The sequence below is a fragment of the Onychomys torridus genome, chromosome X (assembly GCF_903995425.1).
Source record: "Onychomys torridus chromosome X, mOncTor1.1, whole genome shotgun sequence".
NCBI classification, from domain to species: Eukaryota; Metazoa; Chordata; class Mammalia; order Rodentia; family Cricetidae; genus Onychomys; species Onychomys torridus.
Window position 1 is genome coordinate 118,289,524 of NC_050466.1, and position 144,179 is coordinate 118,433,702.

Consider the following 144,179-nt stretch of genomic DNA (forward strand, 5'->3'; position numbering starts at 1 on the left):
CCGTCAGAATCTTAAAGATAGGACAGCTATTAGAGTAATCTCGGTAATTTGCCATTTATCCATGTTCTGGATATTTAGTGTGTCTTTCTTGTTTGATGTTATTCTTGTTGGTTGTAGTTCCATTTTTGTTTATGTTATCACTCTTTGTTTTTCCTGGACAATACTTGATAATCATTCTTATTGTATATAGTTTGCATTAAGATTAGAACTTTCTTATTTAGACAAAAAGGGGAAATGTAGTGGTATTTGCTCTGCCCATGACCTTGGGCTATATGGCCCAAAGGAGGCAATGCTTCTTGCCATTGTACATGACCTCTTATAAAGAGAGTTGGAGAAGGATCTCATTCCCCTTCTCCATGCTCCTGCCTGTGAGGTGGATTTGCTCCCTGTCAGATCAGAGGACGACTTCTGTTGTCTACTCCATTCTGTATCTGTGAGTGTCTTTCCTCAATTTATACCTTTATAAATTAATTCTGTTACCCATTTAATAGACTTATGTGGATTGATCGTAATACTCCCCATGTATTAAGGCTGGATAAAGTGACCCCGTATGAGGAGTAGGGCCCCAAAAGCCAGTAAAAGAGTCAGAGACAGCCCTTGTTCCCACTGTTAGGAGTCCCACAAGAGGACCAAGATACACAACTGGAGATTTTACATATTTTTTTAAAACACATGGTTTATATGGCTTTGTTCTCACTTAAAATGTAAACAAAATATTCCTTATATAAGCAACCTAATTACAATCAACTGATAGATAGGAATGCTTCTAATGTTGAAACTTTTGCCTTTGCTCTTTTTATAGCCATTACATTTTTGTGGCATTTTTATCAATTTGAAACATTTTCCATAGGGCGACACAAGTCCTAAAACAATTCTCACTGAGAAAATTATCACTATTTTATAATATGTAACAATTGATGTAGTCCATCCAATTCAAAGCTTGATATCATCCTCTTTAACAATTTTCCACCATTATTAAATCCATTGGCCTTGATAACATCAGGAAGAATTATTTTTCTTCCTACAGAAGCAAACAAAAATGTGATTATAATAGTTGTCCTAACTCTTAAACTCAATGCAGAAGATTATACCTCCATCTCTCAGACTTGCACAAACATTACATGCATCTTATTTATCTTAATGAGCAAAAAGTATTCCAGTGTACTCACTGTACTGAGAAATGATGATGAAGTGGTTCTTAAAAGACATGGAAATTAATACAGTCTCATGTCACAGTAAAGAGTTGGCTTTCCAAAATTCTGGTGTTATTTCTGTTGAAAAACGCTGGGAATTCTATGTTGATAAAGACATTCCAGAAATCACTGACATCACACCCATCAAACTGCATGGAAGTAATTTACCCTCCATAAAAGTTGAAGAATTGAAGATTCCCGTAATGCACTACAGTGCCTGTTTTTCAACACTCTTCCCGACAGTTAATGTGCCATACAACATACAAATGTGCAAAAACAAAACAAAAGAAACCACAGAGAAGACTCTTACACCCACCAATGTCCCCAGCAAACAGATTTCCCACTGATATTTAGCATTCCCACTGATATTTATCATTCTGTCCTTAAAATCCTTACCTTTTCTGCTTCAAAACAATGTAGTGGAAAGACCTTCTGGACACAAATAGAACATAGTCTGTAAAAATTGTGGCACTAGAAATTGCCAGCAAAGAATGGAGAAGGAGCCGGGCGGTGGTGGTGCACTAGGGAGGCAGAGGCAGACGGATCTCTGTGAGTTCGAGGCCAGCCTGGTCTACAAAGCGAGTTCCAGGACAGCCTCCAAAGCTACAGAGAAACCCTGTCTCGAAAAACAAAAACAAAAACAAACAAACAAACAAAAAAGAATGGAGAAGGAAATGTCATTTTAGCTTAGAAAAGGTAGCTATAGATCATATAGGGAAGAAGTTCCCCAGGGGAAAGGCCTGTCATGTCTCATGGTCCTGAAAAGAAATGCTTGCAGGTGCACTTTGTGCTTATGATCACCCGGTGTTATTGGAATGTAGGCCACTTGGATTCAGTGAATAGTGGTAGAAAGATGGCTGCAGCCAAGTTTATGACAGTCTCAGACACTGCATTTATGAATCAGGGAGCCATCCTATAATTTGGGTGTTGCCAAACATAGCTGCACATTAGGATCTCCATGGTTTTGTTGTTTGATTGTTTGTTTATGGTGTTGAGCATGGGGAAGAGAAACAAATACAAGAGCTGAGCCGAGATCTTCCAAAACCTGCCGTTAGGCTTGGGCAGTCATACCTGGATTTTCTGGTCCAAAATGAGTAACTGTTGTTTTAAGACTTCAGACTCAAATGCAAGACAATTCACAAATTTTACCTAAAGTCTTCACAGATTTAAGTTAACAAAAAAAAAAAATTGCTTTGTTAGCAACAGGAAGCTTCCATCTGACATGTAAAGTAAAAAGCCTTAACAAAATTCTTAATCTCTGAAAAAATGAAGCTTGCAGATTCCACGAACTTGAGTGCATCAGCAGTAATTTCCATGAATGCCCCATTGAGTTATAACCTCTATACAGACACAGAATAATATCATTATTGTAGTTCACTATTCAACCACCTCTGTTCACCATTGCTCAACCACCTTTGTGCATAATTCACTATTATGCTGTTAAAACCTCAGATTAACATGTCTGTATTTTTAAAGTTTTCATAAAAAAGGAATAGTATACTGCAAGCTGTTGTAGGTGGCTTCTTTATACCCAGTAAAGGCATTCCTGCACAAATTTCAATAAAAATGTGAAAAAGTGTTCGATGTCTTTGGCAATCAGGGAACTGCACAATTGAGATCCCATCTCACTTTATTCAGAAAATAAATAATAGCAAATGGTGGTAACAATGTAGAAAAAAGAGCCCTTTGTACTGCTGGTGGGAATATAATTTTTTTCCAGGCATTATGAAAATTGTCATGACAGTTTTTCAAAACCTACAATTGGAGTTACCATATGGCTAGTGAGATGGCTCCATTGTTGGTAAAGCTATTTCCTTCACATGCCTGATGGCCTGAGTTCAATCCCTGAAACCTATGGTGGAAGAAGAGAACAAACTCTGAAAGTTGTCCTTTAACCTCCATGGCACAGTCAAATCACACACACACACACACACACACACACACACACACACACACACACGCATGCACGCACGCACGCACGCACGCACGCATGCACACATAGACTACTTATGGCCCAGTTATATCACATGTGGTTGTAACATTAAGTCAGTATACCATAAAAATAATTACATATCCATATTTATTGCAGCACTATTTACAAAATCATAATTACGGAATCAGATTATGTGTCCAACAACAGATAAATGGATAAATAAAATGTGGATTCTATGTACAGTGGAATTTTAAAAATTATTTCTTTATTTTTTATGACTGTGGTACAATCACATCATTTTTTCTTTCTCTAGGCTTGAGGCTTCACGAGCTTCCCCACCCCCATCCACATACACCTATCAGTTAGTGTCATCCTTTTCAGGTCATGTTTAGGCCGTGTTGGTGAAACTTTGTGACAACTTCTGGCACCATTATAGAAAGCCACAATCAATCAAAATGCAGAGTTGTGGAGTGCAGTCCCAGTGAATATATCTATAAAACAATTCCCGCATCTAAGGCTTATGAATCACTATGGAAGTGGGGACAGAAATACTGTAAGATCCAGAGGAACTTGCATCTCCTAGAAATTTCAGTAACTACTCTCATGAAATATTACAATGGAGTCTTATTTAACCATGAAGAAGAATGAAATTATGTCATGTACTGGAGATGGATGCAACTGGAAATTATCAAATTAAATGAAATAAGTCAGACCCATCTCTCCTCTCATTTAGAGAAACTGGATTTTACATAGATATATAAAAAACATGCGTGTGTGTGTGTGTGTGTGTGTGTGTGTGTGTGTGTGTGTGTGTGTGTGATAACATGAAATCAGAGAAAAACTAGAAGAAGAAATGAGAATTATGGGGAAAATGAGGAGGAGAGGAGCCAGGCTGTGGTGGTACAGGCTTTAATCCCAGGACTCAGGAGGCAGTGGCAGGCCGTTCTCTGTGAGTTCTGGCCAGCCTGATCTACAGAGTTCCATGACAGCCAAGGCTACACAGACAAACTCTGTCTATAAACAAACAAACAAATAAATAAATAAATAAATAAATAAATAAATAAATAAGAGAGAAGGAGGAGAGGAAAGGGAAGAGTATTAGGGGTGAGTAGTATGGTCAAAGTACTAATATGAGATATTCTTGAAAGAAATTTCTTTAATCACCTAGCAAAGACTTTGTACAGTGAACACTCACCAATACAAAATAAATAATGAAGAAAAAGATAATGAGATAATGAAAACCACATACAAATTCCATCTATTTGTCAACAAAGATGTGAATTTTTCCACTGGTTCTGAAGGTGGTTTGTGGTTTTGGACTTCTGATCCAGTAAACTGTTATTCTTAGAATACAACTGTCTTTCTCTCATTTGGGGAATTTGTTTTGTGACTTCAATTTTCTAATGGCCTAAGAACAGTTAGTTGTTTTATCAGATTTTTCTTTTTAGAATAAAAATGAAGACTTAAGTTCTTGGCTTCTAGATTAGAAATCAAAATTTGAAAAACATAATTAGGAAAAACAAAGAAAATAAAACTCAGCGGCATCAAGTGACAAATATTTTTGGTAACATGAGTTTGGATCTCATGTACCAAATGGAACCTATTTGTTTGAAATAAGTATACACAGATAATAGAGAAAGACTGTGGACAGTTAGACTGTAAGGAATTTCTTTTTTTAAAAATAGATTCTTTCCACATACAATATGTCCTGATTACAGTTTCCTCCCTTCTACCCCTCCCAGTTCCTCCCCACCTCCACTGCCTTTCTATCTCTCACTAGAAAAGAACAGGTTTCTAAGAGATAACAACCAAACATGACAACATAAAATATAAGGTGAAACAAAAACCATCACATCAAAGTTGGTTGGACAAGGCAAACAAACAGAAGGAAAAGAGCCACAAGAACAGGCACAAGAATCAGAGGAACTCATTACTCAAAGAGTACGTTATAGCATGAAATGGAGAAGCTATAATTGGAGGAAAAGGAGAAGCTAAAGGTTGAAACCATTGGCTCTCTCACTTTTCCTCCATGTTCCTGTTTTAGCATATAACAGAAGTGCTATAACTGTTGACATTCATCAGCTACACATTGCAAAAAGAAAAGGGATCACAAAATCTAGCATCAGGAGAACAAAAAAAAAACAAACCCTAAACAAAATAATTTGGAGCTAAAAGAAATCAAACATTAGAATAACAACCTGAGTACCTGAACAAAACAGAATTTGGGCTCAGGAAAAAGATTTAACACAGAGTTATTGATTTGGCCTTCGAGTGTTTGGTATGTAGTAGTCCTGCATAAATATCCAATAAATACGAGATTGCATAAATTGTTCTAGAAAACACTAGCCAAAGAAATGAAATACATAGAGACCCATCTGGAGAACAAGTTCCCCTAAATCAACCCAGAACACTCATATGCAGTCACAGAGACTCATCGTCCTATTTGAATAAACTAAATAACATAATGACCTGGCAAAGAACATTCATACATTTATTAGAAGATAAAGCAAATGAAAACACGTTAAGAAGAAGTCTGCATGCTCTTAGTGAGTTAATAGCCCAAGGAGATTAATGAAAGAACAGGAGAGAGACTAGAGCCTAAACAGGGCTGAACAGGGGCATAGGAGCCTGGGGATTCAAGGCAGAGACAGGGAGGCATTACCTCAGGAGAGAAGATCTCAACCAGGATCAGATGGGGGCCTTTTAGTGGGAAAATCTCAGGTCAGCAACTCAGCCAAATTTTTGTGCTTACTCAAGATCCAAAAATAAGTTAGATAAAAAAAAAAATGGGAAAGTAAGCCATTCCTTAGGCTGATTCTAATTCTCTTCCTTCATCAGTTTGCCTGACTCATTATTTTTGTTGAGATGAATGCAGTTTTAATGTAAAAATGACAACTTACATTTTGACCTACAGTTGCTTGAGGTACATCAACTGCCAGGCACTGGACTAGATGCTGGCTGTTCCCAGGTAAGTAAGATAGGTATGGTCTTTATAATCATGGAATATACAATCCAGTGGAGGAAGGATATAGTAAACAAAGTGATCAATAAGAGGTGCAGGCTTGTACTTAAACAGCATATCACTGTGGATCTTGACTGACGATAAAATGTTAGACATCTTCTTGATTCCAGCTCTTGCTACCATACCCAGCTGCAGGGTTTCCCCCTCTGCTCTTTCCAAGGATGCAATATACCAGACAGGCCTCAAAGTTGCTGTGCAGTTAAAGAGTACCTTAAATCATTGGTCCTCCTGCCTTCACATCCCAAGTGTTAAGATTACTTGTGTGTACCACCACACTATGTAGAGATGAGGATTGAACCCAGAGCTTCATGCATGATAGGTGAGCATTCTACCCACAGATTGTATCCTTAGCTCAGCTCTAGGAATTTGTGGTGATGACAACATAGCAATTTAGACCAGAAAGTGAGAGGAGAGCTTTAAGCAGGCACTATTCTAAATGGTAAATAGAAGATGCAGGTGGGTAGTCAGCCTAACAGAAGAATAAACAACCGACAATCAGGCTCAGTGACAGTGAAGCACCTGGCCATTTAAGAGCCAAAGAAAACCAGTGTAACTGGAACTTAGCAATGGAGGGCTGAAGTAGCTGTTTTAATTGGGTGGCCATGGTCCAGGTTTTGCAGGACCCGAAAGCGATGGCAAATATTTAATCTGTAATAAGTATTTGAGTGCAACAGAGACATTTAGTGGGTATAATGGGGGGGGGGGCATTAATTAATCCTTCCTGTGGAGGCTGGATTAAGAAATGACAAATACCCAGGCGGTGGTGGCACACGCCTTTAATCCCAGCACTCAGGAGACAGAGCCAGGTGGATCTCTGTGAGTTCAAGGCCAGCCTGGGCTACCAAATGAATTCCAGGAAAGGCTCAAAGCAACACAGAGAAACCCTGTCTCAAAAAAAAAAGAAGAAATGACAGATAGAGAAACAGAGAAACCAAGTCAATGATCGCTCAATGGCCTAAAAGGTCTATAAAAGATGTAAAATAATTACAAAATATTATCCTATGACCTTACTCATGGGGTAAGGTGAACATAGGAAACATATGACACCTGAGTGGGTAGAAAAACTTCTAGAAAAATGTAATTTCAAGCTACAAGGTCCAGTCAGGTAAACTGGAGTCAAAGAAGGGGAGGATCTATAGACTCAGTAAAGTTGTCATGAGGGAAGATAATGGGTTGGACCTTGAGAGATGAGTAATACTGAATATCTTTGGTAGGGAACAGCTCTAGAAAGGTAGACTGAAGGAAAGAGAATAGCTTATGCTATGGTGTGTGTGGTGGCTTGAAAGAAAATGCCCCCCAAAGGGAGTGGCACTATTAGGAGATATGGCCTTGTTTGAGTAGGTGTGGTCTCATTGGAGGATGTGTGTCACTGTGGAGGCTGGCTTTGAGGTCTCATATATGCTCAAGATAACACCCAGTGTGACAGACCACTTCCTGATGCCTACAAGCCAAAATATAGTCAGCACCATGCCTGCCTGCATGTCACCACGCTCCCCGCTATGATGATAATGGACTGAATCTCTGAAAATGTAAGCTGCCACCTCAATTAAATGTTTTCCTTTATAAAAGTCACTTTTGTCATGGTGTCTCTTCACAGCAATAGAACCCCTAAGACAGTGTGTATGCTATGAACCTGCTAAATGAATAAACAATGCCCAGTGAAAGCCTTTGAAAACCCTGACAAGATTTGAAGCTAAGACAATCAGAGTGCTCTCTTTCTAGGGATCTTGTGCAGTGGCACTCCATGTCTACTTTCTACCTACTTCTGCAGGAAAAGATGAGCCTAGCGCATCTGGAACTGGTCTTTCAAGGAAAAGGTTTTGTGTGTGTGACAGCAGTAACAACTGTAAAGACTTTCTCCTCGGAGTTCCCTTTACTTGGTCCAGCTCAATATTTTTGTAGATATTATGTGGGTGCAGACACATGAATTCCATTTAGCCTGAATGAGAAGCCTTATCGTACCTGGTAACTTGATTGAACTGAACCCTTTTTTGGTTTTTGCTTCCAGGGTCGCAAGAATTCCTTAGATTTCTATCACATAAGAATCTTATGCTGAATTAGTTCATATGCTCTTTCTCTCTCTCCCCTTCTGACTCCTCTCCCTGAGTGTCTGAACTACTTCAGTTGTTTATGCCCTACCTTCTTTCCTTCTGAAAGTTATTTGGCTTGTCTTCTTGCTGCCATTTACTTCCTGCCCAGAGACCTCTTTGAGAGTCCAAACTATCCTGGGCCATTCCCAGTTTTGAGGCTCCTAGTGTAGTATACAGTTATCCAATATCAGTTTTTCCATTCTTCCTCAACAGTACAGCCTTCCAGATGCATCCCTCACCATCCCACCCCCAATTCATTTAAAGAGACAGAACTTAACTGTTCTGGATGAACCAGGACATAAAATTTACTTGGAGACCATTATTGGTTGTAAATGACCAACCGTCTTCTAATGGATCAATCATATGTAAGAGATGGCTTTTTAACCCAAAATTGGCAAGAAAGATTTTTCCTTCATCTCCTAAGTGACAGAAATAAAAACAAATGTAGCCACAATTACCATAATCTTAAACCATCTTGTTACATGAGAGCTAAATACCCAGCCTTAGGATGAAGCTCACACCTAGCATGGGAAAATTTGGCTAGAGACATAAAGAACTTGTGTGTTTGACGACATCATTTATTTGCTAAATCTATCAACCCTCATCAGCTGGCAATGTGACATCATAAACTTCCTTAAAATTCAAACCTGTTTCAGTCAATTATTCTTTAATACAGCCAAAGCTGCCTTCTGCTGTAATCACAGCTTCTACACAGGTCACTTTCGTGACTGCTCACCTGGGATGCAATAATAATCATAGAATGTCGAGGTTACAAATTGTTCGGATTTTTGTCTTTACAATTTTTAAAATTTGGATTAAAATCTAATTGCAACACTCCCTCCTTCCCTATCACTTCCTTCCTTCCAACACTGCCCATGCCCCCTTCCTCCAGTCTCTCTCCTGTCTCCTCACCCTCTCAAACTGATGGCCCCTCCAGGGTATACGTCTTTATTTGGGCATCGTAAGGCTTTTAATACACATTTCCAAATAATCTTTCTGAAAAGTTACACCAGTTCTCACTCACTGTCACCAGCAATTCATGAAAGTGCTCATTATTTTTAAGAATCATCTCTTTTAGAAGTTGCTCAATGACAGAATGAGGAGTCCACTATCTGTGTTCAGGCTGTGGCTTCTGATGTATAATTTCATTCCCCTTATTTTAATATCTGTGTTTCTGTAAGTTGTAAGATATATGGTGAAGGAACCTGAGTAACATGAAGCATAAATGGTAAGACAATGTCAGCTATTCTAACTGGCTGTTGTAGGTTACATGTGGAATCCCAGCACTCAAGAGGCTGGGGCAGGAAGATCAACGTGAGTTAGAGGACAGTGTGTTCTATATAGTGAGTTCAAGGTCATCTCAAGTTAAAGAATGAGATTGTGGCCTGTCGTTGGTGGTGCATACCTTTAATCCCAGCACTCGGGAGGGATTATCAATTAAGTCCATTTGAGCCATAACATCAGTTAAATCCATTATGTCTCTGTTAAGTTTCAATTTGGCCGATCTGTCCAGGGATGAAAGTGGGGTGTTGAAGTCTCCCACTATTAATGTGTGGGGTTTTATATGTGATTTAAGCTTTAGTAATGTTTCTTTTACATATGTGGGTGCCCTTGTGTTTGGGGCATAAATGTTCAGAATTGAGACTTCATTTTGGTGGATCTTTCCTGCGATGAATATGTAATGCCCTTCATCATCTCTTTTGATTGATTTTAGTTTGAAGTCTATTTTGCTGGATATTAGGATGGCTACACCAGCTTGCTTCTTGAGACCATTTGATTGGAAAGTCTCTTCCCAGCCTTTTATTCTTAGGAGGTGTCTGTCTTTGAATTTGAGGTGTGTTTCTTGTATGCAGCAGAAAGATGGGTCCTGTTTTTGTATCCATTCTGTTAGTCTGTGTCTTTTTATAGGTGAATTAAGTCCATTGATGTTAAGGGATATTAATGACCAGTGATTGTTCATTCCTGTTGTTATTTTTATTTTTTGGTGGTAGTGTGTGTGTACTTCTCTTCTTTAGGGTTTACTGCTGTGGTGTTATCTATTGCCTGTGTTTTCATGGGTGTATCTGCCTTCCTTAGGTTGGAATTTTCCTTCTAGTGCTTTCTGTAGGCCAGGGTTTGTGGATAAGTATTGTTTAAATCTGGTTTTGTCTTGAAAGGTCTTGTTCATGCCATCTATGATGATTGAAAGTTTTGCTGGGTATATTAGTCTAGGCTGGCACCCATGGTCTCTTAGTGTCTGCATTATATCTGTCCAGGTCCTTCTGGCTTTCAAAGTCTCCATTGAGAAATTGGGTGTTATTCTGATGGGTTTGCCTTTATAAGTCACTTGGCCTTTTTCCTTTGCTGCCCTTAATATTCTTTCTTTATTCTGTATGTTTAGTTGTTTAATTATTATGTGGCGTGGGGACTTTTTTGGGGGGTCTAGTCTGTTTGGTGTTCTATAGGCTTCTTTTATCTTCATAGGCATTTCCTTCTTTAAGTTGGGAAAGTTTTCTTCTATGATCTTGTTAAATATATTTTCTATGCCTTTGAGTTGGTATTCTTCTCCTTCCTCTTTCCCTATTATTCATAGGTTTGGTCTTTTCATGGTGTCCCAAATTTCTTGGACATTTTGCATCATGACTTGGTTGGTTTTAGTGTTTTCTTTGACTAATGAATCTATTTCTTTTACCATATCTTCAACACCAGAGATCCTCTCTTCCATCTCTTGCATTCTGTTGGTTATACTTGCCTCTGAAGTTCCTGTTTGTTTACTCAGATTTTCTATTTCCAACATTCCTTCTGCTAGTGTCTTCTTCATTTTTTCTATTTTCCTCTTCAGGTCTTGGATTGTCTCCCTTGCTTTTTCATGATTTTCTTTCAGGGACTTATTGTTTTCTTCTGCTTTTATTGTCCTTTCCTCTAGTTTTTTATAACATTCTTCCCATTTTTTGTTTGTCTGTTCCTCTACTTTATTTTTGATTTCTTCTATATCAGGCTCTAGCCTCTTCATGATGTTACTTATAAGGTTGTTTTCTTCTTCTTCTTCCATTCTGTGATGTTCAGGTCTAGCTGTTGGAGAAGGGCTAGGTTCTGGTGATGCTGTATTGCTCTTTATTTTGTTGTATGCACTTCTGCCTTGACGTCTGCCCATCTCTTCTTGTGTTCATTCTTGGTCTTATAAGTGTACTTGGTCCAGAGAGAGTTGACAGAATTAGGGAGCCTCTCTCTGGTCCAGATGGAAGCTCTGGGCCAGATGGGAGCGCTGGTCCAGATGGGAGCGCTGGTCCAGATGAGAGTGCTGGTCCAGATGAGAGTGCTGGCTGGATAGGAGCTGGGGGGCTGGACTCTGAGTCTCGGGAAGTCCCTGATGTCTCCTTATTTTGTCCAGATGGGAGCTCCTCTTGTGCAGATGGGAGTTCCTCTGGTCTCTGGTCCAGGTGGGAGTTCCAGGGCAGGATGGAAGCTGGTGGCTGGTCTCTGAGTCTCAGGACGTGGCTGGGGTCTCCAGCAGATGGGTTTGGGGGCAGGATGTGGAGACTGCAGTGTCTGCCTGCAGTCTTGGAAAGGGGGAGCCTTCCCACAGGGCCCGCCGATTGGCAGGAAACTGGGGCCAAGTTGTTCAGGTCCTCCCATGGTGGCCTGTGTCCAGCGGTGGGACCCAGGCACAGTTGCCACTCTGACTATAACCCAGGCACTCACCTCTAGTCCAGATGGGAGTTCCAGGGCGGACCTGGTAAACATTTCTATATGACTGACAGTTTGAGGAGGGCAGATAGTGTCTTCATCTTTCCTATTTGTATTTTTCTATGTGATCTGCGCATGTGGGTTTCTTTTAGTTCTTTGACATTGACAGTGCAGATAGGGGCAAAATACAGGATGTGTGTCCTTGGTTAGGCCTGCAGAATGGATATGGCTTATTTGGAATGAAGTCAGGTAGACACAGAAAACTGGTCTAGCATGCAGGATGTGCAACCTGGTGTAAGTCTGCAGGAGTAGTTCTGGGGCATGGGGGAGGTGTATGGCGGGCAGAATCAGACAAATTCATCTGACCAGACTCTGCCAAAGTTTGTCCAGGATCTGGATGGGTGGAAAGGTTTGATGTGACATGATAAGGGTGTGTAGGTTGGTGGCAGGCAGTGAGGGTCCAAGCAGAAGCCTAGAAGTTAGGGGTAGTGAAGGTAGCAGTAGCCAAGCTAGGCCAGGGCACTGAATGTGGGACCTGGGGGTATGGGGAGGATGCACAGAGGCTAGGATCAGGCTGACTCACCCAGTTAGACCCTGGCAAAGAATTTCAGCTCACATAATTTTAAGGATACTGTAAAAAGATTAACCTGATTATTGGGTGAAAAGTAAGTTTTTAAAATAGTATATACAGTATAATTCAATTTTTATGGAATAATACTGCTTGTTAAAAGAAAAGAAATTCTATTGTACACATGTATCACATTTTCACTATCCATTTATCTATTGAAGGACATTTAGGTTGTCTCTATTTCCTAGCTATTTTGAATAAGGCAACACTGAACATGGCTGAGCATGTATCTGTGGAGTAGGAAATAGAGTACTTTGGGCACGTGCCAAGAAATAGCATAGCTAAGCCATATGGCAGATCTACTTTTAGCTTTTTTGAGAATTCTCCACACTAATTTTCTTAGTGGTTGCACCAGTTAGCAATTTCACTAACAGTGAATGAGGGATCCCTTTTCTTACATTTTGGCCAGCATTTATTGTCAATTGTTTTCTTGGTGTTATTCTTTCTTGCTGTGGTAAGATGAAATTTCAAAGTAATTTTAATTTGCATTTCCTAAATTGCTAAAGATGTTGAACTTTTTTTTGGTTTTTTGAGACAGGGTTTCTCTGTTTAGCTTTGCACCTTTCCTGGATCTTGCTTTGTAGTAGGAATCTTAAGGAGTCTAATTAATAAAATCAAACCTGAGGCCAATTATTGGGGTGAACGCTGGAAGATCAGAGAAGCAGAACAAGCCACAGCTACCTCACCTCGACATTTCCTCAGCTGATCCTGTTTCCTCAGACTGGATGCTTCTGAGTCCTCATCCGAATGAATCTCAGCTGAACTGCTGCTCCAAAGCCTGAAAGCTTAATCAGCCAAATGCTTCTAGTTTCTGGTCTTCACACCTTATATATCTTTCTGTTTTTGCCATCACTCCCTGGGATTAAAGGCTCACTTCTTGGGATTAAAGTCTCGCTTTCTGGGATTAAAGGCGTGTGTCACCACGTCTGGCTGTTTCCAATGTGGCCTTGAATTCACAGAGATCCAGAGGGATTTCTGTCTCTGAAATGCTAGGATTGCAGGTGTGAGTGCCACCATTTTCTAGCCTCTGTATCTAGTGGCTGTCTGTTCTCTGACCCCAGATAAATTTATTAGGGTGCACAATATTTTGGGGAACACAATACCACCACACTGTAGCCCAGGCTGGCCTCAAACTCATAGAGATCCGCCTGTCTCTGCCTCCTGAGTGCTGGGATTAAAGGTGTGCTACCACTGTCCGGCCTGAACACTTTTAAAGATATTTCTTAGTTATCTTTCTTTTCTGTTCTTTTCTTTCTTTGTGTGTGAAAACTTTCTGATCATATCCACACCCCATTTGCTTGAGTTGTTTGTTTTTTAACTCTATGTTGTGAGTTCTTTGTATATCTTGGATATTAATACTCTGTCAGATATATAGTTAGAGAAGATATCTCCTATTGTGTGGGCTTCCTCTTCACTCTCTTTATTGTTTATTTCTATACAGCTTTATAGTTTTATGAGGTCTCATTTTTCAGTTGTTTGCCTTAATTTCTGGGAGAATGTAGTCCTATTCAGGAAGTCCCTGCATCTTGTAGGTTGCTGTGTATGCTCCCTTCTAGCAGTTTCTGCAATTCAGTTTTCACACTAGGTCTTTGGTCCATTTGGAGCTAGTTTTTGTGCAAGGTGGTAAATACTAGTCTAATCTTACTCTTCCACATGTAGACATCCAATTGTCCTAGCACCATTTGTAGAAGATGCTTTCTTTTCTACAGCGTTCATTTCTGAGATCAGATGACTGTAGTTACGTGCATTGATGTTTAGGTCTTTCATTCTGTTCCATTGACTACATATCTGGTTTTGTTATTGTTGTTTGTTTGCCAGTACTGTGCTGTTTTTATTACTGTAGTTCTGTAATATAGCTTGACCATCTAGTATGGTAGTCCTTCCAGCATTGGTCATCTTGTTCAGGATTTTTTTGGCTATTGGAGGGTCTTCTGTGAATTTTAAAAATCTTTTTCTCTTTCTGCGATGGATTGTCTAGAACCTGCACATTGTTTTTGGTAGGATGGTAATTTGCACAATATTAATTCTACCAACCCCAAGCATGGGAGATCTTCCATCTTCTAGTGTCTTCCTCAGTCTCTTTCTTCGCAGATTTAAAATTTTTATTATAGAAGTCTTTCACACCAGGTGGCAGTGGTGCACACCTTTAATCCCAGCACTCGGGAGGCAGAGCCAGGTCGATCTCTGTGAGTTCAAGGCTAGCCTGATTTATAGAGCGAGATCCAGGACAGGCACTAAAACTACACAGAGAAACCCTGTCTCAAAAAAAAGTCTTTCACTTCCTTGGCTCAATTTATGTTTACTAAAAAAATACGCATTTTCACACAATTGACAGCTCATGATGGAGAGTATGTGGAGCAAAGGAAAACACTCCTCCTTTGCTGGTAGGAGTGCTAACTTGAATAGTCACTTTGGAAATCAATATGGCAGTTTCTCTGAAAATTGGGAATCAATTACCTCAAGATCCAGCTATACCACTCTTGGGCATATACCCAAGGAATGCTCAATCATACCACAAGAACACATACTCAACTATGTTCATAGCAGATTTATTTGTAGTAGAACCTAGAAGCAACCTAGATGTCCCTCAGCCAAGGAATGGATAAAGAAAATACACAATGGAGTACTACTCAGCTGTTTTTTTAAAGACCTCATGAAATTTGCAGGCAAATGGATGGAATAGGTAAAAAAATCACTCTGAATGAGGTAACCCAGACTCAGAGAGACAAACACAGTATGTATTCATTCATAAGTGGATATTGGCTGTAAAATAAAGGATAACTATACTATAATCCACAGCCTCAGAGAAACTAGGTAACAAGGAAATTTCAAGAGGAGATGCCTACATCTCCCTAGGAAAGGGAAATAGAAGAGATTCCATGAGTGAACTTCAGGCAAGTGGAGATGGAAACATGAGAAATCAGGTTATGGGAGAGGGGCAGCCGAGGGAGAGAATACTGTAGGATACTGTTAGAAAGGAGGGGCATTTCAGGATCAGGTAAAAACCTAGGGCAAGAGACTCCCCCAGGAATCTTCAAGGATGACCCCAGCTAAGTCTCCTAATAATAGCAGATACATAGCTTGAACTGGTCATTTCCTGTGACCAGGCAAAACTTCCCACGGGTGGAACTGGGAAACCAACCCAGCCACATAACCTTCGACCTACAGTCCATCTTGCCTATGAATGTGCTAGGATAAGATGACCGAGATACTGAGGGAGTGGCCAACCAATGATTGGTCTAGTCTAAAACCCATGTCAGGAGAACAAACCCACCGCTGACACTGCCTGGAGCACCAGGACCCATAAGCTGGATGGATGATCTAGAGACCTAGGGTAGAACCAAACACGACTGGAGTAAAACAAAACAAAAGAAAAGTCAATGTAATAATGTTTCATGTTATTCTGCTATACTCATAGATTGGTGCCTAGTCCAATTATCATCAGAGAGGCTTCATCCAGCAACTGATGGAAACAGATGCAGACCCAAACATTAGGCAGAGCTTGGGGAATTTTTCAGAAGAAGGGAGCAGAGAAAGGGTTGTAGGAGCCAGAGGGGGTCAAAACACCACAAGAAAACCCACAGAATCAACTAACCTGGGCTCAGTGGGGCTCACAGAGACTGAACTGACAACCAGGGAGCCTGTATGGGACTGACCTAGGCACTTCACATATATGTGACAGCTGTGTAGCTTGGTTCTCTCGTGGGACTCCTAACAGTGGGGACAGGGGCTGTCTCTGATTCTTTTACTAGCTTTTGGGAACCTATTCCTCATACTGGGTTGCCTTGCCCAACCTTAATACAAAGGGAGCTTTTTAGGCTTACTGCAACTTGATATGCCATATTTTGTTGATACCCACGGGAGACCCTGCGCTTTCTTGATCAGAAATGGAGGAGTGGATTGGGAGGTGGGAACAGGATGGGGTGGGGGAGGGACTGGGAGGAGAGGAAAGAGAGGAAACTGCAGCCAGGATGTAAAATGATAGATGGATAGATAGATAGATAGATAGATAGATAGATAGATAGATAGATAGATGATAAGGGGATAGATGATAGCTAGATGACAGACAGATATAGAAATGTGTGTTTTTCAGAGCCATAGACTATCTAACAAAATCCTAATGCCAAACATGGGAAACCTTCCTTTAGTTTTTGGTTAGGGGAGTCCAAGAGAGTCATAAAAATATAGGTTATTGCTGTTGCTGTTTGTTTCTTCCCAGCACTTGAAGGTAAAGCCCTATTGCCGAAGACACCACATACTTCAGACACGGGACTTGAAGGAATCTAACCAAAATTGACCTGTAATCCTCCTCCCTGAAGACTAGCTCTCATAGTACCTAAATGTACTATACAAGCTGCCAAAGAGAAAACTAATCAACAGTCCTACCCAGGGGTAAAGCCTATAAACCACAAAAATGAACTATATGGCAAGATCCACCCCTAATGGTGCAATAATGTCACTTATATCTTGGTGGTGACCAACAGCTGTTTAATTTGACCTGAGGCCTGTGCAACAGGAATGGATTCTTGTCTGACATTGTAAACCTAGCCAATTATGTGATGGTGGATAGTGAATGAGATCTTGGACCCTAGAGAGGATTCTACTATGGACAATTTCCTAAACCAATATAAGTTGTAACTGCATTCTAAATATGTTATTCTTTTGCCCACAAATAAGTATGTCTCACTCCTATCAAAGAATCTTCATGATTACTGCCTGGGGGGGGGCATCCCCCAGTAGCACAGGGCTGAAAGAGGATCCACAGAGTTGAAGTGTACTAGACGTTTTTGTCTGAGGGTGTTAGGGAAAAGACACTCACACTCTCTTGATGGTTTCCTTCCTTATTCTTCTGTTTTCTTCATTCTGAGTTCTATAGTCTTTCTTATCTCTATCCAGACATGTCCCTTCTGTCTCTCTTGATGTCTTCCTTCTAACTCTATCCTTACTCTCCATGTTTCTCTTTTAACTCTCTCATTCTCGATGTTTTCCTTCTAACCAATTTTAACTCTCTCTTTATTCTTTCCCTTACAACTTATATACCCCAGCAAAATCTTTCAGGCAATATAAAAATTACAGTGTGGTTACATTCTGTTCTTCAAGTGAATGATTACAAAGACTACAAGTAAAAAACAGGATGTTTTCTGTATCCCTTAACATGATTAAACATTTTACGTATTACAGGTGAAAAACAAATTATCCCAAGAACTCACGTACATTCAAATCCAAGCAACTTGTTATAAGTTAACTGTGTAGGAAAGGAAAATATCCTTCTCAGTCAGGTATTTTACTGGCAGGCTGCCTTTTGCAGTTACCAAAAAAGGACCAATCACTTTATTACTCATCTTGAAATGTAATCTTTTAAGGAATCTTAAAGTAGTCACAAATCTAAACTTTTATGTATGAAAAAGAATCAGTCAACTCTACTTTAAATCTTCAGGGTGCATATCCACTCATCAATAGTTTTTGTTTGTTTGTTTGTTTGTTTGTTTGTTTGTTTATCAGCAGAGTGAGGGCAGAAATGGGTATAAGGAATTATACCCATTGGTCATCACCCAATCCTAGCAAGAAAAGTGTGTCAGCCAGTAGTAATTGGGCTGCTTTCTTCTTGTCCCCTGACCTTAGAGAGTTCCTCATTCAACTATGTGCCTTTCTACAACTTTAGATTGTCTTCTTGGGTTTTTCAAAGCTATTTGACAAAACATCTTAGTCTAACTTTAAGTTATTTTCAAAGCTTTGTTTCAGCTATGCTGCACGTGAATACATCTCCCAATATTAAGATAAGAATTTAAACTTGCTGGGCTACTGAGACTCAATTGTTTTTCTTAATCATTGACTATACAGCTCCTCAATAGAAACTCATCTGTTCTAGTTGTGTGACACTTCCTTGTTTATATTTTTAATCATCAAAACTCTGTATAAGTAACATTATTATTTTCAATTAGACAGTATAGCTAAGAATAAATCATCTTCATAATAATCCATAGGTAAAAATGCCTAGTAGAATGGGATGTTTCCATGAGGTAAACACACATTATAGGCAGTGGGGGTGTCCCTATACCCAGTCACACCATGTCAGATACCAGAGAAAGGTAACAGAAGCAAAAGACATTCTGGGGTCTGAGGTCTCTGTGTCTTGCGTATCTGAGATTCACCCATCAGGGATTCACCTCCTGGTGGGCTGACACTCTGAAGTCAACTGCCATCTGCTGCTCCTCTGACATGGTCACTAGCACTTCATTTTACTTCTACTGATGGAGACTATTACAGAGATCCATAAGTGGTAAAAATGCAGAGAATAAGTGAATGTGGGGAGCCAAGCCACAAGTTGTTACATCTACAACACAACTCTTATACCTAAGGCAAATGAAGCATCACAGAAGGAGTGTAAACATTATAAGAACCAGAGGACTAGGGTTTCTGCTGCTAGATAGTGTCTTCTAGATATGCCAGGGAAACCATAAAATCACATGAATATGTTCACCATGAAATCTCAACAATGTGTTCACCTAAATAAGACCTGCATAATGACCACATCAGTTGGCATGTCATTGTGAATGGGGAAATACCACAGGACCTCATGCGTAGATGAAGAGCCACAAGCAATTAATGGCTTCTGAGACAAGGAAAACCTATTTTCTCTAGAGGCGAGACTATTGATAGTTAGGTAATACCAAGTGGTCAGCCCTAAATATACATGAGCAAAACTAAACTGACCCTGTATTCATATATATTTGTATATGTATGTACATATAAAATATTTGAAGAAGGTCATTCAATAAGGGAGTGGGAGGAATGAGAAGAGTTGGCAAGGAGGAGAATGATAGAAATGATGTAAGTATGCTACTCACATGTGATATTCTGAAAAAAATAAACTATTTAAATGGAAAAGGTAAATATAATCTCAACAAAGAAATATATATTAGAAAGAGAAAAACAGATTTTTCAGCAATAAAATTATGTTTACTACAAAAGAAACTGGAATACTTAGCAAAGTTTAGGATTTTAATATTAATATTTTATTATTTTCTCCTTAAAGTCATTTTGTGTTTTAAAATGAATATATATCATTCATCTTGTGGGAAATTTAAAAAATAATTTGAAATATAGTATATTTTAAAATGATTTAGGCTGATGGCTGTTCAACAGAAATATATTCTGAGTCACATGTCTAATTTTGAATTTTGTGGTATAAACAGATTTTAAAGGTATAAGTATTCAAGTGAAATTAATTTTAATAATCAGAAGCTGGATGGCTCAGAGACCTATGGTAGAACCAAACACAACTGACAAAAAAAGTCAATGAAATGATTCCAAATGATATTCTGCTGTATTCATAGATCACTGCCTAGCCCAGTCATCATCAGAAAGGCTCCCTCCAGCAACTGATGGGAGCAGATGCAGAGACCCACAGCCGCACACTAGGCAAAGTCAGGAGAACCCAAAGGCAAAGAAAGGATTGTAGGAACCATAAGGGTCAAGGACACCTATAGAGAGGAGAACAGGGCCCACAGAATCAACTAAGCAGGGCTCATAGGGGCTCTTAGACTGAAGCAGCAATCATGGAGCCTGCATGGGTCTGAGCTAGGTCCTCTGCATATACGTTATAGTTGTGCAGCTGGGTGTTCTTGTGAGACTCCTACCAGTGGGAATGGGGTTGTCTCTGACTGTTTTGTCTGCTTGTGGGACCCTTACCACCTGCCCTACTGGGTCGCTTCGTCCAACCTTGATATGACGGTTTGTGCCTAGACTTATAGCATCTTGTTCTGCCATGTCTAGTTGATATCACTGGGAGTCATGCTCTTTTTTGAAGGGACACATATGAGCAGTGGATCTGGGGAGGGGGAGGGGTATGAGAGGATGGGAGGGGGAGGCTGCAGTTGGGATGTATTGTATGAGAGAAGAATAAAGAAAAATAAATTTTGACAGAATATTCAAAATGGCATGATATTTAACAAATAATTAATAAAAAACTATCAACAAGATATTAATGGCTTTGAGATTTTGTGTACATTTTACACTTTTAGTGCATCTCCAATTTTACTATACACATTTTGAATTCTCAGTAGCCACACATGGCTTATGCTCACTGTAGACTTGTGGGGGAAATATCTTGAATCCCTAATCAGTCTGAATTTCAATCATTTGTTGAAGTAAGCACTGCCTTACTTTGGTAATTATAATTGACATGAACTGGACATAAAAATCTCAATTTTCCTAAGCAGTTCATCAATGACTCAAATAATGTACACCACTCTGTGAGACAAATTATTACATCTGGGATCAATAAATACTTTTTAAATCCCATAAATTTTCTTAACTTTTAAACATGAAGCTACTCATTTTAGTGAATGAAATCTTTTTGCTTTCATTCTGCATGTTTTATAATATTAAGAGCTAACATTTACTAGAATTTGATACATGAGATGCATCTCAATGAACATGTTCTGTTTCACAGGTAAGAGAACTGGAGCCACAGGAGAAGGTTATGCAACTTTGTTCCCAGTCGTAGGACTTGTAAGTGGCGGTGTCAATATTTGAGCTATGGCTTGCCTCCTCACTCCAAAGTCTATGCTTGTTCAAACACACCTTCAAATGACTGCTGTGTCTGTGTAACCTCTCCCCCCACCACACACACTTTGTCCGTGTACCCTGTGCTCTTTCTTGTGAGCCGTTTCTCCAACATTGCAGCATGCATCTGGTGTCTGCCGGTCTGACTTAATCTCGTTTCCCCTCGCCTCTCTTCCATGCCTATCCTGGATCTCCTTTACAAATGCTGTTTCATTTTCTCACCTTTATCACTCAGCTTTCCTTACATGGTAGTGGACCTGTTTTCATCACTTTTATGTGGGAGGCTGCTAAGCTGATGGTGTACTCCTGATAGATAACTGTGTACTGTGTACGTTTCTTCTCAATTCTCTGTTAAATGATACCATATTGCTACCATGAAGTCAGCTGTCACAGTATTTACACAGTGCAGACAGGTTAACACTACAAATAGTTTATTCCATGCTCCATAGTTAAACTTTTTCTTTACTTACTGCTTTTGTACCCCTTGATTTTTTTGTGTGTGTGACTGAAGGTGAGTATAATATTTTTAAAAACACACCTTTCTATTTGCCTATATGCTTGTTCTTATGGTGATATAAATATTATATTTTATATCCAACTTTTTTTTGTCTTTTCTTTTTCTTTTCTTTCTTTTTTTTCTGAGACAGGATTTCTCTGTGTAACAGAAATCCAGGACAGAATTTCTCTCTGTCCTGGATCTCGCTCTGTAGCCCAGGCTGGCCTTGAACTCACAGAGATCCACCTGCCTCTGTCTCCCAAGTGCTGGGATTAAAGGCGTGTGCCACCACCGCCTGGCCTTCCAGCAATTCTTTTCTCCTTATAGGGATAAAAAGGCTATTTTAAGAAATCTAGTTAAATATAAGTTTTTTTATCAAATTTTGGCAAAATAAGATATATTATAAAGCAAAATGTTTGTTTGGTTGGTTGGTTTGATTTTTGATTTTTAGAGAAAGGGTTTTTCTGTATAGCCTTGGCTGTGCTGGAACTTGTTCTGTAGACCAGTCTGGCTTTGAACTCAGACAATGTTGGTCTTGCTCTGTCTCCTGAGTGCTGGGATTAGAGGCATATGCCACCCCTACTGGCTCAAAAGAATCTTTTTTATTACTCTGTTATATCAGTATATCCTTACTTTTCGTTGCATATAACATTGGCTTTTCTCCTAGCATTTGCTACTTTCAGAGTCTGTAGCTTCAGTTCTATATTAAATTGGAAACATCTTTTTTAAAACATGTTATTTTATAGAAAAAGTTATGAATTTGTAGAAATATTTACATAGGTTGCTCCTGCTATTTTACAATCTGATGAGGTGAAAAATATTCCTTAGACACATAATTTATTTTATATTAATTTATATAATTTGGGGTTAAAATTTATGAGACTATTGAGAATTTGAATACTTAATTGTTAACTTTAATATGCAAAAATATTTTTCTAGTTTTTATTTTATTTTTAATAAGCCACAATCTGCTTTGGATGGAGAGATTGCCTTGCAATAATGGGGATCTGTGTTTTATTCTCAGAGCCAATGTTTTTTGAAATATGGAAGTTTGGCAGGATGTAAGTGCTTTCAAGTGCTTCCCACCTAGTGCTGGGAAGGTTGAGATGGGTCAATCCTTGGGCCTTATCGGGCATCCCGCCTAGCCTATTCGATGAGTTTAAGTCAGTGAGAGACCTTCTCCTAAAAATGAAGATAATAGGAACTGGAGAGATAGCTCAACAGTTAGGCCTACTGGCTCCTCTTCTGGAGGACCTGAGCTCAATTCCCAGCACCTGCAAGCAGCTCACAACTGTCATTATTCCAGTCCCAGGGGATCCAATGCCATCTTCAGGACCAGGCACAGACATAGTGAACAGACATACAAGCAGGCAAAACACCTATACACATAAAATAACTAAATAAAATAAAAAATAAAAAGGTAAACATTATATAAAGAGCAACACTCAAGATGGTCCTCTGGTTTCCAGAGACATGCACACACACACACACACACGTACAACCCCATATTTACACATACATAAAAAGAAAATAATGTTTTATTTCCTGTTCTGTATCTAATTAATTCCAAACATAACATGTAAAACAATATGACTTTATGATCCCTTAGAGATTCTAAGTCAGAAGTGAAGGGTGATTTATCTGAGTCCTCTGCCTCAACATCTTTTACAAAGCTGCAATGGCGATGTAGACCAGGCTTAGCACTTTACAGCCCATTGTGGGAGGTTCTACCTCTGGTCAAGGGTATATAAGAGAGCTGTATGAGTAAACCATAGAGAAAGCCAGTAAGCAGCACTCTTCTATGGTCTGTGCATCTGTTTATGCGTTCAGGTTCCTACCCTGAGTTCCTGCTCTGGCTTCCTTTGGGACTTACAATTTATAAGGTGAAATAAAATCTTTTGTTCCCAGGTTAGGTTTGGTCATGGTGTTCTATTACAGCGGTAGAAATCCAACTAAGACAGTATTTCCACAAATACAGATTTACAGTGGAAAGATCGTGTCTGTATCTATTCAGACAGTGCTTGAGCAATGATGGTTAAGAAAGGTAGGTGATTATAATAAGCATATTGCTTTAATCACTGTATGATCCACTGAAAAGCACTTGAAGTTAATTATAGTTCCCATTTAAGAATGGGGATAGTAAGTATATACATATCACTAATCTTTCAGATGTTAATATGCAGCAGAATCACCAAAGATGCTTGTTAAAAATGAAAGTCTTAGACTCCTATTTAGTGAACCTAGAGTGGAACCTTACATCCATGTACAAACCAATAATTTAATAGACTTCAAGTGCTTCTTGTACCAGTAACAAATTCACATACTGTCAAGAACATTTAGGCATTTCTAAATAAGTTCAATGTCCTTTTAGAAATTGCATGCAATCTCTTCTATAAAAGGAAATTATACATTCTAAGTTATTTATCTAGCTAGGAACTGTACTCAGATTGAAAAAAGAAAAGAAAAAAAAAAAAACAGAGCTCCAGACTCAATCATTATTTTTCTCCTTTTGAACATGCTTGCTCTAGTCAGGCAAAAATCAAAGCATGATCAGCAGACATTGCATCTTTGATCAGGACATAGGAGGTATGCCAGACTACTGTGTCCTGGACTCTGAAACTGCTTAGCACCTAAAGAGAATAATATGCAGGTAGGGCTCTTGCCTAGTAGGTAAGGATGGGTGAAAACTAGGTAAACCGTACCCTCGTGATCTTGCTTCACTTGTGTGAAAGCAGTGTCACTCTTGATTTCTGAAGAATTTCTTGGCTTATCTGTGTGACTACGATACTCAGTTTCTGCTAATGAGTATTAAGTGACCTTTCTTTTTTTATAAAGCAATTGAAAGTATTGTATTTCTTTCCCCCAAGTACAGAGAAAAATAAACCACCAAGTCTGTCAGTCTGTATTTCTCACAACAAATTGATTGGGTTGAGAAGTGCCTAGAAAATTGCTAAAATAGACCTCTGTTTCTATGAAAGTTAATATGACAACAGGAAAATCTCACCCCTAAGGAAGACAGCATGATCCCATTAGCTGGGGTCTGGATGGAATAAAAGCAGAAAAACAGTGGTGCTCATTCTCTCTCACTTTCCCCCACTCCCAGCCACCGTGGTGTGAGCTACTCTGTTACACAAGAGCCTCCCCACAATGATAGGCTAAAATATTTGCAACCAGGAACTAAAATAAATTCTTTCTCTCTTTGAGTTGTTCATAACAGATATTTTACAACATGGGCAAAACATATAAGATCATACCTTTTTTGTTACTGGTTGGGATGTGGGCAAAGAGTTCCCAGGTCCCAGATTTCTTAACCAAAAGGGCTCACAAATTTGCTAAAGAAGCAAGATGAATTTTGTTCAAAGCAAAGCAATAGTGTGGTTATAGAAGGATACATTGTCAGGATTAATAGCAAGTCACATGATCGAAAACACTAAAGGTTCCCATTATAGTTCAGGGCTTCCTTTTATGGGATTTAAGGGAAGTTTACTATGGAGCATTGTTTGGGTGATTCTCTTACTTTGCCTGACAGATCAAGTCATACATTCATTTTCCCTAATACACATGTACCTTCCCACAATGCATCTGATTTTAATAATATGCATGCCCAGTTATACATAGGCATACAACGGTAAATAAGGGGTTATACTTAAAATTTTACTGCAGGAAATAATTTGGCCTTACTGTGCATGTACCCAGAACCAGTCTAAGCCAGAAGGACCAGCCGTTCTATTCACCACACCCAGATACCTTGGGAATTCACATGAATAGAAATAATCTAAGTGTGATTGTTACCAGGAGTAAGTGGGAAAACACACTATTGTTTGTTCAGATATGGGAGTATGTGTACCATGACGCACGCAGATGAGGGCCTGAAGGGTTTCAGGGATTGCTGGGTGCATTGTGTAGAGAGGGAGGTGCGTATACCACACACAGGTGAAAGGAAAAAGTTGCAAAGTGTATTGTTATAGCATGGGGAGATGGGTATAACCAAAACCAAATGGGGGCTCCAGGGTAATAAAATGTCTCTTGTTAGGCTGCCTTACTCTCACAAAAAGGAATCTTGGTATTAATCCTTTTACAATTGAATTCCACCCACTTTCCCATTGTGTGTGGTATATATAAGTAGCCTTTAAATAATAAATACTAAGATTGCTTTTTAAATCTGCTTTATTAGCTCCACAATATATAATGAGCATCTTTCCATGCATTAGATAAATTCTGCTAACAAAAAAATTTTAAGACTGAATCAAAAACACAAGTTTCAATTAGAAGCTGGCGGTAAGTGGAGACCCATGAGGAACAAGTGACATCAAAATTTTTACAACAGTGCATCACAAACATGTAAGTTTTAGAAGCAGGGGTCCCCACATTATCTTCAGAGAAAACTTCAGGATTCATGGCATAAGGCAAAACTCATCATGATGGTCATGGTGAGGGGGGTCAGTGCTAACTGCCCTCAGACTATGGCTCAGCTGCCTTTCCCTCAACTTCTCCATGAGCTGTCTCACATCCTCCCCAAACCTTTCCATGTTCTCCTGCCTCATCCTTGCCTGGGGCTCTCCAACCCTATGCATCAGGTCCCATCTATAGTGCACAATGGGCTGCCTGACACGGAACCGTCTGCGACTTCCTCTAGGCACACTGTATTCGCCTGTTTCCAAAGGCAGGGCCACAGGCGGCTCCCTTTTGTTAGCATCTTGTGGCTTTACTTCCTTTTCCTCCTTTTCCTGATGGTCATTTTCCATGTTGAGATTTTTTACTCCTTGTTCCTCTTTGGATTCCATTTCTCCTAGAAGACAAGGGAATTGTTGAAAGGTTCAGCACCGAGGACAGAGGCCCATTTTCCAACATTCACTCTTTTGGGTGTCCATATGTTTACTTTGTTTTTCAAATTTTATTTTCCTACCTGAAAGGCCCAACAAGCCCTCTAGGGGGCCCCCAGTCCCCTCCCCTCTCCCCACAACCCACCATTTTACCCGTTGATCTATCTCCAAGGCTTTTGCAGGCATCAAAATGGAGGATGGTGCTGGTGGATGGGGATGGTGGGAGGTGGTGGGGGAAATGGGAGGTAGAACGAGGGGGATGGGATGGAAAGTGGGAAGGAATGGATGCGAGGGGGGCTGACGTTCCAGACAGGGCTTTCGTTCGCTCCTCCAGCCCCTCCCCCGCCAACGTGCGCGCGCGCGCACACACACACACACACATACACACACACACACACACACACACACACACACACACACACACACACACACCTGCGCGCACACACACACACACACACACACATACACACCTGGGCCTATCCCTCGCCTCGTAGTCCTCCTCTCGATTCTCGCTGCGAGACGCGCTGCGCGACTCTCGGCTTGTAGACCTGCAGACAGGGTGGGATGGGAGCGACTCAGCGCGGAGCTCAGTACCGCACCCCCTCCTCCGCCTGCACCCCCACTGCCCATCCTTCCCCGCCCCCCGCAGTCACCAACAGCCCGTCCCCTTCCATGCTCTCCAGGGCTAGGTCTAGCACGGTCCTCTGCCAGCCGGCCCAGCCGGCCCTTCCCCGAGACCCCCGCCATCCCCGCCCGCAAGCAGGGGCGCCCCTTCCCCGGGCGCAGCCACGGTTCTCTTCGCCGTGCAGAAAGCCGCGGGGCCGCCACACCGTCCTGCCGTGCGCTCCGGCGCACCGGGAGGCTGTCGCCCTCCGGGCCGCTGCGTGCGGGCCCCTTACCTGCTCCGCTCGCCCAGGGCCCGATGCCAGCCCGCCCTGCGCAGGGAAGCGCGGAGCCGGAGACCAGACGCAAGTGACGACTGCACCCAAGGCTGCGTCGCTCTGCAGCCCCGGGTCACGTGAGGGCCCCGCGTCACTGCCAAGCTAGCTCCCCTGCTCAGGAGGCCAGGGCGACAGGAGGCCCCGCCTCCACCTCCCCGCTGCGAGACGGGTAGTCACGCCTCACCTGTCACTCATCCACATCCGCGCCAATCTGAGTACCCACAAGTGGCCTCACCGCCTGGAGGTTGGACTTCTCCCTTCCCTGTTACCAGGGAGAGTCGGCACCATCCTCCTTGGATAAGCACCACCACACCCTCACCCTGGCGTTCTGCTTTCTCCATTCTTTACATCTGTATAGATTCTTTCTATTAATTTCTCTTTATTTTCTTTTTAAACATTAATGCATCTCAGCCACAACTGGTGCCTCATTCTTGAAATCATGGCACTAGGGAGGCTGAAGTAGGAGATTCACCATGAGTTAGGACCAGTGTAGAGTACGTAGTAAATTTCAAGTCATTTTGGGCCACAGAATGAGACCCTCTTTCAAAACAACAAATTTTCATACCTCAATTTTTGAAAAGCAGGAAATTTTATTTTGAACTAAACGTTTGAAACTGGCATGGTAAAACACACACACACACACACACACACACACACACACACACACACACACACCCCATGTTCACCTGTGCTGGATGCAATGCATTTATTAAATTGCCACAAACTATTTTTAGAACATTCTAGTTTGCTTGAATTTTTCACTGGAAAAAAAATTTAAGACAGAGAATCTCCTTGAACATAATCTGTGTTTCTAAAATCAGTTAAGTGCGTCTTAAGAGACAACTTCAGTTGTTAGAGCATAGCAATTTTATGAAAGCAGAATCTATTTCCCTTCTGGAACCAATACCAAGTGTTAAATAATTCTGTTCTGTTTTATCCTACAATTACCTTCATTTTTAACTGTAGAAAGGCTTTTGCTAGCAGCTGAAAGTTAATGGCTATTACTGTGGGTGGCTTTAAGTATCTAAGCAAAGGGAAAAAGCTGTGAGGGTAGTCATGAAAGTTGAGGGATATAAGATAGATCATCTCTGCTCTAAAAAGAGGCGAAGAAGGTGCTGGTTTCCCTACCACCAAATTCCAGATCCCCTAATTGCCTATGTTCAGGTTCCTGTTGTATATTTCCAAGTCACATGGAGAAATCACCTTTGGACTCTTTTCTCCAACTCTTCCACAGACAGGATTCTACACCACAGCAGTAAACCCTAGTGAATTACCTTCTAGCATAGGATAGAGGTCTATGCCCATACTGGAAACCACAAAGGTATCCTAAACTTTTGTAGATTCCATGTAAAGTAACAAGTGTCTGTTGAGTGAGGGGAAAGGGGAATCCCAAGACTGCCTGCTCTTCTTTGCACCCAGCTTGGGTAGAATCCTGTCTGTGTTCTGTTTGTTAACTCTTATGGAGCATTGGAGGTGTGGACTGCTAGGATATTTATCATAATTGCTTCACCTCCAGACCACTGAGCAGGAAGATCTCTGTGTTTGAGGCCAGACTGGTAAACACAGCCAAGTGCCAGGTCAGCTGAGATACTGTCCAAAAAAAAGTAACATGTGGCTAGAAATAATAAAGATCAAGGCAAAAATTAATGAAATAGAAACTAAAGTAACAATACATACAACCAATCAAAGTGTTGGTTCTTCAAGATTAACAGTACTTACAACATCTTAACCAAACTAACAAAACAGAGAGAAATCACAAATAAATAAAATCAGAAGCCGGGTGGTGGTGGCACACACCTTTAATCCCAGCACTCAGGAGGCAGAGGCAGGAGGATCTCTGTGAGTTCAAGGCCAGCCTGGGCTACCAAGTGAGTTCAAGGAATGGCACAAAGCTACACAGAGAAATCTTGTCTTGAAAAAATAAAATCAGAGATGAGAGGCGAGTTGTTAAAACAGAATTCAATGAAGTCCAGATTATTGAATACTTTGAAGAATTTTATCCTAAAAAGGTGGGAAACCTAAAAACAATGAATAAATTTCTAAACTCATATGTCCTGCTGAAATTAAATCCAGAAAATGTTATAAACAAATTAAAAAGACACAAAAAGCAATGAAATTGATACAGTAATTGAAAGTCTCTCCACGAAGCAAACCCCAGAACTGGAAAGATTGATGAATTCTATGAAACATTAAAGGAAGGACTAATACTAATACTCCTCAAACTGTTCTACAAAACAGAAATGGAAGCCAGTTCTTACAGTGACATCAGGTCTGAATAAAGACATAACAGAAAAAGAAAGCTACAGGCCAAATTCCTGGATGAACATAGATACAAATTTTCTCAACCAATAGGATCGAATGCATTCACATGAAAGGGATCTTGAGCCCCCACTGCTAACTATGGAACTTTGGATGATGGCTTCTGGGGGAGTTCTTTAAGGGTGAGGCTCCTGGTAGGTCAACCACACTCCATGAATGCCTCTATAGTGAGAAGCATATGGCCAAACAAATTGGAGTGAGCGATTAAACTTTTAAAAGAGGACACAAAGATGGGGGCATTAAATTATTAATTTAGAAATGAAAAATTTTGTTATTTTCAGAAAAAAATTGTCAGTGTGTATATTGGTTAAATTATTAAGGCCACTCCACGTAGTTAAAAGGGAGGTTTATTTTGTGGGGTAACTTACAAATGAAGGGGTAGGTTACAGGGTCTGGCAAGGGTATAGCGCAGTCCGGCGGTGTTCTCTGGAGAACTCTGCTCGGTCTACCTCCTGCCTCCAGAGTCCGGGAACCAAGAGACAGAGCTCTTCCCGATCCTTCGTCTTCCGCTTCCTCCTCTGCCCCGCCTTGTGGGCGTGACCATTACCGAAGCCTCAGTGGGGATTGGAACTTCCAGGCCAATGCTGGGATGGCTACCCACTACATGTGTATGTGCATGTACAGGCATATATCTCTATAGTAATGTATTAGTCTCCCAAAGCTGTTATAGTGATATAGTGTACACTGATGGCTTGAAGTTACAAAAACATCCTGGAATAATTTGGAGTAGACAAAACATAAATCAAAACAATAAAGGCTATTTGTTACAATAACTTAGCCAACATTATACTAAATGTGGCAAAAAAGAACATTTCCTCCAAATTTTGGAAGAATATAAGGTGCCTACTCGCTCCACTCCTAATTCAATATAATTCTTGAAGTCTTAGCTGGGGGAAGAAGGCAAGAGAAAGATATAAGGGGTTAAAAAGAAAGGGAGAGGTCAGATTATCCCTATTCACAGAGAACATAATTGTATACTTAAAAGAGCCTCACATTAAAAAAGAAAGTCTTACAAGGTGTATACGGTCTTTTTAACACATTGGTTTGGGGTTTATGACCTCCAGATTATGAGAAAATAAATTTCTGTAGATTTAAACTACCCAGTGTGCAGTACATACTTTATATACGTTAGACAGCTAAAGACACCCACATAAAGATACATACATATGCCTATACATGTACACAAGTTTTCCTTTTTCTTTCTTTAAACATAATTTTGTATTGATCCTTTGGGAATTTCCCATCATGCAACTTATCCCATTCATTTCTCAGTCCCTTCAAATCTGTCCTTAACCCTTGTAGCATCCCCCACAAAGGAAAACTGAAAAATAAGTAATAAATAATACAAATAAGAATATGAATTAAAAACAAATAAATATAAACAAACAAAAAGCAAACAACGGAACTCACTTTACTCTTTCATCTTTCCTGCCTCCTCATGGCTTCTTCATTTGTGTCAGTACCCTTGGGAGCTGCTGTGTATTATGCAGTATATACCCTTTTTCCCAAACAGCTTCACTTGCAAATGTTCATTATATAACGTGTTGTTGGTCATGTTCAAAGCCTATGGCCTCTGGCATACATCAATACTGGACCCTCACCAAAACTCCTCCCAGATATCTTGCTGTTGCCCAGAGTCATGGAGATCATGCAGCTATGGTTCCACGAGACCATTCCCTTCATGCACTGAGGTAGGTCATAGATTGGGTAGATGTTTGGGAGTGCCCATTCAAAGCCCTGCAGGTGGGCCTGGACAGTAGGCAAGTTGGTCAGTCTGGGCCTCTGGAAACACTTCCCTTCAGGCTAGGGGCACCTGTGGTGAGGGGTAGGGTCAGCTCTCATCTGGCCAGCGAGTATTGCAGCCATCTCTGCATGGCCCTTAGACTTCACCACATGGTTCAATGCATGGTTCACATGGATCCCTGTCATAACACGGGCAATGCACATCAACACAGACCCCAGCTACCCTAGAACCAAGGACCCAGACATGGCTATCAGCAGCAGGTTGGGCCCAGATGTCATCATAGGCCCCAGGTGGCAGCACAAGCCTTTCAGATCCACATGGGCTGAGCCCATCAGTAGCATGGTCCCCAGACTCCAACATGGCCCCAGGTTGCCAGACCCAGGCAGTTGCATGGCCTTCAATGGTATCAGGAGCCATGGTCACTAACACAGACCCTGGCTGCACTAGGGCCACAGACCTAGACAAGTTCTCTCAGGCACAGCCAGAGTCCAGATGATACCATGGTCCTGGGTAGCAGCGAAGGGCACTCAAATCTGTATGGCCCCAGTGGCAGCATGATACTCGAATACCAACAGACTCCAGGCATTTGCATGTCCTTTGGTGGTAATAGGAGTCACAGACATGAACACAGAACCTTGCTGCAGTAGGGCCACCGACCTAGACATGGCCCTCAGCTGCAGTTCAGGCCTGGATGTCTCCATGGCCCTGGGGGTAGTGCAAGCCACCCAGATCAAGACGGCCCCTGTGGCAGCATGACCCTTAGATACCAACATGGCCTCAGATGTTGGTTCAGATCCCAGCATCCTCACAGCCTTGTGTGGCAGCAGGAGCCATGAACATTAACACAAATCTTAGCTGCTGCAGGGCAACAGACTCAGACATGGCCCTTGGCAGCAGCCCAGGTCCAGAGGTAACCCTGACCACGGATGGCAAGCAGGCCTCCCACATCAGCCCATTCCTGACCACCTTCCCATCTTCCAATCTGCCTCTCTCCACAGGACATGAACCATTCTGCCTCTCTCTTTCTCTCCCATACCCCACCATATATTTGTTCAGCATAATGGTACCCAACTGCAGTTTCTCTTCCCAGAGTAGGTGGCCCCAGGCAGGCATGTAGGTGTCCTTTACCTGTCTGGTCCTAATGGCACTGGGCAGGCCTGCAGTTTCTCTACCTACACGCCCGCCTAGGGCCAGCTGCCCTGTAAGAAACCACAGGCTTGCCTGGCTCTATTGGGACCAGACAAATGAAGGACATTTTTTTTCTTAAAATAATAATCTTTAACAGCCCAGGCTGTCCTGGAACTCACCCTGTAGACTACGCTGGCCTCAAACTCACAGAGATCTGCCTGCCTCTGCCTCCCTAGTGCTGGGATTAAAGGCATGCACCACCGCCACCTGGCTTATTTCTTTTAATAAAAATACAAAGTTAATCATAATTTCCTTACCCTCACTTCTTTTTATATCAAGGATTTTATAGTATGACAGTTACATATACGGGAATTATTTTTCTTCACAGGCTTTTATGTGTCCTTTAATGTTATATCCTACCAATTATGCTGGTTATAATTTTGAATAAATTTGTATGGCTAATAGAAGAATATTGTTATCTGCATGAAATACTTGATGAATACTTTAGGCACATAGAACATCAGTACTCAGTTTTAACAGGGTTAGAGAGTCTGCTAAACATAGGAAGCTATAGAGCCCACAGGAGCATAAATATACAGCCTAAGACTGGGCCTAAGACTTCAGTCTCTATAGCAGTTCTTCCTTAGAGGTACTCATTCTTATAATATGGTCTGCCTCCAGTGTATTTTGAAGGGATTTAACATAACTGGCAACATCAACAGCATCTTCTGAGCATGACACAATTATCACAAACTTTCAGCAACTGAGATTGCCTCCTCGGGGCCTACACAACTCTAGACCTCTCATTAGTCAATCAGGGAATGGAGCCTAACCATCCCTCTCTGTCAAACTATTGGCTACTGATGGATTCTAGAGGAAAGGTGAGGCCAAGGGACAGTTCCAAACACATGGCCACATAGATGGCCCTGTTTATACTCAGAGGGGCACAATGCAAAACAAAAGACATGAGTGTGAGTCAAGGACGAAGAGGGAAGAGGGAGGGGTAGGAAGGAGATGTGACAGGGTGAGGAGTGAGAGTAACCAGAATATATTACATAAACATGAAATGCTCCACAAATTAATAAAATTTATAATTAAAGAAAATATTAGAAAAAAGGGATCCTGAAATATGTGGCAAATACACAAACAACAGGTCATTTAGATACATGGAAGTTAGATTCACAAGCTAGGCCTTGGCTTCCAGGATGGAACTAGATATCACAATTCATTTAAATGGAAATTACTGTACTAGAACAAAAGCATAACAGAGGTTGGAACACATAAGATGGTGATATCCAGGGATTTCTTCTTGGTGTGCTCTTCTTAGGATCCTGGACCTGTCTGTATGGAGGTATCCTTTGGGCTCATGTCCTTTACCTGGAGGAAATAAGGGACACAACTGGGAGATCAGCAGATCCAAGAGACTAGCATCGTTCCCAGGCCACTTGGACTTTCTCACCTGGCCTCAATTACCAAACCTCACCTTGAGTAAAGCAAGGCTTTGTATGGTTTTGTTGTAATCCCACTGCTCATCATTAAGGAACCTGTGATAGAAGATGAACAGACAGCATCCATCAAGACACAAGAAAAGAGACACTGACAACACATGACAGAAACATGTATTTCCAGATATTCAGCAAGGTGACACTTGTGCCATAATATGGGAAAATTCCTGAAAAGCCAAAGGTCTCTCATTAAGTGACCAGGGTCCATGGATTTCAGGGAATTATCCAATAGCCATTTAAAATGGTTAGTTAGCCTGCTGTCTACCGAGAGGAGAAGAAACTGTTCAGTAAGATGGTGAATGGAATGAAGAAGCGAAGCCTGTATGTTCCAGAACTCATTCTCCTAGTCCTACCTCATAATACATCATTGTGTACACCCAACACTCACTTCTGAGACCACTCAGCATTCATCCCAGGCTGCACCATCTTCTGTTGATCTTGAGAGAGGGCAGGCAATGTGGTCACAGGGATGGAGGCACTGGGAAGCCCTTGGACGTTCCTCACAAACAGCTTGTCATTGATGATATGAAGGCTGGAGGAAAAACATTCCCGAGATGGATGGGAAAACAGACAAAAATATACTTCTCAACAATTGTCATGTTCTCACTGTGCAGCAACCAGACTGTTCTCATATTCCTGCTTTGCCCTGCTTTTCTTCCCTGGTTATGTACAATACTCCCAGAGAAGGAGCACACTGTTGGAGACTGTCTATATAAAGAGAATAGCAGGTTTAACTTTAATTCAAAAATGGTTTTATCAACTAAAAAGAGTGGACAGTATAATCAACATTTTTAGAAGACAGAATTACAAATGGGCAATGTGATGACTAAATTCACAGAATAAGCCTGAAATAAGCAAGGAAGAGGCTGGTAGTCTGACCCCAAAGTCTACACTGTTAACCACTACACTGGACTATTCCTTGAATCTACCCATTGGCCTTCCACAATACTGGTAATACCTGGAACACAGCATTGCCACACTGCTGGCCCGAGGCTGGGGTGAGAGTGCCCATCCACAGCACAGCACTTACTCTGAACTGTTGCCATAGGTAGCAATGAAGGTCCGAGTGAAGGCATGAGCACATCCCCACGAGCTGCCCTCCACTTCAAGGACAAGAAACAACAATGCATTTTTAGAGATGCCAGTGCTTCAGACCCTCACAGGGCATTCCCCAGTCAGGGCCTTAAACTAAAAGCGGCCAAGAGCCATGCAATATTTGGCTTGGAAATCAGGGGAATGTGGCAGGAATGGAGAGGGCTGGTGACAATGGAAATGATCCACTCCCCTTGATGGGCCCCCTACCACATGCTGGACCCTGTGAAACATCCCTTCCAATGTTCACTTGGTCTGTTTCCCATTAAGGGGGAGGAGGAGTTTAATTAGCACCATTTGCAAATGTGGGAAAGCCTAGGTGAAGCAACTGGCCCAATGTCAGAGTAAGAATGTGGAATGAGAGCCAGAAACCCCACAGCTCCCTTGTCCTCCCTCACCCCCAAGCTGTGGGGCAGACAGGCACAGCCCTTAGGCAGACCAGGATGGTCTGTGGGCAGAAGAGCACAAAGTGGGACAGGAAGGGAAGGCACACAATTGGGGGGAGCAGGGGAAATACTCAGGGGTGCACATCCAGGGCAGGAAGCAGGATAGGGTCTGAAGAGGGGATTCTCTAGACACTCACCTTCCTTGAACAATCCACTAACAGAGAAGCAAATCATTGTTTCCTAAAAGGGAAACAAGGCATGAGCTCAGGTCCTGCATAACTTTCTGCTCACCCTCAGCCTTCTGAGTATGTGATGTGGCCCATGAAACGAGCAGGTGCTTACTGTCTGGAAACATATGTCCACCACAAAGGAGGTGAGGTCATGCTGAGTTTTGGGCAGTGTACAAAGAAAGTGAATAATGTCACATTTTTTATGCTTCAGCAGCTGCCTCCGAATATCTGTAAAAGGAGAGAGAGAAAAAGATACGTGTCCTTGGAGTTGCACATACTTTTTACACTCTCACACAGCATTCGCCAGTCAGAGTCACATGCTAAAGGGTTTAGGAACAAGCAGCGGTTGGTTTGGAGTCAAGACAGTGTGGCAGGAATGGAGAGTGCAACAATAGCCTTAACCTCTGGCGTCTGTGACTGTGCCCTCTACCCCCGTTATCTTGCCCAGTCTTATCCACCTCACACTTACAAGAATCCTTGAGAACCTTCATATTTCTACTATACTTGAAGTACTCCCACAAGCTGCTCCTAGGAGAAAAGTGGGGAACAGATGTGGTGGTCAAGTCAGTGTGATGATTCCAAGGGACTGCCTCTATCTGCTGGAGTGCCGGGTGCAGTGCTCTAGGTCAGAGCTTAAGCTGATTGTGCTACTCACGAGGATGAGTCCACGGCACTGAAGAGCACGGTAAAAGAGAAGCAAGCCTCAGCATGGTAGGCATTGAGGAGTCCCTGCCGATCTCCATTGTCATAGATGAAGTAATACCTGTTGGGGGAGGGGTGATAGGATGGGATAATCACATTGGTTTGGGCCCCAAATGGGAGTCTGAAGTTTCATCAAGTAGAACTATAATGCTATAGCCCCACCTCTCCCATTCTCCCCTGTGTCAGGTTCCTGGAGGTACTTACTGATGCAGGAACTGTAGGACCAGAGTCTTTACAGCCTCGGACCCAAAGAAACTTCCCTGAAATAAAAGCAAACAGAATGTAAGTGTTGACCCTTTTTTATACACAAATTAAAACCTCTCCCCTCACCTTGCAAGTTGGTAAGCTCTTGTGGTCTTCAAGGCCACAGAGTGTTGGTTTACGTGATTCCTGTCCATCCTGTGGGAGGCAAGAAAATCAGTGCAGAGCTGGCAGGTGATGCTGCCTGATGAGGGAAGGGGATGGGCTTACAGAATGGGAGAGGTCAGAGGTCAGGTATGAGAAGGGCCCTAAAAATGTCACTGGTAGAAGTGCAGTCAGGATCATGCCTTGCCATTTGGCAAGCTCTCCTGTGAGTCTGCACCACTTCTCCCTATCTCTTTGAAGGAGAAGGGACAAGTCTAAAAAAATTAACAGAAGGAAGACCTATTAGCTTTCAGAGCAGGTTGGATGTAGTGACAGCCCCAGTTAGAGAAATCAATAATCAAGGAATACACTTACCAGGCTTAATAACTTGGGGAACAATTCCAGAATTGAACTACCAAAAAAAGGTAAACTGATTAAGAATTATGCAGTGTATATGGTATATAAACATTGAATAGCACCCCCTTATATATGTTAGATAGTATGTGTGGTTACATTGTAATGCATTTATCCATCTGTTGACATATAAATATAGAAACACAGATAAAACTATACAAAAACAATTGAAAGTGAAAATACCCTCCTTAGGGAGTGACCTAGAAGAAAAAGAGTTGTCTTTCCCCACTCCTCACCTCTCTCTTCTTCCTACTCTATAGCTTCTACATTCACTTCTCTAATCCCTTTCTTCAGGCTCAAGAATCCACACTGGAGGAGCCTGGCTCCAAGCACTCCTTTCCCCTCCTCACAGTCCCTATGGGAGGCTCTGCAGGGAGCAAGGCATGGCATGGGATCCCAGGAGTCTGTCACCTTGTTAGTGCCCACTATTCTAGAGATTCTGGGGCAGGGAGTTAAGAGAGGTATGGCTCAGGACTCAGAAAGAGGAAGGCATGGGGATGGTAATAGAAAGGGAGTGGAAGTAGATGAGGCAGATGTGGGGGAGACAGAGGGTAAAGGCAAAGGAGAAAAAGGAGGCCACACAAAGGGAATGGAAGATGCTCTGTCTGGCCTGGTGCTAAAGCTCAGAGGTCACAGGTAATAGAGGAGAAAAGGGATCCTCTGCAGCAGTCCTTTACTTCATCTTCTCCAGACTGTTCCCAGGACCCAAAGCAAGAATGAAACAGGTTTTACAGTATTAGGTACAGTTGAATTCAGGCTCACAGTTCTTCCTATGCTGGCTGGGCTCACTCTGGGAACAAGGAGCCTCTTTGAGGGAAGGAGACATTCCCCAGAAGCAGCTCTCTCTTCTGATCACTATGTTCTCTCCAGGAGGTTCCTCTCTACCTGTGCGTGTCTGAGTAGGGGTTTAATCCAATGAATCAACTTGCTGATCTCAGGCTTTGCAGGGATCCTCTTTTACATTCAGTAGGATTATGAGGAAGGTAGGTAAGTTCACAGATAAGGAAAACAGAAGAGATGGAAGCCTCTTTGGTTCTCCACATGACCCTATTGCTCCAGGAAGCCCTCTGCTCCTTGGCATTGATTGGCCCACTTATAGATCTTTAGCTCAGAGAGCCCATGTTTCTTTCCAAGGAGGAATAAGTATCCAACTGTGGCCCAAAGTAAGTAATGTTACCAACATCCAGAACCTCTGATCTCATCCTGGGGTAACAGAGCCTTTGGGGCAGCCTGGGGAAGATGAAGGGATTTTATAAGAGTAAGAAAAAGAGAGCTCCAGTTAGGCTAGGGGAGGAGGAGTCCAGTGCCATCTTTCTGAGGCTGGAGAAGACTAGGTGCTCGGCCACAGGAATCACACCTCAGGTCATGTGAATGGAGAAGGTCAGAAGGAAAGGAGTAGTGTGGGGACAGCTGAGGATACAGACAGAGGGAAGGGTGAGGTCTCTGGTCCTCCCAAAGGGCCAGAGCTGCTCTTCTTGAAGATACAACTGACTTTATATTACTGGACTTATCCGGGATGGTAGTACTCAGAGAGCTTTTGTCTGCACATATCTTTTCTGGATTCGGGTCTTGCCCCTTGACTCTCTCCCCTGCAGACTTCTCCTGCAATTATGAGAACAAATACATGCATCAAGGGAAGAGAAGCAGAAGATTCCTGTACCCTTAGCTCTTCCCCTTGCTCCCTTACCAGTAAATCCACTTCCTTGCCTCTGGTCAACACTCTGATGACCACTTCTATTTTCCCACATGAGAAATATCTCAGTATTATGCCTCACCTCATTTTTAGAGACATTCAGGTTGTCAACAGGAGAGGCCATTGCCATAGTATCAAGCAAGCCAAACAGCTGATATGATTTGCTGCAAGTCTGGTTTAAGGGCAAAACCTACAGTGATGGAAAAAAACAGAGTGAAATGATACAACAGGGGATACTTGAGACCCATCTAAGTACTAGACCTCTCTACCAAACTTGCTCTCAAAACAGCACCAAATGTAAGTACTACCTGGGTCATGTCCTCTTCACAAACATCCAGGGAAGGAGCCATGTACCTTCCAGGTTCCAGTGCCAAGTCAGTAGGATGGGCCATCAAATCTTCGGGAAGCAAGAACAGAGAATTGGAAGACTAAGAGGCAGCCAGCTGGTAGAGAGGGGTTGTCAGCATCAACCCCTTCTCAATTTACGATTCCTAAATTTCCACCCCAGCCAAGCCTCTTCTTCCCTCATCTCCCCAAACTTACTGCTGTCAGTCATGCCTTGGTCAAATGGCAGTCTCTGCATATTAAGAACTTGCTGAGAAGTAGCAACCTGTGGGTTCAAAGGCAGCTGCAGAATCACAGATGGAGCTCTGTGACTCTGAAGCTGAAGTAATAAAAGGGACAACAGATGGAGAGAAAGACATAGGTCCAGCTGTGAGTATATAAACTGTCTTAAGCCTACATTACCTTTGTTTGACCCATCTTTTCTGACTTCAGCTCTGTCACAGAGTGGGGTTCATCACAGGGGCTGATGAAGATTGATATCTACAGTGAACACATGAGAGTCTGTGTTGACACTAAGAACTGGGAAGCCCAAGGATCATAAATGATATTGACCCTGGCTTGCACTTTATCACAGTCACACTCTTGACACATACCTTATTATTAGACTCATCCCAAATCTTGTCACTGATACTTTTCAGTTCAAAGGCAATGCCGGAATTATCAACAAAAAAGTGGGCCCGCATTTTCTCATAGTGAAACTGTGTGGATACAGGTGAGAGAAACGGAATACAGGCAAATGTTGTGGTTAATAGCCCTTCACCTGTCCTGGTCCCTCTCGTCTCCCACCATGTCCTCTCTTACCTCCAGTGGAGTGAAGGGTATACTGCACTGGCTCTGAATCAAATTCAACAGCCACATCTTATCGTATCTTACGCCACAGGGAATCTAGGACAGGAGAAAAGATTGGCACATTGGAATTTCAAGTCAAACTTAATCAGACAAAAGTGTTTGGCCCATAATATAATGCATGAGCTTGTTTACATAAACATTTGGAAAATGTGAACAAACCTAGTGTGAGAGAAAACTAACCAAGAGTTGCTTGAAAAAAAAAATGATGTGGGGGAAGAATGGAAGAGAACCATTATAAAGGGAGACAAGGTTGCTTGATGTGTTTGACGGGCCTGTTGACCGTGATAATGGTTTCACAGCTGTGCAGCCATGTATTGTTAAGTAACGTATTTTAAAAACATGTGACTTATTATCTGTTAATTTTCTTAAAGATGTGAGCATATTAGTTTTTAAGCTTTAAAGATGGATGAATTTGATGATTTCTTTTATATCACCTGTGGATTTCCTGAATCTCCTTTCCTTTCATTCAGGTTGTTTCCTTCGATAATAAACTCCAGATATGTAAATAAACTTTAAATTAATTAATTTACTTTTTATTATCTCATCTCTCTGATTTTTGAAATTATAATATAATTTCATTTATAAAGCCATAATAAGAGATTTTATCTATGGCAGACCTCTTTAATAAGGACTCCAAAGACACTTTAACTACAACCTCCCTAAAGCACACAGATAGTTTTAGCAAACTGAGGCATCTAGTGTAGAGCTTCTCAGCATTGATTCCTTCCTTTGCTTATACACAAATCTCTGACTTCTCCCTGCAGTCACCCTGTTCTCTTTGTATTGCCTCTCTGATTTTCCCCTTAATTTATCCAGCATGTGTACTCTAGTGTCAACTCCACTGCACCCAGAAAGGCACCCAGTGACTCTACACAAGTCCAACACAACTCCTCCTGATCGCCTTCTTTTGAGCATTAGATCCATTTTGCTGGGGTACTTACTGTGACCTTGAACCAGTTCTTTGAGGTGTCATCTTGCTTGTCCTGCATTTTTCTCTCTGAAGGTTTTGGCTCTTCCTCCCTGTTAACATGCATTTGGTTTTGTTTATATAAGTTGATTCTCTGATGCCGGGATGGAAAACCATATGGAGTGCTGTTGGAAAATGGAGTAAAAGTAGTACACATATACTTAGAAATTCTCCAATAGACCATTTGCCCCACTTGTACCAATGCTACAAAAAGAAGATTGTTCTACCTCTTGGAGATATAAATGACATATTTAAGTACAGTGTTATGCATTTCTCTAGCTAGTGCCGACTGGTCACTTACAATCTTCTTCGAGTATACATGGGAGAATTACTCATTGCTAGCTGTCCATCTTGCTGTTGGTGGAATGAAGTATGCATTTGCATTGTATCTCTGATGTGTTCAGTAGAGTTCAGAAGTCTCCTTCGGAAAATACCCCGACATTTCATTCTTCTTTGAAAAGGGTTAGTTTGGGAATTGTGTCCTTAAATTAAAATCAATACATCAACATATAATACCAAAAAGAAGGTGCTGGGAAAGTATAATGGCAAATGAAGATTGTTAGTTATCATAATCCACCCCTAAAAAATATCTGTATGCAGTGTGAAAAATATTGGAAGACTTCACTGTGCTTCCACCTCCTGGGGTATGAGAGAGAGGAAGAGAGCACTCATGGCTAAGGGGAGAACAAACGCAGTGGTCTGTGATGATGTTACTAACCGTCTTACCCTGCTCAGGCTGAGTGATCTGAGACAAATTATGTTTCATTCCTCAACTTGACTCTCCTGTTTGAAGATAATAAAAATTACCTTGGAAGGTTTTTTATGGTTCAAAGATCACAGGCAAACTCCCTGCCTGAAAAAAAGAGCTAGAGAAGTGATACATAAAACAAAACAAAATATGCGCATTGTATCTTGCTCATTATCATGAAGATTAGTAAAAGAGAAGGGAAGAAGTTAAAGGAAATATGGTAAACATATCTAACATATCTTAGTGGAGAAGTTTCCACATTAAAAAAGACATTGAGTTCAAATAAAAACAGTAATAGAATAGAACAAAAGTGTACATTGAGAAAAAGAGATATCTCAGCAGTTTAGTGAACTTGTTGCTCTTATGGTGGTTGGAAGTTCAGGTCCCAGCACCCACATGGTGGCTCACAGCCATCTGTAACTCCAGTTCCAGGGGATCTGATGTGTTCCCCTGATCTCCTCAAGTACCAGGCACACATATGGTGCATATGCATAAATGCAAGCAAAGCACTCACAAACATGAAATAAATAAACCTTAAAAAGTTAAACTAAAGCAGAAATAGGCTGTGAGATGGCTCAGCAGGTAAAGGACTTGCCACCTAGCCTGACCACTGGAGTGCAATTCCCTAAACCCACATTGTGGATGAAGAGAACTGTTTTCCTCGAGTTTCCTGTTGTTCTGCAACCTCCAAACATGTATCCACATATATACACTGAATAAATAAATGAGTGGATGGATGAATGAATGAATGTTTAAAAAAGAGAAACATCCCTTTGGGGTCTGGCTGCACACACTTATAATACCTAACCCCTAGGAGGCACAGAAAAGAAAAATGTCACAAGTTCAAGGTCAAGCTGGTCTATACACAATCATCTATGCAGTAAAGAACACTCAATGACACTGATAAATTTGTAGGCAAATCTGAGTAGTTAGTATGCAATACAATACTTCTGGGATGTATATGCATATCTTGAATAGATACTGTAATGAAGACTAGAAAAAAGAGAAGGGAAATATTAAAGAAGATGTGTTATCCATATCTCACATATAAAAGTGCATGACAAATCAGGCAAGGATAAATAGAATCATAATGTTGCAAGGTTCATGTATTGTCTGAGAACAGGTAAAAATATGTGTATGCCAGGTGGTGGTGGTGGCGGTGGTGGCCCAAGCCTTTAATCCCAGCATGCAGGAGCAGGTGGATCTCTGTGAGTTCGAGGACAGCCTGACCCATAGAGTGAGTTTCAGGACAGCCAAGGCTACACAAAGAAACCCTGTCATGGAAACCAAAACTAAATAAATAAATAATATATAACAAATAGATATTTGTACCAAATTAAACCTAAGATTTCATTGAAGGGCAGACAGAGCCTGGTTACATAAAAAATTCCATCAGCTAGGTATACTGAAACATGTCTGAAAATCACTATTTGGGAAGCAGAGGCAGAAGATTCAGAAATGCAAGCCCCATTACAGTAGGAGGAATAACTCCTAATACTCTTTTCTTAAGATCTGTGTATGTGCACAGTCAACTAACCTGGGTTCACACAGGCTCACAGAGACTGAACCAACAACCAGGGAGTCTGCATGTATGTGAAAGTTGTGTATCTTGGTCCACTTGTGGGACTCCTGTGGGAACAGGGGCTGTCTCTGTCTCTTTTGCCTGCTTTTGGAACCCTTCTCCTGCTGGGATGTGTCTTCCAGTCTTGATATGAGGGTTTGTGCCTAGTCTTATTGTAACTTGATATGCCATGTTTGGTTGATATGCCCGGGCAGCTTTCTCTTTTCTGAAGGAGGAGTGGATGAAGGGTCGGGGAGAGGGACTGAGAGGAGAGGAGGGGGGAGAAACTGTGCTTGGGATGTAATATATGAGAGAAGAATACATTTTAAAATTAACCCCAAAAAAAAAGAACTTGCCTGAGGGTAAATAAAAAAAAATGTGTGTGTGTGTGTGTGTGTGTGTGTGTGTGTGTGTGTGTGTGTGTGTCTGTCTGTCTGTCTGTCTGTCTACATGAGCATATGCACACGCCTGTGCACAGGCACTTCCACACATGCACAGATGCCTGAAAATGGCATTTGGATCCCTCAGAGTTAGAGTTACAGTTGTTTGCAGGAAGCCTATCTTGCTACATGAATGTTAAGACCAAAACTCATTTGACATGATTGCTCAGCAAGTGTTCTTAACCACTGAGTCATTTCTCCTGTCCCAATTGTTAATGTTCTACTACACAGTGGAGTAGCTATAGTTAACAATAATTATATATATAATATTTTATATTATATATAATATTTATATATTTATATAATCTATATTATATTTATATAATATAATAGATAAATATATGTTATAATATTTCTCTATATAATAATTATATATAATATAATATATAATATTTTAAATAAGAAAATACATATCATTTTGTACTATCCAACTGCAGGTTTGTATTGGAAATAGAAAAGGTACATTTTAAAGAAAGAAATTCTATGAGACAGGGATGTAGTTGATAAGAGTGCCTTCCTCACAAACACAGGACTGTAGGCTCCATGGCCAGCACTGCACAGACTAGGGGTGATGGCACTCGCTTGTAAGCCCAGTATTCAGGAGATGGAGGCAGAAGAGGCAGAAGTTCATGGTCATCCTTGCCTACATAAACAGTTCAAGAATGGCTGAGGCTACATGAAACACTGTATCAAACAGGAGAGATATGGAGGAAGAATGAAATCATAGAAGAAAGGACATTTCATAGTGATAAAAGTTTCAATTGAACAAGAAGATGGTATTAAAGTCTGCATTTGCATGCATGTCTTAATATAAAGAAAGAAAATTGATCAGAGGGAAAATAAGTGGACAAATACACAATTTGGGGAAATTTTCAACATTAAATAACTGATAAACCTATCAGACAGTAGTTCATCTGCATAAGGAAGATTTAAACAATTTGAGAAACAAAGCAGACATGGTATTACATGCCTGTAGTCCTAGATACTTGGGAGGCTACAGCAAAAGGATCACTTTAGCCCAAGAGTTTAGGACAGCCTGAGATGTCATTTTTGTACATAGGCATATGTATGTAAAAAGCATTTTTAAATAATATATACATAGATAACAAATGTACTTAATTAACATGGAACCCTACACATATGTAAGAAACTTCAAAATAGTTCAAAATAGTTCACATGACAGGAGATAAAGCAAGTATCTAGAAACTTCTATAAGGATAATGCGATGTTCTGAATGACTGGAATAGATTCAGTACTAATGAATACTTCCTTGTTCCTCTTCTAACCCTAGTGTGAATCCAAGGAATATTAATTTCCACCAAACCCTATTCTAGGTCATATTTCCTATTTCTCAACTCCTAGACCCAAGAACACCTAAGGCTCAGGTCTTTCTTCTCAGTGGGGGATGGGGGGTGTACTGAGGGGGAGGAATTCACCTCCACAAAAAGAGAGGCTTTCCATAAAGAAACAGGACAATCTCCTCAGTACTCATTTGGTCCTTGTCTTGGAGAGTGGAAACTAAACAGCTTGAGGGTCCCTGCCACCCTACCCCCACTGTGTTCCTAAAGAGGTCACGTAAGGGCCATATGGGAAGAGGAAAGGGTAATATCACCACTGACCTAAGAAAAACTGGGCAAACACCTCATGCTGATCAACTCACCCATGAAAGGTCCTGAAGTAACTTGTCACAAATGCCCTGTGTTCTTCTGAGGAGAATCTGTGCAGTCTAGAGCTGAAAAGCTGAGTAAAGCTGCTGAGAAAGATGACAGCAGGCTCCAAACGTCAGCTACAAGATGGAAGTCCCTACAGGAAGTTTCATTCTGTAGACCATAGAGAGGAGGTCCCTGGGTTGGGCAGAGTAGACTAACTTCCTGTTTTTACTGCCTCCTAACGTTTCTACCAGTTAAACACTCCAGAAGCTGCTTCAAATTGAGCCGCCGCTACACCAGAAGCCAACTAGAGTTTGAAGGCTTGGGACTCTGGTACTTGTTGCTACAAATGCAGGGAAGTTTGCATTCCCAGCTCTGTAATGGTTACATTATGCTGCGTTCTTTATTTTTTGAGAGCTCCGAGTGACCACTGTAAACCAGGCACTGTACTTCTGTACTTGCTACATCAGCTCTCCTCTCCCCTCCCCCACTCCTCAAGAAATTATCTGATCTCAGAATCACCAGCTCTCTGAAGTTGTGGCGGCTTAATGGGGTACAAGTTTTGTCTGGAGACATTCAGCTGTTACCTTGGGAAACCTAGTAGAACTAAGATTCCTGCCCAGTTTGACTACACTCATGTAACAACCTTCGTTTTCTTAAGTTAGAACAAAGTAACAAAATGTTCTGAAAATCATCATGTGGTTGGAATTTGCCTTTAGCCCATTCAAGAGAGAGAACACAAACATTCAGAAAGTGGGGCAAGGGGGAAAGGGGAGAGGAGAGGGGGGTGAGGAGAGAGGAAAGAGGGGTGATAAAGGAACAAGCAAAGTTTATGGGTCATTGTGATGTTTCAATGAGACTAGAGTGAAAGTAGTCAATGTGGATGAATGTCTCACTGATTAGGGACAGAAATGTAGTAGTTCCAAGCATGCCAGGCCTCTTTGCAAGAAAGGGAAAGGAAAGGGGGTATGGATTCAAGTGCATTAATAGAATTTTCTTCAAACTTTTTGGCGCGCTCTCTCTCTCTCTCTCCCTCTCTCTCCCTCTCTCTCTCCCTCCCTCCCTCCCTCCCTCCCTCCCTCTCTCTCTCTCTCTCTCTCATTCGCACTTGTGTTTGTGTGTGTGTGTGTTTATAAATATATAAATATAACCTGCTGAGGCTATTTTTGTTGTGTATATGGTTTCAGGGCTGACCACTTTGTACAGAACAAGCAATGAGTGGGCTCATCCACGGAGAGGATGACTCTCCTTCTCTTAGCAGCCATCAGTTGCCTATAGTTCCTTGCCCAAGGGTGTGATTCTATGAGGTTTGCCCTTTTCTGCATTAGCATGTTCAGATCTTATTTATGCAGCCATTTCTTTTTTCTTTTTTTTTTTTTTTTGGTTTTTCAAGACAGGGTTTCTCTGTGTAGCTTTGCGCCTTTCCTGGAACTCGTTCTGTAGCCCAGGCTGTCCTCGAACTCACAGAGATCTGCCTGGCTCTGCCTCTCAAGTGCTGGGATTACGGGCATGCGCCACCACCGCCGGGCCATTTATGCAGCCATTTCTAAGAGAGGCAGTCTCTTAACAGACTTCCTGCTACTCTGGCTCTTAAAATTAAACTGCCCAAAGTAACCCCATTTTATCCCAGTGTTAACTAACTTCACCCAATTGTTCCTAGTCCCCTGCTGAGAACACCCTGCTGAGCATGAGCACCTACTGCTTTCTGAGGTCCACTGTTTTACAACATAAAAGAAATTGTTTTAACCAACTTAATTGAAACTTTTGAAGCTTTTGACCCCACTCCCAATTGCCTCTAGTATGATGTAATTGTGATTTGAGGTTTTAAAAAGCCATTCAATTGTCTCACTTATCCAGAGGGCCTGATCCAGTTGGTGGCTCCACAGCTTTTGGTTCATAATTCATGTGTTTCTATTAGTTTGGCTATTTGTCCCTGTGCTTTTCCAATCTTGGAACTGTTTGGGAGGCACCCAGGTTGTGGGACCAGGACCTGTCCTTAGTGCATGAGCTGGCTGTTTGGAACCTTGGGCTTACACAGGGACACTTTGCTCAGCCTGGAAGGAGGGGACTGGACCTGCCTGTACTGAATCCACCAGGTTGAAATGAATCCCCAGGGGAGTCTTGGCCCTGGAGGAGATGGGAATGGAGGGAAGGGATGGGGAGAAGGTGGGGGTGGGGGCGGGAGGGGGGAGGACAGGGGAACCCATGGCTGATGTGTAAAATTAAAACACAAATATAATAAATAAAAACGGAGAAAAAAAGCCTACCCTGTCTTTCTATGGGCAAATACTGCTTTTCAGCATGAGCCCGTTCTTAAAGGTCACTGGCTTAAATAAAGGATTCATACTTTGTCCTGTATCCATAGTGGTCTGTAGCTTTCTTTCGTGGCCTGTAACATAAATTTCCAACCTTCTCTTCACTGATGTTTTCTGAGCTGTAAGTGCAGGAGCTGTGATGTAGATGTATCCATTGGAGCTGGGCTCACCATGATCTGTTGACCTCTACTACATTGTGTTCAGTTGTGGTATTCTGTCATGGTTTCATTCTAAAATTTATATGGAACCAGAAAAAAAAACCCTGGGTAGCCAAAGCAATCCCAAGGAAAAAGATTATTGGAGGGATTACCATTCCAGACTTCAAGAGATATTACAGAGTTATAGTGACAATATGCTACTGGCACAAAGCCAGACTTGTAGAGCAATGCAACAAACTAGAAGATCCAAATATTAGTACTCATAACTACAGCCATCTAATGTTTGACAAAGGCAATAAAACATACACTTGGAGAAAAAATATCATCTTCAACAAATGGTGCTGGGTTTAAAATAGGATGCTCACATATAAAAGAATGAAATTATACCTATGTCTATTACCCTGTACAAAAAGTAGATATAAGTGGATCAAAGATCTTATTTTGAAATATGAAACACTAAAATACATACATACACAATACTTCTGGAAGAAAACATTGGCAGTACTCTACAAGTTATAGGTGTAGAAAAGGAATTTCTGAACAGGACTCCATTAGCCACAGAATTAAGGTCAACAAATGTGACCTCATAAAACTAAAAGGCTTCTGTACATCTAGGAAACAACCAAATGAAGAAGAAACTCACAGAATGGGAAATTGTCTTTGTCAGCTCTACATCTGACAGAGGATTAATACTCAAAATATATAAAGAACTCAAAAAAACCAAGAGTCAAGGAAACAAAAGACACAACTGAAAAATGGACTAGGGATCTAAATAAAGTGTTCACTAGAAGATATAAAAATAGCTAGTCAATACCACAAAAAGTGCTCATCATACTTAGCAAATGGGCAGATGGAAATAGTTTCAAAGTTGAGGTTTCATTATAACCCAGCCAGAATAGCGAAGAGCAACAAAACAATTGACAACAAATGAGCTTGTGGGGGAAAGAGAAAGCTCCATTCGCTGTTGGTGGAAATGCAAATTCGTGCAGTCACTCTAGAAATCAGTATGAAGAACCCCCGAGTTCATTTCTTCACAAGGGCTAAGACATGGAAACAAAACCTAAATGCACTTCAGCAGATGAATGGATATTGAAAATGTGCTGGTACATTTTAAAAACCTTATTCTAGCTTTCTTTGAGCAGAGTATGTATGTATACATCGTGGCAGGAGCCTGCTATCAGTCACTGGCTTAAATAAAGGACTCACACACACACACAGTACACATATACAAGGAATACTGTTCAGCTATAAAAAATGAAATTACAAAATTTGCAAGTAAGTGGATGACCTAGGAAAGATTATACTGAGTGAAGTAACCCAGACCCAGAGAGACAAATGCCATATATCCCCTCATCTATGGTTCCTAGCTCTGTATCTTCCGATTGAGTATACAACATGGAGTAAGCACAGCAATAAAAAAGTATAAATGGACCATTGGAGAGAATGAGAGGGGAATATCAGGATACAGGCTATATGAAACAAGACATGGAAAAATAAGATGGGTGCTCCAACTGAGGAGAGTGTGGGAAGTCTGTTCAGGAGAGAACAAATAACACCCAGATTGTTTGATAAAGCCTCAAGGAAACATTATCTTACATTCCCTAACATCATACACAATATATGTAAGTGCATATGTACACACACACACACACACACACACACACACACACACACACACACGAGAGAGAGAGAGAGAGAGAGAGAGAGAGAGAGAGAGAGAGAGAGAGAGAGAGAGACTAAAGGAAGTTGTGCCACAAGGGCTGACAAGGCAGCCCACAATAACTATAGGCTAACTAAAACTCCAGTACCAGGTATAAGCAATCCCCTTTCAAATGGTTCCTTGGGAAAGTTCAAGTGACCCCCAAACAAAATAGACTATGGCAACTGCCCTTGCTTGCTTCTCAGAGGTTGAGGGTGGGCCCCTATTGCTGAGCATACCACACATTTAGGAAACAGGACTTGGATTATTTGAACTGGATGTAACCTGAGAGCCTCCTTCCTGTGGGCTAGCTTCAGTGGGATCAGAAAATACTATGCAAGCTGCCAAGGGAGAGAAGCAGTTAATAGACCTGTCAGCCATGGAACCATGACCCACAACAATGACAGTGACCAAAATGCTAAGATATCCATAAAGGTCCAGTAAGAAGCATTCATATTTTGGTGGTAACCAATAGGGGTCTAATGGTACTGAAGGCCAACTCAACGGAGGGAAATCATGCCTGGTACTAGACACCTAGCCAAATTCCCACAGCTAGTGAGGTCATGGATCTTAGAAGAGACTCTATTGCCACCATTTTGCTAGACTAGCATAATTCCTAAATGCATTCTAAATCTTATCCTTAGACCCACAGATTAGTACAGCTACCATCCCTCATCAAAAAAAAAACCAAAAAACAAAAAACAAAACAAAAAACAAACAAAAAACAAAAAACAAAAACAAAAACAAAAAAAACAAAACTTCTCTTTACATCAAATGTGTGAAGGGGTGTTTTTGTTTTTGTTTTTGTCAATTTGTTATATTCCAGTATTTCTTTCAAAAGAAAGAAAAGAGTAAAATTACTCCACACCTTTAATCTACAAAATCTCCCCCAACCTATAAAACAGTATAAGTAACATTTTCCAGTTGTTTATTTACTATGGTATGGTTTAAATGAAGCAAGACTACTATGTACAGTCTAAATGAACCCCAAAGGTTCATGTGGTAAAGACTTATTGTTTTCCTTATTACATGAAAACTATTGGTAGGTGGTACAAAAATTTGGGAAATGGGGCTTAGTGGGAGGTTTTCTTGCATGCTTGGGAAGAAGCCCTTCAGAGGGTTTTAGGATACCAGGATCTTCTCTCCATTTGCTTCCTGGCTGATGAGACAAACACACTGATCCAACAAAAGCTTCCTGCCATTGTCATCCAGCACTTGCACCAGAGGCCCAAAGCAATGAACCTGCCCCATCATGGAGTTATCCTTTAAACTTCTGAGCCAAAATGATCCTTTACTCTTTATGTTTGTTGTCCAGGTATTTCATTATGGTAACACAACACTTCAATGCTTTTTCCTCTAAAGATTCTTGGATATTGAAATGAAAAACATCTTCTTTACAGTGGACACTGTTTGGCATAACAAAGTCCATACACAGTCTCTATAGGTAGAATACAGGCTTGAATGTTGCAAAAAGTTTAGTTTATGGAATAGCTACTAAAATACATTACCCAAAGATTTAAGTTTTCTAAAGATTTATTTTTATTCATTTGTATGTGTGGTGTGTGTATATAGGTGTATATAGGTGCCCTCAAAGACTAGAGGAGGATATTCAGTTCCCTGGAGCTGGATTTATAGGTGGTTATGAGACACCTCTCATAGATTGGAGAACTAAACTCAGGTCTTCTGGAAGAGCAGCATATGGTGTTAACCACTGAGCAATCTCTGAGACTCCTCAGTTTTATTTTTGAAAAAGAGGACAAATTAAAGTGGCAATCAAAACTTAGCCTTGATTAGGAATCATTATTCTTTAAATTATCACTTACTTTATATACAGTGTCACAATAGTTTGTTATTTATTCTACATTATAACATATATTTAATTTTTACTTTAATTTATTTTAATTGTGCATATCTGTGCGCATGCATGTATGCAGAGGATTTGTGGAAGCCAGAGGTACTGGATAAGTCTGAAGATGGATTAACAGATGGTGTGAACTGAATGCTGGGAACTGAACTCAGGTATTCTGCAAGAGCAGTATGCATTCCTAAGTGCTGAAGCATCTCTACAGCCCCATAATTTGCATAAAGTGTCTCATTAGAGATGAAGAAATAGCATCACATCTCATGCAGGATGACATCATACATTTTGTGTGATCTTCATTGATTTTTTTTTATTTTAACATCATGTGACAAATCCAAATAAGAGGAGGAATAGTCCTCTGTGGGTAAAGAACCAGGGAGTTTGGAAATCCTAAGTGTCTCTACAGTACATATTCCAGAACCAAGACTGAAACCCAAAACTATTTGGTGATCAAAACCTTTATTTTTTTCTACTACTTCAGCTGTCCTTGTTTTAATTAGAGTGTACTTTTATAAGCTTTCTTTATGACCATAACAGGAATTCTCATCCAATTTAGACAAAGTGGAAAGTACAGAGAAGGAGGAAAGGGAATATTCAAATAGCCAGCTACACCACTGACAAATAGAGGTAACTTTTTTGAAAAGTTAGATGCATTTTATTTTCGTGTGTATAAATGTTTCGCCCACATGTATTTGCTGGTGCATGCCTGGTTTCAGAGGAGGTCAGAAAAGGCCATCAGATCCCATTACAGGTGGTTGTGAGCCACCATGTGAATGCTGGAAATTAAACCTGGGTCCTCTGTAAAAGCAACACATGCTTTAAAACACTGAACCATCTCTTTAGTCCCAAATATAGTTAACCTTTTAATTCTTCCTTCTGACATTACAAAAGAAAGCCTAGCTTCACTGCACATTGACAATCGGGACAATCTTAGTTTCTAGTTCTGTGGCTTTAGACACATTGCATAGTTACTACTTTTTACCAGAGAAGGAAAGCAATGCTTAATCACTATTGCAAAATATCATTGGCAGCACCTGGCAAAATAATTGTTTGTCAAAGTTTACCTTCATAAAACTTAAAAACTCCTTTTAATGCACAACTAAAATGTACATAAGACAAATTTCTTCATAGACAAATACAGGAATTAATATCAAGTTGAGATACTTCCATTCAGCGTCATGGGAACTTCAGCAAAAACCCTTACATCTAAATAATTTGGTGGTATACAGAAGCCAATGTGAGTACTATCCACTATTTTCTTTAATTAAATAGATATACCTAAAGGCAAAGTAATCTTTGCCCTCTTGTTGAGAAAATTCACTTCAAGAGTTGAGAAAATAAAAAATTTGGTAGAATTGTAGGAATACAGGGTCATAGTTAAAGGTATAGAGAGAAATGTCATAACAGCAGAGAAACTGACTTTTTACTAGCAAAAGTATAAATTGAGAGTTTAGAATACTGAGTTAAAGCAGGATGAGAAATCAAAGGTTGAACATTTCATTCATGACAATTTTGCCTGTAGAAATCCCAGGTGTGAGCAGTAGTGTTCTTATGAGCGTAGTCAGCCACACTTCACTAACTCCACCTTTGAAGTTCTCAGCCTTAACTGGCTGCCACAGTCTAAAATCCACCTGTTTTACTTTCTTATAGCAAAAACTGTGTTCTGATGGAATCGAATATCTCCTCCTGTGCTGGACTCTCTAGTAAAGGAAGATGCCACAAAATCTCAGTGTTTAGGAGCATGTTCAGTAAAGTAGATTAAGATTTGGTCTCTCTCTTATGACAGCGGTAAATAGAAAATTGTCCAAGATTGCACTAAGGGAAGCAAAAATGTGTAAGACTTTTATTGATATTATTGATCTAGTCATCTTTACTGACTACCTCTTTACTTGACTTCATCAAATTTAGCACTGTCTCACTGGTCTACTGAGAATACTCACAGTCTAGCACTGACAGCTGGTTTCTTGTGTTCTGCTAAACACAAACATTCCCAGACAACATCAACACCAGCCATTCTGTAACCACAATGAAATGAGCAAAATGAAATCAAGACAATGAAAATAAGAAATGACCATTCTTATCTTGAGTAATCAGAATGACTCAGGGTCTTTTTTAATTTTTTGAGAATTTCATACATGAGTACTGTATTTACGTCATTTCCACCTCTCCCCCTCTGACTGCATCACCACATTCCTTCTCAATTTCATGGCCTATTTTTTTTCTAGACAAGGTTTCTCTGTGTTACAGCTCTGGCTGTCCTGAAACTTGTTTTATAAAACAGGCTGATCTTGAATCCACCAAGATCCACATGCCTCTGCCTCCATAGTGCTGGGATTAAAGGTGTGTGCCAACATGCCTGGCTGGCCTCTTTTTTAATTGTTACTGTTCTACACACACACACACACACACACACACACACACACACACACACACACACACACCATACAGAATCTTTATTATTGCTCATATGTATTTGTACTTAGGGTTGACTACTTGGGACTCTATAACATATAGGGAGCTTGTTCCGATAGAAAACTTATTCTCTATCTCTCAGTAGTCATTGAATTGCCTGTAGCTCTTTATCTATGAGTGGAGCCTTGTGACATTTCCCACATCCAGGTTAAGATGTCAACTAGTGTTGTCATTATACAGGTCTTGTTTAGTCAACAATATTATTGAGATTTCATGGATACAGCATCCCTGTCATGTCTAGAAGATACTGTCGACCAGCAGGCATCATGGTCCTCTGGCTCCCAAAATCTTTCTGCAATTTTCCCCTGAGCCTTAGATGTAGGATATTGTGTTGTAAATATTATCAGTTAGGATTGGGAATTTAGTGGTCATTTGTTCTTTTTATTTTGGCCAGTGGTGAATCTCTAGTTGTCTCTAGCCACCACCACCACAAAAAAAAAAAAAAAAATGAAGCCTCTTTGATGAGAAACTACACTTATTCGTGCATATGAGGAGAAATATTTAGAATGCAGTTAGAAATTATACTGGTTTAGGAAAGTGGCAGTAGTGGGTTCTCCTCTAGGGTCTACAACTTTTCCAACCATGGGTCCTCTGCTAGCTTTACAATAGCATGCATGGGTTGCCTCCTATTGTGAAGGCCTTCAGTCCAACTAGACAATTGTTGGTTATCTCTACAATAATAGTGCCACTATTGAACCACTGGTCATTGTTGTGGTTTATAGGTTTTCCCTTGCATAGCACCTTTAGATACTGTGAGAGCTACTAGTCCTCAGGAATGAGCCTTCCAGGTTGGTTCCAGCTCAATTACTTCAAGTCCTGTTTCTGAACCGTGTTGTTTCTTCAGCAATGGGATCTTACCTTCAAGTTATTGAAAGCAGCCAAGGGCAATGGCAATTGCCTACACTGTTTGGAGAGTCTTTTAGAATCCTCTGGCCAACAACTAGAAGGGAGGTTTCGCTTGCCTGGCAGTAGGGTTTTTGTTAGATAGGCTATGGTTCTTGGGCAATCAATATCATCCCATGTGGTGTAAACAGTGTGTGTGTGTGTCTGTGTGTGTGTGTGTGTGTCTGAGTGTGTCTGTGTGTGTCTGTGTGTCTGTGTGTGTGTGTGTGTGTGTGTGTCTGTGTCTGTGTTATGTGTCTCTGTGGCTTTTTCAAACATTTTTATTGTTATTTATTTCTCCCTCCTTCCTCTGCCTCTGTATTACTGTCCAGTCTCCTCCCCAGTTAAAGTTCTCTCATTGCCCCATTTACCTCTGCATAGTGTCTGTGTCTGAACCCCTTTCTAGGGCTCCTTTCCCTTTCTCTCCCATGATTCTGTTCTACTTTTCAGGTTTCTATGGCTACTTTAGGTTACACACTCTAAAGATTCAAAGTGACTCTTGCTTTTTATTAACAACAGCATTGGACTCATTGTATTCTTCTCTCCTAGACAAAATTTAATAAGAGCAAATCAGAGGATTAATGGTACTTACTGACAGCCTCAGTCAGAAGCAATCTTGCTACCTTTTTCAAACTCACCCCAAAAGCACCTGACACAAATTCAAGTTCTCTAAGTCACCCCAACACCATCTTATTGAGACATTCTGTCATTCTCTATGGTGTGCATTTTTCCTCTTGCAATCACTAGTCTTCACTTTCTTGGCTGAAGGTGTGTTCTTGATGATCATGTGTCTAGAGACTCTCTCCTCAATTGATTGGCCATCCTGGAGTAGCCACACAGGATCCTAAATCCTGTTATTCCTTGTTTGCACAGGACTTGGACTCATTGCTTATCAAAAATCTGTGAGTGACAGAATCTGTTACAGAAAGTTGCATGAAATTTCAGATAGATTATCTATGATATAGTATGGAGTATGAAGTAAAAGGAATGATTGGGACAAAGACAGAAAATAGTTGCCATGGTGAAAGGATCCATCTTTCTGATACTATAGCCCCTGAGATATGAAGCTTGGTTATGAATCCAAAGTTACCTACATTAGAGAAAATAGCAAAAGACATTAACATATAAAGTTAACTTATTTACAGTTCTGGACCAAATTAAGGAAGGCTGTTTGGTTATCTCAGGAGTTGCTCCCTTGCAAGTCCCCAACTCTTCACTCTAGTCAGGTTGAACTGCCTGTCCCTACCCCACTTTCCAACCACTTTTATCAGTCCTGACCCTGTCACAGGCCCAGCTCCTCTTTGAAGAAACGCTAATGACTTCAATGATTCCTTCCTTCTCTTCTGTATTAAGGTGGCTCTGCAGAGATTATCACAACTTCCCCAGGGACCAATCTATATGACTACTATGAATTCTTTACCCCATTGACTAATGGAGGTGCAGAGTGGGAAAGCTACTCAGTGAACACGTATGTGACCAGGCAGCTTAAGACAGAAAAGAAGATGATCCTGGGATTCAGGGAAATCTCCATCCTATAGCTCTACTATCCCTTCCTAAAGACCTGGCCACCTCTACTTAGAGCTCTAATAAGACCCAGATCATTTACACTCCTGATATAATCTCAAAAGCCTGCGACAGAGAACAGAAACAAAAGAATTGAGGTGGTGACGATTCCTCCACAGCCCAAATGATTACACTGTATATCACAGAGATAGCACAATTCCATTTGTAGAGATCGCTGTGTTTATCAGTTAATTCTTACATTTCCAAATACTTACCCAAATTACAGTGGTGCTGTTGAAGTTGAGAAGAAACATCCCACCAGGTGGTGATGGCAAATGCCTTTAATCCCAGCACTTGGAAGACAGAGGCAAGCAGATCTCTGTGAGTTCAAGGCCAGCCTGGTCTACAGAGTGAGTTCCAGCACAGCCAGGGCTACACAGAGAAACCGTGTCTCAGAAAACCTAAACAAACAAATAAATAAATAAATAAATAAATAAATAAATAAATAAATAAATGCAACCCCACTATTAAATGTAGAATAATAGAGTAATGGGAGATTACCATTATCAGGTATTTGTTTTTCTGACTCTATGGCCTAGATTTGGATACAAGAGAAAATCCTCCTCTTCAGAAGCCTGACCAGAGCAAGGAGAGATGGCATGTACCACTGGTTAGTGTACTCTGGAGAGAAATATAGCAACACCTAGCAAATATCTGGTAAAGCTAAGAGTGATTCTATATAATAACCCTACAGTTATGTTATTGATACTCAATATAGAAAATAGAAACAACATTCACTACCAGACTATTTGTTTTATTAAACCTGCGGGAACATGATTAAAAATATATTATAATACATTCATTCAAGAGAATCACATACAATGATGGAGAATGAATGGAGTAGTTCTCTGATTATTCAATAAATGGAGCACATATAGGACTCTGAGTAAAATACAAAGTATGACAAGAAATAGACAAAGACATCTATACAAAGTACTCCAACACAAAGATAGATTTAAAGCTATGCAAAAGAATGTTTTGTTCTAATTAGGGATATAATCAGTGGTAGACAAGGTATGGATTATAAAGCTGTGGTCATAACACATTAGGTAAAGTACTTAATGGGCAAGCATGAGGACCTGAGTTCCATCCCCAAAGACCACACGATAAAAAGCCAAGCATGGTAGTACAAGCTTATAATTGTGCATAGTGGAGGCTAGCTTAATTTAGCCTAACATAACTGCTGAGTTCTAGGCCAATGAGAGAACTTGGCTCAAATTAAGAAAAAAGTTCAAAGTTATACAGCAGCTGGTGACCTGAGGGTGACCTTTTGCCTGCACACACATGCACACACGCATGCACATTCCCAGTCACAAATATATGCATCCCCCAAGTATGCAAACATGAACATATACACATAAAGTAGAAATCATAACTATGAATTCCAATAGAATTGTTAGCTCTGCAAGAAGGGAAGGGGCAATGAAAAGAGACTTAAGGACTCTGTGGTGGTTGAAATAATTTATGTCTTAATCCATGCTCATAGCTACTGCATTATTTGCTATAGCTTTGAATTTTTGCAACATTTCAGAATTAACAAGCAATACTTATATGATCGTTATGATTTTCAAGTAGTCTCCATGAATTTTAGAAACAATAAAAAGAAATATATAAAAACATATTTGGAATTTCACTAGGTACCAAGATAAAGACCCACCTTTGGGGAAGAAAGGCCAGCACACACACACACACACACACACACACACACACACACACACACACACACACTGATTTCTGAGGCAGTGAGCAGGACCCAGAGAGTACAGTTATTGTTTTCTTAAAGGCAAACTCATAAATAATATTAGAGTTACTATAAATAAAATTTAGGTTAAATTTTATCTCTTCAAGCCAGTAGCTATACCTTCCAAGCAAATGCCCTCAAAATAACATCCTTGAAAACTCTTTAGAAGTAATTAAATCTGGAATTATTCTAAAGCATGTCCCACAGTGCCCTGAAGCCTCCACAACTCATATTGCTCTAATTTCCCGGGCACTTCCCTAGAGTATTGCTCAATTCCCATTATGATGAACTGTATATTTAAATAAAATGATTACAGCAATTTAAAAACACATTCTCAACTGGCGTGGTGCCATTGTCTGAAATTCCCATACACGGGAGGCTAAGGGAAGAAGATGGCAAGTTCTAGCTCAGCATGGACTATGTGATGAGACCCTGTTTACAAAACCACACAAAGATAAAACCTCCAATTCAAAACAAATGCAAAGTCTATAGTAGTGTAAAAATTCTGCCTGTGTTGTTTGGAAATTACAGTTAATATATTAGGATGACATCTTTCAAATATGAAACACATTTATTAACAAAAAGATGTACAAAAGAGAATTCACTTAAAGCTATGCACACACCAAAAAGAAATCTTATAGCATATTAAGCTCACAAGAAGTAATGAAGTATAAATAATAATTGAGATAAATCATATTAAATGAGAAGGCAATCTAAAGATAAGTATGCATTATAAGTTTGAATATGTGTATGTGGATATAAATTTGTAAATACACAAATAGAAATTAATTTTCCATCCAAAGACTAATCAATTTGAGTAATATGTACCAACCTACTCACAGAGGCCTCATTTCAAATGATCATCAACAGGGGAGGTGATACAAAATAATTTCACTTTATAGATATGTATTTGTTTAAGAGGTCCTGATGCACTTGACATGCCCAAATTCCAGGAATGAAATCCTTAATTTTTTTTGAAGGAGCTAGCAATCTGAGAAGCAGCCTAATGATCTGCCCTCTGTCTTATCTTCAGCCATCAGACTATTCAGAAAGGAGAAGAGACAGCCAATCATTCCAAAGCTTAGACTTGCCCCTCTGATCAGGAGGTCAGTCTTATCTCTGAGATTTATGGTGTGTGTGCTTTTCTCCTCCTCCTTTGTTCTCTGTGATGGGGTAAGAGTGAGGGAGGTAGGGGGTGGGGAGTTCACAAACACCAAAGTCACTAAGCATTCTTCCTGAGCCAGCTGTTTGGATGATATCCAGGTTGATGGTTAACTCAAAGTAAACAAACCATTTTCAGTGTGTATACATGGATCCCTTCCTATAGCACAAATACAAATATGTTCTTATAATATAGAATTCGAGTGCCCCTATCACTGTGTCCCTATCATTTATTATAGCATGAACCTTTTTTCCCTGTGCATGATAGAGTTGCCCCATCATCATCTTGACGTTTCTGTTGTCACTGGGACTCTCACCTGGGATTCCACCTATTACTGACTTTTACAGTCCCCCTGCTGCAAGTGATCTGAAGATATGCTAACGTACATAAGAAGTAGAAGATTAACTTCTAAAGGACACATTCCATGATGCAGCTTCCACGAGGTTGTCATCTGTATTTGCATAGGACTTTATGGTTGTGCAATTGTTCTGGGGTCGCCCATACACCTTAAAGTAATGTTTACCCCTGCTCTGTAGATATGTCCAATAAGCATGTTGTTTTGTCAAGATGAGTGGAATTAGTACTTTGGTCTGTTGCCAGCTCCCTATCTGGAGTGACTAAAGAGTTGTATCTTTCTCCTCAAGAAAAGTCCACACAACAGTATCCTCTTATTCTTTACAATTTGGGAAACTATCAAGATAATAATTTGGAGAGAACAAAGTTACTATTGGATTGACAGAAGTAAATTCTCATGTGTAGTTAGGCACTAGTTTAAAACACTTAAGACATTGTACTTGTTTCTGTTGTGATAGAAGAGACTAATTCATAACAAAGCTCAAATTTTAAATATGAAGATGAGTAGGAGGGTAGAGGGCTTCTTGCTAAAATGACTTAACAGGGTTCCTGATAAAATGAAGACAATATGATCATGAATCAAGGGTGAGAATAGAAGAAATGAATCAATCACACATTAAGAATGATCAGATTGACAGGAGTTGAAATGAGCAAAGTTCTGTGCTAAAACTTACTCTGGGAGGCCAAAAATAGAACACAAAGATAATATACAGTTAAAGAAAAAAGTTCAGAAGAATAGGTGTAAATTTGGTTAGGGAGAGAATTTTTTTGCCACAAATATATACCAGATTATTTTTTTAATTGATACAAAGTACAGAGTTTGAGGAAAGAAGGTTAAAACAATTCCCTTTGACATGGTAGGTGCATGTGTGTACTTGTGTGTACATATAAATGCTCCTTCCATAGCTGAAATATAACAAAACTGTGTATTCTGTGTTCTTGGATCTCAACTCTATCTCCCTAGACACACATTCATAGGTGCGGTTTTCCATCTCTTAGTCAGAACTCAGGCTTGGAGCTTCGAGATGTAAAAACAGTGATGGGGATAAGATTGCTTCTCCTGGGCAGAAAATTCCATAGAACCATACCAAAGTCCTTATCTTTTCCCTGTCACTCCTACAAAGTGTCCAAATGAGATGGTCACTCTGGATGTGACCAACAAAAGGTCACTTATATATTTTTCTTTTGGTTCTTCATTAAAAATTAAAATTCCTAGTTTTTGAAATTAGGATTCACAACAATCCTTATACTAACTCACAAAATAATTAAAAGTATCTACAATCAGTCCTGCTTCAAAAGTTCCTGTGTGTATGAAAAGCATAAACATTAGATCCTGTTGCTATTGACATCATATATTTCATTCATTGACCATCTGCTTTTCTGCTGTTCCCTCATAATGTAAGCTAATATGGCCACATTGCAGAGATGGTCCCTTCTGGAAAGAATTTCATTAACACACCAAGATCACATCTTTGTCAATGCTACCCACTCCTTCTTCCCATCCCCTCTCTAATATCCGGTCTCCAGGATGCTCTAGACAAAGCTGCCCTGACCAGTTTCCCTGCATCATTCTCTGAGTTCAGAGGCAGGCTGTTGCATAGCAACAGAGGCTCAGCGTCAAATATAGACTCTGGAAGGAAAAGTGGCCCCAGGTAATGTCAATGCTATTAGAAAAGTGAACAAAGCATATCTCCAAAACAGCCTCAAAAGCAGCCCACATCTTCCTACCAAAGCCCCTCACTCCATGTTCCTAACCCAGTATGCCCAGCAGTTTCTGTTCTTGGTGAAGTGTACCATTTCTTTATCCCTCCACTTTCTGAAAACCTCAGAACCTCACCCATACAAGGGGTTACATTTGAATAGAACTTGTATTCAGTACTAGCATAGTGGTATTCCACCTTCAGTGGCACCCTGTGAAGGAGTGATCTTAATCCCATTCTTTGTCATGGCTCATAAAGCTTTGTCTCTAAGATGGTGAGAACCAGGCTTGCCTTTCCCCAAGACTAATTAATGGAGCTAGCACAATGCTGACACTCTGCAGACCTGCCTTCAGTGTCTACTTCTAGAAGCATATCGCCTAGGCCAGCCTCTCAATTAAATGATTGATGATCCAGGTTCTTATTTAAAAAGTGAGAGATCTTTGCTTAAGAGCCACCTGTTGTCCACCTAGCTGGATCTCTTATCTTCTTCTAAGTTGGAACAAGAAGTTCTGTCTCATCTCAACGGAGTCTTGAAAGTAGCCCTGACTTCCTGTGTCCTTCAAAAGATTCAACCCCCTCCCACGACTACCTTCAACATTCCCATATGAGAACAAAAACAATGCTGTCCCTCCTCACAATGTCAAGAACCAGTTTCCAAGGCACACAGACATGGCTGTTTCACCCTCTGACTAGAATTCCAGATGGTTCCAAGGAGGTGAAATTCACCATCTTCATTACTGGTCATCATAGTTCATAACTGGCTTATCTGACTCAGGACCACACTTTTCCTTTATCTCTTATATCAAAGCCCCCTCTTCTCAGGACTTTCCTATAAGTATCTGCTAGGATACCCATAAGAGTCTGCTAGCTCTCATCCAGTGACTGATGGAAACATAAGCAAAGATCCAGGGCCAGGCCCCAGGTGGAGCTCCAGGAGTCCAATCATCGAGAGAGAGGAGGGATTATATGAGCAAGAGATACTGAGACTATGATTGGAAAAAGCACAGGGACAAATAGCCAAACTAGTGGAAACACATGAACTATGAACCAATAGCTGAGGAGCCCCCAGCTGGATCAGGCCCTCTGGATAAGTGAGACAGTTGATTAGCTTGAACTGTCTGGGAGGCATCCAGGCAGTGAGATGGGGACCTGTCCTTGGTACATGAGCTGGCTGTTTGGAGCCTGGGGCCTATGCAGGGACACTTTGCTCAGCCTAGGTGAAGGGAGAAGGGGACTGGACCTGCCTCAACTGAATCTACCAGGCTGAACTGAATCCCCAGGGGAGACCTTGCCTTGGAGGAGGTGGGAATGCGGGGGGTGGGGGGGGGAGAGCGGGGGGGGGGGGAAGGTTGGGAGGAAGGACAACAGGAGAATCTGTGACTGATATGTAAAATTAAATTAATTATAAAATAAAATAAAAAAATAAATAAATAAACTTCAAATCTAAAAAAGAAGAGTCTGCTAGCATGCCTCCCATAGCTAAGTAAGTCCCAGAAAGTACACATTCCTCAAGCCACAGATAGGCCACCTTAGTTATTTAGTACACAGAACCATGTGCAGAGTTAATCAGAGGCACCTCTAAGATCCACACTGGGGTTGCCACCTCCAACTGATGATATCGTATTGTGATGGTACATGCCTATAATCCTAGCACTCAGGAGCCTGGATCAGTATGGATCCTGAAGCAGCAAGATCCTGAGTTCAGTATGATCTTGGGGCTTCATGAGGAGTTCTATATACACTGTACTTTTCAATAAATAAAAGTCTTCCCATATGTATTTATCACACTTTGGCTTTATTGAAAATAATTTTGAGAAGAAAAAAATAATTTTTAAAATGAATTTCTAGCATTGCGACAGAAATATTTAATGATAATTCACTAGCCTCTCTAATCTATGTTTATTCTGTTTCTTTTCCTCAAATCATTTCCAGGTACAGAATATAGATTACTGTCTGAAATTATGACATCCCAAATTTTGAATTACCACATGACCCAGCAATTCCATTCCTACTTTTACACTCAAAAGAAACAAAAATATTATTTATAATTTTAAATCTTGTACATAAAAGCTAGGGTGTCCAGTGAGGTAACCCAGACTCAGAAGGACAAACATGGTATGTACTCATTCATAAGTGGATACTAGATGTAAAGCAAAGGATAACCATACAACAACCCACAATTCCAGAGAAGCTAGCTAACAAGGAGGACCCTAAGAGGGATGCATGGAACACCCTGCAAAAGGGAAATAGATGAGATCTCCATGAGTAAACTGGGGGTGACAGGGGGACAATGGAAGGCAGGGGATGAGGGATGAGAATATGAGGGAATGGGATGGTTGAGCTGGAACAGGGATGGAGTGGGAGAGCAATGAAAGAGATACTATGATAGAGGGAGACATCATGGGGACAGGGAGAAACTGGATGCTAGAGAAGCTCCCAGGAATCCACAAGGATGACCACAAGATTAGACTATTAGCAACAGTGGTAAGGGTGCCAGAACTGGCCTTCCCCTGTAATCAGATTGGTGAACAACCTGTCACCATAGAGCCTTCATCTAATAACTGATGGAAGCAGAGGCAGAGATCCACAGCCAAGCACCAGGCCGTGCTCCAGGAGTCTACTTGAAGAGAGGAAAGAGGGATTCTATGAGCTAGGGGAATCAAGATCATTATGGGGAGACCTACAGAGACAACCAAACCAAGCTAGTAGGAACTCATGGATTTTAGACCAACAGCTATGAAGCTTGCATGGGACTGGACTAGGCCCTCTGCACAAGCAAGACAGTTACGTAGCTTGGTCTGTTTAAGGGGCTCCTGGTAGTGGGATCAGAATCTATCCCTGGTGCATGAGCTGGCTTTCTGGAGCCAGTTACCTATGGTAGGATGCCTTGCTCAGACTTGATGCATGGGGAGGGGCCTGGACCTGCCTCAACTGAATGTACTAGGCTTTGCTGACTCTCCATGGGAGGCCTTACCTTTTTGGAGGAGGGCATGTTGGGTGGGTTGAGGGGGAAGGCTGTGGGGGGAGCAGGAGGAAGGATGAGAGGGGTATCTGGGATTGGTAAAATGAATTTAAAAAATTCTTAAAGAAAAAAAGGCTAGAGAGTCATACAGAAGATCACTTGCCTAGCACACATGTGGACCTAAATTGAGTCCCCAGAACTTTTTTAAAAAGTACATAAAAATGTGGTGATATTATGTTCCCCCAAATATTGTGCACCTTAATAAACTTATCTGGGGTCAGAGAACAGAACAGCCACTAGATATAGAGGCCAGAAAATGGTGGCACACATGCCTTTAATCCTAGCATTCCAGAGACAGAGATCCATTTGGATCTCTGTGAATTCAAGGCCACACTGGAAACAACCAGGTGTGGTAACAAGAGCCTTTAATCCCAAGAAGTCACGGCAGAAAGCAGAAAGGTAAATAAAGGCATGAAAACCAGGAACTGGCTGGTTAAGCTTTTAGGCTTTTGAGGAGCACAGTTCAGCTGAGAGGCATCCAGTCTGAGGAAACAGGATCAGCTGAGGAATTGGCAATGTGAGGTGGCTGTGACTTGTTCAGCTTCTCTGATCTTCCATCGTTCACCCTCAATACCTGGCTCCAGGTTTGTTTTTATTAATAAGACCTTTTAAGATTCCTGCTACAGGGGTTGGGGATTTAGCTCAGTGGTAGAACGCTTGCCTAGCAAGCGCAAGGCCCTGGGTTCAGTCCTCAGCTCCTGAAAAAAAACCCACAAAACTGTTAAGAAGAAGAAGAAGAAGAAGAAGAAGAAGAAGAAGAAGAAGAAGAAGAAGAAGAAGAAGAAGAAAAAGGGATCAAGATCATGATTGGGGAAACCCACAGAGACAGCTGACAGGTGCTAGTTGGAGCTCACTGACTCTGGACTGACAGTTTGGGAACCTGCATGGGACCAAACTAGGACCGCTGAATGTGAGTGCAGATATGTGGCTTGATCTGTTTGTGGGGTCCCTGGCAGTAGAACCAGGACTTATCCCAGGTGCATGAACTGACTTTTTGGAGCCCATTCCCTGTGGTGGGATACCTTGCTCAGCCTTGATACAATGGGGAGGGGCTAGGCTCTCCTTCAACTTGGTATGCCAGACTTTGTTGACTACCATGAGAGGTCTTACCCACTCTGAGGAGTGGATGGGGGTAGAGTGGGAGGGAGGGGGAACTGGGGTTGGTATGTAAAATGAAAAAAAAATTAATAAATAAATATATTTAAATTTAAAAAAATTCCTGCTACAAGCAAAAGTAGCTACCACAGTTAATTTTTCATTCTATTGGGCATGACAAATGTAAATTAATAGTTATATACATTTCAATTGGCTTTGAAAGTTATAAATTTACAAACTCAAGTTCCATTTGCTCTCGGGATACCATCTTACAAGGACTCCAATTTGCAGTAAGGCTCGTTAAGGAAGGGAATGGCTCAGTTGCCTTTAGCCTACTGGCTATGGGTGGGTGAAGACTTCTGTTGGTCTTTTCTGTGTCGAACACACAGATTGCAAGCCCAGTGCCACTTAGAGATCTTTGGTAACAGTTAACTCTGCAGCTCTCACATGATTGAGCCTGAAAGATAATGAGTATTCAGAGACAGATAATGCCTGGGCGGCACTCACCAACCTAAGACAGAGCACCTGTGTGGCCTGGACAGGTGTCTCCATGACGGGTAAGGTGACCTGCTGACGTCCCACACAACCTAAGTCAGAAGCTCATTTTCTAGTAAAAGGGGAGGACCTGTAGGTCTCTGGCCCCCGTTTTGGATAACTGTTGCCTTGCTTGCAGACCTTGACCTTGATATCCTCCCTATGCTAATTCCCTGCAAGATTCCACCCTCCTGAATGCTTAAGAGACGCTCCTTGTCTGTGTATCCAGCATATTGGGCATTAACTGCTTAGATGCAAGATTGTAAAACATCAGAAGCGGTGTTGGGGATTTAGCTTAGTGGTAGAGCACTTGCCTAGCAAGCGCAAGGCCCAGAGTTCGATCCTCAGCTCAAAAAAAAAAAAAAAAAAAAAATCAGAAGTGAACTTCTGCCCTCTGGGGTTCTCCCATTGTGCTGTATTTAAGACCTCCTCCCTCCTTCAATAAATGGCAGTCAGCATTCAAAAATGAAGAAGAAGAAGAAGAAGAAGAAGAAGAAGAAGAAGAAGAAGAAGAAGAAGAAGAAGAAGAAGCCCACTGAATGTGGGTGACAGTTGTGTGGCTTGATCTGTTTGTGGGGTCCCTGGCAGCAGGACCAGGACTTATCCCAGGTGCATGAACTGACTTTTTGGAGCCCATTCCCTGTGGTGGGATACCTTGCTCAGCCTTGATACAATGGGGAGGGGCTAGGCTCTCCTTCAACTTGGTATGCCAGACTTTGTTGAATACCATGGGAGGCCTTACCTACTCTGAGGAGTGGGTGGGGGTAGAGTGGGAGGGAGGTGAGGAGGTGGGAGAAGGGGAGGGAGGGGGAACTGGGGTTGGTATATAAAATGAAAAAAAAAATTAATAAATAAATATACTTTTTAAAGATTCCTGCTACACAAAAAGTTTGTAGTAGCATTATTTATACTTGTCACAAGGCAGAAACAGCTCAGTCTCCCATTTATATGAAATGCTGAGAACAAGCAAATCATAGAGATCAAAGGCAAATCAGTAGCTGTTCAAGGTCAGGTATGAGTGTAAGATTAACTGTTTTCAAGAACTATAGAAATCAGATAATAGTGAAAATGTCTAAAACTTAAGTTACGGTTGTACAACTCTATCTAGTTATTAAAAGTCATCAAATGGGGGCTGGAGAGATGGCTCAGCCATTAAGAGCACTGACTGCTCTTCTGGAGGACCTGGGTTTATTCCCAGCAACCACATGGCAGCTTACAGCTGTCTGTAACTCCAGTTCCAGGGGACTTGATGCCCTCACACATACATGCAGGCAAAACACCAATGCACATAAAATAAAAATAAATTAAAAAAAAAATTAAAAATCATCAATTTTTTTTTTCAAGATAGGGTTTCTCTGTGTAGCTTTGCTTTGCGAATTTCCTGGAACTCACTCTGTAGTCCAGGCTGGCCTCAAACTCACAGAGATCCACCTGGCTCTGCCTCCCGAGTGCTGGGATTAAAGGTGTGCGCCACCACCGCCCGGCAAATGTTTTTATAAGTATGAATTTTATTGTTTATAAAATATTTCCCAGTGAACTTGTTAGAAATGTGATGCTGAACTCTTTTTCTTGTTATACCAGAAATTTTTATTTAAAAAGAGGTATTAATGTACATGTTTTAAAGAAACATGAATGTGTATAAAATGATAGCTATAGCTGGGTGGTGGTGGTGCACACTTTTAATCCCAGCACTTGGAAGACAGACACAGGTAGATCTCTGTGAGTTCGAGGCCAGCCTGGTCTACAAAGTGAGTTCCAGGATAGCCAGGGCTGTTACACAGAGAAAGCCTGTCTCAGGAAAAAAATGATAGCTCAAGTCAAGCTCTACGAAGTCTATATTCTGTACTCCTCCAAGCAACTGTTTTCCTTGCATATCCCACAGGTGACCTCAGATCCCACTTGGGTGCAAAATTCTACATATTTCTGTTGATTTCTATATTTTTCTGACTGTGGCAGTGCCCCAAGCATGGGTCCAAAAGACAGTTCAGAACCTTCCTTGTGTAATGTGATTTCAGGATCATTACTGTCTTCACAAACCTCCAGACCTTCTCATCAGACTCCACTTGGGGAACTAAATCTTGTGTATTTCATTGTGGCAGTACTTCATACCAACAACTTTCCAACAACAAAGTTATCTTCAGGACATACTGAAGGATATGTACATGGCTCTGATTATAAAGATTTTCATTTTCAGAATTCCTTCCTTTCCCTTAATAGCTTGGCTTTAAGAAGGAGATCAAATGGGAAACAAGGCCATAATGCCAAAGAATGTACACACACACACACACACACACACACACACATACACACACACACAGGTATATATATATACATATACCTACATACACAGTCTTTTCCAAATGTGAAATTATTGTACTCATTTTCTCTTTGTAATATGCACATCCCAGGGTGTGTATTTGCATCTCATTGATTCATCTGACTTGAGCATAGTCAAGGTGATCGTTCTCCTTTTATATTTTTATTTTAATTCTCTATAGAAACTACTTATTGATCTCTTCAAGTGTGCTTAACAAACTATCAACAATATCTCAATATATAAGGTGCAGTTTTAAAATGGTTTTCCCTGGTTGTCACACAATTCTCAATGTCATCTTCTTGCTTTCTTTTTAAATTTTATATCTTTATTTATTTTTATTGTATGAATGTTTTGCCTTCATGTATGTCTGCTTGCTACATGTGTGCCTGATTCCCATGGAGGTCAGAAGAGGAAATCAGATCCTCTGGAACAGGAGTTGCAGGCAGCTGTGAGCCACTGTGTGGGTGCTGGGAATTGAACCCAGGCCCTCTGCAAAAGCAGTCGGTGGTCTTAACCACTGATCAAGCTCTCTATCCCCCAGTACTTTTGCTTTCAATCCCAGCATACTTTTAATATTTCATTAATATTGTAGCTCCTAAACTGTGCACATCATAATATAAAATAATAATGATAAACAACAGAAGCAAAGACAAAGTTGAAAGACTTTTATAATTCCGAGGTTATTTGTTTGCCAGGAGACACCAAACTTTTCACCTGACTTGCATAAACTCACCTAAAGTCTGTTCTCAGTTGTGAACTATTTTCATCACAATCAATAACATGAATGGATGTTAGGAAGAAAGCAGATGATATATAAAGTGCATTGACCCAAAGTAACTCAGTACAACTTTCCTCTCACTTACTTGTCCCAAGGATCAGCTACCTCATAGGGTCCTATATTCAAGTCTCCTGACACAAAGGGTGGATTTCCTCTCCTGTACCATGTTCATCACTAAAAGGGTCTGTAGGTGAGGACTTCTGCAGCTACATTAGTAGGGTAGCACCATCTGATATGACTCAGGCCCGGAAGCCCATCTGTTAACACGGAGACTGTTACATTTTCCCTAGTGAAATACCCAAACCTCTTCCAATCCTGCCACTTACCTAGATGGATAATTTAGGTTCTTGTGAACCTGGGCATGGTCATCTGTAAAACTGAACTCAAGTCAAGAAGTTTCCTATAAATATACCTGAACTACTAGGTGTGTTAGCACATTTATTGGTAACTTCTAGGCCCGTCCTCATCTTGAGTACAGGAGTCCTCAGATCAGTGCTCCCCACCAAGGCTCAGAGTATATCACGGAAGATGGAGTTGAAAGATTTGCAAGAACCACAGATAGATCTTCTGGACATGGGAGAACTGCTAGGGTTGCTGGAGTAAAACCTGCAAAAGATCACGCCAATAAATATTCCAGCATAGGGGAAGTAGGGAACCCAAATCTCACAACCCTGCAAAAGTATAGACAGTTGATGGTATCTGGGGCAAGGAAGATTTTCTTTTAAATGAAGCCACTAGCATTTTGAACACACTCCAGTGGATGGCCCCTCACCCAGAAGTAAATGGACAACAGAATTTGAACTCTAAGATTTATAAAATAATAATAATAATAATAATAATAATAAAATAAAGAGGATATGAAGTTGGGGGATGGATAGTTTAGGTAGATTTGGGAGAAGTTGGGAGAATGATGGAAGTGAATATGATCAAAGTATGTTGTATGAAATTTTCAAAGAATTAATAAAAATATTACATATACTTTGCTCAGCCTGGGTGAAGGGAGGAGGGGACTGGACCTGCCTGGACTGAATCTACCAGGCTGAGTTGAATCCCCAGGGGAGTGCTTGCCCTGGAGGAGATGGGAATAGGGGGAAGTGGGGAGGAGGAAGGACAGGGGACTCCATGACTGGTATGTAAAATTAAATTATAAAATACACAAAGATGTAGATCTCAACTCTTTCTCTAGTACCACACTTGCCCTGTCATCCGCCATGTTCTTCACCACTATGATGATGGACTGAGCTTCTGAAATTGTAAACAAGTACTCACCAGAATGCTTTACCCTAAAAGAAAAGTAAGCTACTTGTTTGTTAATAACTATCCTGTACATTCTAGTGGCCAGAAACAATTATCAAATCAACAGCAATGCTAAACCCTAATACACAGAATGATTCCTCTCTAATTCTTTCCCACTAAAAGAAAAAAAACTTTCTTGGACAAATGGATAACAAATAGTTAGTTGTCAGAGATATGTCTAAGCAAAACTGTCACAGGAGGAAGCATGAAAAAATATGAAACCCCATTAGTATGTACCATATGATTATGTATCAACCTAAAAAATTTTAAAAAGAAAAATGATAAAATCATTAAAAGCATGTACAATGCATAAGCAGAACCCAGTAGCCAAACAGAACAATGTGAGCACTGAATAACTGTGTTTAACTAAGATGCATGACCTATATACATATCTATGAATGCTTAAAGAAATTCAAAAGAAACGCAAAAGAAAGTCACTGCTCATTTTCTGGAAGACTTTTAGTAAAAGACTTCTGAAAAGTGGCAATACTGAAAAATAGTTAATCATTCCAGGTACTCCTCTGTGCACATCATTGCCAATGTAATCTAATAGCTCATGCAATAATGTTTCTTTTACATAGAAATTCCACCTAATCAACAAAGACAGAAATGTTGAATTGTGTGGATTTTTGCAAAACATGATTCTAGAAATCTTCAGGGAGTGTAGAAATCATGAGGCAAAATGCCTGTGGGAAATTTTATACTGGGTGGAACAAGCTTTCAGACAGCAAGTACAACCAGCCATGTGTCTTAAAGACACAGGAAAAGGGCTAGCCAAGCAAGTTGGACTCCTAGGGGAACCACAAGTAGCACAAGTTAACTGTCAATAGGCTAGCATTTCTACAAGAAACCTAGGATATTTCCCTGTGTTTCTGAATATTGAAAATAATCATTATCCTTCACTATAAAACCCAACAAAATTCTTGGTGGTGAGGGCTTACTGTGATATCAAAGGGGAGGGGAGGCAGAGTTCTGCCAATCATCTGCATCTCTGCACAGCTTCTTTAATGAGCATGCTTTCCAAAGTTACCTGAAAGGTGAAGTGTTCTTTCAGGGACCAGTAAAGGCATAGAAAGGAGAATTGTACGAGAAATTTCCAGTTTGTAGAACAGCCTGGACATCACAGTTCCCATAGAAATGTGATGTAATTATGGTGACCTTGATGACTTCTCTAATCACAACTTCCATGGCCAGATGAGTAGAGCAGGGTTCTTCCTGCATGTACTTGGACAGAATTTTTGACTTTGTAAACATAATTGTGTAAGAATAGAAATTAGTCAGATGTGATGATTTATTCTTATAATTCTAGAAGGTAAGAAGATTAAGACTTCTAGGCAATTGTGAGTTTGAGCTCAGCCTGTGTTACATGAGACCTTGTCTGAAAAATGAAAACTCAACCAAAAGAGTACAAATGAGCTAACACCCTACATACAACCTTACAAACTTCTTTTTATGACAATAACCATATCTTGATTATTTATCCATGCCAACCATAAAGTCCACACAATAATAAAAATTGTAGCAAAAGTGGTAAGGGTCAAACCAAGCGGTGGTGGCACACACCTTTAATCCCAGCACTCAGGACACAGAGGCAGATGGATCTTTGTGAGTTCAAGACCAGCCTGGACTACAGAATGAGTTCCAGGAAAGGCTCCAAAGCTACACAGAGAAACCGGTCTCAAAAAAACAAAAAATTGGTAGGGGTCAAATAACGTGGTAATAACGACAGAAATGTTAAAGCTTGGCCTGAGAGCATAGTTCAATGGGCGATTACTTGCCCAGCATGCAAGAGGCTTTGAATTGGATCTCAGTATCTATGGATGCAAACATTTTGAAGTGGAGTCTGTGCATGATTGAAGACCTTGACATGAGAAGGTGGATTTAGGGTAAGCTTTAAATTGGACAGTAAAATTTAAGTTTGGTACAGTTCTGTTCTTGTACCAAACTGCATGGAAGAAGACCATATAAAGGAGGCAGATTGAAGTTATGGTGCCACAAAGATCAAAAGCTAGGAAAGAAAAGGAAATGAATGAGCCTGCTAACAACATATCTCAAATGATGATAACTGTGAACAAATACCAGTCTGTAGCCACTTTTACTATTACACAAAAGGAAAGTAACATCCACCACATTAAAAACAAATTTTAGAATTAGAAAGGGCTAGTGAGATGGCTCAGTGGGTAAGGGCAGTTACAATCTACATTCAACCCTAGGGACCCACACATTGGAAAGAGAGAACAGACCCTGGAAAGCTGTCCTTTGATTTCCACATGTATCCCCTGCACATATATGCGCCCGCGCGCGCACGCGCGCGCACACACACACACACACACACACACACACACACACACACAAATAAATGATAGATGATAGATGATAGATAGATAGATAGATAGATAGATAGATAGATAGATGCAATGTGAAAAATAAAACTTGGAAAAATTCTTATCCACTGTATCATTTACTGTTGATTAGTAATGGAGATTGAACCCGGGGCTTTGCACATATTAAGTACATGTTCCATTTTAACTACATCCTCGTCCTTATCTTTTTCCTTTTCTTTTTTTTTTTTTTTTTTTTTTTTGGTTTTTCAAGACAGGGTTTCTCCATGTAGCTTTGTGCCTTTCCTGGAACTCACTCTGTAGCCCAGGCTGGCCTCGAACTCACAGAGATCCGCCTGCCTCTGCCTCCCGAGTGCTGGGATTAAAGGCATGCGCTACCACCGCCAGGCTAAGTCCTTATCTTTTAAAAGTATTAAATTATATACTGCTCAGTGCACACTTCCAAGATGTACAATGTTGCTGGTCGTCATTGTACAGCACAGATGAAACACCACGGGGCAGTGAGGCACTACGGTGCTCAAGGCTGTAGAGTTACAGAGCAGGACAGCTTGCATTTACACTCAGAACATCACACTCCAGAGCCCAAGGAACTGTCAAAGACCTATTGTTAAAGGAGAGAAACAGTCTGTACAATTGAGCATATGTTAAAACACCATTAAAATAATATTTAATATGTTGACATATTTCTATAAACTATTAACAGTATCTCTTGTTAAAAAGAAAATTTCTGACCTTGGAGAGAGAATTGCACTGAAGGAGAGAGAGAGAGACAGAGACAGAGACAGAGACAGAGAGAGAGAAAGTTCATCTCTGACCGAAAACCCATATACACATTCATCCCTCTTCTCTTGTATTAACTAGAGAATTGGTGGAGCACCTCTAATAGAACAGTGTAGGTCTTGTGTTCAAGAAACATTTGGTTGCTGAGAAATTAAAAAACCAGACTATTGTGTGTCAAATAAATGCCTATTAGTCTTGAATTTTTGTCCCTGCAGAGTCAGGACATGGGTGAAATTTTCGCATGGTGTGATGTGTCTGGATAGAGCCAAGGACTAGCGAAAGTAGGGCAGGTCCAACATTTTTCTGCATAGATGTTACTAACATGCCGTACAATTCTGGGGCAGCCACAAGGCCCACCCAGCACCAGTGAGCTCCTCAGATGAAGGCATAGATGGGCCCTGTCTTCCCAGGTCGGGCCTGATTTGGGTTTGCTTGGAGGCATGGTGAAGACACCAAGAATAGAAAGCTTCATCACTGTAGATGTCAGGCTAGGGATAGAGGAATAATATTTATGGTGCCTGCTCTAGATCTAAAACTTAGCCAGACCTTGCTGCTGTGTTCCACTTTATGCCATGCACACTAACATGTTTCCTCCGTTCCCCTCGGGGCATCTCTGTAGGAAAAGCCTGGCCTGTCCTTTTTCACAGATGAACAAGCTCAGGCTCATCTCCAGGTGTCTGGCAGGATTGGCCGGAGCCCATCCCTTAACCCCCAAGGGGACCCTGAGCACTCCCAGGTGCACTTTCATCTTATTTCCGATGGGAGGAAGGAGGTACTCTCTGTTTCAGATGTTCCTGCGATAGTTTCAGTAGGATTGCTCCCATTAGTTCAGCAAGTGCAGAAAACTCTCAGCCTGTTCCCCTTCCTTTTTCTCTGTGCCCTGGTATGAGTCACTCAAAGTTGCAAACTTTCCTCCAAACCCCCAGATGATATGCATCTCTATTGTTTTTGTTTGCTTGCTTATTTTGTTGTTGTTGCTGTTGTTTTGAGTCAGAGGTCAGAGTTCTTTGTGTAGCCCTGGCTGTCTTGGAACTTACACTGTAGATCAGGCTGGCCTTGAACTCACAGAGATCCACCCACCTGCCTCTGCCTCCTAAATGCTGGGATTAAAGGCATGTGCCACCACTGCCTGGCTTTCCATTGTTCTTTATAGTTCCTTTTCATTTTGTTTTGTTTTGTGTTTGGAAAAAGGCCTTACTATATCCTGAATTAACTTTGAAGTTCATATTCTCCTGCCTCAACCTCCAAAAGGCTAGAATTACAGGAGCTATTGGCATCCCTAGCTTCTTTTTCTCTCTTTTTTTTGTGTGTGTGTGTGTGGTAATCAGATTGTGTATGTGTATACATGCATGTCTTTCAGTATCACTCTCTGCTTGTGTATGTGGTATTTGTGTGTACAAATTCATGTGTGTTGTGGTGTGTGGTGTGTGTGTGTGTGTGTGTGTGTGTGTGTGTGTGTGTGTGAAGACCAAAAGTTGATGTTGGTTTTTTCCTTCATGTATTTTGAGACAAGGTCTCTCACTGAACCTGGAGCTCAATAATTGGGCTAGACTGGCTGCCGTAATTCATCAGGGATCCACATATCTTCTCACCAGCTCCAGGATTATAGGCACACACTGGTGACATGGCCAGCTTTTTCACACTTTTATGGATTTGAACGCAGGTCTTATGCTTGCCCAACAAGCACTTTACTGATGAGCCATCTTCCTAGGTCCCTCCCTCCTCCTCCTCCTCCTCCTCCTCCTCCTTCTCATTTTTTAAATCTTTTTGTTTGTTTGTTTTGTTTTTCAAGACAGGGTTTCTCTGTGTAACTTTGCACCTTTCCTGGACCTCACTTTGTAGACAAGGCTGGCCTTGAACTCATAGAGATCCACCTGCCTCTGCCTCCCAAGTGCTGGGATTAAAGGCATGTGCCACCACCACCCAGCTTTCTAAACTATTGTAATAATAAGTTTTTAGCTCCTGGAGCTGGAATGATAGCCCAGTACTTAAAAGTACTTACTGCTCTTGCAGAGCACCCAAGATTGGTTCTTAGCACCAACATAGTGGTTCACAACTGTCCATTACTCTATTTCTGAGGGATACAACACACTCTTTAAATCTCCAATGATACCAGGTATACATGTGGTACACATGTACACATGCAAGCAAAACTTATATATAAGCACATACATATGTAAGCAAAAAACACTTATGTGGTGATATTGTGTTCCCCAAAATATTGTTCACCCTAATAAACTTATCTGGGGTCAGAGAACAGAACAGCCACTAGACAGACTTAGAGGCCAGAAAATGGTGGCACACACGCCTTTAATCCTAGCATTCCAGAGGCAGACATCCATCTGGATCTCTATGAGTTCAAGGCAACACTGGAAACAGCCAGGCATGGTAACAAGAGCCTTTAATCCCAGGAAGTCATGGCAGAAAGCAGAAAGGTATATAAGGCATGACAACTAGGAACTGGCTGGTTAAGCTTTTAGGCTTTTGAGGAGCACAGTTCAGCTGAGAGGCATCCAGTCTGAGGAAACAGGATCAGCTGAGGAATTGGCAAGGTGAGGTGGCTGTGGCTTGTTCTGCTTCTCTGACCTTCCAGCATTCACCCCAATACCTGGCTCCAGGTTTGATTTTTATTAATAAGCCCCTTTAAGATTCCTGCTACACACTTATACACATAAAATTTTAAGATAAATTAAAAAAATATTGTTCCTGTTTAATGTTATGAACTGAAGTTTAATACAAGTTCCATATATGTACAAATGTATTTATAATTGCTTTACAATAGTTTTTCCATAAATGTTCCTTCAAAACCATGAAATACACTATTATACATTGGTACAATACATTCAGAGTGTTACTACTAATGTGTGTTGTTCACAATATTATTTGAAAGTGTCTATTTCTCTATTCATTGGAAATAATGTAAACTGAGGGTTGATCTCTAAAATATATAAAGAACTCAAGAAACTAGACATCAAAATACCAAATAATCCAATTTAAAAACGGGGTACTGATCTAAACATAGAATTCTCAACAGAAGAATCTAAAATACCCTAGATATACTTAAAGAATTGTTCAACATCCTTAGCCATTGGGGAAACACAAATCAAAATGACTCTAAGATACCATCTTACACATGTCAGAATGGCTAAGATCAAAAACACTAATGACAGCTTATGTTGGAGAGGATGTGGAGAAAGGGGAACACTCCTCCACTGCTGGTAGGAGTGCAAAGTGGTACAGCCACTTTAGAAATCGATATGGCGGTTTCTCAGAAAAAATGGGAATCTATGTCAAGACCCAGCTGTATCACTCTTAGACATATACCCAAAGGATACTCAATCATACCACAAGGGCACTTGCTCAACTATGTTCATAGCAGCATTATTCATAATACCCAGAACCTGGAAACAATCTAGATGCCCCTCAACCAAAGAACGATAAAGAAAATATGGTACATTTACACAATGGAGGATTATTCAGAGGTTAAAAAAAAGTGACATCATAGAATTTGCAGGCAAATAGACTGAACTAGAAAAAATTATCCTGAGTGAGGTCACCCAGAACCAGAAAGACAAACAGGGTATGTACTCACTCATAAGTGGATATTAGCTGTAAAGTAAAGGATAACCAGGCTACAATTTACAGCCCCAGAGAGGCTAAGTAACAAGGAGTGCCCAAAGAGGGATGCATAGATTTCCCTGGGGAGGGGAAATAGAAGAGACCTCCTGGGTAAACTGGGGGAGGGGTGGGAACATGAGAGATTGAGTTGGGTGGGTTGGGGGTAGAATGGAGAGGGAGAATAATAAAGAGATGTCTTGATGGGTGAGGGAATTTTGGGGTTGGAGAAAAACCTGGTGCCATGGAAATTCCCAGGAATCCACAAGGATAACCCCACCTAGGACTCCTAGCAATAGTGGATAGAGTACTTATCCATCTCCTGTAATTATAATGGTGACTACCCTAATTATCATCAGAGAGCCTTCATCAATTTACTGATGGAAACAAATTCAGAGATCCAGAGCCAAGCACTGGGTTCTGAGAACTCTGTTGAAGAGAGCGAGGAGGGATTGTACCATCCAGGGGGGTCAAGATCATCACAAGGAAACCCACAGAAACAACAAACCTGGGCTTATAGGAGCTCACAGACTCTGAGCCAACAGCTAGGGAGCCTGCATGAACCCGACCTAGGCCCTCTGCATGTGTGTGACAATTGTGTAGCTTGGTCTGTTTGTGGGAGCAGTGGGAGCAGGTCCTGTCCCTGGCGCTTGAGCTGGCTTTTGGGAACCTATTCCCCACACTGGGTTGCCTCCCAGCCTAGATACATAAGGAAGAGCTTAATCCTACCTCATCTTGATACGCCAGGCTTTGTTGACATCCATGGAAGGCCTGCCCCTTTCTGAACAGCAACAGAGGGAGATTGAATAGGGGAGAGCTGAGGGGAGGCAGGTAGAAGTATGAGGAGGAGAGGAGGGAGGGGGAAATACTGTGGTGGGGATGTAAAATAAATGAATAAATAAATAAATAAATAAAATGTTAACCATTGCTATTCTGATCTCTCATAGTTGTATTTACTGTCTCCCACAATTCCTTCTTATGTATGTAATATTATTAGGTTTTTACAACTCCAGATTATGTGGAGTGTTTGAATATGCCTATCATAGACTCTTTGGATGGCAATTTAAGAGTGTGTGTATTGCTAAAAGGAAGATGAGGGCAATGGAGAAATCTCCCAGGATAATCCAATATGATTCAGTTGAGTAATTTTCTGCCCATGAAAGAAGGATAATTCGCCAGCCCTTCTTGAAATAAGTCTGGGGTATCATGACATTAAAAAAATACTCCTAGTTCATGTAGTCCAAAGATTAGAAGTAGTCTTTTAGTGTTCAGCCACACATATCAAACTACACAGTTTGTACTGTATGTCTTAATATACACTACCCCAAAGGGCTACCTCATCTCCAAAAGTCTGAGGGGATATTCCTGAATGAATATGTACAGATAGAACTTACTAAGGTCACTTTTACAGCAAACAAAATTCCTCATAAAAGGGGCATTCTGCTTTCCCAGAGTATTCTGTCAGTTGCCTGTTTCTCCTCCTAGACGTTCCCATTATGCTTCTCACACAGTTGTCAGCAGAGCAAAGGCATTCTGCTTTCAAAACGGAGGTGGGGGTCGCGAAAAGGAGAGAGGGAGAGTTGAGTGATAATAAGCCTGTTCATCATGGTTGCCACAGTAACAACTGAAGCAAGGAAACCATGACAACCAGAACACTTAATGGAGACCAAGGTGATTTGGCAAGAAGAGCAGGGTCCCGCTTACAGGGAAATGCTTTGTTAACCTGGTGGACTTCTTCAGCTAATTATCTGCTTTCCTTCCCAAGATCTCTAATGAATATGCTTTTTCAGGTGGGATGAATGGCTACAGTGTTTTTGTTTTGTTTTGCTTTGTTTTGTTTTTGAGAAATGCAGGGGCACAGAGGGTGGACTACAAAGAGACATTTACAGTTTCTAGAACATCCTGTGAAGCACGGTTGTCATAGAAACCTGACGTCATTATAGCAACCAAACATGATATTTTGATGGAGAGCTATGTAATGTGATGAGAAAAGCAGATGTTTGGGCTCAGCTAAAGGTGTGAGTGCCCCATGGTGGTGGCTGAACCTCTCTGAATAGTTGAGAGGCTCAAGGATTTCAGAACCAAGTCAACTGCTTTCCACTTTGGGACTTAGTCATGTATTGTCTCCTGAGAGAAGTGGGATCCTCTTGGCCCCCAAATAATGTGCTGCCATAGTTCAGGTTGTCCTGGGCCCATTTTCCATTTCCAGGTGAGTGGTACACAGGAAGATGAGACAGGAAATAGTTCTGTTCTCAGCTCAGCTTCCCCAACTGGGTATCAGAATACTCACTCACAGGATGCAGGACACCTACTTGACCAGTAGTCAATGATTCTCTTGCATACCCCAGATAGTTACTGAGTTATGGCATTGTTTGCATATTTGAGATTTTAATATGTATTATTTCATGGTACCATCTTTTAAAATATTTTATTACATTTGTGTGTGAAGCAGGTACCTAGGATTGACCTTAGGAGTCAGTCTTGACAGCCACCTCACCAGCCTCTCATTTTGAAAAAATCATTTGCTGATGATTGTTATGAAGCTAGGGGACTTATGTAGCATAAGTTGTCAAAATGTCACACACCAAAATTAAGCAGTTTCAAAAATAGTAAAACCATACATATTGGTCTGTTATATCATTAGCCAACTATGTCCTCTAAAATATCTAGCTAGACTTCCACAGTATTATCATTAGTTCCCAGTAAATGAGGTTTCCTGTTCTGTAGTACCTAGCCTCCCTGACCCCACTAATGACCTTTCCCTACATAAGTCCAGCACAGAATCTTAAGCTTATTAGGCACATGCTCTGTCACTACCCTGTATCTTCAACCCAGATCACTCTTTTTTTTTTTATTTCAGTACTATTCCAGTACACGGCAACATCACAATTTGTTTTAACCACTCACTCACTCGCCTGCCTTTTTATATCTTTCAGATTTTCCCACTGTTTGGACAGATCTATAGAATCTACTTTCCAAACTATTGGTCCTTCACTTAGAATTTTATTTTTTATTTAATCGATAAATTACATGTACCCTTCCTATATAATGCAATCTTGTATGCTGGAAAAATCACCACCTCCCAATATGTTCAAATTCAGATAGCTTTAAACAATATCTTAGTGCATTAAAGATGAAACACCGTCTATTTCTCCAGCCCCAAGTCTGTCTTTCATTTTCATTACATCCATCTAAGCCTGCTCTGTGCATCTAGAATTTCAACCATTCCGGTAAAAATAGTGGTTGACAGAAGTTATTTGTCAGCTGTGTCCTGACTGCCATTGTTTAACAGATAAGGCCTGTTTAGAATGTGCTCTGCTTTTGCATTACAGAATTGGCATATGTGCATTTTCCTTTCTCCTATTAATTTCAGACACACAAGGAGAGTCCTGCAGAGGTGTTTTGATTCCTGTGTGTTTACGGATCTTACAAAGCTGTTCTTAAGGAGGCCTTGACTCAGCTTTTTTACCCTGAATCCTGCTGTATAAACATTGCTCCCATCTGGAAGCTATGGAGCTGGGCAACAGGTCCTGCCACACAGTCCCTCCTCATTTCCTCTTCTGTGAATTCATTGCTGGGTTAACTACGTGAGTAAACAGAGGAGCCTGCTGTGTGTGTATTCAACGGACTTTGTTTAGAACTGTAGAGAGAAGCATGCCTGGAAATTCTTTTCATCTGTGGCCTTTTCTGAAATCCAGAAAGTGGAGACATGCTCTGATTGCTAAATGCATGGTCCATCCTAGAAAGGCTTCCACCCTTCTGCTAGGTAACTGATTTCTCTAAGCCACCCACCCAGGCCTGGCCTGTTGCTGCATGAGGAAGCAGTGTCAGCGCCGCCCAGGTTCCACTGCTTTCAAGGTACTCTGGTACTCTCTCTTCTGTCATTGAGCCGTTTTCCAATGGGAGTGATAGTGAAGTTTCATTTTGTTGTGTTTTCATCACCCAAACCAAGATAGTTTCATAGCAGATGAAATGGGAAAATGTGTGAAATCAATAGGCACTAACTATGCCTCAGATTCGATTACTTTCAATATGCACTGTTTATGTTGGAGCTCCCCTCTCTGTTTCTCTTTCTTCTCCCTCCTCCTCTTCCTCCCTCCTCTTCTCCCCCTGAAGACTTACCTCCTCCTTTTTCCTCTCTACCATTGAATTATATCCCCAAACTTTTCTTTGCAGGACTAGAGATGAAACCTAGCGCCTTGTTCAGGCTATGAAGTTACTGTACCACTGATCTATATCCCCAACCCTTGGGTCATCAGCAAGAGGTCTTATAACATAGCCCCGGCCAGGTTTTCATTCACTCTGTAACCAGGCTGCATTTAATTCATCGCAACCATCAAGTTCCAGCCTCCTGAGTGCTGAAATATTAAGCATGAGGCAACGCACCAAGGTTCTGTTGAAGTTTATCTGAGTCAGGGTTTTGCCTGTGGCCCAGACTGGCATCAAATTATGATCCTCCTGATTTTGCCTCCTTGGCAGCTGGGGCTCCAGGCATGAGCCACTCTGCATGCCTAACTCAAGAGTTGGCAACAATTCTGTATGTATCAAATGATTTTTCAGCTCATTGGGTGATTTCTACTCACCACACCTTTATAAGGGGGAGACTGCTGTCAATCCCCATGTTTGAGATGAATAACTGTGGGGCAGAATGATTTTTCAGATTGGGGGAATGGGACACTGAGGATTAGTGTGAACCAGAGGCTGGGAGAATGTCAATAAACTATTATTAAGTGAAGCAAGTGCAGTGTGCACAACCACACATTTTAGGAGAAGATCAACAATAAAAGTGTGCTATGATGGTGAAAAACTATCTTCGTTCTTGTCTTTCCTCTCCTCATGTTAGTTCCATTCTGCGCAAGCCTTAGTTGTTTCAGTTTGGGGATGTTCTGCTCCAGAGATCCCATCCTCAGATGCCCCCCTACTGCCCTGCCACTGCTACCTGCTATTCATCATATGCATGCCCCATGGAAATATTATTTTACAGTCATCGTTTTTAGACACCATGTATTTGTTTTTCTCCTTACAGACCTTGCAGCTTGGTTATCGAGTTTCTCTTGGCGCCACCTCGTGGCAGAATCCTGAACTGCAGCTTGAACACGGTAGGCAGTAAAGAGTCATGAGATGTGGTTCAATCTCACCTTAAAGAGCTTTCTAGAATATGGATTCCTGAGAGCCTTCCCAGCATAGTAAATAACCTAGCTGTCATCATAGAGCCTTTGTCCAGTGACAGATGGAGGCAGATACAGAGATCCACAGCCAGACACCAGGCTGAGCTCTGGGAATCCAATTGATGAGAGAGAGGAGAGATACTGCAGGCAAGGGACATCGAGATCATGATGGGAGCACATGCAGAGATGACTGGCCACACTAGTGGAAGCCCAAGAACTGTGGACTGGTGGCTGTGGAGCCCCCATGGGACTGGACTAGGCCCTCTGGATACGGAAGATGGTTGTTTGGCTCGAACTGTGTGGGGAGGCACCCAGGCAGGGGCGTTGGGATCTGTCCCTGGTCTATGGGCAGGCTTCTAGAACCCAGTGCCTGTGGTGTGACACCTTGCACAGCCTTGGTGCAGTGGGAAGGGGCTTGGACCTGCCTAGGCTCAGTGTGCTGGGCTCTGCTGACTCCCCATGGGAGACCTCAATTAGGGGGATGTGGGGATGCGGGGTGGCTTGGGAAAGAGGGCTGGGGGGGAGGGAGGAGGGAGGAGGGGGATCTGTGGATAGTATGTGGAGTGAGTAGAAAAATCCTTAATAAAGAAAAATGAAAAACAAACAAACAAACAAAAAACAACAACTGCCCAGTAAACACACGAGAAGATATGTGATACCATTTAAAAAAAAAAAAAAAAAGAGCTTTCTAGAAAACGGAGTGGGTAAGAGAGCATCTGTAGGATATTAAGGTACACTGGGTATTATTACATAATTTTCAGCCTGTTTCTATGCTTGAAAATGTTTATGTGAAAAGAACAATCATTTCAACATTTTTGTTGTTGTTTGCTTTTTTTTTTTTCCAAGACAGGGTTTCTCTGTGTAGCCCCGACTGTCCTAGAATGTGCTCTGTATCCCAGGCTGGCCTTGAATTCAAGAGATCCGTCTGCCTCTGCCTCCCGAGTGCTGGGATTCAAGGCGTGCGTCACCACTGCCCAGCCTCAACATTTTAAATTGCATTTTTAGACAACTGAATAAATAGTTGGAGACTTACATTAGAAAATATGGAGCCTTCACCTTTGTGGCCTGGTTTACTTGTAGCAAATAGATGTAATTTACACCACATTTTAATCTTTGTATTGTCTAGGTGTTTCACTATATGAATAGCACTTTATTGGTGAACAATTAATTCCCTTACCATAGTTTACATAATGAAGAGTAGTTTATATAAAATCCTATTTATACATAAACAGATACATTTGTATTTCTTTATTAATTCTCTAAATTTCTTTCTTTTTTTTGTTTTTTGTTTTTTTGAGACAGGGTTTCTCTGTGTAGCTAAGAAGATAAACACAAGGAGAACAGAAATCCGCCCTGACAACAGGATGTGTCTGCTCACATTTGCTACAATCCTGTACCAGCCATTCCCAAGCTCTCAGGCAATCTTCCCATCCCTTGCAGAATCCTAGTAAGCATCCTGCTTGCCATCCAGCTCTATGCTTAGGAGAAGGTAGTTTCTTTGCAGCCATACACATTTATGATGGGAAGACACCAGTACCTCACTCTAAGGGTTGTGAAATAATCAAATGCAGACACTGAAGACCCCGGAGCTGGGCTCCTCTTAAACAATATGCTTCAAAGGGGGCTGCCTTCTTTCCTTCCTAAAGGAATTGCTACTATGGCACCCTGTCCTGCTTCATTAACCAGGGTGCAAGTCACAATGACTTTGATGAACCTTTATCTAAGCCTCACCAGGAATTACACATTAACTGTAATGTGTATTTGGCTTATATATGGATGTGTTTCTGAACTCTTCTCAATTTCTTAAGAGATTTCCCAGGGAAATTTTCGTGAAATGTGCTTTTCAACTGTTGACACAAAAAACAGTTCTCACCTTAAAGGGAATAAGAGATAGTTGATTTTGGAGCCATTTTGAGTGACCATGACCAGGGAAGGCACATTTAAGTTACCCCAAATTCCATGTTCCAATGTGGAAGCAGTTTCATAAAGTTTTATGGACTGACAGAACGAAGAAAGTCATAAATCAAGGCAAGTCAAAAATGCAGTGGTGGGTCCGTTAGAGAGCTGGTACAGCAAGATGGGGGAAGCTTTTCTGTAGCCCAAGATGCTGTCTAATGACAGTCTTGGCTTTTGGGTTGGTGGAAGCCGGTGGTCTGCTTAGTTAATTGATTCCAAAGAATTGCTATTAGTCACAGGATGTTATTTCTGACACAGAGGTGGACAAGGAATGGCTGTTCCAGAGAACTAGAACTAGCCCAAGATAAGGCGATTAGCCTCTGGACTTGCAACATTCCAATCTCTCCACAGTCCTGCAATCCTAATCAGTTGATCAGTCTTTGCAAACACAGCTTCTTCAGAAGTTTTCATTTACAAACTCTTGAAATTTTAAACATTTCCAATATCCTCTAAAGGGAAGCCTTCATTGCAATCACTTGAGTTAAGGCAATGAGAGACTTTTACAAACTGCTTTCCCAACTGATGAAAGGTCTTTCCTAACTTGTTTGGTGATTGTACAATCAGAACTGGGTAATATTTGTTCACCTTGACAAATGTTTCTCAAAGAACTTACCTTCAAACTTTGCTTCCTGGCCCAGGCTTTAAAAATAGTCACTTTTCCATAGGTACATACACACACTAGACACCAGATAGATATACACTGAAGTCTGAGATCTTGTGACCATTCTACTTACTGATGCACTGCTGAGTGGATAAGTCTGTGCAGTTCTGGGGACTATTTACAGGAATCCCACTTGACAGAAAATTTCATTTACACTCTTCAGTTGTGTTTATAAGAAATAAAGTCAGCATAATGTTTTTATTATTTAGTCACAGTTTCAGCTAGTGTACAATTTCTATTAGAAACAAGAAGGCATCTTGGGGTGCCTTTAAAGGCTCAAACTGTGAAGTAAAAACAGAAAGGATTGAAGTTATAAAAGTATGTGCGCGGGCACGCGCACACACACACACACACACACACACACACACACACACGGAATGGACCCATTCTGAAACCCTTCTCTGTGGAGTAATGCAAAATAAAGCATCCTTTAAAGGTACTTTGACACCAAGTTTTGATGGGAGAAAGAGTCTGAACTTTGTCACTTCTGTTTTTCCTTCCAAAATGAGTAAGCAAACCTAGCAAGACTGTAGCTGTATATTGTATGCCTGTCTCTATCTATATATTTGTGAGGATAAATCAACATATGTTTGAATCAAGTGGGATTCTGCCTCTTACAAGACTCTGCCTCTTGTAGGCCTCCATCCATGAAATAACTGAGATTCCTCAAAATGGCATTGTTGTACCCTTTGGTCTATCCATTTGTGATTAAGGACAATCTCTTAGTTCCCTTCCACACATGGTTAACTGCACAGTAGAACATGTATCCTCTTACATGTTTCCCCCTCAAAGGGCTAGCTAAGTTCAAAGAGTCCTGGGAGACACCCTTGGGTATCTGTAAATAATACTCCACTAAAGTCACATTTATAGAAAACAATATTGCTAACAACACAAATGTGCTTTGTTCTCGTGGGCTGAGCAAAAGTCCGCCAATTGCCTGTGTCCATGACAGGTTTCTCTAACTATTATGCATTCTCACAGGGCCTGCAGGCAGAATTTGTTTTGCTTTCAGTAAAAGACAAGGGCAAGGGAGAGATGGCTGTGTGGAGGTACTTCAGGTTTGGAAACAGTCTGTGCATCCTGGTTCTCCTAGAAACTTACTTCATAATGGCTTTTATGACGACTTTGGGGAAGAGGGTACTGTAAGCTAATAGGGAGAACAAAGTTCTGTCTGTAAGTGTTTGGGCTCATTTGAGGGTAAGGATGTTCAGTGGTGGGAGCTGAACCTCCTAGGGAGTAAAGACATTTGGAGATTCTAGGGCCAAGTCAGCTGGTTCCTGCTTCAGGCCAAGTTGTCTTCTGAGGGAATCTCTTGGGACTGTGCAACATCCTGCTCCCAAGTATTCTGAACCCACTCTCTGTATAAGCTAGGTGTCCATGGGCTGATGACAGGGAATAGCCCCTTCTCAGTCCAGCTAGTCCCTCTGTGAAGCGGGAATGAGAATGCTCTCCACAATCTTTAGTGTTATCGCCTACTTAACAGTCCTCATTGATGTCCACGTATATCTCAGATATATATTTTTTTTTCCCAAAACAAGGTTTTTCTGTGTAGCCCTGGATGCTCTGGAACTTGCTCTGTAGATCAAGCTAGCCTCGAACTCACAGAGATCTGCCTGCCTCTGCCTCTCAAGTGCTGGGATTTAAGGTGTGGGCCACCACCACCACCTGGCCTATATCTCAGAAAGTTTTTAAGCAAACAGTTAATTAGCTGATCTTCCTAAAAACATGAAGTTCTAATATGCATTGCTTTATGTTGTCACTTTCTACTTATTTGGTAATAATTATTTGAAACAAAGCCTGGGATTTAGCAAGTAGAAGCTAAAAATGTCAGATCAAAATTTGCTCGTCTCAAAAATATTGTCATGTAATTTGCTCTATTATAATCAAGCCCAGCTGTGTTCCCCTAAAACCACTGTTATTTCCCAGGACATAACATTTTCAGTTCTGTAGTACCCAGTATCATGGCTCTCCAGACGACCTGTCTATAGACAAGTGTGGCACTTCTGTTATTACAGGATTCATTTCCTAGAAATTTATGTAGAATCATTGTGTAGTTGGAAGTTTTCCATGTTTCTCTGGTCCTGCCTGATCCTGCAGTCCCATAGCAGCTTATAAAATAATTACTCAGAGGCTTAATATTAATTGCAAATTATATGGTCTATTGGCCCAGGCTTCTTGCTAGCTAGCTCTTACAACTTAACTCATCCCATAACTATTTATGTATCACGACATGTTCTGTGGCTTTACGTGCGTCCCATTACCAGTTGCTCCTTGGAAGGCAGTTTGGCGTCCCTCCTTCCTCTCCTTTCTCCTCTCACTCTCTCTCTTGGATTTTCCCCCCTGGCCCCATCCTGCCCTGCATAGGCCAATGCAGCTTTATTTATTAGCCAATGGGAGTGACACATATTCACAGCATCCAAAAAGACATCCCACAGCATCATTGGGTGACATCCTTTAGTTGATTTTGGGCTTTTGATTTAGCTTCTTTCATTTAGAGTGTTTTTATATCTATTCATTGTTGTTATTGTATGCCACTGGTGCATACTTAAACATTTACTTACTCCATAGTTCTGTCTTGCACAAGACATAGTCATATGGTATTATTTATTCAATTTTTTGAGATGGGGTCTTATACTGTAGCCCAGGCAATGATTTCACTATGTAGCTGAGGCTGACCTAGAACTCATGGCAATTCTCCTGTCTCAGCCTCACAATTGCTGAGATTGCAAGCATGAACCACTCTGCAAGGCTCATGTTTGTTTTGAAATGCTGTTATTAACCACAGTGCTCCAAGTTTAATAAATAAGTGTCCTGCAACCAATCTTTACTGGTTCACTCACTTCTGAATATTGTTCCAGTATACGGTTGTGCCACGGTTTCCTTTACTGACTCCACCATTGCAATATCTTTGAGTTGTTGGACTTTTTGTAAGAAAAAGTTGCTACTGTTAACTAAAATATGGACATAAGTAAGCAATGGAACTGGGAGAAGGGGACCTAGATGATATACAACCCCTCTTCCTATTTGTACAGCCTGACAAGCTATTGCAAAATTCTGGCCCCAACTTTCACAATAAAGTCTTCATTTTAAAAATAACAATGTGCCCGGCAGTGGTGGTGCATGCCTTTAATCCCAGCACTTGGGAGGCAGAGCCAGGCAGATCTCTGTGAGTTCAAGGCCAGCCTGGTCTGCAGAGTGAGATCCAGGAAAGGCACCAAAATAATACAGACAAACCCTGTGTTGAAAAACCAAAACAAACAAACAAACAAACAAATAAATAAATAAATAAATAAATAAAATAACAATGTTCCTAAGCCAGGTGCAACACTTCTTTAGTAGTAGTAGTAGTAGTAGTAGTAGTAGTAGTAGTAGTATTTGTATTTATTCTTCTCTAATACATTACATCCAGACCACAGTTCCCCCACCACCACTCCTCCCAAAATCCCCCACTACCCCTCTTCCCCAGAGCCCCTCCTGCTCTGTTTCCCTTCAGAAAAGAGCAGGTCTTCCAAGGATATCAATTGAATATGACATAACAAGTTACGATAACCCTAGGCACAAACCCTCATTCACAAGAGCAATCAAGAAATCTTAAGTGGTATCAAAAAGGGGTTAGGTATGAGGTAACAAGAAAACTACAGGTGGATCTTGGAAGCTGAGTCCCCCGGTGGTCAGGATACCCTGTTGTAGTTGAATCTTCCTAAAGCCAATAATAGGCTGTTCCTGTTTTATGAAAACTAACTTTTCAGGACATTTCCTCACATGAAAGCACTAACTAAGGCACTGCAGCATAAAAAGAAAACCTCAGCTTCATTATAATAGCATGTAAACCACAGTCCCCTAGGTTTCTTCCTCATCACATCCTCAGATGCACAAAGATTGTTCTGGTAACAGTGACAAAAGCCGTCCAACCAGCAGCATGATCACAGGACCAAAGGGCAACCTGGCTTCAGGAATTCAGGGCCCTAAGTTTCTCCTGTGAGATGTAAAACCTATCTGGTTCAACAGTTGCTCACACCACATTCGAGAGAACGTTTCTGCTGCCACCACCTCATCCACCTCAGAATTTCCCCAGTCTTGTTTTGCGAAGGGAAATGTGATATTAATTACTGTAATTATCCATCATTGATGATTTGAATGAGATTTCCCCCATAGGATTATTATTTGAACACTTGGTCCCCAGCTGGTGATGCTGATTGGTGAGGTCTGGCAGGTCCAGTCTTGCAGGAGGAAGTACAGTACTGCAGGTGGCCTTTGAGGTACAAAGCCTTGTGCCACCATGCCCTTACCCTGCTTCATACTTACATTTCAAGATGTTAGCGCTGTTGTTCCAACCATCATACCTGCCACTAGCTACCATGTCTCCCTGATATGATTGGATGGACTCTTATCCCTCTGGACATGGGACTAGAGAATTTGGTGTTTGCCCTGCTAGGTTTTGGTTTGCTTTGCTCCAGAATTCTCCACTGCAGGGATCCATCCCTTTTGGAATGGTAATGTATATTCTATGTCATGATATGTTAGAAGTATTTAATTTGTTCTTTTATTATACAAGTAGTTACATTTAAGACAGCACTTTGAGTCTCAGAAGAGACTTTTAACTTGGGACTGTTAAGACTAAGAAAGAATATGGAGACTTTGAAGTTGTACTAAATGCATCTGACATTATGATATTGCTATGGGACTATGAGGGCCAGCAAGTGGAATGTGGTGATTTTAATGAGAATGTCCCCCATAGACTCATGAATTTTAATACTTGGTCTTCAGTCAGTGGCTCTTTTTGGAGAATACTAGAAGATGTAGTTTTTCTGGAGGAACTACAATACTGTGAGTGGCCTTTGAGGTTTCAAAGCTTTGCACCATTCCTAATATTCTCACATTCTCCCTGCCCTATGTGTGTGTGTTTTATATTTACATTCCAAGATGGGAGCTCTCAGTCTGCTGCTCCAGCCACCATGTCTGCCACGTGCTGCTGTTCCTCCTTGTCATGGTGGTAATGAACTTTCATTCCTCTAGGGGTTTGTGGGTTCCTTGGGGGTGCCAAATTTATATAAACCATGTCTTTGGGGAAGAGGAACACCCAACTGAGACAATGCCTTCATCAGATTGCCTGTATGCAAGTCTGTAAGTCATTTTATTGATTCATGATCCATGAGGGAGGGCCCAGCCCGCTGGGAGTGGTAACATTCCTGGGAAGGTAGTCTTGGTTTGTATAAGAAAGCAGCTAAAAGAACTTTGACTTCTCACCTCTACATGTCCTCAGAGTCAAATAGCCAGTAGACTTTGTCTCAGTCTGCACTCCTCTGTCATCAGAATGTTCACCAGGACCTTAGGAATCTTTCCCAGAGAGGCAGAGGTCCAGTCCACCTCTTGACTTTTCCCCTGCAGCTGAGACTGTGAGGTCTAGGTACAGGTAAGGAGGAGAATCCTGAGAGAATTTGAGGAGTCATAGAAAGATAAGACATACTTTATTCACTCCAGACAAAGGCTGCTAGTCAGGTAACCACTGGCACACAAAGGACACATACACAGGCCCGTGACACACACCCCACATGGTGGTAGGCATATAGATCTACAAACACACAGAAACAGGCTGGTAAAGGCAAAGGTTCAGACCTCTGACCTCAAGACCATTTTTATACAGAATCACATAAAAGTAGCACTCTGTCAAAAATAGTTGTAACAAATTACATCACTGTTTACTTTGGGGGTTTCCCAGAGATCTGGTGCCAGCCATTTTGTGCTCACTCATAATCATAGTCCAGTGTCTGTCACATACCATCATATTTTAGCTGACTCTACCAGATAGTCTTGTCTGTACCATGTTGTCCAAATGTGCATTGGCCCGTATGGCCCTCTGTTCCCAACAACTGTCCACAGAGGCTCTTTGGGGAGGACTTTTCCCTGCTAGCTTAGTGTTTCCAGTGATTTTCCTCATTCCTGGGAAATTATCAATAGCCTAATATCTTTCTGGCCCTCTGGGAAGATGCATGCAGATGTAGGTCATGTTTACTGTTCTGTGATATGTGTTTCTATTTGGTCTGGGGTTTCATTTGTTTTGTTTTATAACATTCCCGGGGAGGTATTTCAGAAGCAACCTAACAATTAGTAAATTAGTAATTAGTAAAATTTCTGAAAATGTGTCCTGGCCATTTTCAGGGTAGCGGGAAGATTTCAAGGTGGGGAGTGAGGGAGAAGTGTGGACTTCCACTTTCCAGGATATTTCAGTCTCCTGGATGCTAGAATTGTAGGCCTGGTGTCCCTGCTGAAGTTGAGTTCTTATTGGAAACAGTGTAATATTCATTTTTCTCTAACTAAGCAAAGTCCTTTGCACATGGAGCAACTTGATTCCCTAGCTGGCAGCTGTTGGGCTCTTCCTTGTTACTGTGGCTGAGCTCAAAGACAATTGATCAAACAGTTAACTTGCCTATTGGTATGCCAGCAGCTGGCAGTTTGGGACTCAATAAGGATGCCTTGAGGAGCCAACATGAGTCAACCTTTCCACTCTGGCTCCTGAAGCACAGCCTTAACTAGAACACTTCCAAGTAATTTGCCCTGAATGTCTTCCTACCATCAGCCTTGGTGAGCACTAAGTGATCCCAAACCATTTCCACTTAGGCCAGAGGGGCAGAAATTCTTCTTAGTGGCCTAGCAGAGACAAGGACAACTATAACTTGTATAAAAAGGACAACACTGTGACTAGTGCAAATGTAAGCCTCTCTCATTTGAGATGATACATATGCTAATCTGTTTGACTTAATTATTCCACATTACATTCATACATATAACATCACTGTAGCCTATAATCGTAGACAATTTGTCAACACATAAGGAAAAATACAAATAAAACTGAATATTATCTATATCATATGTAAACAGAATCTATTTATGAGTGTGCCTAGACTTCATTACTAATTTCCAAATTTAGTAAGGAGTCCTGGGAATTAGGGTTCCTTCAGCAAGTGTCATGTCAGGAATGAAAATGAACCATCCCAACAGTACCTGATATTGGAAAGACCTACTTCCCATTTGGGCTAATATGAGTTCATAGCTCTACCTACAGGGACATGTTTCCAAACATTTGTTTTCTGTACATTGTAACATTACTATGAGCAAGGTGTAGACAGACAGAGTTTCTCTCTTCCCACTTTTGGTCAAAACTGCGGATTTAGTTTTACATACATGTATAAAATTTTGTTTTGTTTTGTTTCTTGTTAATGCATATTGGGAAGGGAAGGAGGAAAGTTTTCAGACCTGGTCCAGAAGAAACAACGTTTGGTAATTTGGAACAGAAATCAGGTTCTGTGTAGAACCCCACTTCTCTGAGACTTGTCCTGGTGCCAGTGGTGTTTACATGTCCTGGGAACTTGTTAAGACTTTACATTTTGAAGCTCAACTAAAAAAAAAAAAAAAAAAGCAACTATATGGATTCAACCCAGCACTCAGCTTTAACAAGCTCTCCAGATGATTGGGATGCCCAGAGAAATCTGAAAACTACTGACTTGTATTACTTGCTATATTGTTCCTCGATGAACAAAGTAACAGTTTGGATGGTTCTGAAGCATTAAGTTTACTTAGTGGGGCTGAAGAGATGGCCCAGCGGTTCAGGGCACTTTCAGAATACCCAGATTTAATTCCCAGCAATGACACAGCAGCTCACAACCGGCTCTGACGCCCTCTTTGGCCACTGTGGGCACTGCATGGATGTATTGTACAGATCTACATGCAGGGAAAACACCTATACACTTTAATAACATTTTTAATGAGGAAAAAGTTGTGTTTTTTAAATGTTTGCTTAAGTTTTCTGATAGGTGCCAGATTTCCTGCTGTGTATTGTGTTGGCTAGAAATAGCAAAGAATTGGTACAGATACCTATCAAATACTCAAGGCAGCAAAACCCAGGCGTGCAGCACTGCTGTTCACAAAGAGTGAGGCTGATTCTCCCGAATAGGTTCTGCCTTTCTATAGAATTTACTAGTTTGGATCACATGTGCTACTCATCTCCCCAAATAGCTGTTGCACGTGAAGCTAAAACAGGGTAGGAATGTGCTAGAGGGGGGATTGCCTGCAGAATAAAGTTTTGCCCTTCTTTCCTCCTAAAAAGATGTTAAAGCCTCACATTAGGGAAAACTGATCGCTGACTCTTTTCTCTGGGTAGTATCACTAAGCCCTTGTGCTGTCAAAACCTGTTTGCAGGATTGATGGCAACAGGCAGGATGTAAACGGTAAAATTTATAGTCTAATTAATTTCCTACTTCCAAACCTCTAATGCAACCCCCAGAACACAGCAGGAATGGCAGTTATCTGCAGTGCCAACCAGTGATCCCACCAGGATTTGAACCCGAACCTAGAGACCAAGAAAATCCACTACTAGAGACCCGCGTGGGTACGCGTGTGTGGTGTGTATGTGAGAGACAGAGATGTGTGTGTGTGTGTGTGTGTGTGTGTGTGTGTTAAGTAACACGTTTCTTGTAAGCATCTTTTCCTCTCCTAGATCCTGTCCTCTGCCCGCCACAAATAAAAGACCACCAATCCAGTCCCAACACACCGGAAACAGAGAGAAGCCCCTGCCCCCCCACCACGTCATCAGTGGTCGCCTGCGGTTCAGTCCTATTCTTACTGTCTTTTCCTCATGGTCCAGACACATTCCGAGTCTCCTGTCTCCACGCCACTAGTAGCTACCCTCCCCCCTCTTTTTTCTCTTCTTGGTTTTGAGCCAAGAAAACGCACTGTGATTTCCCCGTTGGCACTCTCCCCTCCAGCCTCCCGGAGCAGCGGCGGTGGCAGAAGCCGCATCAGCTCAGTCCCAGACGCCTCTGCGAAGGTCGCAGCCACCGAGAATCTCGCTGCATCTTTCCGGGATCACACCGGACACAGTAACACACCGCAAGCATCCCCAGCCGCCTCCAGCCTCCAACCAGGGTTTGACTCCGGGAGTTATTGGGCATTGGCAGGCCAGTTCATTCTTGAAGCCTGCGGTCTTTTATGCCAACACACATACAATGCCTGACCTGCCTCTTTCTCATTTGTTTGAGGTTGACTCACAAGGTCAACTTCAATCATTCTGAAGTGGGAACTCATTTTCTTGTGTGAATAGTTTATCTTGACTCATTTAAGCTGCAGGACCAATTCTGGTTCTCAGTGTGCCATTTCTGGTGTGTTATCCTTGAATTTGTAATTTTTAATGTTCTGTATTTTGTGTTCCGTGCCTAACTCTCACTGCATGCTTGGCGCGCAGGGCATTTACGGAAACATAATTTCTGGGTTGGAATCTCCACTCACCCTTGTTTTGACCTTGCATTTTTGTAAACAAATAAGATTGCAATTCCCTGGCTTCCACTTCTGAAGAATAGGTACATTAGCAGAACCTTCCTCTAGTGTGCTAGTGAGAAGAGAAATATTTTGTAGCACAAAGTAGTGTATTATTAGTAAGAATTACATTTTTTTTTGAAATTGACAGTATTGTCTTCTCACCTAAGATACCATGACCAATAGGTTATAATAATGACTAACAGGAGCTTTGATCCCGTCAATGAGGCCACGCTTTTGACCCGTTGTTATTTCATTCAATAACATTTTTCCTTAGCTGCCCCTTTGAAAGTGTACTCTCTGGTGGTCATTAGCCTTGCAGCAGTCTGGTTCCTCTATTGTATTTTAAGAGCTCGAAAGAAAAACAGACTTCTGTTGTGATTGTAGTGGATCTGAGTCCAGAGGCACCTGCTGAACTATCAGTTCTTGTTCCAAGGCTGATGAATTTGGCCGGGAACATAAAGTTACAAGTAGAAATGGAGATTACTTATTACGAAGGAAAAACCACAAGAATGAAGATGAGCTAGTGCAGGTAGTGCCCCCAAAGTGCTGGACCACAAAGCCATGTGACCCTTTGGGGCATGTTAACATTGCACCCTGCTCTCCTATCTGTATGGAATGCCTTGTGCTCTGTTTGCCCAATGAAGCTCAGAAGAAGGGCTTGCAGTCTTTCTCTGTCAAAAAGCTTTCTTTGTGTGCTAATCTCCAGGTAGCTTTCTCCAAACTTCTATTCTCCTGCTACAGTATGATTAACATAAAGTTAAATCAAAAAGATACAAAATATCTTATTAAATGGAATTAGGCTCCTAGTATTTGTTTCTGCCACCAAGTTTCAGGAATGACAAAAATAATTGATTCTATCTTTTTTTTTTTTTTTTATGGTACTGGGAATTGAGCCTAGGGCCTTGCACTTGCTAGGTAAGTGTTCTACTACTGAGCTATGATTCCCCCAACCTCTTCTCAGGTATACTTGAGACAGAATTGTATTAGTTGACTTCAAACTTGTGGTCATATTGCCTCAGTCAACCATATTAGTAGGATCACAGGTGTGGGTTGTTATGTCTGGTGTTGCCATATTTTATCTTCTTCTATGATTTTATTTTGGTTCAATTTATTTTTGCTGCAGGCTGGTATTGATCCTGCTACCCATGGCTCCTGAGTTCCGGGAATATAGAGCTGCACTCCAACACCTAGGGATGCCCAGTTCATAACAGGGTACTGTCCACTGGATCCAGTCGAGGCTCCTAGAGATGTCTGTATGTTGCCCCTTGCATTGTTTTCCGTGGACTAATATGTGCTCTGAAATGTCATGTAAAAGTGCTCGAAATGTCCCAGGCCAGTGTTCACCCAGTGAGTTGATGGTCTAGGTCCTCGTTTACCGATGTGTGGTTCTTGTATTCAGAAGAACTCACTTAGCTACTCTTCCTGGGCTCTTCTCAGCTGTAGGAGACTCCTCTGTTCTCTGCCAGTGGATTTTAAAAAATAGACCACCTGTGCTTTTGAGAGGACCCAATCCTTTCCCATGAGCACCTTCAACCTGCCCATGTGAGGAGAGCTCACAATTCACATAACTGACTCGTCTGACTTAGGATCACAGTGTTTATTTCTTTCTTAAACCTCCCCTTGGGGCTTTCCTATGCGGGCACGGCTATGGAGGAGGGGAAGGGGTGGTGTTCTTGGTGTCTTTATGGAATGCTTTCTGCAAGAGCTCATGTCTGCAGTGTGATCATATCACCTAATACTATAAGGGAGGGACCAGAGCAGGTGAAGCAGCGGGTCAGTAAGTAAAATGCCTGATGTCAGCACCAAATGAAACTTATGTTTATTCTTTTATGTGCAAAGACAATTTTAAAATAGATTTGTTCATGTGTGGCTCTGAATGTATGTGATTTCTGAGAAGTAGGTAGAAGGAGGAAGGCTAGGAGACTGCTGGCTTATTGGAAAACTCTAAGATGAAAGGGACTTTGAGGTAAGAAATAAGTGAACACTGTGGTTCAAAACCAGATGAGGCAGTTATAACAGTGGTGACTGGCAATAAAAATGGCATGCTTTCCCTTCATCAGAGGTATCTGGGATCCCTGTCAGGATGACACAGTCACGTCTGTGTAGTTAGGATACTGGGAACACAGACAGCTGTACAGCTTTCCGCACACAGGCAGGTTGAGTGTGGTAATGAGAGAGAGTTGACTCCTTTGAATGCTGTGTGTGGTCCAGAGGACAGGATAGTCTCCTATAGCTTAGAAAAGGACAGGGGAGAGAGCAAAGAGGGCAGCAGATGGCTTTTAAAGCAAGACCCACACAGTGGTAAATGAATACCTGGACCATCAACTCACTGGCTGAGACACTAGTCTGGGAACACTTTTGGGTAATTTCAAAAGCCAGACCTAGAAGCCAGGACTATGGAATCCCACCTCTGTGCCCTCCTGAATTACTGCAAGCTATAGATGTCGGAAAGCCAGGCTTGCTTCTCACCATCTTGAAAAAAGTTTCTTGTTCAGTGAGGAAAGTGGAATTAATTCCAGGCTTTTACAGGGTGATCCTGAAGATGGAACACCATTCTATGTGTGCAGATCACAAACACTTTGCAAAAGCAATCCCTTTCTGTGAATGAGATCTTGGGTTGCTTGTAAAATGGAAGAATCAGGGAGTTGTCAAGTTTTTCTAGGGTAGTGCTGAGCACATAGGGCTAAGTGTACAGGATGAAAGACATTAGTAGAAAGAGGAGATGGGATACTTGTGAGGGTGGTTTGGAGATAAGATTTCATCCACTTTTCCAATAGCATTGGCATTACCTGAGCCCATTTTTTCTTCTGGGAACCATTTTTGGTTTTCAGCTTCTGTTGCTATGCAACAGTTTGCTTCTGAGTTCAAAGCATGATTCAGGGAAAATGGTCTGTGTGGCTGTGTATTCCAGTAGCAGTGGGGGTGATTGGTGGGATGCAGGAGCGGGGAAATGTGGCCAGCCTTGACAGGGGTGGGGGGCTCTTGGCATCATTGTGGAATGCGTTCTACAAGAGCTCACGTCTGCAGTGGAATCATATCGTCCAACACTATGAAGGAGGGAACAGAACAGGGAAAGCAGATGGTCAGTGAACAAAGTACATGATGTCAAAACCAAATGAATCTTTTGTTTACTTTTTTAACGTTCAAAGAATTTTTTAAACCAAGATTGGTTCTATTGTTCATACTGGTTTATGAATTATTCTAAGAAATGTTTCATACTTCCTCATTTAACAAATTAGAAGCTTAGTGGGGTGGTGGTGTCTTTAGACAGGCAGATCTCTGTGAGTTTGAGGCCAGCCTGGTCTACAGAGCAAGTCCCAGGACAGCCAGGGCTACACAGAGAAACCCTGTGTTGGGAGAAAAAAAAAACAATTAAGCTTTTAACTTGTTTTGTTTGCTTGCTTTTTGTTTTGTTTTGGTTGAGTCTTGTTTTGTGGGTTTGTTTTGTTTTGTTTTGTTTCGTTTTTTGAGACAGGATTTCTCTGTGTAGCCCTGGCTGTCCTGGAACTTGCTCTATAGACCAGACTGGCCTTGAACTCACCGAAATCTGCCTGCCTCTGCCTCCTGAGTGCTGGGATTAAAGGTGTGCGCCACCACACCTGGCTTGTGAATAACGTTTTGATAAATGCTACTACAGTTCTATCCTTTTAGTTTGTGCCAAAGGAAGAATTGCTTGCTGGACCACAAGGTAGTTCTATATTAAATATTTGAGGAACGACTATAATGTCCTTTCTGGTGCCTGTATCAATCTACATTTTTACCAACAGTATATAGGATTCTGTTCTCCCTATATCCTTGCAAACATTTGGTATGTTTTATTTTTTTAACAATTTTTATGTGCATTGGTGTTTTGCCATGTGTGTCTAGTCCCCTGGAACTGGAGTTACAGACAGTTGTGAGCTGCCATTTGGGTGCTGGAAGTTGAACTTGGATCTTCTGGAAGATCAGTCAGTGCCCTTAACTGCTAAGTCATCTCTCCAGCCTGGTATCTTTTATTTCTTGATAATAACTATCATAGCAAATATAAGGTGGTATCTGGATTTGATTTTATTTTAATTCACCCAATGCTTAATGGTGTTTCACATTTTTACATTTTTATATGCTTGTTGGCCATTTGTACATCATCTCTGGGGAAATGTCTAGGGCTGGGGAAATAACTCAGTGGTACAGCACATGCCTACCATTCATGAAGCCTGGGGTTTGTTCAGTAATGCCGTCAACTAGAATGCATGTTCTACAATAGGCCAGAATGGTAACATATTTCAATTTCACATGAGAACATTTGATTTAGCTTAGCAACATCAACTGGGAAGGCCAGTAAATAGAGTGTTGGTCATGTGCCCCTTCTATAGTCCCTGCTGGCAAGGTGGCTTTAAGCCTAAAAGCATTCATCATAGTCCAAAGAGGCAAAAAGCCAGGCAATGAATTCAACTCTTAAATAAGGAAGGAATGGCAAAAGCATTTTACTGGTTCCTTATTGACAAATTCTAAGGAAATGGCAAGGGTGCATATAGGTGGACCTGGAATATGTGTGTTTGGGCTATGGCGACATGAGGCTCATAAAATCAGATACAGATATATCACCTTTATAACAGGGCTGCATGTAAGGTTTGACCCAAATGCAAGCACATTGACTATCACCAACAGTGCAAGAACAGTTGGGGAGATTCACAAATGAAAGGCAATTTTAGATTTGGCAAGATTCTCTAGACAGTTCTCTCTGAGTCATTATGGGCATTACTGTCTGCATTATATAATCAATCCACAAAAGCCAAGCTTTGGCCACTTAATTAGGACATATGGAAGCTGCCCTAATATTGGGGGAACTGAAAAAGGATAGTGTAGGCGAGACAAGGAAGAGGAGAATGCTGGGAGGTGGAAGGCTGAGGAAAGGAGACATGGCCGGCCGCAATGGGGAGAAGCATGATGTAAGATACCAGTAAGACACGAGCCACATGGCAAAGTATAGATTTATAGAAATGGGTTAATTTAAGATATAAGAACAGTTAACAAGAAGCCTGCCACGGCTATACAGTTTATAAATAATATAAGTCTCTGTGTGTTTACTTGGGGGATGCAAAAAAAAAACAAACTTCAGCTACAAACATGCTTTGAGAAAAAACTGGAAATACATTAACAGAAGAATAGTATTCCCATATCCTTATACAAAAATCAGTCTGAAATGGATCAAAAACCTTAATTTAAAACCTGAAATGTTGAAAATTCTAGAGGAAAACAGAGACTATTTGTCAAGACACTGGGTGGGCAAGAAATTTCTAAACAGAACTTTAGTAGCACAGGAACTCACCCCCAAGTATCAACAGGTGGGAAATACATGGATTGAAAAAGTTTCTGTACAGAAAAGGGAATTATCAGCACAGCAGACAGGCAGTCCACAAAATGAGAAAATCTTTACCAGCTATGTTTCCAATGGGGGCTGGTATCCAGAATTTTAAAAAGATCTACAGAATTTAAACACCAATAGACAAATGGGCTAATGAGATGAATAGACACTTTTCAAAAGAATAAATATAAATGGCCAGTAACTATTTTAAACATAAATGGCCAGTTTGACATCCCTAGTCATGAGGAAAATGCAAATTAAAACTACTTTGAGTCAGGCATGGTGGTGCATACCTTTAAGTCCAACACTCAGAAGGCAAAGGCAGGAGTTTCATGTTAGCCTGGTCTACGTAGTGGTTTCTAAGCCAACCAGAGCTACAAAGTAAGTCCCTATCTAAAAAAAAAATAAATAAATGGAGTGAATAAAAAGTACTTTGAGACAGGCAGTGAAGGCATATGCCTTTAATCCCTGTAGGTGGCACATGCCTTTAATCCAAGGACACGGGAGTCAGATGGGCAGATCTCTGAGTTTGAGGCCAACCTGGGCTACAGAGCAAGTTCTAGGGCAGCCAGAGCTCCACAGAGAAACCTTTTCTCAAAAAAACAAAACAAAACAAAACAGAAAACCCTTTGAGATCCCACCTCACCCCAGTAAAAATGGCTGTTATCAAGAAATCTAATAACAAATATTACAAACGATGTGGAAAGCAGAACCCTTATTCACTGCTGGTGGAGGTGCAATTTATGCAGCAGCCATTATGGAAAGCAGTTTGGAAGTTCCTTAAACAATGAACTATTATATGATCCATCAGTTCCATGCCTGGACATATGCCCAAAGAATATCCTAACACACAGTTATTTGCACAGCCATGCTTATTGCTGCTCTATTTATGTAGCAAGAGAGTGGAGACAACCTATATGCCCATCAACAGATGAGCAGATAATGAAAATCGTACACATACAAGTTGTAATATTATTCAGCTATAAATAAAAATGAAATGAAATTTGCAGGAAAATTAGTGGAGTTGTAAAGTATAATAGTAAGCAATATGACTTTAAGAAAGAAAAAATCACATTCTTCCTCCTATGAAGACTGGCCTATAATATATTCATGTTTATATGTCAACAGCTGTAAACATGGTTATAGTATAATATTTAGGAAAGAGACCAAAAGTGGGAAATATTAAATGACAAGGAATGACAGAATGCAGATAAAAGGACACGAGTCATGAAATTATATAAAGCTAAATTTTTTATAGTTTAACTGTCATAGTAAAATCATAATCATAGCTGGCAGTAGTGACTCACACCTTTAATGCCAGCACTTGGGAGGCAGAGGCAGGCAAACTCTATGAGTTCAAGGTCATCCTGCTCTACAGAGTGAGGTCTGGGATAGCCAGGACTATACAAAACAATGAAACCCTATCTTAAAAAACAAAAAAAAATTTAAAAAAAGGTCATAAAATTGTAATTGATAGAGGAAAGTACAAAACACTAAGTGAAGCTGCATGACTTCAAAATGGCCAGTCTGACCGTATACATTTGACTGAGGTGTTGAAATGTGCCAGTCATAGGAATTAATTATTGCAAATGTACTTGTTTCCTTGCCATTTTTCTGAGAACTGGGAAAGGCAAGGTGCATGTGACACTGATTACTGTGACTGTGCTTTTGGAAGTGTGTAGGTGTGCATGATTATACACAGCTCACCTACAGGGACAGAAACCTTTGGGTCAAGAAATGCATATTTATTTCAAATAGTAAATGTGCTTTCATAGCGTTTGAAATTTGTATTTGTATTTGTAGAATGTGAAACAGGAACTATGTTTGCCCAAACTGACATGCTTCTATAATAGTAATTTTCCAGTTTAATGGGGGAAATGAAGGAAATGGAAAAATAAAATGGACTCTGTATATGTGGGCCTATTTTTCTAATTCTGCCAACCCAGTTTTTGTTCTTTGTTTTTGTTTTTGAGGCAGGGTCTTACTCTGTAGTCTGGACTGGCTTGGAACTCAGTATGCATCCTATACCAGCCTTAACTTGAACCAATCAGGCCTCAGTCTCATAAGCACTGCTATTACAGGCTTTGAGCCCCTGTACCCAGCCTCCACCACCTCAAAAATAGCCCCCAGTTGCAATTCTATCTTTGGTTCAGACCAGAACTAACTTTCAATCTCAGGTTTAGAAATGTCATAAAATGTGATTGTTTATATCCCAGGAAAATAGTGGAAACGGAACTGTAAAAGTTCCAAAGCTTAAGAGGTTTGATCCCATAAACCCCAGTAAGAAGTTAAAGTTCCTCTCTTCCACTGCTGTGACCCGGTAATTCAATACAACTGCAGTCCTCACTTTGACCAGGAGATGGCAGCCAAGCGGTACCAGCTATGCATTTTAATTGAAAGGGTGGACATTTTGCAAAGAAATAGATGCGGTGACGGGGTATATTGTGCTAATAGTCTTAGTTGGAAATGTCATGTGTGTTAAAACTCACTTACTATCGACTCAAATCTCCCTGGCATTCTTTGATCTATCTCGTTTGTATTCTGTGTAAATTAAGATGTGCACACTCTAAAGAGCAGGGTGTTCATTTTCCATCACCGTACCTATCACAGACCAAGAGACCAGCTCCCAGTCTGTTCCAGGATAGCAAAAAGAAGACCTCAGAATAGTGAGGGCTTAGGAAAAAGTCTTATCTGGGGGATAGACCTTTTCTATTTGAAGAGAAAAATAAACACAGGTGCTCTCTGGTAGTAACTTTCTCTTTACTTCATCTTGAAAAAGCTCTCTGGAAAAAGAATCTCTCTTTACAGCTTCCTCATTAGCTCTTCATCCTCTCTCATTCTCTACTCAGCAGCTTCTCTAACTCACTTCCACTGCCTCCACATCTCTCTATATATACCTTTCCTCTTCTCTCTGTCTCTCTCTCTCTCTCTCTCTCTCTCTCTCTCTCTCCACCTCTCCTCTTCCCTGCTCTCCTTTGCCACTGTTCCTCAGCCCCTCTCTCTACATCACTCCTGCTGTTCCACAGCCAACATCTGGATATTAATAATTTACATTTCCAGGGCCCACCCGTTCTCAAAGCACAGGATAAGTCACGCAGTTTCTCTTAGGCTAGTAATGTCACACCAACCCATGCATGCAGCTCTAAGTTGGTGAGAGGTCCCAGACAGTAAACAACTGGCTGAACTTTGAGCTGTCAGGGTACTTGCAGAAAGGGAGCGACTGCAAGGACTGTGTCTTGATGTAAACAGCCTGGCCTTGACTTAGCAATAGACAACACCTGGGAATTAGTCTTTGTCATTCGCTGTAGAGGCGGCTTAGTCTGTTTTGGACTAGTTCTAAGGTCTTTGCAAAATATGTAAAAGGCTGTCTTTGAGACAGAGAATACTGTTACTTTCCTGTGTCAGTATGGAAGAATATGCTGGTAATATTTCTGTTAATGAGAATTACACAGCTTAAACAGAAATCCACAGCTAAATGTGTACCCAGAGATGTAAAACACACTACCAAGGGGCTGTGGGAAGCACCCCACAGCTGTTCTTATTAGGGAGGCACAGCAGTGGCACCCGAGAATGTTACAGACCAAAAACAACTGGTTTCCACAGCCAGTGACCCCACGGCTTTGACAGGTGGGGCTCCCCATCAGTGGGTTACACATCTGGTGGGCAGACTTGTCACACACTAGTTGTCACCTGCTGTATACTCCCACGGCCCTCAGCACGCACCATTGTACAGGATTTTCTAGACTTTTCCCTACTCTGTCCTGTGCCACCTCCTCTTCAGGATGCTATGGAAGAGCTAACCAGACCCCACTCTAGCGCCCAGTTCTCTGTCAGTCAGGATCGTTGGGCTGCCCTGTGCCTGCTTGTGACTGGTTACCAAGTTGTATAAGAGCTAGCTGGTGTTTCATGGTGTGTTTTTACAATATTCTTCCACACTTGTGTTTTAGATGGAATTAGAATAACTTTGTGTAAGCTACTTTTAAAGATAGTGAATCTATTCCCCTGCTCAATGTGTAAGCTTCTTTGTAGACACCTTTGGTCATGGGGGTGAGCTTGTGCTACCTTGTGATAGAATTCTGATCTGCAGTTTGAACACCACTGAACAGGAAGGTAGAAAGGAGTGGCTGGCCAACCCATCTTCAGCGTTTTGAGAAACCTAGTTAGAATAGGGGACAGTCCTAGTATACAGAGATACTATGGGCCACCTGACAGAAAGTCTGGCCTATAATGATTGTAAGGTAAAAGGGCCAGCCAAAGAAACACACCCTGATCATGAAACCAGAGCTAAAGAAACCTACCCTGGCACTGAAACCAGAGCTAGTGAAAGAAACACACTTTGGCCCTGACCAACTCAGCAGAAAAACCAACCAATCCCTGAGCAAGAAACCAACCAATCACTGAGTAAGAAACCAACCAGATTGAAATCCAACCAATTCCCACCCTGAAAATCTTCACCCTGGAAAAACTCTGCCCCTAAGAAGCTCTATATAAGCCTTGTACCTTGTTCAGCTGCCTTTTTCCACCCTGGCAGAGGTAGCCACTCTCCTGGATTCCTCCTTCCCAATTAATCTCTTGAATGAGTTTTGGGTGAGACCTTCTTTAGCTGGAGTGGAGCAGAGCAGAGAAGCAATGGACACCTCTGCTGAGAAACTCCTTTCCCCGGAGTAGGAGCAGACTACTACATTTCTGCAGGAGTTTCCCCCTTAGCAGAGGGAAGCAAAGAAGTAACAACTTTCACCAGAGCAGGGAAACAATCGACATCTCCGCTGGCAAACTCCCTTAGTGCAGCAGAGCAGAGAAGCAATCATGAAGAGAAAATTTTATGTGAAATAAAATATTTTATGCTTTGAATTTTCTGGATAAATACTGCCTTACTGTTTTCCCTTGTCTCTCCTTTCTTCTCTCTCTCTGATTTCTCTTCTCTCCTCAAGTCCACATTCCCCTCTCTCTCCTCCCATCCCACCCCTCCCCTCCCCTCTTCCTCCGCCTATGCCTCTTTCTCCTTTGTCCTCCCCTCTCCTGGCAGAATCTTCCCGTGCAGTCTACATTGGTCTGGAATTCATTATGTAGCACAAGACACATTGAATCCCTCTGTCTCGGTGCTCCCTGGATACTGGAATTTACATGTATACACCACTGTGCCTGTCTAGAGCAATAATTTCTTTTTTTTTTTTAGCAATAATTTCTATAACATTTTAAACTAATTTTCAAAAAAAGTCAATGAGATGATTCCTAATGATATTCTGCTATACTTATAGGTCAGTGCCTAGCCCAATTGTCATCAGAGGGGCATCATCCAAAAACTGATGGGAACAGAGAGATGCAGAGACCCACAGCCAAACATTATGTGGAGCCAGGAAACTCCACAGGAGAGAGGGAGGAAGGGTTATAGGAGCCAGAGGGATAGAGGACAGCACAAGAACACGGCCCACAAAATTAACTAAGCAGGGCTCACAGGGAATCACAGAAACTGAATTGACAAACACAGACCCTCTATGGATCTGCACTAGGTCCTCTGCATATATGTTATGGTTGTATAGCTGGGTGTTCTTGTGGGACTCCCAACAGTGAGAGTGGGGGTGTCTCTGACTCTTTTGCCTGTGCTTGGAACCCCATTCTTCCTATTGGGTTCCTCTACCTGCCTTGATATGAGGATTTGTGCCTAGTCTTATTGTAACTTGTTAGGCCATGTTGGGTGGATATCCCTGGAGAGGCCTGCTCTTTTTATAAAAAGGAAAACAGATGAAGAATGGATCTGGGGGAGAGAGGAGGTGGGGGGAGGGAGTGGGAGCAGTGGAGGGTGGGGAAACTTTGCTTAGGGTGAATATATGAGAGAAAAATAAAAAGTAATAATAAAATAATTTTCTGGGAAAAAATAATTTTCAAGAAAATATCATAATATTTTTTGCTGGTTGAGTGTTTCACTGCGTGGATGTTCCAAAATTTAGTCATTAGTATACTAGTGATAAAATTTAGTTCCTTTACTGGTTTTGTGTGACAAATAACAGTATCTGTAATACCCTGCTATACTGACTCTCACATATATTTGAATATATGTGCATTTCTGTTAATGCAAAGCACTCTTACCCATTTTCACAACATTGCTGGGTGAATGCACTTGTTTCATCATATATTTGAAATGATTGATTGAACATCTGATAGTGAAGAAATAGTCTTGCATCCTTGTTTTCATTACAACTTGTTTTTGCTGTCTCCAAAACCCACGCCTATGGAAAGAACACAGTACATTTTAAGAACACCATGTTGCTTAGTGTATTCTGATACTCCCTGTCATTAGCCTTGTGTGAGTAGCATTTTCAGGATATGTATACTGCTAAAGGGAACAGTTTAGGAGCAAGTCCATGGGACCACTTGCAAAATGAAATGAGTGTACCTTGTTTGTGCCCAGCAAACTAGCTTAGAAAATTACAATATTCTGAAGAGCCTGTCTGGTGTACGTATAGCTGTGTGTAAGAGAAAGTGTGGTGGTTGGGGGATGGAGTTGTGGCGACCACTCCCTCTTCTTCCTTTTCTATTTCATGGTTTTGTGTCCTGTTTGAACTCCTTTCCCAACGTGAGCCTAAAGAAGGAGGAAGAGACTGCTGAGAGCGGCAGTCCTCTGGCCGGAGCTTTACCAGCGTTCCTCACGTCGCCCTGAAAGTGAAATTATTCAAGTACAAGTGAGCTTGGCACGGCCATACCGACACTAAGAAAGGCCGCGCCATTTGGACCCCTGGAAGACAAAGACGGAGGGATGACCCTAGATTCTGTATGAAACCCACTCTGCCCTTGCTGCAGTTGGAAGGTGTGGAAGTTTTGAGGTGTAAATTGGCATTTATTTATTTATCTACAAAAAAGAGCCTAAAGTTAGCACCTGTGGTAGGGAGTGGAAACATGGTTATTGTGTAAAATGACACAGATACACAGTCAGAGGGGTTTCAGGATAGTTACCACTTGTGACATAGTTGATTTTCAAATACTCATTTTTACAGAAAATGTTCAGCAACAACATTATATGGCAATGCTTTGATGTGGTGGATGTCACGCCAATATTATGTTCTAACAGCTTTCCTATAACTTGCATACAACTAAAATCTACCCATTTGAAAGATAGAATGTGGTGACTTGTAGTAATAAATAGAGTAGTGCAACTGAGGTTCAGATGTTCCATCCTGCCCTCTGTTCAGTTAAATACCGATTCCTTCCCTCAACTTAGGAACCACAAATATTCATGTCTTTAGCGTTGCCATTTCAGTCATTGCATATGAATGGAATTGCACAACATGTAGTCTTCCTTTTTATTTTTACTTTTTTGAGATAGGTCTCACGTAACCCAGGCTAGCCTTGAACTCACTATCTACTTGTAGATGACCTTGAACTCCTGATCGCCCTGCCTTCACCTAGTGAGTACTGGAGTTACAGCTATATACCACTACACCCAGATTAGTAGGGACTCAAAATCAAACCCAGGACTTGGGCAAACAATCTATGAAGTGAGCTACATCCTAGCTCATAGCATTTAATCTTTTGCATCTGGTTTCCTTCAGTTCACCTGCTCATTCCTGATCAAAAATATCACTACTTCATCCCAAATAATACTGTGTCTTATTTAGCCATGCATTCAATGGTAAACACCTGGGTTGTTTCTAGTGTTAGGAATGATGATGGTACAGATATCTGTATACAAATTTTTTATGTGTATGTATCTTTTTGTTTATTTTGGGTGTTATCCAATTGGTTTTTATTGTCAACTTAAGTAACCTGGGAAGAGGAAACCCAAACTGAAGAATTTCCCATATCAGTTTTGGTCTTAACTGATGATTGATATGACCAAGCCCACTGTAGGTAGCACCATCGCTAGACAGGTGGGCATGGACTGTATAATAAAGCTAGACCATGAGCCAGGTAGCAAGCCAGTAAGCAGTTTTCCTTCATGGTTTCTGCTCCAGATCCCTGCTTTGAGTTCCTTCCCTGACTTCCCTCAGCAATGGACCATTACCTGGAAATGTAAACCAAAATTGGCCCTTCTTTTCCCCAAGTTGTTTTATTACAGCAACAGAGAGCAAGCTAGCACAGATCTGTACATACTATAGCTGGTGAGCCATGTGGGAACTCCCTGCTTAACTGTTTGAAGAAATGCAAGACTATGATCAAGACTGCCAATAATGCTCCTCCAACTCCTCCCTTTTATTTTTCTCTTCCTTCTTGAGTCAGGGTCATACTATGCAAACCAGGCTGGCCTCAAAGTCACTGTGTAACCCACCAGAATGACCTCAAACTCATGCTAATTGCCAATCCCTCTGCCTTGGCCTCCCAGAATGCTGAGATTACACATGTGTCTCCACATGGCTCATATCCCCAGCAGCCCTGAGGAGCATGGACTTTGTCTGTAGTTTTTCTCCTTATTAGGCCTAGGTCGTGGGTTTTGAGAGGCAATATCTGAGAAGTGAAGTATTATATTCATCATACCAAGTCTGGGAGTATATAGTATCACAGATAACTTGAACCTTCATCACTTGATTAAGGTGGTGAGTAGGTACATTTCTGTTGCTGCTGCTCTCAGCTTGCTGCTCATGACAACATGCCTGCCTGCTGTCAGGCTTCCCTGCCATGATAGTGATGGACTCTTACCACTTTGGGATTATGAGAAATCCTTCCTCCTATAAGTTGCCTTTGACTTGGCATTCTATAACAGCAATAGAAGAGTCACTAATATATCAGCCTAGCACTGGAAAAGGAAACCTCAACCCTTCCACAACTTAATCCTTATTAAATATTACAGACACCTCTACTGAACAAAGAATTAAAAGATACTCAACCAACAAACTTTTCTAGATTTGTAAGTTCTAACACAAAATCATAAATAACATGAAAACCCAAGACTCCAAAAATTACCAATCTCAGAGTAACAACACATTATGACACCAACTTAGGTGAAATTCAAGATAAATATCTCACAAGAATGAACATAAATATCTAAAGAGATCAGACAGAACCTGAATAAATTCCTGACTGAACTCCAAGAGAACACAAATGGCTGAATAAAGCAAAAATAAGAACACAAAGTTCAATATGGAAATAGAAATACTTCAGCTGAAATGAAAAAAAAAAAACCTGGAAATCAAAAAGTTCAAAAAGTCAAACAAAAGGCTCAGAAGAAAGCTTCATTGACAGAGTCGATTATGTAGATGACAGAACATCAGGACTGAAGCTACACTGCAGACAGGGGGCTAATCTCCAGAATTTACAAAGAACTGCAGAAATTAAATACCAAGAGGATAAAACTGCAAATAGCAAATGGGCAAATGAACTGAATAAAGAATTTTCTAAAAAAAAGGAACACAAGTGTCCAATGACTATTTTTTTTTAAGTGTTCCATATCTTAGCCATCAGGGAAATACAAATTAAAACTACTTTGATGTACCACCACACCCCAGTCAGAATGGCTATCATCAACAAATCTGACAACAAATGTTGGAGCATATGTGAGAGAAATGAACCTTCATTCACTGTTGGTGAGGATGTAAATTAATGCAATGGAATCATTTTGGAGATTTCTCAAAAAAGCTAAAAGCAAATCTGCCATATGGCCCAGTTACCTCACTTCTGGGCATATATCCAAAGAACTCCAAACTACCTCAGAGATAGTTGCACCCCAATGTTTATTGATGATTTATTCACTATAGCAAGCGATTGGAATTAACCTAGTTGTCCAATAAACGGATGAATAGATAATGAAAATTTGATGTATTAAAAATCTAAAGAAAACTGAAATTTAAAATGTTCAAGGAAAGGGGTGAACTTGAAATGTACAACATTAAGTGAGTTCACTGTAAAGATCCACAGAAGTTTCCTAGTAAGAACTTACTTAGGGTCCAAGAATCTGAGCTTTACCTAGCAGGGATGCATAATGGGATGATTTGACCACGAGCGTGGTTACCAGGTATTTGGAAGGGTCTGCACTTGGCTGTGTGGTGTGCTTTGATCTAGTAAGGGGGAGGTCTTTTGCCATGCCCCTTGGCATTGTTATAAAAAGCCATTTTGAAGAGACAGAAGGGCCAGTGAATTTTGATCCAGGTCCTCCCAAAGCTATCCTGTGTTTCTGTCTTTCTCCTCTTGGCTATCTTCCTATCTAAAAGTTTCTTATCCCTCTCTCCTCCTCATAGGAACCCATTTAAAAGGTGGGAGCTGGCCTCCCACAGGCTACACAACATGCCCTCTCTCATATGCAGAATCTAGCCAACAACATATGTGTATATGTGAACAAATGTACATGTGGGGACAGTATAACAAGAAGACAAGAGAACAAGGATAGCCAAATTAGGGGATGAGGAAGGACTGAATGCAAGTAATGGACCTGAGTTATGAAAGAGCACATCAACCTATTTTTTTTTCTGTTTCTTATACTCTCCTGGATTTCTTTTTTGTTTGTTTGTTTTGGTGGTAGATAAGTGCATAAAATATATCCAATACTGAAAATATAAAAATTAATGTGGACCTTCACAGCATCCATTTTGAACAGCAATTCTAACTGTATAAATGTTCATTAGGTAGTATAGACTTTGGGTCTGGTTAATTTTGGTGTGTGATGTTTTTTATTTATTTTCAAGGGAGATTTTTTTTTTAAATAATGCTTATTCTAAAAATATGAAATAGAAACACTAAAGAAAAGGAAAACCGAACTGCTACTGGAAATTAAAGGTTCAATAAGTCAAATAAAAAGCTAAAAACACTTCACTGATAGAATGGATTGTATGAAGGACAACATCAGGATTGAAGTCAAGGTAGAGAAATTGGATCATTCAGTCAAGAAAAATATCAGTTTTAGGAAACATTTCAACAGAACATGTGAGATCTTTGGGACACCATGAAAAGACCAAATCTATGAATTATGAGCATAAACAAAGATTTCATACTCGAAGCATAGGGCATACTTTCAAAATAATCATAGAAGAAAATCCCCCAATTTTAGAGAAGAAAATGCCTACCCAGGCACAGGAACACTAAGTATACAGGACCATGTCATAGTATAGTTAAAACACTAAATATACAGAACAAATCAAAGGAATTAAGATTTTCAATACAGAGCCGGGTGGTGGTGTCGCATGCCTTTAATCCCAGCACTCGGGAGGCAGAGCCAGGCAGATCTCCGTGAGTTCAAGGCCAGCCTGGGCTACCAAGTCAGTTCCAGGAAAGGCGCAAAGCTACACAGAGAAACCCTGTCTCGAAAAACAAAAAAGATTTTCAATACAAAAGGAGTAAGTCACATATAAAGCCAGGTCTATCAGTTTAACAACTGTTATAGAATGTTATTTTAAGATGTGTTATATTTGTTTATGCTGTAGAACATTTATTTAATGATGATGCAAAGATGTGTTGTATTCCTTTATGTTGCATTTGTGTAACTCTATGAAGCTGTGTTACTTTGCCTGTCTAAAATACCTGATGGTCTAATGAAGAAGTGAACAGCCAATAGCAAGGCAGGAGAAATGATAGGCAGGGCTGGCAGGCAGAAAGAATATATAGAAGGAGAAATCTGGGAGAGAAAAAGAAGTAGCCAGAGAAGAAGGAGGACATCAGGGGCCAGCCACCCAGCCACACAGCAAGACACAGAGTAAGAGTAAGATGTAGGTAGGGAATAATTTAAATAAAGTGAGTTTCGGTTAGCCTGGCCTACACAAGATCCAGCCTCTGCCCCACCCCCACCCCCCCCCCCCAACAAAATATTTTAAAAAGAGAACTTTTATTGTTTCAGGAAATCCTTGCCTTAGCAGGTTGAGGAGGCATGTACCAGCTGGAGCTAATTATTCCTGTCTAGTCTAATTTTTTTTTTTTTGGTTTTTTGAGACAGGGTTTCTCTGTGTAGCTTTGAAGCTTGTCCTGGAACTCACTTTGTAGACCAGGCTGGCCTCGAACTCACAGAGATCCACCTGCCTCTGCCTCCCAAGTGCTGGGATGTGGTGGTATTGTGTTCCCCAATACATCGTGCATCCTAATAAATTTATCTGGGGTCAGAGAACAGAACAACCAGTAGACAGACTTAGAGGCCAGAAAATGGTGGCACTCACACCTTTAACCCTAGCCTTCTGGAGGCAGACATCCATTTGGATCTCTGTGAGTTCAAAGCCACTCTGGAGACAGCCAGGCACAGTGACTCACGCCTTTAATCCCAGGAAGTAATGGCGGAAAGCAGAAAGGTATATAAGGCATGAAAACCAGGAACTAGGCTGGTTAAGCTTTTAGGCTTTTGAGTAGCACAGTTCAGCTGAGAGGCTTCCAGTCTGAGGAAACAGGATCAGCTGAGGAATTGGCAAGGTGAGGTGGCTGTGGCTTGTTCTGCTTCTCTGATCTTTCAGCGTTCACCCCAATACCTGGCTCCAGGTTTGTTTTTATTAAGACCTTCTAAGATTTGTGCTACACTGGGATTAAAGGTGTGTGCCACCACCGCCTGGCTAAATATGTTTTAAGCAAGAATTTCAGTCCTTTTCCAGACTAGGGGGTCAAAATATATTCCTCACCTGTGGAGGAGTCTAGTAATTATAAATCACCATTAAATCCTCAACCCAATTCTCATTACCTAAATTCAGTGTGGATGCGCTCTCTCTCTCCCCTTCACCCTCCCCCCATTCCCCCTCTCTCTTCCTTCCTCTCCCTCCTCCCCTCCCTCCATCCCTCTCTCTCCACCCTTCCCTCTCTCCCTTCCTCTCTCTCTCCCCTCTCTTGGAATACTACCTTAAAATTTCTGTTTGAAGCTGGGCGGAGATGGCGCACGCCTTTAATCCCAGCACTCCAGAGGCAGAGCCAGGAGGATCTCTGAGTTCCAGCCTGGTCTCCAAAGCAAGTTCCAGGAAAGGAGACACCCTGTCTCGAAAAACAACAACAACAACAACAACAACAACAACAACAACAACAACAAATTTCTGTATGGTTTCAGGGCCCAAGCAGCATTGGAGCAATATTCATCTGGCTAAGTCTAAAAGTATAAAGTGATGGGTGAGAAGAACTTCTCCTCAGTTCCTTAGAAATGGACTTAGACCCTGGCCCTGTGGTAGTTCAGATAAATTAGTGGAGCTTTGAAACTTCACAATCCATTCAGCAGAAGAAAAGGGTGCTGCACTAGGGATAGCAGCACCTAGTCCACATAAAAACACCTTTTCAGAAGAGGGAAGCTAAGGAAGGAATAGATTGCCAGCCAACTGAGCTTCCTGTATAGAGTTTGTTTACCCTATGGACAATTATGGGCCTTTTACTGCAGTGTTAATAAAACCCAAGTGGGTTGGTGGGAGGGGAGCATGTCTTTAATCCCAGCACTTGGGAGGCAGAGGCAGGCAGATCTCTGAGCTTGAGGCCAGCCTGTCTACAGAGTGAGTTCCAGGACAGCCACGACTACACAGAGAAATCTTATTTCTAAAATTTAAAAAAAAAATGGGTGGGGGAATAAAATCCGGTGGCACGAACCTTTAATCCCAGCACTTGAGAGGCGGAGGCAGGCAGATCTCTGTGAGTTTGAGGCCAGCCTGGGCTACAGAGTAAGTTCCAGGACAGCCAGGGTGGGTACACAGGGAAACCCTGTCTCAAAAAAGTCCCCCCCCCCAAAAAAAGAAAGGAAAATAAAAACCCTTAAGAATTTCAACATGACACCAGAGCATTAAGGCAAGCAGAGGAGATTTCTGATCATAGCACTATGTCATATACCGTAGGCCATACCCAAGGAAGCCTGCCCTGGCCCTGAGTATTAGCTGTGAAAAACTCTAATGCTGCTCCTTCTCTGGCCATTGCTACCAGTCAAGTGAGAGTCACCTCCTCCAGAGATATCTGATTTCAGACAGACTGCCTCTGGAGTCCAGAGTCAGGGCCTTTCCATCAGAGTGCTGAGCTACAGAGTCTCCAGGTGCTATCAACTACCCTTGATCTCCAGTTAGTTCCCATTCTTCCTGCCCCATCCTTCTTCCTTTCCCCACTTTGACATGTGAATGTCACCTCAGTAAACTCCTTTCACAAGGCTGTCTTTGTGGGGAGATCAACCTAAAACAGGAAGTCTCCACAGCAGCATTCCAGCTAAAAACCACAAGGAGAGGAAAACAGAAAACAAGCAATAATTGATATTTATTTTGTCAAACAACAAATGAGGAGTCAAAGATGCCCCCCCCGCCCCGAAATAACCTGAGTAGAAAGTAAACCTAAATTTAATCTATTCTCCAATTAGCTTTCATTTGATAGAAAAAAATGTTAATGATGGTAACAGCAAGATGCAGGTTGTGGAGATATATCCTACATATGACTGTTTCATCAAAAGTTAAATTGAAGAGGAAATTGAAATGTATGACATAGATTAAAAGAAATTTAGGACATACAGCAACCAATGAAAATGTGCAGATCTTATTTAGTCTCTAAACCAAAGCCTTAAAAACACATAAAACAACTAGGAATTTGAATTATGTTATATATATATATGTGTGTGTGTGTGTGTGTGTGTGTGTGTGTGTGTGTGTGTATGTGTGTATGTGTGTGTGTGTGTATGTGTGTGTGTGTATGTGTGTGTGTATGTGTGTGTGTGTGTGTATGTGTGTGTGTGTATGTGTGTGTGTGTGTGTGTGTGTGTGTGTGTGTGTGTGTGTGTTTAAAGGAACTGTGAATATGTGTGGAGAGTCCTTAACTTAGAAATATGCCCTTGACTTTGAAATCTGTCTAAGTAGGTAAGGGTAAAGAAAAACTTGGCCAGGGCTTAACTGTGGAAGCTAGGTGATAAGTCCTTGTTTTTACACTATTCTGTTTTGTTTTGTTTTTTTAATATACTGGAAATTTGCCATAGTAGAAAATCAAAGTTAATGTAAAAATAAATGTTACTGCCTGGTGGTGGTGGCGGCGGCAGCACATGCCTTTAATCCCAGAACTAGGGAGGCAGAGGCTAGTGGATCTCTGTGAGTTGGGAGACTAGCCTGGTCTGCAGAGTGAGATCCAGGACAGCAAGGGCTGTTACACAGAGAAACCCTGTCTCAAAAATAAAACAAAAACCAAATAACTAAATAAACTTTATTTCAGAAAATGAATAAGACACACGAAGTATTAAGAAAAATTAGGTCTTGGAAAAACCAAATAAATAAATAAAAAGAAGAAAAAAGAAAGGAAAAATTAGAAAAACATCCACCTTTATTTCATTTTCTCATTGTCCCCTGCATTTCTATATGGTGGCAGAAAGAACTACAATTTGAAGTGGAGTAGGTGGAGCAGATGTTGTATGTGTTTAAGTTTTTGACATCTTGTTCATCATAAATACTTCTAAGCCATTTTATTTTTCTTTATTAATTTTTTACTATTGTTTCTTACTCCATTTAAATTATTTTTCCTCCACTTTTCATGTGTGTGGCTTGCTTCCATGTATGCATGTTAATACACGTGGGGGGTGTGCCCGTGTGCCGGTGGAAACCATCTTCCCTTGCTCTTCTACATTATTCATTGAGGTAGGATGTCTCAGTCAAAGCCAGAGCATCCCTCTCTTCCTTCTGAAGTTGGAATTACAGGCTTCCCACAGGACATTTGCACGTGTTCTGTGTTTACACGAGTTCTGGGAATCCTCACGCTTAAATAATGTGTACTTTAACCATTCAGCTATCTCACCAGCCCTTACCTCCATTTGAATTCTGAGACAAGAATCCAGGTTTTGGAGCAGAGAGGGCACCCAGGCGTGGGCATCCTGAAAACAGAGGAGAGGGAAAATCAATCCCCCTGGACACTGGCAATGGCTAACAGCCCACTGAGAACACACTGCCCCTCTCCATCAGACATGCTCAGGGCTCAGAGCGACAGGGCCCAGCCTGGAGATGTCAAAGTGACCTGGAGGTGAGGAAGGGACCTGGACTTTGCCTGGCAAGACACTGGGGCCAGGGGAGGGGCTGGGCCGGGGGCGGAGCCCTGCCTGTGACGCAGGCCTCACGTGACCAGCCCACCACGCAGGCTCACACCCCTCTCCGGGGCTCCGGACCTGCCCTTGCTCACTCCCTCCGGCCCGCCATCCCCGGCCGAGGCACCTGTTCGTGGCGGCGCAGAGCGCGCGGGCCCGGGCAGCGCGGAGAGCGGGAGCGGAGCAGGTGAGGGAGGCAGCGGCCCGGCTCTGCGGAGCCCGTCGTCGGGGTGCGGCGGCCCCCAGCCCCGCTGTCGCCCCCGCCGCCGCGCAGGCCGAGGCAGCAGGTGGCCGTCCCAGTGTGCGCAGCGGCGCGGCGGTCGGGCCGGCCGGGGGCGGGCCCAGGCGGAGACCCTCACGGAGTGGGAGCCTGCGCCCCGCCACGGCTTCCCACAGCCCCCAGTCCCCCTGCATCTCGGGTGCCCAGGGGTGGTCGGCGGCCCGGGGGCGGCCGTGGTGGCGGGAAGAGCCGGGGCGGGGGCGCCCAAGGCAGTGCTGCAGGTCCTCCCTCCCTCTTCCTCCCTCCCTCCCCCCCCCCCCCCCCCCCCCCGACTCACCATCCCATCCACCCACCTCCTGCCTGGTTTGTTCGCAGGTCCCAGGAGCCCGCTTCTCAGCGCACCTGGTGGTGAGCATCATCGCCCTGAGGGAGAGAAGGCGAGGATAGGCCCAGGTGGGTGCTGGCGCAGGGCTGGAGGCTGGACAGAGGAAAAGGGAACATAGGCAAAGCCCAGTCCGACATCCCAGAGCCCAACTTTTCCCTCTACTTCTTTATCCTCTTCTCCCATTCCTGGCTTCTATTTTTGTACGTGTAGGAGCCTTGGAAATGGGTTCACAGGGGGAATCATAGACTTTGGGGTGGGAGGGGTTCAGGCCCAGACTGTGCCTCTGTTCTATGTGTTGATCAGTCTATGAAGAAAAAAAATCCTACCTCTTGTTTCCTAGGAGCAATGGCGTCCAAAGAGCAACAAGTCATAAAAGATCTCGCGGTGCAGAATGAAGAAAAAGAAAACAAAAAAGGGAAGGCCTCCAAGCAAAGTGAAGAAGAATCCCACCACCTGGAAGAAGTTGAAAACAAGAAGCCTGGGGAAAATGTCAGAAGGGGACGAGTCAGGCGACTTGTGCCTAATTTTCGATGGGCCATACCAAATAGACATGTTGATCACAATGAAGGGCGAGAGGATGTTGGGAAGTTTGTAGGGCAGGTGATGGAAGTCAAGAGAAAGACTAGGGAGCAACAGATGAGGCCATACGGGCGTTTCCAGACACCAGAACCTGACAATCACTATGACTTTTGCCTCATACCTTAGAAATTGAAGGTTTTCTCTGAGCTCATAAAGTGGCTACTCTTTTACAATCTTGTACTTAGTGAAGTAATTTTTCTGTAAACTTTTGGTGTTTCCACTTAATAGTTTCTTCTTAAAGATTGTTTTACTGTTACGTTAAATTCTAAGCATTCCTATAAGCATGGCAATTTAATCCATTTTAGAAAGAAATCTTTTTTCATTATTTGAAATTAATAAAGCAATTTAAAAGGTAGTATATGATCAGTCATTTTCTTTTACCCAAGCCCTTACATTTCCTTCATAGTGTCTTAACTGTCCCAGCTACTAGGACTCAAATCTATTGTCACTGATAATTCTTTTTTTTTTTCCATGTTTCCAATTAATCAGCAAGGAACAGCCAGCCATACCTTTGATTCATGATCTAATATTCTAATAATGTATGTCTAGTGTTTTTCAAAGAGTATGAGCCTAGTATCTTTATGAAAACTCCTTGGGAAAGTGTTTTTATATAAGACCTCTGGCCCTTCTCCACACTCATAATGTAGACTTCCAAAACCTTCATTTTAACAAGATGCCTTGGTAATTTTGAGGTACTCCAAAGTGCTATTGGCATGTGTATATACATTAGTATGTATATATCATAGATTAAGCACTGACAAAAGCAGGATGAATAATTTTAGTAAGAACTATTAAAAAGTACAAGGTCTTACACTAATTACAATAATAGGGGTTATGACAAACTGGAGGGTAGTCACTCTGTGAGCCCAAGTATGGCTGAGGGAAACATCCTTCTTGAATGACCTATAGTTCTTCACCCTTATCAGTAGTTTTAACATCTAAGGTCTCACTTTTTATCCTTACTACAACCTATACAGTCTGATACTTCTGCTTTATACATGAGAGCCCTGGAGTTGAGAGCCGCTAAGTCTTGGGTATATCCGACTGGGTGGATTTAGCCTGGGACATTTTGTATGGCACCCTCTCTTTGAGATGCAGAATACTTAATTTGTAATTGACACAAGCTGAGGAAATCAAAGAATCAAAAATGAAGCTACATTTCCCTTTATATCTCCAACAGACACTTTAATAGAACACTGGGACATAAAATTATATTACAATAATAATGAAAAAGGCTATCAATTTGGAAAGGAGGGGTATGGGTGCATGGGTTAGAGAGAAGACAGGAAGGAAGGAGTTAACATAATATTAAAATTTTTAATAAAATCTTAAAAGATACTTCAGTATTATTCAAAGTAAGAATTACTGCCCATTATGACTCATGAAAAAAGTTTATGCATCATAAAAAGCAGTTAAAATCAGAGTCTGGGTATTTGAGGTTTTATCTCATGGTCAAACTCTCCTGCATGGTATGTACAAAGCCCTGGGGTTAACTTCAAACATCACAAAATGAAGTCGGTCTCCCATTAGTGTAAATAATTGCTTAGACAAACAGTTTTATCTGCAGAAAAAGCAGTTCTTAAAATGTGTTTCTTTTTAAATTAAAAAAAAGGTTTTCTTTATGTGTGTGAGCTTTTTGCCTGCATATATGTATTGCACTGGGTATGTGCCTGTGCTTGTGAAAGTTTAAAAAAGGTATTGGATGGAGTTCAGATGGTTGTGAGCCACATGTAGGCGCTGGAAATTGAACCCAGGTCTTCTGCAAAAGCTGCAAGTGCTCTTAACTACTGACCCATTTCCCCAGCCCCTTCAAATGTATTTCTAAGGGCTGGCAATACAGCTCAGTGGTATAACATTTTCTAGCATGCATGAGTCCTTGACTTCACTACCCAGCACTTCAAAGAATTCTGACTAGGGTATAGAAAAGTTTGTTTTTATTAGTGTATATTTATTTTACAAATAATGGGTTTCATACATGTACATCGCACATGCTTATCTCTTATCCCTTCCCACTTCATGCTATTCATTTCTTCACCCCAAATAACCTTCTACTTTCTTTTTTGCTTCTTTTTCATTATGAGAGAGAGAGAGAGAGAGAGAGAGAGAGAGAGAGAGAGAGAGAGGTGAAAGAGAAACACACAGAGAAAAACAGACCCTAGGGTCTTGTGCATGCTGCACAAATGCTTTACTGCGGAGCTAGATCTCCAGACTTCATTCTATTTTTAATTTTGAGACAGGTTATCACTATGCTTCTCAGGGTGGCATTGAATTCACTCTGTAGCCCAAATAAGGCTTGAACGTAGGCTCCTCCTATGGAAGTACCGCCTGTTAAAGGGCTGTGCTGCCAAGCCCAGCAACTTTTTTTTTTTTTTTTTTTTAGCCCTTTACGTGTTCTAGCCATTGATGTCCTGTTAGATGAATAGTTGGCAAATACTTCCTCCTTGCTTTTCTCTGGACTCTGTTTTTTCTTTTACAGCACAGAAACTAATTTAAAACAGTCCCATTTGTATTACTTCTGGGCTCTTGATGTCCTATTCAGAAAACCTTTGCTTGGGATCTTCAAGTGGTTTCTCTGTGCTTCAGGTCTTCCAGGGATGTTAACAGTTCAAACTTTGATTTCACAGATAAAGAAACTGGACAGGAAAATTATTTACCTATAGCCGTACAGCCAGTTTGTGGAAGAGCTGTGTCCACAGCCTTCACCATATAATTCCCGGTAAAGGGGGCTTGTCTTCTCACTCCAGTGGCTACACAGAGCATTGTTTGAAAATTTTTTACAGCATATACTGATTGCCAATAGGTGTGAATGAATGATCATGCACACTTGTAAACAATCAATGTTTGTTGCTCGTACTATTCAGTCATCAAAGTTGCTACTTTCTGAATCAAAACATGTTTAAGGCCAACTCCCTGCCTATGTCATTTTAGAGCTGTAATCTGCCTAGAGGAAGGAAATGATAGTCTGGACAGAAACACACAGTGATAAACTACGGGCAATTAACAAAGGTTTGCAGATTGACGTTCATGAATGTCGCTTTAGTACTTTTGAAAACTAGTACTTGAGCCTGTCTCACCAATCAGCAATCCTGTATCACCCCCACTTGACCTGTTCTTTTTTTAAAGCTAAGAATATGGGAGGACTCAACACGATTCCATCCAGGGAAGGAAACCAGAAGCCCCTTCATCGGGGTTGTAGAAAGGGCAAGGGAATGAGTGCAGAGATTCTGGAAGGAAAAAAAATCAATGTTTGGATTCAAAATATGTTTTGTTCAGTACTTCAAAGAACCTTGTCCCTTTAATGGAATAAGGACATAATATTCTCGAAGCAGTAAAGGTCAGGGAATAGGGCCACTGTGCTCTTGGTTTTGAACTAGATGAAAGCGCCCCCTCTTGGGCTGGAGGAGTAGAGTACTTAGTTTAATACTTGGAAAGCCCTTTAGTCACCCCACAATAACACACACACACACACACACACACACACACACACACACACACACACACACACATGCATGCTTTTATATTGTGGATCAAGTCTTGATAAAAGCCCAATAATTAATGAGAGAAAGCGTGAGGAAATCTTCCAAAAGGGGAGAGACAAGCCTACATAACAAAGCAGTTGTATTAGTATGTGCCTTGTTGCTGTAACAAAATGCCTGATAAAACCAGCAGAAAGAAGGATGGTAGGAACAAAAGATTTATTTGGCCTCATACTTCAAGGGTTTGAATCCATCATGGTAGGCAGTCATGGTGGCAGAACCTCGAGGCAGTTAGTGATTTTCTGTCTGCCATCAGGAAGAAACAGGGAGTGACAAGTAATGATACTCGGCTTACTTTCAACTGTCTTAAATTTAGAATTCTGGGTGGTTCTCAAAATAAATGTGAATGAGAATGTGGGGATAGGGTAACCATCATACTTTGCTGGTGAGAATGTATAATCATGCGGTTGCTGTAGAAAACAGTTTGAATGACCTCCCAAAAATTATACACAGAACTACCCTATAAATTTAAGATACCAAGAGAATTAAAAACACGTGTTCAAACAAAATTTCTACACAAATGTTCATCATATTATTTCTTATAATAACAAAAAAGTGCTAATTACCAAACACCATTCAACTGAAAAACCAGTAAATAAAACATGTCATAGCCATACAATCCATTACTCAGCAAGAAGACAAATAGAGTAATAATAAATACTCTAGCATGGATAAACTTTGTCAATATTATGTTAAGAGAGAAAGGCAGACAAAAAAGGCTACACAATTGTATCTAGAATTCTGTGTATCTAGAATGCCTAGTACAGAGAGGACTGTTAGGATAGAATAATGGGAGTGGTAGATAGTGGCTGAGCAGACCAGGTATGAAGAGTAACTACTAATGAGTACAAAGTTTCCTCTTGGGGTAATAAAAATATTCTGAAACTAGGTAGTTGAGTGGTATAATCTTGCAAATATTCTAAAACTAACAAGTGTGCACCTTCAGAGGGTGATCTTTATTGTACATGAATTATCTTCTTATAACTATAATTAAAAATAACATACCAAAGGGGCAGCATTTGATAGCCAGAAGAACAATTTATTATAAACAAAACAGTTATTCAGCCTGGTGGTGGTGGTACATACCTTTAATTCCAGCACTCAGGAGGCAGAGGCAATATGAGAGATACTATCATAGTTTTCTTTCTTATTATGTCTTGTCTAATTTGAACATCAGAATTATCAGAATAATGTAAATCAGTTGGGAATACTTCTCTCTTCTGCTTTTTATTGTTATCATTAGAAATTAGCTCAGACTGACAGTGATAACACATGCCTGAACTTGGGAGGCAGAGGCAGGCAGATCTCTGTGAGTTCTAGGACAGCTAGAGCTACATAGTGAGACCATGTCTCAAAAGAAAAAAGAAAAATAAATAAATAAATTAGCTCAAAACCATATTAAGATATAAGTATTATTTAGATATTCAAAGTCAGAAATTTAACATCAGTTTCATCAGGTTAAAAAATAAACAAAACAAACAACAAACAAAATAAAAAACAATAATGACAACAAGAAAACCATGATGAGGCTGATACCTGTTTCATTGCTGTTTGTCACATGAAACTCATTCTGTTTCCAGAAGCCACACTTCTTGATTCATCATCTTCTTTTTCCGTTTTTTTAACACTGAAAATGGTTGCTCATGTTCTTCTCCCAGTTTGAAAATCTCCTCTTCTTTCTTCCGTCTCATCTCTGGGTCTAGAAAATGTCTCTGCTGTTCCAAATCAGATTAATCTGGCCTAGATAATCCAAAGAAGTAATCTCATCCAAAGATTTAAACTCATCATCATGTATGCATAAATTCCTTTTACATATAGTGTAATGTACTCACTCAGCACAGGGATTCCATATGAATCTTTTGAAGATCCTCATTCTGCTACTAAATCTCCTTTCTAGAAGAGACTGTGTACAAGTGGTGCTATGTCTTTTTCAAGTGTTTGGTAAAATTTGATATTTAAGCCATCTGAGCAAGAGGTTTTGTTTCTGGATAGTTTGCAAACTAAGGAATTATTTTTTAAAATAGCTATGTAGGTCTATCCAGATTATTCCATCTAGGGTGTTGTGCAAATTGGACAATAATGGTCTTCAAGTAAAATATATCTTTCTCTTTTATCACTATATATTTCCATCTATTTCAAGTGAGTTTTTATTTCAGTTGCTGCATTTTTCACAAGTAAAAATTTCTGGAGTACTTAATCTTTATACTGTCTATTTTCACTGATAATTTCAACTTGTTTATCAAGAGTGGAGGCGCTTTTGGGCATTTTTCAAGTAACTGACTTATATGTCAGTGTCTGGATCATACCATCACTGGTATGTATTCATTGCTTCCCCCCGTGCTTGTTTTTTCATAAGTAAAGAAGTATGGAGTTCTTTAATTAATATTTCAAATACTATGATGTTGTCTTATTAATTGATGCTTCACTTTCTAGGATTCTTCCACAGTACATCTGCTATTTACTCTTTAATTTTTTTTAAATCTCATGTATCTATCTGCACCACACATTATGCTAAGTTTTCCAGCCATGTCAAATGCTAGAGAATGTTAGAATATACTTATTCTACATTATCTAGAATCAGAATTGTGCTGTATAAATTTGTTTGCTTTCTTTGATTTAGAGAAAATAACAGATTTCTAGAGGAATTGTCAGGAGAAGATAGAGACTTTTTCCTTTAAGTTTTAGAGAGTAAGTTGCCAGGGACTGAAGGGATTGAAGAGATGGCTTAGTTGGTAAAACATTTGCTGTGCAAGTGTGAGGGCCTGAGGTTGATCCCCAGGACCCCCAGAAAGCCAGTAGTCCTAGCATGTATGTATAGTCCCAGCACTACTATCGTGAGATAGGAGTCAACAACAGGAAAACTCTTGGAAGTTCACAGGCAAATAAATAAAAGGCAAGACACTGTGTTTTTTACATTCTTTTCTTCCTTCCTTCCTTCCTTCCTTCCTTCCTTCCTTCCTTCCTTCCTTCCTTCTTCCCTTCCTCCTTTCCTTTGTTTTGAAATAGGATTTCTCTTTAGATTATGTTTAAATATTAAATATTTTAAATACTATGTTTAAAGCAATAAGTTTCTAATTTTTTATCAGTTTTTAAAGTTAGTAAACAAATGGATTTTGTTATGGCATCCTTACACATACTTTCTTCTTATACCCCACCCCACTGCTCTCTGCTGCCACTCTGCCAGGGGTGTTGTTGGGTACCTTCTCTTCACAATAGTCCCCTTTCTCTTTTCATATCACAATATCCTGTTTCTGTCTTTTAATATCTCTTCTTCCCCTCTCATGAACCACTTCTAGCTGTATGATCTATACAATTCACACATGTGTGCATGTACACACACACACACACACACACACACACACACACACACACACACGACTTAAAAAATAAGAGGGTAAGTTGTCAGCCTTCTTCCCTATAGGTGGCTGAATTTTCAGATATCTTATACTTTCAACTCTTTGCGCTACTCTGATCATTATTTAAATTATACAGAAATGGAGACAGTGTTAGGGTGTGCTTAATCTGATCACATGAGCCCTTTAAGAAGACCAAGTTTTACCTATGTAGTGGAAGAAGGAGAAGATAGATACATCTTAAGCATGATAAGGCTTGAACGCATCACTATTCCCAGTCTTGAAGATGGAGGGAACCTATGTTAGTCACTTTTCTCTTGCTGTGCTAAGATACTACAACCAAGGCAACTTATAGAAAACACAGTTTGTTGAGTCCCTACAGTTTCAGATGGTGAGTCTATAACCACTATGTCAGGGAGCATGGCAGCAGGCAGGCAGGCATGGCACTGGAGCAGTAGCTGAGAACTTACATCCTTATCTGCAAGTAAAGTCAAAGAGAATGAGACACAGCCTGGTGTAGGCTTTTGAAACCTTAAAGCCCATCCCCAGTGACACACATGCTCCAACAAGGCTATATGCTAATCTTTCTCAAATAGTTCACCAACTAGGAACCAAGTATTCAAATCTATGGGCCTATGGGGGCCATTTTCATTCAAACCACCACATTCCACTCCTTGGCCCCCATAGGCTTGTGACCAAGACATAATACAAAATGTAGTTAGTCCAATTTCAAAAGTCCCCACAGTTTTTCACATTCTCAACACAATTTGAACCAAGAGCCATATGCAAGGTCAGAGAAAAACTTAAGGGAGCGGAGAGAAAATAGCTCTTGGTGCTTCAAATTGTGCTACCACAAATCACCAAATAAATAAGGACATTATTCCTATAACTTTAAGGATTTGGATTGTGCCAACTACCTAAATGAATTTAGAAGGAGCTTATTCTCCTAGTCCTACAGATAAGAGCCCAAGATAGTCAATACCTTGATTTCAGTCTTATGAGGCCTTAAAGAGAGAATCAGCCAATCTCATTCAAAATATTGATCTACAGCACTATAAAATAAGTTGTTTTAAACTTATAACTATAATAATAATGTGCTAAATATTAGATTATACAAACACACATCTAGTGATAGATCTTTAGTGACTAAAACTGTGCAAAAGATATTTTCCTATGTAACTATAACACAACCATTAACATAATAAAATTAACATTGAATTAACAGCTGGGCATGCTAGCAAACACCTGTAATCTCATCACTTGAGAGAAGCTGAAAGATCAGAAACTCAAGGCCATTCTTGGCTACATAGTAATTTTGAGAGCAGTCTGGGCTATGTGAGACACTATCTGAGATAGATAGATAGATAGATAGATAGATAGATAGATAGATAGATAGATAGAACCTGGAAATAACTTAGATGCCCATCAACTGAAGAATGGATTAAGAAAATGCAGTACATACATACAATGGAGTACTACTTAGCAGAGAAAAAATGACATCATGAGGTTTGCAGGCAAATGGATGGAACTAGGAAATATCATCCTGAGTGTGGTAGCCCAAACCCAAAAGGACAAACATGGTATGTACTCACTCATAAGTGGATACTAGATATAATGCAAAGAACAATCAGACTGCAACCCACAGAACCAGAGAGGCTATACAGCAGCGAGGACTCTAGGATGGCTGAGGCTTATACTAAGTTTTGGTTTTACTCAATTACTGGGCAAGCCTCAATGAAACATTTCATTATCACTATTAGGATAAAAATTTATACTGTATCAAGATGATAATAGAAAAATAAATAAATAAATGAAAATGAAAAAAGGTAGATAGATAATTTTAAGAAAGAAACTTAATACTGATACATTACCTCCACTACCTCCATTTAAACTCAGACCAGACCCCAATAAAGTTCTACCAGTTATTCTAATGAGGTCCTTTTATAAAACAAAGGTCCAGTTGAGAATGACCTGTTGAATTTACTGGTCACATCTGTAGTGGGTAGCCATTCTTCTTGTTATTATAGAACTTGTTCATTTTTTTTCTTTCATGGACTTAGAGTCCTTTATTTTCTATGATGTCTTTTTGCAATATTTTATTACTTTTTTGAGAATTTCATACAGTGTCTTGGAAAGTATTCACTTATCTCCCCCTTCTCCTCCCATTACCTCCTCTCCACTCTCCCATCCCTTTCCACACAACTCTGAGATGACGTCTATTTTCAGTAGTGTCATTTAAGTTTGCCTGATAGTTCCTATTGGATGGATTCAGATTATGCATCTTTGGTATGGCCATCATATTAGTAATGTTTCAATATTCTCTTTCTATCCTTTCCGGTGGTTCACAATTTGTGTTATTATTTACCATATCCTTTTTTGTTACTTGTTTAAGGTGGCAACCTTTTCCCCGTTGAAACTAATTATTTTATGGGAAGTTATTTTGAAGCAATTTAAATGATGTGCATGTGTTTTATTAAAAACCTCATATTTTCCTGTCTTGGTTCAACAGGTTATGCTACAGTTCATCATTATTTATTTTGGTGTTCACTCTGTCCTCTACCTGTTTTTTAACCCTGTTTAGGCTTCTTTCCACAGCCTTGTGGTATGCCCCCAGCATTGCTTGAGTGTTTTAATTTCTGGAAGAGTGAGTCAGTTCAGGCTCACTATGTTCTCTGCCTACCCCACCCACACAATAAACATTTACCCAGAGTCCCTATTCCTTTTATTGAATAATGATGTTTCGAGGGCAAGAAATGAACAGTAGACGCTTTTCTTTTTTTCTTTTTTCTTTCTTTCTTTCTTTCTTTCTTTCTTTCTTTCTTTCTTTCTTTCTTTCTTTCTTTCTTTGTTTTTTTTGTTGTTGTTGTTGTTGCTGGGGTGTTATAGCTCTCTCAGTGGAAAGTGCCAATATAAGTTGCAGAAGGCTTCCAAATCTAAAACCTTTCCAGTACCAACATATCACAAGTCTGATGAGTCAATGTACAAAAGTTCTATTTCATGTAGAAATATTTTAGAAGCAATCTATTTAATAACCTTCAAGTTATGTATGGGAACTATATGTGAAACAAATGAGACTTTGTGTGTAGGCTTGGGTACTATCCACACAATATCTTCGTGTACACATAATTATTACCAAATCCAAAGAAATAAAAAACCCAAAACATTTCTGGTCTTAAGCCTTTTGAATAAATGATACTTAGCCTTTCACACAGAGAAAGACAGTTATTCACATGTGTATATATTTACACATGTATACCTGTATTTCCATCACTGTATATATTGAAAGCCATGACTTTGTATTGATAACTCACTGCAATCTAACAGCATAGAGCATGTTAATTTTTCCTTTTCTGTAATTGTAACTCCCTCGTATGACAATGAGAACCTTGGTTCCCATTATTGTTAAAATAGTTCTTTACTTGATCAATTTCCCTATACGTAAGTAACCTCTCATTTGCTGTGGTTCCTCATCTGTTTAGAAACCCCTCCACCATCTCTCAGTCCCTAATCTACAATCCACCTTGGCAACCTGTGATGGCTGAGATGTTTGCTCTAGACTCACCTCTTCTTCACATGGCTGCTAAACATATGCCCTTCTCACATTTGCAATGGCCTTTTACATGCACAAGCTTTTGTTTGCCTTGCTTTGTTTGTTTGTTTTGAGATAGGGCCTCACTGTGTAGCCCTGTTTGGCACAGCACCTTCAATTCTCCTTCCCGAAGCTTTAGAGCGCTGTGATTGCATGTGTGTATTGCCATATCCAGTTGCTATGTACCTGATTCTTAAACTTCTCAGAACCTGAAATCTTGCTTTATTTTACCACACACCATCTCCATGTAGACAACCTGTTCAACCACCAAGGATTCATTTTCCTCACTTGACTGTTTCTTGCTTAAGAGGCTTTCCTTAGAAATCTTGGACTCTGACACCTTACAAAGAACCATTCTCCCAACATTGATGCCTTCCTAACCTTTATCAGGCATGATAAAGACTTGACCTTTGCTGGGCAGTGGTAGCGCACGCCTTTAATCCCAGCACTCCGGAGGCAGAGATAGGTGGATCCCTGTGAGTTCAAGGCCAGCCTGGTCTATAGAACCAGATCCAGGAAAGGTGAGGGCTACCCAGAGAAACCTTGTCTTGAAAAATCAAAACCACAAAAACCAAACCAAAAAACCAAACCAACCAAACAAACAAACCCTTGACCTTCCTTGTCTGATGGTGTTGTATCTGAATTGTTCAGGAAGAAGAAGGAAAGCTAGGAACGAAAGGACAGCAATGAAACAAAGCAAACATGTGACAGTATTTTTCGACTAAAAACATAAATAATGTTAGGTTTAAATCAAACTCAAAGGCAGATTTAGCTTATGTGCTATCAAATTGTTCAGAAAATAGCTGTTGACAATAAAAAGCAATCCCACCACCTTCATTGCCAACTGAAGATATTCTCTATGAATAAACTCCACTAAATGATGCTAAGGCTGCTTCTTAATACATAAAAGGGGCAAGCAGCAAAGAAGCCAATAAAATCTGTGCTGCTAACTGTACAGGAAAACAAAAGGTATATTTACGAGACATCAAATAGCTCTTCCCAAGCTTCTAAGATTTCTGAATACATAATTCTATAGAAGCCACTAAAACACAGTAAGAACGGCCACCTACCTTAGCAACTAACTTTCGAAAGAGAGCTAGGCACCCTCAAGCATAGATACAGGCAAAGGAATAGCTCCTTTGCTAAAGGATGCAAGAAGGATTGAAGGCTATATATGCTGTGCATCAATGACAGGAATGAAAGCTTCCATATGCTGTGTCATCAGGGCAGCAAAGACATAGAGGGCTGGAGTGAGCAGTACATGGAACTAGGAGAAAGAGAAAGCCAAGTAAAGGAATAGGGCAGATGGAACTCTGGCTCATAATTCTCCCTACTTCTAACCCTTACTGGGCCCCACCATGCCATCCACATTATCTCTTCTCTCCATTGATGGGTGGTGGACCCTCTGATGTTTTTGAAGGTCATAAAAAATGGGCCTAATTATACTGTACAAGGGTGACTATTTGTTCTCATTCCCTCTCCCTTTCCCTGAGACAAACTCATTTCCCCCTAAATTTATAAGTAGGATAAAATTTGAACACCAAAATGCAGCTGGGTGATGGTGGCGCATGCCTTTAATCCCAGGACCTGGGAGGCAGAGGCAGGTGGATCTCTGAATTTGAGGCTGGAGCAAGTTCCAGAACAGCCAGGGCTTCACAGAGAAACCTTTTCTTGAAAAACAAACAAACAAACAAGAGTGCCTTACATATGAGATGAACTGCAAGCCTTTTAGTATTTATAATGTTATGCTGGAAGATAAAACCTTACCTACTTTGATATTATTTTTTAATCCAGATCCCAAGACAGTTGCTATCATTTGTAAAAGGGATAAAGTGGTGGAAGATCTTGCAAATAATTAGAATTGACGCTGATTCTGTCATCTGTAGACAACCACCTACTTACAACCTACAAAATCATTTGCAAGACCAAGGTGTTTGAAGTTCAGAAGATCTTTAGTGAGAGATACTGGTAATTCATGTGTATCCTTTCTTGAAGTAGCAGCAGAAACTTTTTACTTAAAACTTTGGACAAAAGTTTCAAGATCATTCAAGGTTCCTAGAACCTATACCATCATATATATTTAATTATATAACTAATTGCAGAGTAATCAAGAGATTGGCTAGCCAGCTACTTTGCCATCTGAATGAAGAATGGTTGGAAGGAGCATGGACTCTGCATTTGGGAGTCTTTTTTTCCCAAAGGATGCATGCATTCTTTTCTTTTTTTTTTGTTTCTTTTTATTATGTGTTTTAATTTTATACATCAACCATGGGTTCCCCTGTCCTACCCCCTCCCGCCCCCAACCCCACCTTCCCCCCAGCCCTTCCCCTCCATTCCCATGTCCTCCAGGACCAAGACACCCCTGGGGATTCATTTAAACCTGGTGGATTCAGTACAGGCAGGTCCTGTCCCCTCCTTCCAGGCTGAGCATGTGTCCCTGTGTAAGCCCAGGGTTCCAAACAACCAGCTCATACACTAAGGACAGGTCCTGGTCCCACAGCCTGGGTGCCTCCCAAACAGATCAAGCTATTCAATGGTCTCACTTATCCAGAGGGCCTGATCCAGCTGGGGGCTCATAATTATGAGCCATTGGTTCATAATTCATGTGCTTTCTTTCGATTGGCTATTTGTCCCTGTGCTTTTTGCAATCTTGGATTCAACAATTCATGCTCTTGAAGTCCCTCCTCTTTCTCAACAGTTGGACACCTGGAGCTCCACCTGGGGCCTGGCTGAGGATATCTGCATCCACTTCCATCAGTTATTGGATGAGAGTTCCAAGATGACTGTTAGGGTGTTTAGTCATCTGATCACCAGACTAGGTCAGATCAGGCATTCTCTCAACCATTGCCAGCAGTCTACAAAGGATATATCATTGTGGATTTCTGGGGACCTCTCCAGCACTCTGCCTATTCCTGTTCTCATGTAGTCTTCATTTATCATGGTCTGTTATTTGTCGTTCTCCCTATCTGTACTTGATCCAGCTGGGATCTCCTGCTCCCCTAAGCTCTCTTTCCCTCAAATCTTGCCCTTCATTACTCCCACTGTCGTCCAGGTTGTTCATGTAGATCTCATCCATTTCTCTGTCATTGGGTGATCCCTGGGTCTTTCCTAGGGTCCCGTTTTCTAGGTAGCCTCCCTGGAGTTGTGTAGCAGTCTAGTCATCTTTGTTTTATATCTAATATCCTCCTATGAGTGAGGACATACCATGTTTGTCCTTCTGAGTCTGGGTTACCTCACTCAGGATGATTTTTTTCTAGATCCATCCATTTGCCTGCAAACCTCATGATGTCATTGTTTTTCTCTGCTGAGTAGTAATCCATTGTGTATATGTACCATATTTTCTTTATCCATTCTTCAGTTGAAGGGCATCTAGGTTGTTTCCAGGTTCTGGCTATTACAAACAATGCTGATATGAACATAGCTGAGCAAATGCCCTTGTGGTATGATTGAGCATTCCTTGGGTATATGCCCAAGAGTGCTACAGCTCGGTCTTGGGGGACATGAATTCCCAATTTTCTAAGGAAGCACCATATTGATTTCCAAAGTGGCTGTACAAGCTTGCATTCCCACCAGCAGTGGAGGAGAGTTCCCCTTGCTCCACATCCTCTCCAGCATAAGCTGTCTTCTGTGTTTTTGATCTTAGCCATTCTGACAGGTGTAAGGTGGTATCTCAGAGTCGTTTTGACTTGCATTTCCTGGATAATGAGGGATGTTGAGCAATTCCTTAAATGTCTTTCAGCCATTTGAACTTCCTCTGTGGAGAATTCTCTGTTTAGTGCTATAGCCCATTTCTTAATTGGACTGTTGGGCATTTTGATGTCTAATTTCTTGAGTTCTTTATATTTTCTGGATATCAGCCCTCTGTCAGATGTGGGGTTGGTGAAGACCTTTTCCCATTCTGTAGGCTGTCATTTTGTCTTGTTGACCGTGTCCTTTGCTCTACAAAAGCTTCTCAGTTTCAACAGGTCCCATTGATTGATTGTTTCTCTCAGTGTCTGTGCTACTGGTGTTATATTTAGAAAGTGATCTCTGGTGCCAATGCATTCAAGAGTACTTCCTACTTTCTCTACTATCAGGTTCAGAGTAGCTGGATTTATGTTGACGTCTTTGATCCACTTGTACTTAAGTTTTGTGCATGGTGACAGATATGGATCTATTTGCAGCCTTCTACACATTGACATCCAGTTATGCCAGCACCATTTGTTGAAGATGCTTTCTTTTTCCCATTGTACATTTTTGGCTTCTTTGTCAAAAATTATATGTTCATAGGTGTGCGGGTTAATGTCAGGGTCTTCAATTTGATTCCATTGGTCCACATGTCGGTTTTTATGCCAGTACCAAGCTGTTTTTATTACTGTAGCTCTATAGTAGAGCTTGAGGTCGGGGATCGTGATGCCTCCAGAGGTTGTTTTATTGTGCAGGATTCTTTTGTCTATCCTGGGCTTTTTGTTTTTCCATATGAAGTTGAGTATTATTCTTTCCAGATCTGTGAAGATGTGAAGGACCTATATGACAAGAACTTTAAGTCCCTGAAAAAAGAAATTGAAGAAGATGTCAGTAAATGGAAAGATCTCCCATGCTCATGGATAGGCAGGATTAACATAGTAAAAATGGAGATCTTACCAAAAGCAATCTACAGATTCAATGCAATTCCCATCAAATTGGCATGCATTCTTTTCAACACACACTAAAGACTAAGAGGAAATAGGGCTATTTTGGCGCTAGCATAGATCTCGGTTGTGGTCATCTTATGTAAGAGCAAGGGCACTCTTATAAAAACGACCTCAAAATACATTACTAGAAACTTAGAGGCTAAGAATCAAAAGTGATAAAGTCTGGCATGTGTATGCTCCCATACACTCACACACATTTTTTTTTTTGAGCCAAGATTTTGTTGTTGTTTTGAGGCAAGATTTCATTATGTTTTCCAGGCAGGCCTCAGACTCCCTATATGACCCAGGCTGGCCTCAAATTATTAGTGATTCTATTTCAGTCTCTCAAGTACTAAGACTGCAAGTGTCACACCATATCTGGCTATGTTCTATTCTTTCTGTATTTTTGTTTGTTTGTTTTTTGAGACAGGGTTTCTCTATGTAGTTTTGGTGCCTGTCTCTGTAGACCAGGCTGGCCTTGAACTCACAGAGATCCACCTGGCTCTGCCTCCTGAGTGCTGAGATTAAAGGTGTGTGCCACCACCGCCTGGCCTTTCTGTATGTTTTGAGACATGGTCTTCCTAAGTAGTTCTGGCTGCCTCAAACACACTATGTAGACCAGGATAACCTCAAACTCAAGGAGATCCTCCTTCCTCTTCCTTCAAAGTACTGGGATTATTATTGCATCACATATCTGACTTGTAACTGCCCATTTCAAGAGAACATATCGTATCTGAATATCTGAAAATGTTACATAAGAGAATGCCAACCTTAAATCAATTTGCAGACTAGAAAGTACCCATATTAGATAAACAGAATCATATTTATGATGTAAGGTTCTAATATCTTCTCATTTATTATCTACCTTCACTGAACAGAAACTTAATTGGCATAGTTTTCACTTTACAAAAGCAAATAAAAAAGTCACGAAAAATATCCTAGATTTTGGCCAAAAGACAGGAAAAGAACAACTTCCAAGGAGTGTGTTTGAATAGGCAGTAAAAATAAAAGATTGTTATTTGCTACACTTTTGCTACACTGGCAACAATGTCAACCTATCTGTGGGAATGGATTCCGGGGCTTTAGATAAAAGCAGGAAGGAATGTAATTTTAGGCAACTTTGTCAAGCATTTTGTCAACTCAGAGACATTTCCTTTGTTATTCCCTCTGCCAAGAAAACTCTCCCCTCAGATATCTGACTGATTTGTCCTTCATCTCTTTCAGGTATTTCTTCTTTAGACTCCTCTGATTTCTCCAGGAAGAATGTGAGTTCCAAAAAGACCAAGACTTCATTGTATTTTTCTCAGTGTTGTCATTTCTAACACAGAAGACAGCACCAGGCATATAACAGACACTTAATAATTTTAAGTTAATAAGCACAGCCAATTTTATAAATATTCATGCACACATTAAGGATGATGAGATTAATTTTTTCCAGTGCAAGAAGACTCCACCGATTTATTCACCTGTTTGTCTACTAAGTTATCTCATATAAATAAGGTTGATGCACAAGTAATTGTATATAAATGCAGGACTCTAGAAACATGGCAAAGGGAATGTCGGAGCATGCCTATCATGTATTATGTATTTGCCTATTTCCTAAATATGTCTGGAAATAGGACCAGAAGACAATATCTTTAAAAAATATGTATGTGGGTGTTGGTGCCCAAGAATGCCAGAAGATGACAGAGAAGCTCCTGGAATTGGTGTTACAGATGTTTGTGAGCTGCCATGGGTGCTGGGAATCAAATCCAGGTATTCTGGGAGAGCAGCCAGTGCTGTTAACTACTTACTCACCACCACAAGATGTTACCTTATTATTCTTAATAATAAGATGGCCAATGAACATGAAAGCATAATTTGAAAAATATTGGGATGGCTATTCTCCTTAGGTTACGAATGCTGTAAGTGACTCTTGAACTTGACATGACCTCTTGCATTCAGTGGTGACAACAGAAACCTGCTGAGCCATCTCATAGGACCAGAAAGACTTTTTATACACAAATGGGCCTGTGTTACACATTCTACTTCTTATTCACTTTTTAATCATTGTGTGAGAAGCAAACTGGTATTTTGGTTTGTTTGTTTGTTCTTTAGTTTTGTTTTTGTTTTCAAGACAGGGTTTCTCTGTGTAGCCCTTGCTGTCCTGGAACTTGCTCTATAGACCAGGCTGGCCTCCAACTCACAGAGATCTGCCTGCCTCTGCCTCCCAAGTTCAGGCATGTGTTATCACTGTCAGTCTGAGCTAATTTCTAATGATAGCAACAAAAAGCAGAAGAGAGACGTATTCCCAACTGATTTATATTATTCTGATAATTCTGATGTTCAAATTAGACAAGACATAATAAGAAAGAAAACTATGATAGTATCTCTCATATTGCCAGATTAAATTTCTCAACACATTTAAAAACTTACTACATCCAAGAGAAGTTATTCTGGCTAATTTTTATGTCAACTTGACACAAGCTTGGGCCAGTAGGGAAGAAGGAATATTAATGGAGGAAAAGCCTCCACCAGATTGGCATGTAGAGCCAATTTTCTTGGCATTTTCTTGATTGATGATTGACATGGGAGGGCCAAGCTCACTGTGGGAGGTGCCACCCCTGTGATGGTGGTCCTATATAGTATAAGAAATTGGACTGGAGACCAAACCAGTAAGCAGTACTCCTCCATGGTCTGCTTTAATTCCTGTCTCTAGGTGCCTGACCTGCATTCTTGCCTTGTCTTTTCTCAGCGATGAATTGACTGTAAACTGAATGAACCATTTCTTCCCTGAGTTGTTTTTTATCCTGATGTTTTGTCACAGTAGTAGAAAGTCAGGAATGAAAGGTTGGGGTTGCTTATATTTGAAAACCTGTCAATGCAATTTATTGCACTGCACTTAAAGGAGAAAAGTCACATGAGGATTATCACAGATGCTCAGGAGTATTTCAACAATGAAAACACTAAGCTGAGTGGAATTCAAGATCTTTAGCCCATGTAAGAACTGAAACCAAAGCAAAGAAAATCCCCAATAGGTGCTGTTTAAGTCAGGAGACCAAACACTGTTCCTTCAAACTGTGAACAAACCGAAGTATGCCATAACAGAAATTTCATCTAATAGTAAGGCAAGAAAAAAGTATTGGAGGACCGGGAAATAAAAAAATATTTACTTGTGGATGATGTGATTATATATGTAGAAAATTCCAACACATATAGATTGGAAATAATAAATAAAACATGCATATTCAGAAATGAACATCAATGATTCTTCATTACTTCAAGAAAAAATTTAACTCAAAATTTGTCATACATAAAAAAAACTTAACTTCTGGGAGAAAACAGAAATATCTGTAAGATCAAGGTATTAGTAATGAGTTCTAAGTATTGTTAATCCCAAAGACATGAGGAGGTGCTGCAGGCCACAGGAATATATCATAAGAACTCAGCTGGTTGTGGCAAAGTCACTACCTGGAGGGATCAGGGAATTCCTCCACAGGAAGCAAAATCCCCAGGAGTTTTTGGTGTTATTTGGCTTGTATATCAGCTGTATTCTCTTATGAAAATCATGTGTGCCTTCATAGTTTTCCCAGTTGATATTTTTCCTAAGAAGGGCTAACAGTGTGGACTGATCACTCTCTGGACATACACATTCAAGGTATTTGGAGAACAGCCTCAGGAAAGGCTTTCTCTGGTATCAGATATCTCCCTTAGCCACTTTCAATGACTAGCAGTAATAACAGTCCACAAGTCTCCTGATTTAAGGTAAATTCCACAAGGAGACACTGCCTAGGTCAGGAGGACATTAAGTAATAGCTTTACACAATTTAACTCGGACCCTCCTTTCTTACAGCCTTACTAACCTTATAGACCTTTAACACCTTACCTAACCACTTCTAGGAATATTTAGATAACCTTCTGTGCTGACAGCTATGCTCAGCCAGAACCACAGTTCAAGCCTCCCTGTAATTATCATCATTGGCAGCATCCGGCCAGGTCCATCCCCAGATGGAGGAAAGTACCTTATCAGAGACACCTCAGTACTCTCTAAGAACAGACTTAAGCATCTAGGCTACCTGTTTGAGAAGGCCTGGCGGATGTGCCAATTAAGCTTTACTTCCTCCTTTCCCAAATCTTACCTCTAGTTCCAGATCTCCCTTTAACTATCACCAGAGACATCTAGCTATACACAGGTTGCCTAGCGACTAAGCACACTTTCCCCCACCCTGAAGAAAAACAGCAGATAGCTTGGACAGATAGGAGCCACAGGAAAAGAGAAGGCAGTTTTATTTTCTCCCATTGACCTAGCAACTTACAGATTCTTAACATTTTCTACCAATCAGTTTTAAGACTATAGTGGAGCACATAAGATCCCTCTTCTTAGACATTACCAGAATTTAGCCTTTAGTTAATTCATTTCCCCATTGGTCACTTCCCTTTGGGGTTGCAAATGATAATTAACGGTTATTGTCCCTCTATGTGATTCTTATCACCCCTCCATTTGACCTTGGAAGCCTGGCTTTGCACTGCCAAGGGATTACTGCTTGTAAGTGTATATATACCGGGACTCCCAGGGCACAGGGACAGAGAAGAGAAAAGAGAATGGAAGAATTAGATGGGCAAGAACTTGAGAGGCACAAACTGAGATGGGGAAGAACTAGACTGAAGGGCTAGAAGAGAGTACTAGAGGAACGAGATGGAAGATGAGGGAGAGCCGGATGGGGAAGAACAAGATGAGGAAGAGCCAGATGAGAGAGAAGGAGATGGGAGAGAAGGAGATGGGAGAGGAGCTGATATGGGAAAGAACTAGATGGATGAGAACCTAGAAGGGGCAGAAATAGATAAATGAATTAAGATAGAACCTGGAGGTGACAACAGATAAATGTAAAGAGAAATTGGGCAAGAAAGGAGCTAAAAATGAGAGCAGAGTATAAGCTTGTAGAGAGAACTGACAGAATAATAAAGTGTGTGGACTAAGGAATTTCTTGTACATAGATTCATTTCATTTCTTCAATGATTAATTATCAGCTGGTTGTAGATTCTTCCCAGATCCTGGAAGGGGACTATCGAGGGGCTGGACCCCCATAGTCCCCAGTAAGGAGGAAGACCACTGACCCAAATCATCATGGACAAATTAATTAAAGCAAGCAATTAATTAAAGCAAGCTTTTTAATTTGTGTACACATCTGCCTCCCACTAAGCTGGGGTTTGAGAGGTCAGCACTGGATGTGAGGGGTAGGGGGTTTCCAAATGGGGGAAAATAGAAGGGGTTTCAGGAGCAGACCACAACAGGTGGTCATGACAAGTTAGTCACAGGTGGTCATATAACCTTTTGAAACAAAGGCAAAGTTGCAAAATGGTTATAAATAATATTTTGAAAAAAAAAAGAGACACAAGTGCATTCCTGGAACAGACAGTACAGAACAACTTGCAATTAAGTTTAGAGGTGGGGCATTGCTCAATCCTTGAGAAACACAGGTTTACTTATAAACAGGAATGAACCTAGTTTGTCTTTACTATAAGATAGCTTTTAGGCCTTACATAGAGGCAGGCTGTTTCTTCAGTATGGTACTAAAAATATGAACCAAAAGAAAAAAATATATATATTTATTTTTATTGTGTTTTTCGTTTACTTACTTTTTGTTTGTTTAGTTTTGGTTTTTGGTTTTTGGAGACAGGGTTTTGTAATGGCACATGGGTAAAGCCATGGAACATGTGGCGAAAATTAGATTAACAGAAATGGGCTGAGTTTAAGTGTAAGAGCTAGACAATAGTAAGCCTGAGCTACTCGGGGCCCAGGCAGGACTGAACTTCTAGCTACAGGGTTTCTTTTTTTTTTTTCCTTTTTTAAAATTTACTGGAACTTGGCTCTTTAGACAAGGTTGGTCTCAAACTCAGAGATCCGCATGCCTCTGCTTCCTGACTTCTGGAATTGAAGGTGTGTGCCACCTCTGCCTATCTTTCTTCCTTTCTTTTCTTCCTTCCTTTCTTCCTTCCTTCCTTCCTTCCTTCCTTCCTCCCTCCCTCCCTCCTTCCCTCCCTCCCTCCCTCTCTCTCTCTTTCTTTCTTTTTTCTTTTTATTGAAAATAGATTATTTTCTGGTACAATATTTCCTGATTATGGTTTCCCACCCTTCTACTCATCCCAGTTACCTCCTGTCTGGCTCCACTCCCTTTCTGTCATTTATTAGAAACTAAAAAGGCTTCTAAGGGATAATAACAAACATAACAAAGTAAAATAAAATAAGATTAAACAAAAACTATTGCATCAAATTTGGACAAGGCAAACCAACAGAGAGAAAAAAGCCCAAGAAAAGGCACAAGAATCAGAGACCCACTAGCTCACACATTCAGGAGTCCCATAACAACACTGTACTGGAAGCCATAATATACATGCAGAGGACCAGGTGTAGACCTGTGCAGGCCCTGTGCTTACTGCTTCAGTCTCTGTGAGTTCACATGAGCATTGCTCCTTTGATTTAGAGGGCCTTGTTCTCCTAGTTCCTTCATCCTCTCTATCTCACCTGTTCCTTCTTACAAGGGGGTTTCCTGAGCTCTGAGGGAGGGATTTGATGAAGATATACCATTTAGAGATGTTTGTTCCAAGCTCTCTCTCTCTCTCTCTCTCTCTCTCTCTCTCTCTCTCTCTCTCTCTCTCCACAATTTCTGGTTATGGGTTTGCATATTTGTTCCCATCTGCTGCAGGAAGAAGCTTCTCTGATGATGGCTGAGCAAGGCATTGATCTGTGTGTACAGCAGAATATAATTAAGCAGTGATGGATATGGGTTCCATCTCATGGGTGGGTCTTAAGTCAAAGGCAGGACATCATTGTAAATCAAAGGGTTTGTTCTTTTTTGGTACCCTGAAGAATACCTTCCTGTACCAAAGACACTAGGATGTAGGAATGAAGGATCTATGAAGGCATCAGCTTGACCTCTCCATGTTCAATAAAATATGTGGGTGTTATCTTCAGTAATTGAGCATTGCTGTTAATTTGTGGAGGGCAACCGATTATCTTAGCAACAGTCTGGGTTGTTTGGGGATTTCCATGGAATCTCTTTGGCCAACAACTCAACTGGATGTAATCTAATTTCTGTACTGGAAACTTTGTTTGGTGACAAGAGATGGTCAGTTGGGACTCTGTCTCCCTCATTATAGGAGACTTCATTAGGCTTGCCCTCAGATATTTTAGAAAGTCTCCACTGCACTAGGTGTCCATACCACCCCTCAGATGTCTCTCAATTCTAGCTGTCTCTCCCTGAATTCTCTCCCCACCTGATTCCTGTTCCCTCCCATTCTAGTCCGCTTCCACCATCCACCCATATAATCTTTCTGTTTTCCCCTTCCAGAGAGAGCCACATGTTCCCCCTAGTCCCTTTCTCTATACCTAATCTCTCTGGATCCACACACTGTAGCTTGGCCATCATTTACTTAACTGCTAGTATCTACACATAAGTGAGTGTATACCATGTTTGTCTTTGTGAGTCTGGGTTACCTCACTCAGGATGATTTTTATTCTAGTTCTATCCATTTGCCTGCAAATTTCATGTCATATTTTTGTTTTGTTTTGTTTTTACAGCTGAGTAATACTCCATTTTGTAAATATATCACATTTTCCTTATTTTTGTTTGGAAACCAACAGTATCAAGAGAGTAAAAAGAGCTAAGTCACACTGGAATAAAACATTTGCAGATCATGTATCTGCTACACATTTCAATTCTTTGGGTAAGGCCAAATGTGTGTAGGAGCAGCAGAACAATGAGAGTGGGCATTTACTTTTGCTGTAAAAACTCATTCCTTTTTTCTTTAGATCATTGGTTTTTATTGGCCTTGCTACAATATTTTTCTATTCTTTAGTTATTTTATTTACTTGTTATTATTATTATACTTATTTTTTATATCTTGACTGTAGTTTCCCTTCCCACCTCTCCTTCCAGTCCCTCCCCCTCACTTCCCCTCTAGCCCCATCCAATCCTCCTCCCCTTCTGTTCAGGAAAGGTCAGATCTCCAACCAGTATCAACAAAACATGCCATATCAAGTTGCAGTAAGACTAAGCACCTTCTCTTGTATTAAGGCTGGGCAAGGCGACCCAGTAGGAGGAAAAGGGTCCCCAAAGTAGGAAAAAGACTTGGAGACAGCCCCTGCTCCCACTGTTTGGAGTCCCACCAGAAGACTGCAACCTATACACAGAGGACCTAGGTCCGTCCCATACAAGCTCCCTGGTTGTTGGTTCAGTCTTTGTGAGCCCCTATGAGCCCAGGTTAGTTGATTCTATGTTTTCTGTGTTTGTTCGTTCGTTCTTTCGTTCTTTCTTTCTTCCTTTCTTCCATCCTTCCTTCGTTCGTGTTCGTTCCTTCGTTCCTTTCTCTCTCTCTCTCTCTCTCTCTCTCTCTCTCTCTCTCTCTCTCTCTTGTGTGATGTCCTTGTCCCCTCTGGCTCCTACAATACTTTCTCCCTCTCTTCAGCAGGATTCCCCCAGCTCCACCTAATGTTTGGCTGTGGGACTCTGCATCTGAAAATCTCATTCTATTTTTTAAGTTTTTGTTTCTTTATTTTTATTTTTTGTGCATTGGATTTTTGCCTGCCTGCATGTCTGTGTGAGGGTGTCAGAACCACTGGAACTGGAGTTGTGAGCTGCTATATGAGTGCTGGGAATTAAACCCGGGTTCTCTGAACAGTGCTATTAACCAGTGAGCCATCTCTCCAACCCAAGAAACTCATTCTTAAAATATGTTTCTTAGTTGGGTGGGGGTGGAGCATGCCTTTAATCCCAGCCCTCAGGAGGCAGAGGCAGGTGGATCTCTGTGAGTTTGAGGCCAGCCTGGTCTCCAGAGTGAGATCCAGGACAGCCAGGGTTACACGAAGAAACCCTGTCTTGAAAATAAAAAATGTACATGACTTAGATATTATTTTTGTCAATAACTGAAGGAAATGTTAAAAGATTGAGGCTTCATGTGAGCCAGTGATGGAACATGAGATTCACAGTGAAATGAATGTGTGATAATTGATTAGTTAACATTCCTAACCTGGACATCCAATTAAGACTTTACATTTTTTTATTATCTTCTTAAAAATTGTTTCATTTACTAAATATCTCTTACTGTTCTATAAATGTTACTGATAGTTTTTATTGTTTCTTTTAAAATTCTTTACTAATTTTATGACATGGTTATAAACCTTTTGGAAGATAAAAAATATATATACAAAATATACAAAAAAATGAAGGCTGGGTGGTGGTAACACACACCTTTAATCCCATCACTCAGGGGGCAGAGGCAGGTGAACTCTGTGAGTTTGAGGCCAGCCTGGTCTATAGAGTGAGTTCTAGGACAGCCATGGCTACTCACATGCACACACACAAAAAGAAATTGAAAACTTCCATGAGCCTGCCCCTAGCATAAACTAGCATTATTAAGCTCTTTATGTACATCTTTTCTAACTTTTATATATGTAATATGTAAATATATTTTTGATAGAGATATGTATATGAATACTCATAGTTATATATATATATATATATATATATATATATATATATATATATATATATATATCTGATTTTACTATGAAAACAAGGCAAATCTATTAAAATATAACTCGATAGAGAATCACAAGGCAAAAATGTGTGAGGGATAATGGCAACAAGGAACACCTCACACCAGCATTATCACAAGGTTAAAAGTAAGAAGTTAGAGCAAAGGGAAGACTAAGAAACACAAGCAGAGATTTTCAAAGAAATATCAAGACCAAAGAGGATGCAACCACTTTAGCGACTATATCTCTAACATTACACTAAATTTCTTAAATGTTTTTGAGACAAGGTGATGCTGTGTTGTCCAAGTTGGCCAGAAACTCACTGTGTAGCACAGGCTGATTATCCTCTTGCCCCAGCCTCCAAAATCCTGGGACTACAGGCATATACCACTAGGGTTGGCCTTTTTCTTAAGTTAATCTTCCATTCCACTTTTAATCTCTTACCTCCTCCTTTTCTCCAGTCTCTCCTCTCCCTCTGCCTCCTTTCTTCACTGTTATTGACAGGCTTAAGAGAGAGTCCTTCTCTTTTTCTGCATAGGTGGTGCCTTGTTCTTAATCCTTCCTGCCTTTCACCTTTTCACGGTGCACCTAACCCTTCCCACACAGCCCTGCCAATCATTCCCTGTTTGGCAGTCTGAAGAGCCTCAAGTGCTAACACTTCCCTACAGCTGGAATTTGTGCCTCCACTCCTTCAGTCATTCCTCCTCATCCCCAAAGGGCTTTGATTTATGTTCTCCTTCCCCTCCTAACACCACCTTTCTTTCTCCTCCTCCTAACTCTAGCCACCACCACTACCTATTTCATGAAAGGTAGAAATGATCTGTATTGTGATTTATTAGTTTCCAGCTTCAGATACAGTGTCTTTAAAAATCTGAAGTTCAACAATATTAGACATTATTTCCACTTGGGAGGAGAAAATTGTTTTTGAAGGTTTGAAAAGCTATTTATTTAACATTCCATTAGCTCAAGGTTTAGCATCAGCATCAACTCTTTTGCATTTCTTGGTCAATGTTTTGGAATTTTCAATTAGAAAATTAGAAAGCAGCCAAGTATTTGAAAAGTAGTTCAAGTTCAGGTTCCTAGGAAGAGATAATTCCTCATTAACATTGTAATTGTTTAATAACTTCAGGTTAATGCTGCCTGAAAATCCTATAAAAGGCTTGGGGTGTAATCAGTGGTAGAACATTTGTTTAGCATAACCAAGGCCATGGATTTGATCTCCAGCACAGACATGCAAGGAGGCATGCTTGTACAAACCCAAGCATGTGTGCTAGAACATAACACACACCATTTTAAGAAATTACAAAGGACAGAAAACATAGTGGAAATTTAGAATTGTTATCACAATCATTTAACTAGTAGAATGGAAATTTTTTATTTATATATTTTTAATGATTTATTTTTATTTTATGTACATTGGTGTTTTGCCTGCATCTGTGTGAGGGTGCTGGATCCCCTGGAACTGGAGTTATAGATGATTGTAAACTGCCATGTGGGTGTTTGGAATTGAACCTGGGTCCTCTGGAAGAGCAGCCAGTGCTCTTAACCTCTGTGCCATCTATCCAGCCCAGGATGAAAAACATTTTATTGCTGTCTTAAATCCTCAACAAACTGTCATTTCTCCTATTTGGTTCCAAAAGTATATATATACTCAATGCATAGAGAGAACATTTCAGATAGACACAGTCTTTATTAGTTCAGACAGGGTTTCTCTGTGTAGCTTTGTGCCTTTCCTGGAACTCGCTCTGGAGACCAGGCTGGCCTCGAACTCACAGATATCCTCCTGGCTCTGCCTTCTGAGTGCTGGGATTAAAGGCGTGTGCTACCACTGCCCGGTTCAGGCTCTGCTTCTGTTTTCAAAAGGATTGGAGGTGATCCTTCTTCCATCTATCTTAAAGAGTCATTAGCAAGACACTAATGAAAAGTAGGTTATCAAGTAAAAAATTTAATCAGAATTATACATGACACATGACACAGGAGCCTTCAGATAAAAAAGACAAATTTTCAAAGTAAATTGTTTTTATTAAAAAAATACTTTTATTGATTCTTTGAGAACTTCATACATGAATGTTGATCATATTCTCCCCAACCACTATATCCACTCCAGACCTTCTCACACCCTCTCAATTTTGAGCCCTAGTATTTTTTTTCCCTTTGTACAACCCACTGCACTAAATTTGTGTTGTCCATATACCTACAGGTGTGTGGCCATTCACTGGAGCTTGGTAGATTCATCAGGAATCATTTTTCTCTTGGATAATTTTACTGGTGCATGCTTGATATATATAATACACAGTGTTGGATTTCATAGAGATAATTTCATTCAAGTGTGTCATATACTATATGAACTACCCATTTTATGTTCAAATTCAAGGATGCAAGGACAGTTTAGCTGATGCCAGGCACACAAAGGTGCACAGAAATACATGCAAGTACAAAAATATTCATACACATAAGATAAAAGAGAAAATTCTGAATAAAACTAAATTCTAGATTCTGCTTAAGAGAGAAAGCAAACATTTTTTGCCTTTCTGAATCTGTCTTGTTTTACTTAGCACCTTGAGCTCCAGTTCCACCAAGATGAATTTTTAAAGCATTATATGAATGATAGATAGTGAAAAGAAATCCATAGAAATAGCTAGAGTGATTTCTAGCCAGGAAGTGGCTAAGAAGGGAAAGATAGAAATGTTATATTTTACAATTTTAGTTATATTGAGTCACACAGTTGATATTTGTACATATCCCTGTATATAAGTCTTTGTCTCAAAATCACATAAATCAGAATACATGCATCATGAAAGCAGGAACATTGTTTTGCATATTGCTGTGTTTTTAGGTCTTATCCA

The 144,179-nt window shown here is 40.9% G+C and overlaps 3 protein-coding genes across 4 annotated transcripts; 1 reads left to right on the top strand and 2 right to left on the bottom strand.

Annotated features, from left to right (window-relative positions):
• Positions 1-25,745: 25,745 nt before the first annotated feature.
• On the bottom strand, positions 25,746-27,477 carry LOC118574175 (protein BEX2). The gene is made up of 3 exons (XM_036174908.1): positions 27,319-27,477; positions 26,890-26,967; positions 25,746-26,385 (listed from the first exon to the last, which is right to left on the bottom strand). The coding sequence occupies exon 3, from the start codon at positions 26,378-26,380 to the stop codon at positions 25,991-25,993; it is 390 nt and encodes a 129-aa protein (XP_036030801.1). The 5' UTR covers positions 26,381-26,385; positions 26,890-26,967; positions 27,319-27,477; the 3' UTR covers positions 25,746-25,990.
• A 6,397-nt stretch (positions 27,478-33,874) lies between these two features.
• On the bottom strand, positions 33,875-115,919 carry LOC118574786 (nuclear RNA export factor 3-like). The gene is made up of 20 exons (XM_036175666.1): positions 115,439-115,919; positions 115,233-115,298; positions 41,381-41,561; positions 41,054-41,204; positions 40,065-40,148; positions 39,857-39,961; positions 39,477-39,582; positions 39,224-39,315; positions 38,718-38,824; positions 37,187-37,223; positions 36,797-36,865; positions 36,671-36,726; positions 36,420-36,527; positions 36,234-36,292; positions 35,877-35,992; positions 35,732-35,774; positions 35,087-35,159; positions 34,445-34,588; positions 34,035-34,095; positions 33,875-33,928 (listed from the first exon to the last, which is right to left on the bottom strand). Exons 1-20 carry the CDS (start codon positions 115,917-115,919, stop codon positions 33,875-33,877), a joined length of 2,193 nt encoding a protein of 730 aa, XP_036031559.1.
• Positions 115,531-118,215, top strand: Bex4 (brain expressed X-linked 4). 2 transcript variants are annotated; one of them, XM_036174903.1, is made up of 3 exons: positions 115,531-115,692; positions 116,101-116,178; positions 116,451-118,215. In XM_036174903.1, exon 3 carries the CDS (start codon positions 116,456-116,458, stop codon positions 116,813-116,815), a length of 360 nt encoding a protein of 119 aa, XP_036030796.1. In that variant the 5' UTR covers positions 115,531-115,692; positions 116,101-116,178; positions 116,451-116,455; the 3' UTR covers positions 116,816-118,215. The 2 variants fall into 2 exon arrangements, with proteins under 2 accessions (XP_036030796.1, XP_036030797.1); XM_036174904.1 differs by lacking the exon at positions 115,531-115,692 and adding an exon at positions 115,797-116,006.
• The last annotated feature ends 25,964 nt before the right edge of the window (positions 118,216-144,179 follow it).

Bases quoted from the DNA above. Each gene is read 5' to 3' on its own strand.
- LOC118574175 (XM_036174908.1), bottom strand. From the start codon at position 26,380: ATGGAATCCAAAGAGGAACAAGGAGTAAAAAATCTCAACATGGAAAAT.
- LOC118574786 (XM_036175666.1), bottom strand. From the start codon at position 115,919: ATGCAGGGGGACTGGGGGCTGTGGGAAGCCGTGGCGGGGCGCAGGCTC. The intron at 38,825-39,223 runs GTACTTACATTT...TAATTGCAGGAG, and splicing joins AAGAGGACATGACCCAGGTA to AAGTCTGCAGGGGAGAGAGT. The intron at 36,727-36,796 runs GTGAGGGGAGAG...CTTTTATTTCAG, and splicing joins AGAGCTTACCAACTTGCAAG to GGAAGTTTCTTTGGGTCCGA.
- Bex4 (XM_036174903.1), top strand. From the start codon at position 116,456: ATGGCGTCCAAAGAGCAACAAGTCATAAAAGATCTCGCGGTGCAGAAT.